This window comes from Eptatretus burgeri, chromosome 10, assembly GCF_056783735.1.
Source record: "Eptatretus burgeri isolate ZD-2024b chromosome 10, Ebu_testis_v1, whole genome shotgun sequence".
Taxonomy (NCBI): domain Eukaryota; kingdom Metazoa; phylum Chordata; class Myxini; order Myxiniformes; family Myxinidae; genus Eptatretus; species Eptatretus burgeri.
The window spans coordinates 61,069,518-61,173,668 of NC_140970.1; the positions used below are offsets into that span (position 1 = coordinate 61,069,518).

General features: G+C 41.4%; 1 protein-coding gene, 2 long non-coding RNA genes and 1 other non-coding gene across 5 annotated transcripts; 2 read left to right on the forward strand and 2 right to left on the reverse strand.

Annotated features, from left to right (window-relative positions):
- Positions 1 to 434: 434 nt before the first annotated feature.
- On the reverse strand, positions 435 to 88,328 carry LOC147018686 (endothelin-converting enzyme 2-like). 2 transcript variants are annotated; one of them, XM_085898615.1, is made up of 18 exons: positions 87,996 to 88,328; positions 67,214 to 67,325; positions 62,525 to 62,755; positions 57,366 to 57,490; positions 56,932 to 57,069; positions 56,683 to 56,748; positions 49,431 to 49,616; positions 49,045 to 49,187; positions 41,708 to 41,822; positions 37,569 to 37,682; positions 32,727 to 32,825; positions 24,106 to 24,183; positions 20,300 to 20,403; positions 16,460 to 16,570; positions 10,390 to 10,457; positions 6,956 to 7,146; positions 5,303 to 5,398; positions 435 to 991 (listed from the first exon to the last, which is right to left on the reverse strand). In XM_085898615.1, exons 1-18 carry the CDS (start codon positions 88,059 to 88,061, stop codon positions 815 to 817), a joined length of 2,220 nt encoding a protein of 739 aa, XP_085754741.1. In that variant the 5' UTR covers positions 88,062 to 88,328; the 3' UTR covers positions 435 to 814. The 2 variants fall into 2 exon arrangements, with proteins under 2 accessions (XP_085754741.1, XP_085754742.1); XM_085898616.1 differs by lacking the exon at positions 87,996 to 88,328 and adding an exon at positions 80,737 to 80,979.
- On the forward strand, positions 82,888 to 86,167 carry LOC147018687 (uncharacterized). Its single transcript, XR_015062808.1, has 3 exons — positions 82,888 to 83,259; positions 84,209 to 84,304; positions 84,710 to 86,167. It is a non-coding gene; the product is annotated as an uncharacterized LOC147018687 (long non-coding RNA).
- A 1,556-nt stretch (positions 88,329 to 89,884) lies between the features above and the next one.
- On the reverse strand, positions 89,885 to 92,029 carry LOC147018688 (uncharacterized). The gene is made up of 2 exons (XR_015062491.1): positions 91,758 to 92,029; positions 89,885 to 91,087 (listed from the first exon to the last, which is right to left on the reverse strand). It is a non-coding gene; the product is annotated as an uncharacterized LOC147018688 (long non-coding RNA).
- Positions 92,030 to 100,451: 8,422 nt separating this feature from the next.
- LOC147018689 (U1 spliceosomal RNA) lies at positions 100,452 to 100,615 on the forward strand. Its single transcript, XR_015062844.1, has one exon. It is a non-coding gene; the product is annotated as a U1 spliceosomal RNA (small nuclear RNA).
- Positions 100,616 to 104,151: the final 3,536 nt, after the last annotated feature.

A 104,151-nucleotide genomic window follows, 5' to 3' on the forward strand; every position in this document is an offset into this window, starting at 1 on the left:
CTCAGGGGTACGTGGAAATGAGGCATAACGAACAATATCTGCAACCGTCTCCGTGACGTCATCTCACAATATCAATATTCGTCTCTGACGAAAGGGGCTGTGGGAGACCACAGGCCAGCTTGAAACCCAGTTGAGTGACGCATCAAAACGAGGCTTTACAGTGTCTATGTTAGAGTTTTTATGAAATCTTGCAGGTCATACCACATTTCGTAAGGATGATGCCAGGTTATCTGTTCTTCACACTAACAATAGTTTAATCCAAAGGTTGTTTTTTTTCCCCTACATTATTCGGCCCCAAGTTTAAAAACAATGATTTCTGATTTGAATCTCTGCGACAGCACCATGTGCCAACTTAACAAATATGCAACACTTGAATATATTTGTGGACTTGAAGGAGTGCAAAAATGTGGAAAAATGAGCATTAGCAGAGAAAGTCCTGTTTCTGGGACTTTTACTCTACATCAAAACTTTGTACATCAAAACTAATCATTAATCAGAATCATGAACACTGCTGAAAATGCATTACAAATACAAGTTCCTTTACTTGGAACTTAAACACAGGAAGAGGCCATTAAGCCTATCATAATACTGCACTATTGCCAACCTATGGCTGTTTGTACATGCAATATCAAGCAAGGAATCTGCCATGTACTGGTTTTAAAGTCTGGTTTGACTCAGCCAGGGTTTGAATCTCCGATCTCCCAGACTAGGAGCAGACATTGTAATCATTACACCACCGACTGTGGTTACATTTTGCTGAGGCAGTAAAACAATGTACAAATATAGATGCTGGAATCGATGTGCATTGTACTCATCACCACAACGTGCATTTTCTGCTTGGATTCATGGGCGAGTCAAGTGGGCAGTGAAAATGTTGGGAAAATTCTGGGGAGTTGGACAGAGTGCCGAGAACTCTGAAGCGCGCTGGGCTGTGACTGCCTTCTCTCAGCTGTTCTTGCAGGAAGCTTTCGCTCTCCGATGAACACCACGTCTGCACACATTCAAACCCCAATAACCCTTTATTAATGAACCTTGCAGTAGTCCGATTACATCCTGTCATTGCACACGTATACAAGCTTGAGTCCTTACTTTTCCTATCCACTTTTTTTTCTTATCTTCTTTTCCTAACATAGTTTTGTGAAATCTATTGAATTTGCTCAGCAGGAGAATCTTTAGCCTTTAACTGTTAGTTTTCAAAAGGATTCTGCCATTCTACTACTATGACTACTTGGGTGCGATTTGTAAAATTCCCAGTTTGGGGGGGTGGGGAGGATAAAATTGACAGATGTCATGTTATTTTTTTTTTGTAATTTCTGATTTTTACAACTTACAATCTAAACATAACAAAAGTGGCATAAAGCTGAAAAGTCACATTACAATGAAAAAAGTAGCCCTGTGTGGGACTGACGGTTATTTCCCCAACAGTGTTTCATGAAGAGCTTGGCCTGCATCTGGCCATCGGTTTCTGAGAAGATTTTTTCAACAAATTACCTGAATTTGAGGCGAAACCCCCATTGTCAGCCTCTTATAAGGAGCAGATCTGGATGGAGAGCATAACCACATGAGACCTTACTGCCCTGATGCATCGTACAACATTTGGTCAATATCGGTCGGGTAATTTGTGAGAAGATGTTTGAGTCGTTTGTTAACGGACATACATATGGACGGATACCCGGACAGACCCAGTCGATGAGCTTATTTCGGAGAAATAATCTAAATATATCGTTAATACATTTCTCACAATAAAAAAGTAATCTGAACAACAAAGCAGAAGTGTCTGACCGTCTGTCCGTCCCTCAACTACTCCCTCAGTTTTGGGGCGAGCCCCGTCAAACCTTCTGTGTAACGTTTTGGAGTCCCAACGTTTTGGGGTCTTAAGGTAGGTGGGGTTTTCATAAATTCCTCAATACAATTATGATTTTGAGTTTTGATCCGAACAAAGCTGCTCCCCACCTGGATGTAACGTCAGAACGGTGTTTGTCCCATTGCATTTTGTTATATTAATGGTATAGTATTAATCTGTGATTATAATGGTGCCGTTTGGAATGAACATATGGAGAGATCGAGTTTAAACGAGAATCAGGAAATTATGTGAGGGTTTCTACCCATGACAGTCACGGATTCAGCATTTGCAGTTTCGCTATTGACATCATTAAAATACTAGCCGAAACCCCGTCACAGACGGATTCCGTTCCATGAGCCCAATATGACAACCAGTGGCTGCTCTTGTAAGAGCCGGATCCCAGTCGACGTACTCCATGGCCTTACCTAATGAGGCCTACAAAACGTCCTTGTACTGTACACGACATTTTTGGTGTACACTACTCCTTGTGAAGAAGTCCCCTGATTTGTGCACGTGTCTACTTTGACGAAAACCGTGTCAAAACTTTTTCTTTCAGTCCAGGTAACAGTACTGAGAAAAACGTGACGCGACCGCTAGGAGGAGCACAAAATTGGTCCTTCAGTATTAATATATAGATTACCGACCTTACTTATGTTGGGGTCAGCTGTAGTAAGTTTTTTGCTCAAGTCCTTCACGAACCGGCTGTCCATGCCTGATGTTCGACTGAAGGTGCAACAGGAATGTGGAATTTATTGGTTCATGGTTTGGCATTCGCTGTTTCCAGTGTCTGTTTGCATGCGGGCTCCCTGTCATGCATAGATCATTGGGGGGGGGGGGGGGCTACCTTGCAAGTGAAAAAGTAATCTTGGAACTATTTGAGCTCTACATGTACAGATTTAAAATTGATTACAACTGAAATCAAAATTTGACAGGATAATAACGGATTTTAAAATATATTTTTTTAATGTCTGATCAAAATACAGCAATGTAATGATGATGACGTAGTCAATTTCCATTGGTAAATTTTCTGTTTCATGACGTGCAGTTTTGTCAGGTGATAACGGATATGTGGAATGCCATCTGATCCACTTTTTACAGCCAAACAGCATGATCTGTATACATTTACAGCCAAACGAAAGTCCATTACATTAAAAAAAAAATCATGTTTACCATGATGTCCTGCTGTTCTTATACTGTTTGTGTGGTTTGAACAAACTTTTAAAATCAGTGCATGCTCAAAAAGAATGCAGGGTACATTAATTTAAAATATTTTTGATGAGGGGGTCAAATCGCATCCAAACTACGACAACCACTACCACCATAATTATGCCCATCTTTTTGTGGGGAGAGCAGGGGAATGTCTCACGAACCAGGAGGACGGACCTGAAGTTTGCCTGTTGGTGGCAGGAATTTGGACTGTAATATGTTCAGAGTGCCAGACATAACTCACCAACTGATTGCTGCTTGCTCAGTATATTTAAGGTCCACCAGCGACTGCTGGCAGATGCAACACCCAGCTTTTTATTTATTTGTTTATTTAATTATTTATACAAAGTCAAAGCTCGTGTAAGAGCTATGACACAGAACAGATCAGGACACAACACAACAAAGGGGGCAGTATGAGAAGGGGGGAAACACCAACAGCGGGACTGATGGAGAAAGTAGACAAACGGGGGATGCAGGTAACGAGGAGGGGTAAGGGAAAACGCAAAGGGTGGACAATATGGATATACAATATAAGCAAAATTTTTGGAGGGGTGGGATGTGGTTTAATGGGTATAGAAAAGATCGCGGTTTTCGATGGGGGATGACTTGAGATGGTGGTGAACAGTTGCCTTGAAGACCTGGAAGTTAGAATGAGAATGCAGAGAGTATGGAAGGTGGTTCCACAGGTGGGAAACGTATCACATAACGTCCATCCGAGGGATGGCACACTTTGTGATGTGACGCCCTGCCATTCGAAACACCAATCCAACAGTTTATCAACAGGTCATTAATCAAACCCAGACGAGACAACTCATTGCTAAGTGTGTTTCCTCTGCATGATCCTGTGAGACAACGTTTTTTGCAAAAAAACAAACTCATGATAAAAATAAAAATTTCAATTGCAATTAAAGGGTGCCAGGATAGCAGAGAGGTACACACACTAGTCTCTGTAGCTGTCTAACCTGGGTTCGAATCCTGACTCGGGCATAAACTGCCATCCTGGTGCTTCACATGCAGAGTGATCCATTGATGTGTGGTGTTGTCCTTCAGATGGACGTTAAACTTGGCATCGCATCTGTCAGCATTAGTTAGTTAGTGGATGTTAAAGATCCCATGATGTACTTCGTGAAGAGTAGGCGAGTTATCATGAGCACCATGAAGAAATTACAAAGTCCTCCTCCAACCTACAAGGGCACTGAATCATCGACACTGCTCGACCTGCAGTCATGTGCTCCACATGAACGATGATGACCATTCATCCATTGGGACATAGCCCGGTGTTGGCTTAGCGGTTAGGGTGGCTGACTTGGGATCCTAGGGTCCTGAGTTCAAGCCCTGTTGGCTGCTGAATTAATACCAGGTGGGGTTGACTCAGCCTGTCATCCTTCCGAGGTCAGAAAAATGAGTACCAGTGTACTGGTAATAGGGACACTGCATCAACGGCATAGCCGTGTCCCTAAGGAATGATGCAATCAGCAGCCATAAGACTGTACTCAAAAGAGAGAGATCCAGTGGGACCAAGGACCAAGCATTGATGCTGCCGAAACAGTCTCCTGGGTTACTGAGCACAATCTTGGACGGGTCACCACTCCAACACAACACAGGATACCAGCAAGCTGGCACTCATTTTGCCAACCTCGGAAGGATGACAGGCAGTCAACCCCACCTAGTATTAATTCAACAGCGAAGCAGGATTTGAACTCAAGTTCCTTGGATCCCAAGCCCACCACCCATAGCCAACCAACCATTAAGCCAACACCAGGCAGACAATGATGACAATTGCAATGAAATGAAAAGTAAAGTAAAGTGATTTGCAGCACAAACACTTGGCAAATTTACTTTCCATTTACAAAGTTTTAAGATTTTACTTAAGCTCCCTTTGTGTCCAGCCCTTTTCTGGCTGCTGGTTGCATCATTGGTTAGGGGCACAGCTATGCTGCTGATGCAGTGCCCCTATTACCAGTACACTGGTACTCATTTTGCCGACCTTGGGAGGATGACAGGCTGAGTCAACCCCCTGATGTTAATTCAGCAGCCAACAGGTCTAAAAACTCCAGACCCTAGGGTCCTGACTAGGATCTCAAACCACCACCCTAACCACTAAGTCAACGCCAGGCTTTACTTAAGCTAATCTCTCACTTGCAGCGTACTACACTTCTTGTTATTGTCGTAAATTGCTGAAATACAGCTTTGTATCACATCGTTTATTCATATTATTGAACACAAAGTAATCGGTTGACAGAAAGGTCTCACCTGTGCAAAGGCAGTGAAGAATAACTGTTGGCTGGTTAAATTCACCGTTGGCAGGTTACCCTCAGGCCCATGTTCTTTCTCCCATATGTTGTAGGCCTGGAAAGGCAGTGGGGTATTGCAATGAAACAAAAACGTTCCAGAATCCATTCATCAAAATAATTTTAGGTTTTTTTTGTTTTTTTTTTTACCCACAATCTTTTCATTACTGCAGAGTAGTTGTATTATAATTATTGTAACAAAATAGGTGTGTTCCACTGTCTTTCAAAATAGTAGGCCACCATGTAACAGTGTGTACTCTGGTCGAATTTTATTTCCGTGGCTTGACTGTGGCTGGACAGACAATGACAAACCATCCAGTGTATTTCATGGACTGAGACTGCTTCAGGAATACCTAATGAATGATACGTTGTCGGAGCCTCTTTTGTCCGACGAATGGTTAACGCCCGAAATGTTAGCTTCTCCATGCTTCCCACGGTGGTTGGCATACCTCGAGCAACATCATGTCGATTTCATCCAATGTTGTACCTGACCGCTGACGCAGATCAACACTAGCCTCCACCAGCAAGATGAGTTCTTCATTCAATCATTCAAGTTCCTGCCCTGACCCTTGCAAAAAAAGATCTAAATACACCGATTGTCGAGCAACGCAGCTGCAATCACGAGGTGCTTGGAAGACTCGGCACATGACTCAGGACAAAACGTTGCTGCACTCCTGGATAATTGACTGCCGAGAGGTGATTAGCCCATTGAGGGGCCTGGCGAGAAGAGATAGAGAGAGAAGAACACCTCATCTTTCTGTCAAGGATAACAGTACATGATATCAGAGGTGTGTTCCAATATTAGGCATTGATGGATGACGTATCATGATCAACTTGCAGTACTCTGTGCATCATCTATTGCTTTTGAAATGCAGTACAGTAATACAGCTACCACTTGTTAATGTTGCTTTCTGTTTTTTAAGGACAAAATCTTTGATTGAGGAAGAGTAGGGTGGAGGATTGGAAGACATCATACGGACAATAGGGTGAAAAACGAGAGAACAAAGAACTATTGTGCAGATGAATGAATGACACCTGACACAGAGGAAGGTCTGCAGGTAAGAGGATCATGAGTGCGGGGGAGGGTTATCGGGCACAGGAAAGACCACTGGTCGGGATGGTAAACACAGTGACATAGCAGCTGCCTTCCTCTTTGAAGATTTGGAGGGAAGAGTAATCACGGATCGACTCAGGGAGGCAATTCCACAGCTGGGAGAAAGAGGAAATACAGTAGTGAGATGAGCGTTAGGCCTGGACTTTTCAACATGAAGAACAATAAGATTGTTGGAAGAACGCGTGTAACCTGGAGCAAGTTAGTGTGCACAACATGAGGTGGGAAAGGCTCAATGCGTTAAACAGCTTCGTATGGGACCATATTATTGGCAATATTGCCATGAAGAATTGTATGGAGCGTCTGTATATTACGCATTGGGAGATATTGGCAATTTGACAGCTCCCCTCAATTTGTGTTCCCCATTCTTCTTCCTCTCAACTCAAAACCTCCTCTCTTCTTCCTCATCTCTCTGTATTCGCAGACTGAAAAGTTTCCACTTGTAAGTCGTGCTTGCAGTGTCGTCAAAGGCAAAGGTGAGGAAGATGAGCAATTCCCGATTACCGTATATGCTGCTCGAAGTCCTCCTCCATCAGCGATATTCTCTCCCACTGTTTGCTGGCCATTCTCTCTGTTTCCAGCAGCTGAGAATTTCTGAAACCAATTTGCGAGGCAAGCAGTGCGGTTTTTGAATTCCGCCAATGCTCTCTTTGTCCACCAATTCTTCAGGTCTCCCTTTGCATTGAACTGGCGACCTGAAAAGTAAAACAAAGTGAATCATGTAAATATCACTGGATTAGGTTGTGTGACATTCAAAATGTACAATATTCAGAACCACCTTGATTTGTTTGCCATATTTTCATCCTTGTGTCCATATCCATCTTCCTGGAAGGTATTTAAGACCCGGGAAAGCAAGGTCCTGTGTAGTTCTTGGTGACGGACACCATGTTGATGAGACAATGAAATAGTCTTAACCTTGTTTTCAGTGATACATACATGTCTGACATTGTGATGTCTCTGCAGTTTGCACACTGCAATCTTCCTAATTTCGGGAGTCAACCCTCAGTTGTCCTTTCCTTGTTTGAAGCCATTTGTTCCATCCTCAGCAGACTGACGAACCTTCCCCGATCCTCAGCTACCTGATGAGCTTTCCCTGAACTCTGATACCTGACAAGCTTTCCCTGATCCTCAGATACCTGACGAGCTTTCCCCGATCCTCTGCTACCTGATGATGAGCGTTCTCCTCAAACCAACTGCCCAATTTGGCTTCTCCCGGGGCAACGCTCTGCCCCTGAGGTGATCCATACCTCCGCCCTCTAGGACACGTCAAACACTCCTCCCCTCGCTCTCGTGCAGTCTCCCGACACCCCTCCCCGGTCGAGGTTGACATAGAGGTTATACGGCACAATTTCCTTAAACATAATTCCTAACTAATTATTACCATGCACCGCCCCTTATATGGTGCACATTTAAACCAGATATCCGGACATTTCCCTACTTATTACATCAAGATGGGCTAACTACTCGTACATGGACCATGCTACTCTATACATTCCTATCTGCTATATAGGAATAGCTAACCCCCACCCCTCCCCCACAAGTTTCACAATATAGTTGCAGTGATGTTGGCTGATTTCCAAGCTGATTGAATATGACCCAGTGCAAATTATACAATGAAAAGAGCAGAGACAGGATGTGAAAAACCAGCAGAGCAGGTTTTTCGGACATGTGAGCTGCCATCCAATCCTGTTGCAGAGTCAGAGTCGAGGGTAGAAAGAACCTTCTCCACCTTCTCAGGTTTAAAAGAAATTGAGTTCAGGAGCAGTTGGGTACAACAGGGAAGGATGGGTATCGAGATTGAGGGGTTGGGGACAAAATATTTGTGAGCAAACACAGAACTAAGGCATTCAGCCTTCTCACGAGTGAAGTCGACTGTGATGCCATTTGAAGACAGGGAAGGGATGGAAGGGGAGCAGGGAAGGGAGACAGGGAAGGGATTCCCTGAAGACAGGGAAGGGATTCTCCAGAAAAAGACTTGACAACGTGCCACCAGATTTTACAGGAGGGAGGAAAGTTTTAAAGTTCATTTTTGAGGTTCGACAGATGTTTTCTGGCTCTCCAGAGAGTGGACACACACTTGTTGTGGACTTTTTGGAATACACTGTGATTGCCTTTGGTCAGATTTGCTTTCCAAGAAGAAAGAGAAGGCAAGTTGTTTCCGAGCAACTGCCTCACCACAACATTCAGTGTACCATGGGTGGGAAGAACGGTTGGATAAAAGAGCAGTAGACATTTTTGGGAAAGTTCATCATTACCATGTCCAGAAGGGAGGATTTGCCATTGAGAGAAATCCAGGTGAGAAAGTTCACAGATTGAGTCAGTCCCACAGAGTCACAGAAGTCCTTAGTGCCATGGCTGGTGAGAGAGGTCCCAACACCCAGCCAAGTTGCATGGTGACATTTGAAATCGCCACATATGAGGAAAAGAGAGTTGGCATGAGTAGTTAAAAGTTTGTCCAGGTTGTCTGAGAGAGATGTAGATGGAGTCATCACTGTTTGCAGAACAGTATAACACAGAGACAAATATGAGGTGGGAACAGAGAGGAAGTAGCAGCCAGAGCCAGACTCTGCCGCCAGGGCATGGTTCAAGCCTATCCACTTGGAGGAGATAATAACCGGGGAGAGACACTTAGGAGTAAGGCACGTCCTGTGAGAGGAAGGATGGATTCTGTTAAACAGATGAAGTCTGGTTTATCAGCACCAGCCTGGATTGAGAGATCTGTCAAGTTAGAGAGATCTGTTTGTTCTCCAGCATTGCTCCCTCTGCTCTCGAAGTCCTCAAACCAAACCCAGCGACTCCAGGATGCATTCGCCCTTCCAGTAACCCCATCCTGGTAAAACTTCCAAAATTCAGGCTTACTGCACACTTCAACTCTTTTATTCTTTACTTCTCCCATCTATGGGACCACCTTCCAGAGCTTGTTCTGTCTCACGCTTCCCTCCAAGCAGTGCGCCACCAAATCGTGTCATTCTCCATCCTGACCCATGATTTTTATTACCCACATTAACCCTCCGTAACCCAAACCTCTTACTTGCTAATTCCATTGTTTCTTCCCCTTTTCTCTTTTTTTATTTTCATGTTCATGTGTCCCCTTGCCAGTTGTGCCCAATTGTTGCCCTACTACACCACTGTCAATTTTACCTTTTTCTTCCATGAGCCTCACTCTAATAGAAACAATTCTTTAAATGTTTATTGTCATTGTTCTGTCACTTAACCCTCATCAGTTCTTTCCAACACATGTAAATTCTTCCCTTCAATGAAAAAAGGATGTAATTTTGAAAAACAGTACAATAGAAAATTCATTTTCTTGTGGAACTTGTCAATAACCGACAATCAATAATTACTCTGCTTGAAAAAAGTGTGACTAACTATCGTTTTTTTGTGCAAGTAACTTGTATACAAGTTCCGTTGTCCACAATTTTTGTTCCCTGTCCCTCTGACAAGGTCGGAGATGTGGGACATTAAAATGAGCTCCGACCGACCGACCGATCATCTGTCCATGTATTTTTGTGTACGCGATGTTTCAAAAACCGTTGAACAATTAGCTTTCATATTGCAGATATCTATTCCTCATGACGTGATCTCAACCTGATTAGATCATGGCTGTGATTGGCTGAATTATGTTGCCAGGGCAACGATCTCGGTTGGCTCGTGTCCTCTGCTCTATGGGAGCTTGTGTCAAAAAAAAAAAATACACAAGCTGAATTGATATAAAATTGTGATTGGTTGGCTTGAATGATTGGCTTGTGTCCTCAATATTTCAAAAAAACGATCAAAATTTAGCTTTCTAATTACACAAAGCTATTCTTCATGTCAGTAAAAATGCGGGGGACCTTGGGTAACAGCTCCATATTGTTTTCTCTTTCCTCAGTGTAATAACTGAGTACAAAGTTTACTTGGAAATAACTGAAGTTTGTGCGAGGAAATAATGTTGTTACCTTGGTTATCAAAAGCATGGCTCAGTTCATGACCAATAATGGATCCAAGAGCTCCAAAATTAATGGACCTGCACAAGAGAAAAAAAAAGAAAGACATTAATTGATTTCGGAGTAACTGGGATGGGTGCATTGGGATGTCCCCTCTCACAGCTATTCTTGGCCATTGATAACAATGGGGGATGAGAGGGGGGTCTTGCCTGCAAGAGGGGGGTGTTCCAATGCACCCAATTTTCCCCTACCACCCCAGCCAATGACCTACTTTTATCTGAAGCCTTTATGGAACATCGAACATCCATAAGCTAGGGGACAACTCAACATTACCTCCAAAGGAAAGCACACTCAATGATGTAACATGATATTTATAGTGTTACAATGAGAGTTTGTAGCCAGATCCTATTCTATCAGGATTCAAATGCAGAGTAGATGACATAAAATCAAGTAAACTAACTTTGAATTGGTCATTCCACTCCAATAAAATATTTCCTTAAATGGTAACTAACTCTTCTTATGGAAAGCTGAAGGTTGCAATGAACTTCCATTGAAATGGTCGGAACAGTAACTGATAAATAAGAAAGTCGCTCATCGTATGAAAGCAAATTTAAGAATGAGGGATATGAGAGGAGACTGTGCAACAAAGCCCGAAGGTTCTTTACTAGATCTATCTGCACAGGTAGGCGAGTGAACTCTAAACTTCGGTTTATTCCAAAGTTAAAGGAAAAACACTCCGATGCAGCATATAGTCCGGGAGCCAACCGATCAAAATTAAAAAAAAATTGCCCGGTCTGCTATAAAATTTTTGTGTTGATTTTCATAAAGAGACACCCTTTGAGTATATGAAAACCAATGTTGGCAATGGTGAAACTCTTGCGCAACAACACAGTCAACACTTTTGCGAGCCCCCTCTGATAACACAATGTTGGCAAAAGCGAAGATGTAGGATGGGGGTAGGGGTAATTCATATTGTCCTAAAATCATAACCACTAAACCTATATACACAAATGACCCCTCATATTAAAGAGGAGTTCATTTCCTATATCACAATTGGTGATTTAACCTACCTACAATTGACAAGGTTATATGTCAAACAACAAAAGATTTATGTAACTCAGAAATGCTTGACTATCAATGGGGTCAGGAACAAGAACATACTTTTACATGCCATGGTTTTAAGGAAGATAAAATTAGAAATGGATTAACACAATATTGTGACATGAAACATCCTCTTCAGAGGAAGAGTCACTCTCTGAAACAACTCCACCACATGAACCTCTCTGACCAAGGCATATGCATGTCACTCAGCAAGGCACAGCAGCCTTTTTGCATGAACATCGTTTCAGACATTTGGATAATTTGCACATGCAAGACACCGTTTTGTCTATGTTTGGCTTGGCTGGCTTAGACATGAGAATTGGGACCAGTTTTCCATTGATAAGGGTTCTGCCAAATGTTGTGGCTGGGGGAAGTGCTCGGTCACTGAGATGTGCACGTCTATACAGAAGCAATTGATACAATGCTCTTAAAACAAGGAAGTAAAACGCATCTTCTGTTGCTGGCAGTGACCTAAGGTCTAATTTTGAAGAGACAAACATATGCTGCCTGAGGGTATCCAAACAGCTGAACCCTTTTTGGCCATACAGAGCAGTCCAGCATACTCTGGCCTCATCAATGACACATTCTGTTGCTGCCATTTCACTATCTCTTCCAAAATCAACAAGGTGGGGAAGGTTTCCTATCAGTCCCAGAGAAACCTGTGCCGCTCTTCTTTTCACAGGAACACAGGCATCATCCCAACTGACTGGAAGAGGGGCCTTGTTGTCCCTCTCTGGAAAGGGAAGGGTGATCGCCAAGACTGCAAAAACTACCGAGGGGTGACGCTGCTCTCAGTGCCGGGCAAGGTCTTTGCTCGGATAATTCTTGATAGGGTTTGCCACCATCTGCTTGAGCACCAGCGTCCAGAGCAGTCAGGCTTTACACCAAAGAGGTCAACGATTGACCGTATCCTTGCACTTCGTGTCCTCGCCGAACGCAGACGAGAGTTTTGGCAGGGGCTGCTTGCAGCCTATGTTGATCTCTGTAAAGCGTTCGATTCAGTGAATCGGGATGTCCTCTGGAGGATTCTTGGTCTTCGTGGGGTGCCACCGAAACTGATCGATCTGATGTCTGAACTCTACTCAGGTACTGAGAGTGCTGTGAAGTGTGGTGGTACCATCTCTGACTTATTTCCAGTTGTTACTGGAGTTCGTCAGGGATGTGTACTTGCCCCCACACTTTTCAGCACTTGTATGGACTGGATTCTAGGGAGGATGTCGGAGAGATCAAGTTGCGGTGCATCGTTTGGCAATGTCAAGATCTCAGACCTTGATTTTGCAGATGATGCAGTCATCTTTGCGGAGACTTTAGACATCCTCTTGGGGGCCCTCGAGGTGCTGAATAAGGAGTCGGAGCCGTTGGGATTACGGATTTCTTGGGTCAAAACTAAGATCCAGGCTTTCGGTGACATCTTGGATGCTGCTGTCCTGTCTGTGTCTGTTTGTGGTGAGGATGTTGAGGTCGTGAGAGATTCACTTACCTTGGCAGTGATATTCATGTCTCCGCAGGTTGTGAGCCGGAGGTCAATAGACGTCTGGGTCGGGCCTGGGGAGTCATGGATTCACTGGATCATGGGGTGTGGCGCTGCCGGTACCTGTGCGGGAGGACGAAAGTCTGAGTCTTCAGGTCCTTGGTACTTCCAGTCTTGCTCTATGGGTGCGAGACTTGGACTTTGACCAAGGATCTGAGACGGAGACTTAATTCCTTTGGTACCAGGTCTCTTCGGAGAATCCTTGGCTATCGCTGGTCGGATTTTGTGTCCAACGAGCGGTTGCTGAGAGAGACTCGGATGAGATTTGTTACCTGCATAGTCCGTGAGCGTCAGCTGCGGCTGTATGGACATGTGGCTCGTTTTCCTGACGCTGATCCTGCTCACCAGATTCTCTCAGCGAGGGAGTCTCATGAGTGGGAGGCCAGTGGGCCGACCACGTGCCTCATGGTTGCAGCAGGTTGACCATCATCTCAAGGAGATGGGGATGGGTCTGGCATCTGCCTGGGGGATGGCCAGACGGAGGCCCCTGGAGTACCGGCGGAAAGTGGACGCAGCGACGCGCTGTTCTGGCACATGCTCCCATACCTGACCTGACCTCTTCTTTTCCCCTTCTGAATGGGTAGCTCACTGTGTCACATCCACACAACACATATGTGCACAGAAGTGTAGCTGCGACATCAAGAGGATTTTCTGGTACTTCTTGCTCAACACTTCTACCAGCTCATGAATAGGTAGGTATTGATTCTGCCGTTGTATCCAGAGTTCTTGCAATGTGTTCAAGCAGCAGAAGTGATATATACACAGCATAATTATGTCTGTATCTGTTGCATGCACAACAGCTCGATGGTGATCAAGATATTCCACACAATACGCAAGATGAGCAATAATCCTTGTGTCTGCCTCTTCATGTTCTTCACAAGGTAAGTCCAGAACTGAACTTGATGCTGATGTGATGGAAAGAGTGTGACCTTTGTTTTCCATCATACTACCAAGAATGATGGTCACTCCATCCGGAATAGCTTCAGGACTCTCACAAAGGGAAGTGCCAATGAAGTTCTGAAGATTTCCTTTATTTCTTGGATTCTTCATGAGTAAATTCCAGTCCGGAATTTCTGGACTCTTGGATGGTGAGAATTGTCTTGCCTGGTCTGTCTGGTTTCTCCTCTGCTGCTCATCACCCTTCAAAGTATGGCTATCATCAAAATCATACTGATCACCAATGATGTTGACACAGTTGCACATTTCAGGTTTCAACTGCAGGATACACCTGCTTGCGAAGATACAGCTGGGGAAGTTCACCAAATGTTTTCGCACCCATTTTTTGGTATTTATTTACAAATGCCATTGTGTCTACCAGATAAACTGTGTATAGGTCACTCTGTGGTAATGATGGCAGCTGTAAAACAACATCCTGCTCAGCTTCAGCAATTAGCACTGCCACGAAATCAGACTCGTTGCCTTTGCGCATTACAACCCCCTGTGCTAAGCGTGGATCAACCTCAAACAGGGATGATGGATAGTCTGTCCACTCATGGGAAAATGCAATCTGTCTTGTGACTGGGTCGGCATCTCGATAGAAACACAGCACACGTGTAGTTGCAGTCTCATCTTGATAGATCCTGATTAAACTGTTTCCTTGATGGTTTTGATTTCTTCTGTGAGGAGAAAGTTACCAGCTTCAGTGGTTCAATCTTAATGGAGACCACCTCTTCTGCTTTCATAATGGCTTCCATGCCCTTAGCTTGAGCATGGACCAAGTCTTTTGAAGCATCCTTCTCACTAGTTGCTCTATTGAGCAGAACCACTTGGTTGTTACACTGGAATGGGTTTATCATCTGCTGGCATATCACTTTCTTGATCTCCTCAACATGCATATGTTCTTCTGTTGCCTGCTTCTGTGTTTCTCCATGATGAGTAGATTCCTGTTGGCCTAGATTAGCCATAGACTTTATGTTCTCTGATACAGCTGTGAGAAATGGTGCTGTTTTCACATATTTATCTCGAGCAGCTGGTGCCTGAGATATGCGTTTGAACAGAGATGTCTTCCCTTCATTGTTGTATGTCTGCTCCAGGGCCATGTCACTCCAAACACCATTGAATTTTCCTTTGGAAGAGTGAACTGTGAAGTACCCAACCTGGATCCAGCAAACCTTAACCGAACTGTGTTCAATAGAGTAAGAGGATTTTGGGGTAGGGGTAACTTTGGTTGACAAAAATGTTAATTTTCTCTTTAAAAATTGATAGAACTCAATCAAATTTGCTGTTTTAATTAGCCATGGATACCATGTTCATATCACATTAAGAGAAATTAGTATTCTAATGCAGCATCTGCCTATGATAAGAAAAGTTCTAAAGGCCATCTTCAAAAAACGTTATTTTTAAGGCATTTTTCACAAAATTATGTACTTTTTACGAGGTTTACTTTCACAAAGGCAATTTTTTTTGTCATTTTACAATGCACTGATTGAATTCTTACATTTAGTTCACATTTATTTTTCATGAATGTGATTTTTTAATTTTTTTAGAAATTTTATTGACAATTGCTGTTTTATCAAATTTTTCAAATCTTCCTCAAACAAAAACGGCCGCCAAAATTTTTCGCAAGAGCTTATGAATTGCCAACATTGGTTTTCATGAACTGCAAACATATATCTAAACATCCTGGGGGTGTAAAATTTTATAGCAGAGGCTGTAAGGTCCAACCCTAAAACAGCCTCGTACACAGGTTGGCTCCCGGACTAATAGTTCACAAGAAAGCAACTCTTGACTAGCTGTTATTCTTCCCCTTCATCTTGCTTTCCCATCTACATATCTTTGGAGAGAGAACATTCACAAAAGTCCCTCTCTCGACAAAGCTCCCGTACTTGGGAGATGATTCCATGTCCTTGCTTGATGATCTTGCTAAATTATTCTGTATCCATGCTTCATCTACTTGGTAGATGATTCTACATCATTGCGAGATCTACTTGCTATGTGATTCTTTATCCTTGCTCGATTTACTTACTCGATGCCAAGTGTAAATATTGATCAGAGACGTTTGTTCTATTTCAATCTTATTTGAAACTTAAAGAGCCCTCCCCTGCCCTGCAAACGTAAGAATATTTCAATGATTAGACATTGATTGATCTAAAATTGGAAACCGTTTTTATTTTTTTTTGCCTAACTAACATTTTTCCTCTGGAGGTTTCAGAATACTCTTTCTTTCTTTATCCACCTGTCTTGGGAGAAGTTAATTCGTGCAGAAATTTTTCTGTAAGGCTCACTTAGCTGCGCCTGGATGGGTTTGAGGGTAGAAGAGTAGCAGCTGAAACCCGAATCCCCTCCTGATGACTCCAATGCAGTACATTTGGTATTCCATTTGGTTTTTTAATAAGAGATCCAGATAATCCAAAAATATTAAATCCTTCCATGGTTAGTGGGAACGATAGGACTATAGTTATAAAAACGAGATTTTTGATGTGATTAATACAGTGCTAGTATTTGTCGTACATTGGGTAATCACTGTGGTAGAGTGGAGATTGAAGAACACCTGCTGGAAAGACCATGGAGTTGTCGCTGGAAGAATAGTACGTATTCCCTGTTTGTGGCAACATTGTCCATCTGCAAGTTAAAAAAAAAAACATAAGTGTGAAAATAGTGCAGAATTACATCATCACAAGTATGTTTTCACGATTTGAATCTCCAAGGGTTGGGATTATTTTGCGAGAGAGAAATAATGTATTTAATTAGATAGCATGCAAGGGGCATTCAAAATGTTCTTGGAGTGAGACACTCACAATAGTTCAATATATGTTAAGGTTTTGTTTTTTTCCTTCAATATACCCATCTATATATGTACTTATGCACTATATATGTACTGTATACAATAAATAATAATGCAGGCACAGACTCGAGGCAGAGTTTTGGGGTGTTCATAGTGAGTCAAAAAATGTTTCAAGGCTGCAACCAATCCTGGAGAGATCGCTACTGCGTTATAGGATAGTTGGCTGAAAGTGGCACGATTTTCTAATTTGTTTTAGGACGTCGGTGATAACTCATGTCCTCTTCATGAAAGACACCATGGAATTACGAGTAATAACCTCCACCAATGACCAGTGTTGGCAGACGGGTCCTTCACCTTAACGCCCACCTGAAGGATGGCACACATATTGATGCTTTACCCTGCCGGAGAAACACCAGGTTGATAGTTTATAGGTGAGTTGAGATTCAAACTTTTGAACAGGGTAAACCGCTCAAAGGCGAGTGCAGTATATCTTAACTACCTTACCAGCCCAATGTATAATTAGTCAGAAAATATAGTGAAGTTTTTTTTTAATCTAATGATCCTAAAAGCCTTTGACCAAGGCTTTTAGGATCATTGGTATCTCCTGAGATGAAGCTGAGTCTTTGGGTCTCTCACCCTCTCACTGGAGGCAGGTTGGTGGTCTTTCTGTCTCCTCTCCGGCCTTAACCCGCTCCCTCCCCCCATACTGTATGTGATCTGTCCCCCCTATATTTCCTCAGGGTGCTCAAAAGGTCAACCAAAAGCCCCCTTCTGGTGAAACTGCCAAAATCAAGAATCACTGCTCACCTTCACTCTTTCTTTCCTCTTTTTTCCCACCTCTGGAACAAACCCCCACATTCTCCTCAATCCCACTCCTCCCTCCAGGTCTTCAAAACAACTGTTTACCACCATCTCATGTCTTCCCCCATCCAAAATCTTGATCTTTTCTACCCCCGTTAATCCACCCCAAACCCACCTCCTTCAAATTCCCTGTTTTCCTTCCTGAAAGTCCCTGTAGTACCATCTTATTTACCCCATGTACCCCACCCCCATCCCTCTCCCTTCCAAAGACCTCCTATTGTCTTTGTTCCCCACTATTTTGTGCTTCCCTCTCCCACCCCTCTTGTTTCCTGCCTTGTTATACGTTTCTGTGTATTTGTTCTTACACGAGCCTCGACTTAGTGTACAAAAAAAAAAACTCTGCACACACCTTGTTACACCTTTCCTTTTGCTCGTTTTTGATTATTGTATCCCGTTCTTAGAACTTTTTGAATGTCCCACCTTTTATAGCTCCTTATACTTCCTTTGAACCCTCCTTACACCATTTGTCTGGCGGTTCCCCTTTGCCATGTTTGTGACTTTCAGACCTGTGACGACCCTTAACCTCTATTTTTGAAAACCTTTTTTTCCTCCAAAGAAACGTTAACTTCCAAAGACCAGCAAATCCTCTATTCAAAGCAATACATGTTGCAGGAGTGGCCATAGGGTATAATGAGCACAAGATAGGCTCGTCATGTCACTAATAAATGTCTAGCATGAAAGTGTTTTGTTTCTGTGTCGAATGGTAGGTAGGACATGTGTTGAAGGATTTTTTTGGCAGCCCTCCAGAGTCCCTCCTGCCATTGTGTATGTGTCTAAGCATTCCCATTCCCACACCATTAACTCTTTATGATTTCCCCCATTGGAATCTGTGTGGTTTTTATAAGTTATCTCGCCCTTGTGAGCCTGTTCAAGGCAGACGAGCTGAACGAGGAGATGTAATGTCAGCGCCCCTTCCACTGATGAGAATCCTCTCAAAGCTAGGCTAGTTTGGAGTAAAAAGAGGGAGAGCGGGGGAGGTTATAAAAACGTGATGCAGGGTGCAAAGCACGCATCTCTCATGGGTGTCGAAGAGAGAACCATGGCAAGGGTCATAAGGATAGTTTTTACGGCATGCATCTTGAGTGGTAACGTCGTGTGTGTGTGTGTGTGTGTGTGTGTGTGTGTGTGTGTGTGTGTGTGTGTGTGTGTGTGTGTGTGTGTGTGTGTGTGTGTGTGTGTGTGTGTGTGTGTGTGTGTGTGTGTGTGTGTGTGTGTGTGTGTGTTGGGGAACTACCTAATGCTGCCAGTCCTACAGCATTCCCGGCCCAGTCCGATTTAATCTCTGCACTTCTGGCAAGCCTAAGATCTGCATGTGCTGCAAAACCAGCTGTGCGAAGAGCTGCGTCATGTCGACTCGCGGGCCAGTGTCACGCCATGTGGACTCGTGTGCCAGTGTCACGCAAGAAGAGAATAGCTACTCTCGCCATGATTGAACCACAATGTGCCAGCATAGCACATGCACATGTTTTCTTTATGTCTTGTCTTCCCCTCTTGCTGTCTTCCCCTTGTGAGAGAATCGGCCTAAGATATATTGTGTAAGCCGTCAAAGTCTCATGGGCATGGGGGAAATGAATTAGAGAGAACTTGCAGGGGTATCCGTCATTGCCCGGTGCTGTTCTAATCCTGTTGGCATTTTGAAGAAATCAATTTTTTTTTGTGGGGGCCTAAAACAACTCCCCAACACCCACTAAGGAATGGTGTCAGGTATCACCTTTCACATAGCTGCAAAGGCTTCAGCACTATAGAGCGATTTAAAAAATCCCAAAAAATCCAAGTTTTTCTTTCGAATTTTTTTTGCCTAAAACACTCCCCGACACTCACTGATGAACCTCTGAAAGGTTGATGAAGATACATTTGGCCATCTCTGAGAAAAACGGCAATACACAGACAGACAGACAGACAGACAGATAGACAGACACACAAACAGCTCTCTTGTACTGCAGTGTAGATTCGCAAAACTTATACGATTGCTTCCTTGTGGTTCCCACCCCGTGTATTTAAAATAAACCGTTTTTCCACCACTGGGGTGTCACTCTGTGGCACAGTCCCAATTTGGAAAAAGTAATTGATGGCGTGAGTAAACCCGCGGCCACTAGAAAATTGGCCTGAAAGCCCCTCGTTCGGAGAAATGAAACAGTGGTTCACTCAAGATTCTCGCTCGGCCCAACTCATTAGATGGATAAACCTGTGGCAGGTGACAGGACTCGTCGGAATGCTCTACATCTGAAACCGAAGTAAAGATCTGTTCGGCTTTCCCGGCGAACGGCCCCAAGGACTATCTGTCAACAAATTGGTGACCGTCCGAGTGAAAGATTTGACTTTGTGTCCACCCACGGTCGACCGTAACAATATTACCATCTTAATCAGATTATTATTCGTGTTAATTTGAAATGATAGCACTGTTGGTTATTTATTCTCCCGATGTAAGATATAAGCTTCTCATCGTTTCATGGCCAAGGGTCATGGTTTTAAAATCGTTTAAAAGTCCATTTTTATTTTGAAGTGGAATCTTACTAAATCATAAATTATCATCTTTCATGGTCAATGGCATCCTTCATTCCTTTGCCTCTTTCTGTGAAAAATGATTTCGAATAAAACGAAAAGGTCAGATTTTCACATGAATACGATCCTTACATCCTGAGTGGGGATACACTTTTACTGTGTGTATTTGCGATATACATTTTAATATCAAAAAAAAAAAATACCTGTGATTTCCAGAATCTCTCATCGTCAGGCTCGTTGAAAGCTGATGCAATTCAAACTTGTAGGATTCCAACATGTTGCTGAAATGTTCTTTTGATACTCTAAACTGAAAATAAATGCAGTGTTTTGATCACATCTCAGTTTCATTACACCCACTGTGTAAGAGATAGTTATATATGGAAACCTTTTCACATAATTTACGAGACAAGTCAATACATACTGTCGAAGCATTACTTTAAATGAATAATTGCATCAGAGATTTTGATTCTATTTTTGCTCTTAAAAGCTTGTGATGGAAGAAGATTGATGGGAAAAAAAAAACACAATTGCATGACCTGTTGAATCCCTTAATCTTCATTTTTAAACCAAGGGAGGAGATTGATGTGACATTCATTCAGCGAGTACAGTATTCACTAGTAAGTCTGTCAACTGACACGAGTGGAAGAATAAAATAGGAGTGAATGTGTTAATTTAAAAGGTAAAGAAAAGACTGTTTTACTTTAAGGAAAAAAAAATATCGAATTTCAAAAACAGACTTACAAGTTCTGATTTCTATTAAGTATTCACTTTACATGACCTGCACTATTAATCAAACTAGAGTTCATAGAACACCTTACCCCATGTTGACTGCCGAAACATGGACAGAGGTGGGGTCTACGAGCAGCAAAGCAAAATACTGATAAATGGAAGGGTTTTGAAACTGCCAAAAAGGCGATTCATGTTCAAGTACAGGGCGATTTCTTTTTTCGAGAGCCCTAAATAATTCCCACACACTAAAAACTATATCTTTTGGAGAACAAGACAATGTTTTAGATGTTATGGTTTTTTTTTTACAGACGAAGCGTGGTTTCATCTTTCTTGGCATGTAAATTCAAAAAACACTCGTTTATGGCGAAGCGAACAACCTGATGCAATGGATGAAAGACCATTGCATTCCACAAATATTGGTGTTTGGTGTGCTGTAAGTTGGCAAAGAATAATTATCGGCCCAATTTTCTTTGCAGAAACAGTGAACTCAGAACGTTACATCAACATAATCCATGAGTTTCTTGGGCACCATAAAGAAGACAAAATCAACCAAGGATGTTTTCGGCAAGATGGTGCCACAATTCACACTTTGCGATACAGCATGAACGAACTTAGGCTACTCTTTGGTTACCGTGTAGTATCCAAGTCATTATGGCCACCTCAATCCGCAGATCTTAAGTCACCAGATTTCTTTTTGTGGGGATATTTGAAGGATTATAGTGTACACTACCAAAAAACCCACTCTTGGTGAATCACACACACACTTTCGTGTACAGCCTTGAAGCTGCTGGTTACATCATTGGTTAGGGACAAGGCTATGCCGCTGATGCAGTGCCCCTATTACCAGTACACTGGTACTCATTTTGCCGACCTCGGAAGGATGACAGGCTGGGTCAACCCCACCTGGTATTAATTCAGCAGACATCCATCCATCCATCAGGACCATACTCTGTGCAGAGCATTAGTGCGACCGAAGCAGTCTCCTTGGCTATTGGACACAATCCTGGACGGGTCGCCACTCCGACACAGGATACCAGCAAGCTAGCACTCATTTTGCTGACTTCGGAAGGATGACAGGCAGTCAACCCCACCTGGTATTAGTCAGCGGCCGACACGGCTCAAACTCAACACCCTAGGATCCCAAGTCAGCCACCCTAACCGCTTAGCCAATGCCAGGCTTTCTTAGTGAATTAAAAGCAATAATCAGTGAGACAATCAGCAATATTCCCCAAGAAATGCTTCACTATGTGTCGGAGAGCATGGTGCTTAGAATGAATTTGTGCCTGCAACATGGTGGGGGACACTTTCAGCACTTCATTTAAGGTAATAAATTGTGTGGATCATGTCCTGTCTTTCTGTAACATTAGGCTACATTTACGTAAAAGATTACATTCCAAACTGATATAGTTTTTAGTGTATGGGAATTATTTATGGTTCGAGAATAATTAAAAAAAAATCACCCTGGATATAACTCAATTGAAAATGAAGTTATATACTTATTATATATCGTAAGATAGATATATATATATATATATATATATATATATATATATATATATATATATATATATATACTGTAGTATTATATACTGTAGTATATAATTAATACTTCAGTATATAATCGAGTATATATGCAAGTATATAATTCAATTTAAATAAAATAATGATTTTAAAGATCGCATTAAAATTTTTTCAGAAGTTTACTGCCATTTATGCAGCATCTTGTACACCACCTCAGTAAACACGTTACATTAGTTCTTTGTGTCTGTTGTTTGTGTCCTTTATGACATCCTTAAAAACTACGTTTTCTGTTTGGAAAGATTTTCGATCTTGTTTGACTGCGAGACAGGCAGACAGAGTAAAAATAGAGAGTTCCTAGAACATGTTACCCAATGAAGTGTTCAATTACTGTATATACTTCAATTTAAATAAAATAATTATATTAAAGATCGTTAAAAAAATTCTGGAAGTTTTGCGCTGTTGAAAGTCTTATACCTCACCCTATTTAACGTGTCCAAGTATGGCTAAACGGAAGGGTTTTGGAAGTGACAACAAGGTGACTTGTCTTCTACAGTGTTCAAGTATATAATTCAATTTAAATAAAATAAAGGTTTTAAAAGGCGTTGAAATAAATTCCAGGTTTTACCACCATTGAGACAGTGTCCATTACACCACCCTATCTAACACGTTACATTAGTTATTCATGCCTGTTGTTTGTTTCCTTTATGACATCCTTAAAAACAGTAAGTTTCCTGTTTGGAATGATTTTCAATTTTGTTTTACTGCATGACAGGCAGACAGAATAAAAAAGTGATCTCACTCCTTTCTGTGCATGTGTGATTGGGACCAATTTAGAGAGCTGGTTCAGTTTCTGATTCTAGTTTGTAGACAGATGGACGTATGAACAGACGGATATGAACCAATTGACTTACCCCGCTTTTTGCTTCACGTGCACGGGGTAAAATTATCTCACTCCTCTTTGCACACGCACAATCAGGCCAAATTCAGAGACAAAATACTGATAAACTCCAAGTTAGTTTTCCGATTCATGTTCAAAATATAACATTCAATTGAAATTAAGTTGTTCCTCGATCATAAACTGACAGGCAGACAGACGTGAACCAAATGCGTAAACCCACTTTTTACTTTGTGTGTGCGGTGGTTAAAAAAATAAATAAATAAATAAAAACTTACCTTGAGTTAATTTCCAGGTGGGGCTGAGAGGATGGCCTCGGGGTATGCACACTCACCTCTAAGCTGTCTTGCCTGAGTTTGATTCTTGGCCCAGCTTTAAACGGTCACCCTAGTGTTTCACAGGCAGGGAGAAGCGTCAATGTGTGTGCCGTCTCTCGGATGGACGTTAAACTGGGCATCCCGTCTGTTGGCATTAGTTGGTGGATGTTAAAGATCCTCATGGTGTACTTTGCAAGCAGTAGGTGAGCTATTGCCAACACCCTGCACAAATTCCATATTCCTGCCTTAACTAGTGCTGGGAGAGGGACGGCAAACTGCCACAACTCCAGGACAAGAAACAGCTTTGCCAGAATCGATGCTATACAACAGATTACGATACACCAAATCAGATCGAAAATTTCCTGGTAATTTATTTGGGGGATAGTCGTCATCTCTTGCCTTCATGGGCTCTGTGTTAGATCCATTGTCGATCCATACTGTGTTAGAGAATTGCCTGAGTGATGCAAACTGGACTGACATTGTACTTCAAAATAGTGCACATTGCATTTACCACCAGCTTGGAAACACGAAACCAAAGGTGACTTACCTCTGCATAAAATTTGTCCAAGAATTTAGGCTTCATTGCTTCTTCTGGACAACCCATGTGTTCTCGCATTTGCTCCATCTTGTTGAAAAATGAAAACGTGGAAAGTTACGTTTGAAGTTTTCGAAAAAGGAATAATTTCACAGACTTCTCTCTCAATCTGATTCTTTTCTCTTTAGATGGTAATATAAGGAAAATTATATCACAACAGAGATATTAATGGAAAACCTCTTGGGATTACCAAGGGACAATTCGACAGTGAAGCTCTCATTCAATAGCATCAGCATAGTGTATTAGTGATTTAAAAATAAATTAATAAACCAATGAAACCACTTGTGGAAAAAAATCACAGAATATTTTATTTTTATTTTTAAATACTGAATTTCTTTTGTATCTAGCAATCACGGCTCAAGGAGGAGCTAAAAAGAGCTAATCGACAGGGGGCGACAGGTTCATGGGCTGACAGAGGTTCAAGGTGGAACAAGGGGTTCAAAGGCATCGCACGTGAGAAGACGAGTGGCGGAAAGGGTGGGAAGACAGCACGAGTCGAAGAGAGCAGGAGAGGGATGGGTGCACTCTTGAAAAACTGAAGGGAGGGGCACAAGACAGACAGGGAATTGGTTCCACAGGCAAGAGTATCGAGGGATGGAGGAATGGAGGTGAGCATTCAGCTTAAGACTAAAAGGACAACCAGGTGTTGCACTTCAACCTGTATGAGCTGGGAATGGACAAAGGGATGAGGGGGGCAGGGAACTCACTGGACTCAGTGGCATAATGGTTATATTGGAGTGTCTGCTCTGAATTTGGGAGGTCATAAAAGCCCTGTCTGAATCATAACCAAATACTTTAAAAATGAAATGTGTTGCTTCCTTGTTTAATTAGTATTTAAAAAGCATACAGCAACCATAAGGTGTCAATCACCGCGAAAATTTCTAGGGGCTGAATGGTCTCCTCCTGCATTGAAGTTCCTCTGTTTTTTCCTACCTGTGGAACCAACTTCCACACTCTCTTCAATCTCATTCTTCCCTCCAGGTCTTCAAGGCAGCAATTTGCCACCATCTCAAATCAGCCCCAATCCAAATGCATGATCTTTTCTACACCTGTTAAACCACCCTTTGTGTTCTAGCTCTTCCACAAGCCTTGACTTTCTTTTCAAAAGAAAAAGTTCCTTATAAGGGAATTCATATTTTAAAACCGAGTCCACCAACTTGCCCCCAGTAGGTGAGAAGCAAACTTTACGTCTCTGTCTCTTGCTGAGAAATAATACAGAGAGCCTTGGATTCCATTTCTTCCAGGAGTCATGACAGGAAGTGACTGCATCAGCCAAAAGTGGGGACTCATTCTCAATGATATTTCAGATGATGGCCTTATACACTGTAATGAGCTTTTAGCAGCTCAGAATGGACTTAACTCCGCAAAGAATACCGAGGTGTTGGCCTTCCTTCGAAGCAAGTTTGGTAATGTGGTGCATCCAAGACAGGTTGTGTGAGATTGTGAGGCCAAGGAGTTCCATAAAGCACACCTCCTCCTGGGGGTTTCCAGAGTCAGCCTCAAAATTGTGCAGAGCATTGTCCAGAGAAGGGGAGGGAGGAAAACCAAAAATAAGGTCGATCCTCAAATGTTGTCCTGAGGGGAGACCAGCCTCAAAAGGGCAATGCATATTTATATTATTGAAGTTTCTGTTGAGAAAAATTTGTTTGCAAAATCGCAGCTCTTGGAAGAACGAAGTGACAGAAGGTGACTTGTATGGGCACCGTTTGGTGTCGCGACATCTCCAGATATGCCTCCGTCCATGTTATTACATCATGGTACACACTTGTACCAAGTTTGATTTAAATCCCTGAACCCAGATTCAAAATATTAAATCATTCTGGCTGCCAGACAATGCATCCGATCTGGTTGAAATTTAAAACATATATTCCCCATGACGGATAGATCATAATTGTGACATTTCACATCGATTGATGAAATGGTTTCAAGACAAAGAACTTTTCAAAGATTTTCATTCAATGCAATGTGACTGCCAGACCATGTGACCCATTAATCATTTGTGAACAACCTGGTATCCCCAAGGCTTGGGGAACATGTGTGTGAAGTTTCGCTTTGATCTGTGCAGCTGTTCTTGGGAAGAAGATATTTTAAGGGTTTTAGGGTAAATCTAATATGGCTGCCAAATCATGTGAGCTATGATGTCATAGTTGGAGAACTTTTTGTTCCTCGTGGATAGGCGATCATACATGTAAAATTCTCCCTTGATCTGTTCAGCCGTTTCGGAGAAGATTTTTTGAAGGATTTATGTTAAAAAAAAAATATGACTGCTGAACCATGTGACTGATGATGTCATCAATTTTCCCCCCCATACAATTTAGCCCGAGATGACCTTCAGAAATTGTCATACTGATCGGATAAGCATTTAATGTATACAATTATGAAGTCATAACGAAGCCACCGATGACATCATCCAAAAAATCATACTTGTTTCCCATGAGGAGTAGTACCTCAGATGTGCCACATTTCAATTTTTTCCCATGGAGCAGTTTCGGAGATACAGAGGTCCAAATTTTTTACTTTTTTCCAACATGGCTACCACACCACGTGACCTACGACGTCATAATTATCATTAAAACATTCTACATGAGTAGTCGCACCTATGTTGAAAATTTTATGTCAATCAGATAAGCAGTTGCAGAGAAAACAAGAGAAAATTAGCGTGGACGTACTGCACATACGGACGGAGGGACAACTCGAAAACACAATGCCTCTGGGCACCTTCGTCAGCGGAAGAATAACAAGGGAATACACTGACAGTGGATCAGTCGGGCAACAGGTTGATGCAATAGGTGAGTGAATGAATGAACAGCAAAAGAGGAGAGAGAAGCAGGGAGGAAACAGTAACCTGCAAGTAAGAAAGTTGAAGAGGGTTGTAGAAGAGGGTTAATGTGCATAGAAAAGATAGAGGGCAGGGATGGAGGATGACATAACAAGAGGTTGTGGAGTACCACCAACTTGAAGTCCTACAGTAGTGATGCTGGAGGGTATGCCCCCAAAAGGGGGTGTGAGAAGATTTTGTGTGGGGGTGGGGGGGAGCATTAGGTGGCATGAGGGATTTACTTTGTGAAAAGTACACACACATAAAACTATGTCCTGCATGTGTATATATGAATAAATAAGTATCTACTACATCTGAAGAGAGGGAGATTATGTTTGTGTGTGAATATATATATATATATATATATATATATATATATATATATATATATATATATATATATATATATATATATATATATATATATATATATATATATATATATATATATATATATATATATATACACATATGTGAATCTACCTTGACGAATCTACTCGTTTACCCACACACATATCCTAAGCAGCTAAGTTGGTTCTTTAAAGTTTCAGGTGAGCTGAGGTTCTTTAATGTGAAGAGCTTGGGACAATTACTACCTCGCCGAAGGATTCGGAAAGGGTATTGCATTTGGGTCTGTTTGCTTGTCTATCTGTCTGTCTGTCTGTCTGTTTGTTACTTGGCAAAAAAATTCTTTTTAGCCACGTCTTGCGTAGCGAATGCTGGCTCGAAGAGAGTTCTTCTTCTTCTTCTTCTTCTTCTTCTTCTTCTTCTTCTTCTTCTTCTTCTTCTTCTTCTTCTTCTTCTTCTTCTTCTTCTTCTTCTTCTTCTTCTTCTTCTTCTTCTTCTTCTTCTTCTTCTTCTTCTTCTTCTTCTTCTTCTTCTTCTTCTTCTTCTTCTTCTTCTTCTTCTTCTTCTTCTTCTTCTTCTTCTTCTTCTTCTTCTTCTTCTTCTTCTTCTTCTTCTTCTTCTTCTTCTTCTTCTTCTTCTTCTTCTTCTTCTTCTTCTTCTTCTTCTTCTTCTTCTTCTTCTTCTTCTTCTTCTTCTTCTTCTTCTTCTTCTTCTTCTTCTTCTTCTTCTTCTTCTTCTTCTTCTTCTTCTTCTTCTTCTTCTTCTTCTTCTTCTTCTTCTTCTTCTTCTTCTTCTTCTTCTTCTTCTTCTTCTTCTTCTTCTTCTTCTTCTTCTTCCAAAAACTTTAGGACTCGGCTCTTTTTTATACAGGATCCGGATCTCCTTAAATACTAAACACCTGTACACATCCTCGCATTGAGGGTGCCTTTTGAGAGCGTCTATCATGAACTTTTAAATATATTCGGACATTTGCTTTAAAGTTTCGAAAAGTTCACGTTACTATTTCAAGATTATTCCATTTAATGTGTTGTAATTTCGTAAATACACGATTTTCTCGTCATGAACGAGGAGCCTCCATGACGGGTCTCGCTATTGGCTCCATCAAGGCACGTGACGAAATATCGGAAGTTGTTGTTGTTATTGTTATTGTGATCAAAATGCTGATGTTTCGACTTTCTGTAATGAATTTTTAGCCTCATCGCGTTGCAAACGCTGGCTCTAGGAGAGCTCTTCTTCTGGTGAAGACAAAACCTTTAGGACGCGGCTCTTGGACACATTTGTCCTTGTTTTTGACAAGTATGTTGATCACCTCCATTTGTTTGAGTGTTTGTGTGTGTTTGTTTGTTTGTTTGTTTGTCTGTCCACTCGCCTCGAGCCCAAACCGCTCAACCGATCAGTCTAAAATTTTCAGAGATTAATGACACCGACCCTGCGATGGTCCCATATTGAAGTTTCGTAAAATTCGGTCGACCAAAAAGGTCTACTTAGACCAATAGGTCAATTTGAGCTGAATTTTCTAAACTTCTCAAATCTCATCCGATTGACTTGAAATTTGAACAGGATTTGCCAATCAGGTCAGTGAATTAAACTACGTATTACTTTTGAGGTTACCCTGGTCAAAAGTTCAACATAGGCCATAAGGTCAACCCAAAATAGGCCAATTTTTGAAATTGTTTCTAAAATTGTCAATTTTCATCCTGTTGACTTGAAATTTGAAGACCATTTGCATATGAGATCGTTTAATTCAGCCACCTATTAATTTTGAGATCACCTTCGGCCAAAAGGCCAATTTTTGCCAAATTGGGCCAAATTTTCTAAAATCGTCAATTTTCATCCGATTGAGTTGAAATTTGAAGACCGTTTGTACATGAGGTCGCTGAAGTCAACCACCTATTGATTTTGAGATCAGCATAAACCAAAAGGTCAACATAGGCCAAATTTCTAAAATCCTCAATTTTCATCCGATTAACTTGAAATTTGAAGAACATTTTCATGTCAGGTCACTGAATTCAACCACCCACTAATTTTGCAGTAAACATAGGCCAAAAGGTCGACATAGGCCAATCGGCCAATACGGCCCAAATTTTCTAAAAGCCTCAATTTTCATCCGATTGACTTGAAATTTAAAGAGCATTTTCACGTCAGGTCACTGAATTCAACTTCCAATTCATTTTAAGGTGAAAAGGTCAACACAGGACTAATTTCTAAAATTGAGAGATAGGGCCAAAAATTAAATATATCACTATATCTCAAAGAGTTGTGGGCGAGTTATGACAAAACAAGCTGGACGAATTGGATAGGTGACAAGAACAAGTGGATTGGATTTTGGTTCGGATCCAGCCCATCAGTGGGATACAAAACGTGAACTGTTCCACCTGGCAGAGGTGTGTGCTTTACCGAGTACCAGTCTACTTTGTGCTGTTTTGCCAAGTTGTCATTCCACGAGTGATTTTTCATTTGTTTGTTTGTCCGCACAAAACTTTCGTGTTTTTCTCTGTAACCGCTTGTCGGATTGAGACGAAATTTTCACCATTGGTGCGACTACTCATATGAAATGTTTTAATGATAATTATGACGTCATAGGTCACGTGTTGTGGCAGCCATATTGGAAAAACGTAAAAACTTTGGATCTCTATCTCTGAAACCGCATCAAGGAAAAAATTGAAACTTGGCATATAGCACGTACTCCTCATGAGGAATGAGTGCTTTTTATGAAGTCATAGGTACCCTCATTATGATGTCATAATGCAGAACACCACATCCAATCAATATGAAAATTTTTGAGGGTCATCGAGGAATAAAATGCTCCACAGAAAAAAAAAAATACATGACGACATTAGTCACGTGATTCAGAAGCCCGATTGTTTTTTCTAAAAAAAAAAAAACCTTTAAAAACCTTCTTCTCTGAAGTGGCTGAACAGATCGAGATGAAACTTTACATGTATGACTGCCTGTCCATGAGAAACAAAAGGTTCACATATATGATGTCATTGGTCACATAGTTTGGCAGCCATATTGGATTTACCCAAAAACCTACAAAAAAAAATCTTCTGCTCCAGAACGGCCGGAGAGATCGAGGGAAAACTTCACACAAATGTTCCCAAGTCTTGGGGATACCATGATGTTCATGAATAGGTTACATGGTTTGAGCTATATTGGATTGAATGAAAATATTTAAAATGTGTGTATTTCCCTTGAACTGCTTCATCAATCAATGTGAAACCACAATTATGATCAAGTATATTGGATAAACCACAATTTAGGATATTGGATTTATCCTAAAACTTATTTAAAAAAATACACTACTCAAAAGAGGTCCTGGCGAGGTTTTGCAATCACTGATTGCTCTTTTTCTTGTTTGAAAGAGCACTTCTTTGTGATATGTGTTAATGTTCATAGCGTTTTAGTACACAACAGCTCTCTATATGTGGGTTAATAATTCAAACTGCAAATGTAATACATGCAGTATATGTCTGTTGTGTTACCTGCGCCCACCGAAGGTGGAAGGAGGTTATGTTTTCACCACTGTCTGTTTGCCTGTGGCCGTTTTAGTTTTTATCTTGATATGAAATGTGAGTAAAAATAGCCAGTATGTAATCCATTTCATTTACGAGTACCTGCTTGTGCTACCTCTGTATATCTTCTGTATAGTTTTGCATAACAGCTGGTAGCTGGTTGCATATGGATTCTTAAATAAAATCATAAGTGGAACTTGTCATTGTTTTGTTCTAAAAATGATATCACATTTAATGAACTGTAACAATGTTAAGTACGCTTAAATATGAGGGGAGGAGGGGGGGGGAGCAAACAGTTTAAGAACAACTGCCCGAGAGGGAAGAGTGGGTTTGAACAGTCTCAGGAGGGTGATTTCACAAACCAGAGAAAAGAGGAACAAAAGTGTGAAGGTGTACAGGAACAAGGATTGAGGGAGGTTTATCTGCTGGGATTACTGGAAGGACATGCATATCCTGGAGGAGCTGGGCAGGATTTGAGTGCTGAGAGAGAGCAAGACTGGAGGAGGGAACACAGTAAAGTAGAAGGGCATTCGGTAGAGTGCATACCCCCTCCACGTAATGCCTGATCCACGAGAACATATCGGGTCCAATATATATTTGAAATACCATGCTATACGTCGATTTGGGCCCGATCAATGGTGAAGAATCACTTAAAAATTATCGGACCGGACCCGCATTTGGATCTTCATCAAAGTTAAATAAAGTCTTCCTTGTCACACACCCAATGTATCCACCAAGTTTAGTCCGAATCTGTCCTCAACTTTTTGAGATATCATGCTATATATCATTTTTGACCCAATCTCTCAATGATGAAGAATCACTTTAAAAATTCTAGTTGTCGGATCCAGATCTGGATCTTCATCAAAATCTCACCAGTTCGTCCTTGTCACACACCCTACTTGTTCACAAAATTTCATCCAGATCCGTTCACAACTTTTTGAGATATCTTGCACACAGACAAACAGACAGACAAACAAACAAAGACAGAGAGGGGTGAAAACATAACCTCTTTCACCTTCAGTGGAGGAGGTTAAATATGGGCAATACCCTTCGGCATTCACCTGGTAGTGGCTGGATAAGAAAACCAGGCAACCACTGGTCGGCGTGGATGAACCACAAAATATAGAACAGCGAAGAAAGTAAATACCTCTAGATTTTTTTTTTAATGCAGGGAATTTTCATCGAAATTGTTTGCATAGTTTTGAAGAAGAAAGCAAATACATATTTTGGGGGGAACCACCCCGTAAACCCCCTTAGACCCTGGTAGTTTTAATGTCATGAACAAACTTTGGTACATGCAAAGTGATGAAGGGCTGGTAAAGTTTGGTCCTCCGCCAATCGTACAAGGTTGCGGTTGCAGTTGGGGCCCTTAAAGACCTTGTAGTAGAGGATGAAAGATGCTCTTTTGGAAATAATTAAATTAGCTTGGACACAAAAGTCCTTCAAGTGCCATTTTTTAATGCTTTTGAATTCCTATCAAATACTTTCACAACCTTTTAGATGACCTCATTTATAAGACCATTCGAATCTGGAAAGAAAGAAAAAATTATATCACACCAGGACAACAAATATCTGTCAACTTCCTGTCAGCTCATATGTACATATATCAGCAAGCTTCAAATGCCTTTCACGAGATAAAGGATGATACGGACCTCCTGGTCGCCATGTGTTCGTTCAAACGTGACAAAGATGATCACTGTGTTGCAAATATGTTCCATCAATACTAACTGGGTTACAATCCACACCTGAATCTCAGGATTTATTGAAAATGTTACACCAAATTGGTCAATCACAAACATTTCATAAAACATAGAGTTTATGTTATTCATTCCTGAAGGATCTGTGAACCTTTAAAAGTTAAAAATATATTTCTTGCAGACAATATGTCTGACCTTTTCTTTTGCAGCATCTCTGGTCTGAATATCCAACCAGGTTAGAGAATCCAAATTGCTCCCGAAACCTTGCTTGATCAATCGTATCATGTCTTCCACCTGATAAAAACAACCATCCAGCAAAATACATATGCAATCAAAGAAACATCCAAACGTTTTGCATCAGGTTAGCTTAATGTGATGGTGCTTTATCAATTATTAATGAATAACTTGGCAAAAAATATAAAACAACTAGTGAGGTACTCGTGCTGTGCACAGGAAGGGGCCTGCATCTCTAAAAAAAAAAGAAACAGAGTTTCACCAATAAATTCCACATTCCTGTGACACCAACTTCAGTCGAACGTGAGGCAGAGACAGCCGGTTCGGGAAGGACTTGAACAAAAAACTTCCCACAGCTGACCCCAACAGAAGTAAGGTGGGTAATATTTTAATGATGTCAATGGCGAAACTGTAAATTCTGAATCGGCGAATGTCATGGGTGGAAACCCTCACATAATTTCCTGATTCTCGTTTAAACTCAATCTCTCCACATGTTCATTCCAAACATACAATCACAGATTAATACTATACCAGTAATATAACAAAATACAATGGGACAAACACTCGTGAAGTAAACGAAGAGAAACACCGTTTTGACGTCACATCCTGGTAAAAAAACAGGCAAAAAAAACAAAGTTACTGCAGCTGTCCCCAACATAAGTAAGGTGGATGATAAGGCCCTGTCACACCTTGACGTTTTAGCCAGCGTATGCAAAATTTGGCGAATACGCTGGCACACATCGAATACGTTATGGGTAAGTTTTGTATACGTTAAGAGCACGCTGAAGCATGCTGATGCACGCTAGCATACGTCGTAGTACACTGAGCTTGTCGACAAATTTTAAGCATGCGCAAAATTTTTCGACGTATGCCAGTGTATGACTCACACGTTCCGCATATGCTGGCCATAAGTTGTAGGCACGTTATGCGATCGTTGTCACACGTCGGACACATGTTACTCATAAGTCGAAACATGTCGAGGTAATGTTTAGCGTACCCGAAACAAATTTCTAACCTTTGAGGATTGTACATTTTACCTATATGTAACATATCTCCAACGCATATTGACGTATGTAGAACTTACTGAACGTGTTTCTAACTTGCAGCTACCGTATAATGGTGTATTGGCAGTGTTTAGGGGAATTGGTATATAAAAATGGGCTTCACAGGAGGAACCCGTCAGTGTTCCAGACTCCATGGTTTATTATTTTTTTTTCTTTTCTTCGGCATGACGGTGATGTTGACACTTCGATTTCTAGTGCGGTTACGATTTAAATCGTTGAGCGGCAGCCTTTTAATAGGCTACGCCACGTGATCGTTGGCGATACGCTGCCACGCGCTATGCATAACTTAGACCATCATTGGGCATAGGTTGTGAACGCCAACAACACGCTAAGCCATTCGTTGGTATAAGTTATCTATAAGTTATCGAAACGTTCTGTGTACGTTACGAAGACATTATGCATACATCCAACTCGTTATAAATACGCCCAAAACTGAAAAAAAAACATCGATAGTTCAGCATACGCCAGCATTTTACATACATTTTGATATGTTGCCATACGCTGGCTAAATCGTCAAGGTGTGACAGGACCCTTAATGGTGAATCTGCAAATGTCACGGGTGGAAAACCTCACATAATTGACTCGTTCTGATTTAAACTCAATCTCTCCCGATTTTCATTCCAAACAGCATCATTCCAATCACGAATTATTGAATACTATATCATTAATATAACAAAATACTTTACACAAACACTCGTGATGTAAACTAATATAGATACTTTATACAAACACTCATGAGGTAAACTAACATACAGACTTTATACAAACACTCATGATGTGAACCAATATAGATACTTTATACAAACACTCGTGATGTAAACTAATATAGATACTTTATACAAACACTCGTGATGTTAAGTAATATAGATACTTTATACAAACACTCATGAGTTAAACTAATATAGATACTTTATACAAACACTCATGATATAAACTAATATAGATACTTTATACAAACACTCATGATGTAAACTAATATAGATACTTTATACAATCACTCATGAGGTAAACTAACATACATACTTTATACAAACACTTGTGATGTAAACTAATATAGATACTTTATTCAAACACTCATGAGGTAAACTAACATACATACTTTATACAAACACTCATGAGGTAAACTAATATAGATACTTTATACAAACACTCGTGAGGTAAACTAATATAGATACTTTATACAAACACTAATGAGGTAAACTAACATACATACTTTATACAAACACTTGTGATGTAAACTAATATAGATACTTTATACAAACACTAATGAGGTAAACTAACATACATACTTTATACAAACACTTGTGAGGTAAACTAATATAGATACTTTATACAAACACTCATGAGGTAAACAAACATACATACTTTATACAAACACTTGTGATGTAAACTAATATAGATACTTTATACAAACACTCGTGAGGTAAACTAATATAGATACTTTATACAAACACTCATGATGTAAACTAACATACATACTTTATACAAACACTTGTGAGGTAAACTAATATAGATACTTTATACAAACACTCATGAGGTAAACAAACGTACATACTTTATACAAACACTCGTGAGGTAAACTAATATAGATACTTTATACAAACACTCGTGAGGTAAACTAATATAGATACTTTATACAAACACTCATGATGTAAACTAATATAGATACTTTATACAAACACTCATGAGGTAAACTAACATACATACTTTATACAAACACTTGTGATGTAAACTAATATAGATACTTTATACAAGCACCCGTGAGGTAAACTAATATAGATACTTTATACAAACACTCATGATGTAAACTAATATAGATACTTTATACAAACACTTGTGAGGTAAACTAATATTGATACTTTATGCTAACACTCATGATGTAAACTAATATAGATACTTTATACAAACACTTGTGAGGTAAACTAATATTGATACTTTATGCTAACACTCATGATGTAAACTAATATAGATACTTTATACAAACACTCATGAGGTAAACTAACATACATACTTTATACGAACACTCGTGATGTAAACTAATATAGATACTTTATACAAACACTCGTGAGGTAAACTAACATACATACTTTATACGAACACTCGTGATGTAAACTAATATAGATACTTTATACAAACACTCGTGAGGTAAACTAATATAGATACTTTATACAAACACTCATGATGTAAACTAATATAGATACTTTATACAAACACTCGTGAGGTAAACTAATATAGATACTTTATACAAACACTCGTGAGGTAAACTAACATACATACTTTATACGAACACTCGTGATGTAAACTAATATAGATACTTTATACAAACACTCGTGAGGTAAACTAATATAGATACTTTATACAAACACTCATGATGTAAACTAATATAGATACTTTATACAAACACTCGTGAGGTAAACTAATATAGATACTTTATACAAACACTCGTGAGGTAAACTAATATAGATACTTTATACAAACACTAATGAGGTAAACTAACATACATACTTTATACAAACACTTGTGATGTAAACTAATATAGATACTTTATACAAACACTAATGAGGTAAACTAACATACATACTTTATACAAACACTTGTGAGGTAAACTAATATAGATACTTTATACAAACACTCATGAGGTAAACAAACATGCATACTTTATACAAACACTTGTGATGTAAACTAATATAGATACTTTATACAAACACTCATGATGTAAACTAACATACATACTTTATACAAACACTTGTGAGGTAAACTAATATAGATACTTTTTACAAACACTCATGAGGTAAACAAACATACATACTTTATACAAACACTTGTGATGTAAACTAATATAGATAATTTATACAAACACTCGTGAGGTAAACTAATATAGATACTTTATACAAACACTCATGATGTAAACTAACATACATACTTTATACAAACACTTGTGAGGTAAACTAATATAGATACTTTATACAAACACTCATGAGGTAAACAAACATACATACTTTATACAAACACTCGTGAGGTAAACTAATATAGATACTTTATACAAACACTCGTGAGGTAAACTAATATAGATACTTTATACAAACACTCATGAGGTAAACTAACATACATACTTTATACAAACACTTGTGATGTAAACTAATATAGATACTTTATACAAGCACCCGTGAGGTAAACTAATATAGATACTTTATACAAACACTCATGATGTAAACTAATATAGATACTTTATACAAACACTTGTGAGGTAAACTAATATTGATACTTTATGCTAACACTCATGATGTAAACTAATATAGATACTTTATACAAACACTCGTGAGGTAAACTATTATAGATACTTTGATTCATCAATATGTGTGCCGTCTCTCCGATGGATGTCAAACTGAGCCTCCTGTCTGCTGGCATTAGTTCGACGGTAAAGTTCTCATGGGGTCCTTCGTGAAGAGTCGGCGAGCTATCACCGGCACCGTGGCCAAGTTACAAATTTTTGCCCTAACTACTGCTGGGAAGGCAATGGCAGACCACCCAATATAACCCTTGCTAAGAAACTGCTTTGGTCGCACCGACAATCTGCAACCAAGTATGGTGCACACACGCATACACACACACACACACACACACACACACACACACACACACACACACACACACACACACACACACACACACGCATACACACACACACACACACACACACACACACACACACACACACACACACACACACACGCCATACTTCATGTCTCAAAGCAGAAGAAAATCTTCCTTTTGCAAAGAGGACTCCAAGACTGAGTCCAAAAGCCTGGTTTGTTGTCTCTGTGCAAAATTGCCATTGAGGTTTGTCATTCTCCTGTAGAAAACACAAAACAAGCATAAATGAACCTTTTAAAGTCAAAATTATGTCTCTTACATCCTCACAGATGAAGCACATTTCCTGATACTCTCTACTACATGAAATGATATTGCCACTGTATATTATGTTCACCACAATTCCTGGACCACAAATGAACTGGGAATATTTTTGATATGTTGGAATAAGATTTTAAAATCTCATGGTTTTGAGGTGACGTTTGTGTTTTTTTTTAGGAATTTGAGGAAAGGAAGACAAGTGTGTGCAATGTTGAGATTTGCGAAGTTGTGATGTCTTCTATCTTTCATCAAAGCCTGTACAGTGTTGAATCATTCAGTTCAATTCAATAGGGTTTTTAAAAATATTTTTGGACCAGGCATTGCACACGCGTGAGCTTCCTCAAAATATTTCCTTTCGCTGACTCCATCGGTGTTATAGTAATATTGATATTTGACTTTTGCAGTGTCTCGATCACTATGTATCTTTTTTTAATCCGATGCATATAGATTTAACAGAAATGGAAAGATCATTTGAAGCATTGGGGTAAAGAAAGGGCAAAGTGGGAAGATGTAAGCCAGTTTCAAACACAGGAGAACAAAGGAATGAGCTTGTAGAGATCAGAAAGGACATGCAGAATGATTGAATGAGAGCAGAGCAGATACAACTGAAAGTCGCAACACAGAAGTTTCCGATGAACCAACACCAAAAACGGGTATTGTGCAATGGTTATATGGATTGAATACGTTTATATCCTTAATATCATTGCAGGACAGGTCTCAATATATTCATAAGCAAGATTTTAAGGTTGTTTCTAAACTTAAAATATAAAATAACCTTTATAACTGTATAACTGTACTGTAAAGTGTGCGCAACATCAGGAATGCAAAGGATTGTTCTGGATACATCACTGTTCTTTATCACGTGGCCTTGGGAACACAGGCATCATCCCAACTGACTTGAAGAGGGGTCTTGTTGTCCCTCTCTGAAAAGGGAAGGGTGATCGCCAGGACTGCAACAACTACCGAGGGGTGACGCTGCTCTCGGTGCCAGGCAAGTAAAGGTCTTTGCCCGTCAAATTCTTGATAGGGTTCGCCACCATCTGCTTGAGCACCAGGGTCCAGAGCAGTCAGGCTTTACACCAAAGAGGTCAACGATTGACCGTATCCTTGCTCTTCGGGTCCTCACCGAACACGCACGAGAGTTTCGGCAGGGGCTGCTTTCAGCCTATGTTGATCACTGCAAATTGTTTGATTCAGTGAATCGGCATGCCCTCTGGAGGATTCTTGGTCTTTTTGGGGTGCTCCTAAAACTGATCGATCTGATATCTGAACTCTACTCCGGTACTGATAGTGCTGTGAGATGTGGTGGTACCATCTCTGACTTATTTCCAGTTGTTACTGAAGTTCGTCAGGGTGTGTACTGGCCCTCACACTTTTCAGTGCTTGTATGGAATGGATTCTGGGGAGGATGTCGGAGAGATCAAGCTGCAGTGCATCGTTTGGGAATATCAAGATCTCTGACTTTGATTTCACTGGGTCAGGTCGGGCCTGGGGGGGGGGGGTCATAGATTCACTGGATCATGGGGTGTGGCACTGCTGGTACCTGTGTAGAAGGACAAAAGTCCGAGTCTTCAGGTCCTTGGTGCTTCCAGTCTTGCTCTGTGGATGTGAGACTTGGACTCTGACCAGGGATCTGAAATGGAGACTTAATTCCTTTGGTACCAGGTTTCTTTGGAGAATCCTTGGCTATCGCTGGTCAGACTTTGTTTCCATCGAGCAGTTTCTGAGAAAGACTCAAATGAGATTTGTTACCTATATAGTCCGTGAGCATCAGCTGCAGCTGTATGGACATGTGGCTCATTTTCTTGACTGTGATCCTGCTCACCAGATTCTCTCAGTGAGGGAGCAGCATGAGTGGAGGAGGCCAATGAGCTGACCTTGTACCTCGTGGCTGCAGCAGGTTGATCAGCATCTCAAGGAAATGGGGATGGGCCAGGCATCTTCCTGGGGGATGGCTAGACGGAGACCCATTACCATGGAGTACTGGCGGAAAGTGGACGCAGCGATGCGCTGCTCTGGCACATGCTCCCATACCTGACCTGACCTGACTAGAAGCCACTGGCAGTACCTGGTGGCATAAGGTGCATCCCCTGATGCGTGTCCGATAATACACAAATGTGAAAAACACTCCATCCTAATCTGCCATAAATGCTATCAAATTAACCCAATGGTTTCAAATGAGTGTTCCAATGTGAAGCATAAAAGGTATACATAAAAGTCTTCCAACAGTTATGCTTACAGCCTAGTTAACCACAATTAAGAAGAGTATGTGGGGGCGCGACCTAATAACAGCCATTACGGAGTCGTGCAGGCAGTGTGACAGCTCTCACACTGAAGTCTTATTGGCAAAAGTGGACCCCTCTAAAAAATAGCGAAGATCACTGGTACACATGATTGATCCTCATGGAAAATCGATAGCAGAATGGAAGGGATCAAAATCGAAAAAGGGAAAACCAACAGAAGAGTAAAAGTGAGAATGAGATCAAGAGGCAGGGGGAAGGACACCTGGAGGTGAACAAGCTGCAAGCAGGCAGAATGAAACATAGCAAGAATAGGAAGGGGAAAGTGGGGATGAAATTTTAAAAAATGAACAAACAAACCAAGCAAGCAACAACTAACAACAGAAAACAGGTGAGGGAGTGGAGGAAAAAATCACAATAATCTGGAAAAAGGGAGTGCTTGGGAATGGGGTCATTTGGGGTAGAAGATATCATCAGTATGGATGAGGGATGACCTGAGGTTGTGGTAAATTGATGTCTTGAAGCCCTGGAGGGAAGAATGGAAGTGAACAGACTGGGGAAATTGGTTCCGCAGCAGAGAGAAAAGAGTGACAAATGGGTGGAGGTGCGCATTTAGCCTTGATGTTGGGAATTTAACAACGAGAGGGTTATTGGCAGACCATGTGTGCCCTGCAGCAACCTTGGATGGACAGAGTAAAGAGAGGGCAGAGGGTGCAGGACCAAAAAGGAGGCGGTAGAATCCAGACACCACCAACTTGCTTGTGATGTGAAAGTAACAGGCCGGAGGCACTCAGCTTCATCGTGGGAGATCCCAATGCTTTTGAGGGCCTTGTTTTCCACAGCATCAAGACTGACAGGGTGTGAGGCAGGAAAGACCTTGCACGAAAGAGGATGCCCGGTTGGCGGCTGGCTTTGGAGGCCATCCTGGAAATGTGGTCGGTCCAAGAAAGATCATAGCTGTTGGTGAGGCCCATCACCATGGCTGATGGGAAATTATATGGCAGAGAAAATGATATGGCAGAGGGTGGATTCATCACCAAAGAGATAAGAGGATTTTTCTGGGGAGTCAGAAAGATCATTGATGAAGATGAGGAACAAGACTGGGCCCAGGACACTGCCTTGGGGAACTCCAGCCTTGACAGGGATAGGAAATGAGAAGTTCCTATTAAGAGCTATACCCTGACTCCGGGAGTGGAGGAAGTTAGTGATACATGAGAGGAGTTGGCCTTGGATGTCAGAAGCAGAGAGTTTGGAGATCAAGGCAGGGTGCCAAACTGGATCAAATGCTCACGATACATTCAGTGAGATGGCCCTGATCTCATGCCTGAGATTGAGGGCTTACATCCATTGTTGGGAGAGTAGAAGTAGCATGTCCAAGGTAGAATGACCAGGTCTGAAACCGAATTGATGATTGTAAATCACAATTCCCTTTGTTTGCAAAGACAATAAAAAAAAATCAACGTAGAAATAAGAGTAGATAAGGAAAGTTTGAATGCAAGTAATGACAGAAGGAAAAGAAGAAAGGCCAGGAAAAGTTTGTTTACTTTGCAGTCCTTGTAATGGACTTTGGTACAGCTCATCAAAAGGCTCAACCTTTTGACTTGGTGGACATATTCCATTTTGCAGACCTGAATTTTATCTCCTCAAAATTAGCATTTCAAATGATCCTTAACATTTCACACATGAAACAAAATGTACAAACTTGGTTGAACAGATGAAGACTTACCATTCCCTTTCCGTACAAGGCTTGATGCAGTTTCACTTTGCGACGTTCAAGCATCAGATCCAAATGTGGTAGTAGTTTCAGTACAATGCTCCATAAGAAGAAATTGTGAAGATCACTTAAAAAAATAATAATTACATGTTAGTCACATGTGATTATGAAAATTGATAATGCAAACCAGCACAATTAGTTTGCAAATTTTTTTTTACTGCTTTGCAGAGAAGATCGCCCAAAGTGGGATTGCACTGAAGACGTCGCATATTGAGCAAGCATTTCATATGATGTTAACTCACCAGAGGGTCCTGTACCATGGAATTTAATGAATGCATCATCCTGGTGGTACACAATCATCCTTTGTACAGCTATAAACTATCATCCTGATAATACACTATCATCATTTGTACAGCTGTAAACTGTCATCCTGTGTACAGTTATAAACTATCATGCTGTGTACAGCTGTAAACTATCATCCTGTGTACAGCTATAAACTATCATCCTGTGTACAGCTATAAACTATAATCTAGGTGAACAGCTATAAACTATCATCCTGTGTACAGCTATAAACTATCATCCTGTGTACAGCTATAAACTATCATCCTGGTGTACAGCTATAAACTATAATCTAGGTGAACAGCTATAAACTATCATCCTGTGTACAGCTATAAACTATCATCCTGGTGTACAGCTATAAACTATAATCTAGGTGAACAGCTATAAACTATCATCCTGTGTACAGCTATAAACTATCATCCTGTGTACAGCTATAAACTATCATCCTGTGTACAGCTATAAACTATCATCCTGGTGTACAGCTATAAACTATAATCTAGGTGAACAGCTATAAACTATCATCCTGTGTACAGCTATAAACTATCATCCTGTGTACAGCTATAAACTATAATCTAGGTGAACAGCTATAAACTATCATCCTGTGTACAGCTATAAACTATCATCCTGGTGTCCAGCTATAAACTATCATCCGGGTGTACAGCTATAAACTATCATCTGGGTGCACAGCTATAAACTATCATCCTGTGTACAGCTATAAACTATCATCCTGTGTACAGCTATAAACTATCATCCTGTGTACAGCTATAAACTATAATCTAGGTGAACAGCTATAAACTATCATCCTGTGTACAGCTATAAACTATCATCCTGTGTACAGCTATAAACTATCATCCTGGTGTACAGCTATAAACTATCATCCGGGTGTACAGCTATAAACTATCATCCTGGTGTCCAGCTATAAACTATCATCCGGGTGTACAGCTATAAACTATCATCTGGGTGTACAGCTATAAACTATAATCTGGGTGTACAGCTATAAACTATAATCCAGGTGTACAGCTATAAACTATCATCTGGGTGCACAGCTATAAACTATAATCTAGGTGAACAGCTATAAACTATCATCCTGTGTACAGCTATAAACTATCATCCTGTGTACAGCTATAAACTATCATCCTGTGTACAGCTATAAACTATCATCCTGGTGTACAGCTATAAACTATAATCTAGGTGAACAGCTATAAACTATCATCCTGTGTACAGCTATAAACTATAATCTAGGTGAACAGCTATAAACTATCATCCTGTGTACAGCTATAAACTATCATCCTGTGTACAGCTATAAACTATCATCCTGTGTACAGCTATAAACTATCATCCTGGTGTACAGCTATAAACTATAATCTAGGTGAACAGCTATAAACTATCATCCTGTGTTCAGCTATAAACTATCATCCTGTGTACAGCTATAAACTATCATCCTGTGTTCAGCGATAAACTATCATCCTGTGTACAGCTATAAACTATAATCTAGGTGAACAGCTATAAACTATCATCCTGTGTACAGCTATAAACTATCATCCTGTGTACAGCTATAAACTATCATCCTGTGTACAGCTATAAACTATCATCCTGGTGTACAGCTATAAACTATAATCTAGGTGAACAGCTATAAACTATCATCCTGTGTACAGCTATAAACTATAATCTAGGTGAACAGCTATAAACTATCATCCTGTGTACAGCTATAAACTATCATCCTGTGTACAGCTATAAACTATCATCCTGTGTACAGCTATAAACTATCATCCTGGTGTACAGCTATAAACTATAATCTAGGTGAACAGCTATAAACTATCATCCTGTGTTCAGCTATAAACTATCATCCTGTGTACAGCTATAAACTATCATCCTGTGTTCAGCGATAAACTATCATCCTGTGTACAGCTATAAACTATAATCCAGGTGTACAGCTATAAACTATAATCCAGGTGTACAGCTATAAACTATCATCTGGGTGTACAGCTATAAACTATCATCTGGGTGTACAGCTATAAACTATAATCCAGGTGTACAGCTATAAACTATCATCTGGGTGTACAGCCATAAACTATAATCCAGGTGTACAGCTATAAACTCTCATCTGGGTGTACAGCTATAAACTATAATCCAGGTGTACAGCTATAAACTATCATCCGGGTGTGCAGCTATGAACTATCATCCTGGTGTCCAGCTATAAACTATCATCCTGGTGTACAGCGATAAACTATAATCCAGGTGTACAGCTATAAACTATAATCCAGGTGTACAGCTATAAACTATCATCCGGGTGTACAGCTATAAACTATCATCCGGGTGTACAGCGATAAACTATCATCCTGGTGTCCAGCGATAAACTATCATCCGGGTGTACAGCTATAAACTATCATCTGGGTGTACAGCTATAAACTATCATCCGGGTGTACAGCTATAAACTATCATCCGGGTGTACAGCTATAAACTATCATCTGGGTGTACAGCTATAAACTATCATCCGGGTGTACAGCTATAAACTATCATCCTGGTGTCCAGCTATAAACTATCATCCGGGTGTACAGCTATAAACTATCATCTGGGTGTACAGCTATAAACTATAATCTGGGTGTACAGCTATAAACTATAATCCAGGTGTACAGCTATAAACTATCATCCGGGTGTACAGCTATAAACTATCATCTGGGTGTACAGCTATAAACTATCATCCGGGTGTACAGCTATAAACTATCATCCTGGTGTCCAGCTATAAACTATCATCTGGGTGTACAGCTATAAACTATCATCTGGGTGTACAGCTATAAACTATCATCCGGGTGTACAGCTATAAACTATCATCCGGGTGTACAGCTATAAACTATCATCCTGGTGTCCAGCTATAAACTATCATCTGGGTGTACAGCTATAAACTATCATCCGGGTGTACAGCTATAAACTATCATCCTGGTGTCCAGCTATAAACTATCATCTGGGTGTACAGCTATAAACTATAATCCGGGTGTACAGATATAAACTATCATCTGGGTGTACAGCGATAAACTATAATCCAGGTGTACAGCTATAAACTATCATCCGGGTGTACAGCTATAAACTATCATCTAGGTGTCCAGCTATAAACTATCATCCTGGTGTACAGCGATAAACTATCATCCTGGTGTCCAGCTATAAACTATCATCCTGGTGTACAGCGATAAACTATCATCCAGGTGTCCAGCTATAAACTATCATCCTGGTGTACAGCGATAAACTATCATCCTGGTGTCCAGCTATAAACTATCATCCTGGTGTACAGCTTTAAACTATCATCCGGGTGTACAGCTATAAACTATCATCCTGGTGTCCAGCTATAAACTATCATCTGGGTGTACAGCTATAAACTATCATCCGGGTGTACAGCTATAAACTATAATCCGGGTGTACAGATATAAACTATCATCTGGGTGTACAGCTTTAAACTATCATCCGGGTGTACAGCTATAAACTATCATCCTGGTGTCCAGCTATAAACTATCATCCTGGTGTCCAGCTTTAAACTATCATCCGGGTGTACAGCTATAAACTATCATCCTGGTGTCCAGCTTTAAACTATCATCCGGGTGTACAGCTATAAACTATCATCCGGGTGTCCAGCTATAAACTATCATCCTGGTGTCCAGCTTTAAACTATCATCCGGGTGTACAGCTATAAACTATCATCTGGGTGTCCAGCTATAAACTATCATCTGGGTGTACAGCTATAAACTATAATCCGGGTGTACAGATATAAACTATCATCTGGGTGTACAGCGATAAACTATAATCCAGGTGTACAGCTATAAACTATAATCCAGGTGTACAGGTATAAACTATCATCCGGGTGTACAGCTATAAACTATCATCCGGGTGTACAGCTATAAACTATCATCCGGGTGTACAGCTATAAACTATCATCCTGGTGTCCAGCTTTAAACTATCATCCGGGTGTACAGCTATAAACTATCATCCGGGTGTCCAGCTATAAACTATCATCCTGTGTACAGCTATAAACTATCATCCTGGTGTACAGCGATAAACTATCATCCTGGTGTACAGCGATAAACTATCATCCGGGTGTACAGCTATAAACTATCATCCTGGTGTCCAGCTATAAACTATCATCTGGGTGTACAGCTATAAACTATAATCCGGGTGTACAGATATAAACTATCATCTGGGTGTACAGCGATAAACTATAATCCAGGTGTACAGGTATAAACTATCATCCGGGTGTACAGCTATAAACTATCATCCTGGTGTACAGCGATAAACTATCATCCTGGTGTCCAGCTATAAACTATCATCTGGGTGTACAGCTATAAACTATCATCCGGGTGTACAGCTATAAACTATCATCCTGGTGTACAGCGATAAACTATCATCCTGGTGTCCAGCTATAAACTATCATCTGGGTGTACAGCGATAAACTATCATCTAGGTGTCCAGCTATAAACTATCATCCTGGTGTACAGCGATAAACTATCATCCTGGTGTCCAGCTATAAACTATCATCCAGGTGTCCAGCTATAAACTATCATCCAGGTGTCCAGCTATAAACTATCATCCTGGTGTCCAGCTATAAACTATCATCCTGGTGTATAGCGATAAACTATCATCCAGGTGTCCAGCTATAAACTATCATCCTGGTGTACAGCGATAAACTATCATCCTGGTGTACAGCTATAAACTATCATCCTGGTGTACAGCGATAAACTATCATCCAGGTGTACAGCGATAAACTATCATCCTGGTGTCCAGCTATAAACTATCATCCTGGTGTCCAGCTATAAACTATCATCCTGGTGTACAGCTATAAACTATCATCCTGGTGTACAGCGATAAACTATCATCCAGGTGTACAGCTATAAACTATCATCCAGGTGTCCAGCTATAAACTATCATCCTGGTGTACAGGTATAAACTATCATCCTGGTGTACAGCGATAAACTATCATCCAGGTGTACAGCTATAAACTATCATCCTGGTGTACAGCGATAAACTATCATCCTGGTGTCCAGCTATAAACTATCATCCTGGTGTCCAGCTATAAACTATCATCCAGGTGTCCAGCTATAAACTATAATCCAGGTGTACAGGTATAAACTATCATCCGGGTGTACAGCTATAAACTATCATCCTGGTGTACAGCGATAAACTATCATCCTGGTGTCCAGCTATAAACTATCATCCTGGTGTACAGCGATAAACTATCATCCAGGTGTCCAGCTATAAACTATCATCCTGGTGTACAGCGATAAACTATCATCCTGATGTCCCGCTACAAACTATCATCCTGGTGTTTCACAGGAAGGGCGATGCAGAAATGTGTATGTCATCCCTCTGATGTATGTTAAACGGATGGTCCCGTCTACTAGCCTTCATTGGTGGATGTTAAAGATCCCACGGTGTTCTTCATGAGAAGTTGGCAAGTTGTCATTGTCACCCTAAACAAATTATAATTTCCTGCTCTCACCTGCAAGGGGTGACACCTACTTCAGCAACAGCACAGACAGGGTTATTAAGAACATCAAATAAATTTTATTTTATCGAGTTATTAAGATCATGAAACTTACTTTTAACAATAATAAGAAGAATGATAAACCTGATCCAACAATGCAATGGTGATGATTATGGTAACAATAAAGAGGAGTTGATGCTGATGATGATGTTGGGTGGTTTGAGGGGGTTATTGTGTTTACAGCGCAAGTTAATTAGGTGAACAAATATGGAAAATAGTCAACCAACCCGTGATTATTTGATCACATTGACAGCAATCCACAAACCTTGCCCCAATAAATTCATCATGATCAAGCAAATCCACGAAAGGGAAACCCGTAAACTGCAAGGCCCTCCTGTACCCTCCGGGCATGAGTGCCCATCTCAGCCCACCTTCAGTGGACAATTTAAAGTGCTGCTATTTCCACAAAGTGATACTTTCTTCTGGAACAGACTGTACACTTGAAAAAAATTGGGATATACTGTCACGATATTTGGATTTTAAAAGTCTGGTGGCATTTCGGTTCCAATCTTGGCAGAGGGATTGGGGAGAGGGGGGGTGGAATTGGGGGGCTGATTTATTGTTCTGTACACCAGCTGAGGGAGTAAAAAGGGACGCAGCTTGCTTGGCGAGGCGGGATACAACAGCCCTCTCTACAGGCTCGGCGCAGCCAAGGAGAATACAAAACTCCTCTTCCGATTCCAGTCAGTGATTTGATCCGTGTTTACCTTTTTAATCACTCCCCCGCCGGGACTGGAACCGAACTGCCACAAGGCTCTTTGATAGGCTTTACTTTTGGGTTTGCCGATCATCTCATTGTCTTTTGAATTCCCAAGTCTGTCCCAGTAATTGTCGAGTGAACGGCTAAGGTAACGGTTAAGCTGAACGAGTTATCGTGGGCACGGGGAATTATAATTGTATCAAACTGTTATCGTACAACACTGTACATTGATTCTGTAATTGCTGTAAATACATGCTTCTCTCTTCCAATCTCCCCTTCCACATTTATTAATTCTGCTTTATTCCATTAACTTGTATCAGCTGGTTCATGGTTCATCATTGGGCTATTAACCCTGGTGTGGTTAAAAAGCACGACTGTTGGAAGTTGATGCCATTACCTCGCAGGATGCTTTATAAAACCACCGCCTGATCGTCTGAGCCACTGATCGGGCTCATCCTGTTATACGGATGATCTGGATAGAGCCACAGATTCTTGTTCGAGCTATCTGCATGCCTAAAACTGAAGTTAAGATCTATTTGGCTTTCCAGGCGGACGGCGTATGGTCTCTTTTGACGATTCTTCACTAAATTTGCGATCGCGTGGATAGAGGATTTGACGTTGAGTCCACCCGGCGATCTACCGTTACATTGTTTTGTCAGGATTGGGATCAGGACACTGATCCGAATCCGCATCTACTCCATTATAGATATATTACATGACGATATACAGTATTTAACCTTTGCAATATATTACTGGTTTAATGTGATTCTCATAGAGTTTTACCTTTTTTTGGTTGCGTTGACGACCGCAAAAAGCTTCTCAATGTATCTCTTGTCACTCAAAGCGACTATTTCATTAATTCCCAGAGACTGTTCGAACACATAGTTCAGGTATTTCCTCCAACTGAAAGCGAAGCTGGTGCTTTCCTGAGTCCACACATACAAGTAATAAAATGGTTATAAAAAGATGTTTACGGAAATTTTGATATTGTGTTGGCAAGTGCAAGTGCAAGGCAAACAATCATTTAACTTTGTATCTGTATTTGAGTGATTATTGCTTTGACCATTCCTCTATGAAATAAGTTTTCAGATTTATTTTTTAATCCACTTGAAGTTTTGCAAACTTGGGAAAGTATCGCGAGAACAACAAACAAAGTAAGTTGGCGTTACCTGAAGTGTGTTTATGCTCGAATAAGTCCTCGAGTACCTAATTTCTCTTTTGCCACGCACCATCATGATATTAGCCAAGTTTCTTTCTATTTTCAGAACGTTCTTCATCAATACTTTAGCAACAGTGGTATTCAGGCCCAGATGTAAGGCAATCTTCACCATGAAATCATGGTAAGCCAGAAGTACCTGAGAATAGCACAATGTTCTAGTTATAGTAGTCAAATACCTCACAATTACTCATAACATACAAAAAGCAAAACTGATCACACAAGGGACACAAGGAAACACAAGGAAATTCAACTCAGGTGGAGGCGATTCAGTGGCACCTGCCTGTTCCACATGAACACCACAATAATTTATCAACACCAGATCAAAATAAGAAAATGCAAAATGTTTTGTTTTTAAGAAATTAAGTGTTTTTTTGTGATTATTTTTGTAATTTTTGTATTTTTTTCATTATTTTTTTTTTCAAGGGGAGGGGGCTTGGGCTTGGTTAAAAACACACGTCAACCACACAACACCCCTTGACAAGACCCCTAACTTCAACACTCCGTACACATGCACACAATCACCCATCAATGCTCAAGCTACCTAAAAGTCCTGTCAACATCCCTTCACCCCTCTATCTCCATAAGTTCAAGGTACTGATCTAATTCCAATTTAAACTTATTGACTGTTTCTGCTGCGACTACCTTTCCAGGGAGGCCATTCCATGCGTTCACTACTCTTTAAGTAAAAGTCTCCTGCCTTGTGACCATCTTACCTATCCTCTTCTTGACTCTCAATCTACCGCCCCTGGTCCTATCACTGTCTACTCTGACTATGACTTGGAGGTAATTGTGAACACATAACACTGAACAACAAAAAATTTTTACTGGAGATGTGTAAAGTGATTTAGACTAATTTCGGTACGCTGATTTCAAAAATCATAACCGTTTTGCTGTATCACGTCAGGATTTTCAGTAACAGAAATATTCCCATTGCCTAGAAGTCAGGATTTCAATGAAATTTACAAAAATTCATTTATTCATTTATTTCATCATGAATGCTTCAAAATTATAGAAATTACAGAAAAACTCCACTAGAATGTAATTAAAAATGCTTTAGGCATTTGGCTTTGCGTTTGTGCTGCTCTGTGTCAGTTTCACGATGCAGGAACCAGCATAAATCGCCCATCATGTTCGGGTTGTGCCGCCCTTGGTAACGCGTCTCCATGAGTGAAATCTCTTGGTGGAATCGCTCGCCGTGCTCGTCCGAGACTGCTCCCAAGTTGTCAGGGAAGAAGTTCAGGTGCTGGTGTCGGAAATGGATTTTCAGGGACATCCTGGAGCCAAGTTTCCTGAAGGACTCCAGCAGCTGCTGCACTATTTCTTCATAGTTGTCCGCGCGCTCGTTCCCCAAGAAGTTGTCCGTCACAGCTTTGAAGCTCCTCCACGCTGCCAGCTCTTTGGGGTTTAGAGTTGTCGGAAAAGTTTCGTCCTTCATAATCTGTCGGATTTGCGGTCCAACAAAGACACCAGCCTTGATCTTGGCCTCCGACAAGGTGTTGCCAAACTTTTCCTTGAGGTATAAAAACCCACGCCCATTCAGATCCATTGCCCGTACAAAACTTTTCATCAAGCCGAGCTTTATGTGGAGTGGTGGAAGGAAAACCTTGGCTGGGTCGACAAGGGCGACATGCTTCACGTTGTGTCGACCAGGTACATGCTCTTTTCGCTCTTCCCAATCTTTCTTCGTCCAGTGATTCTTGTCGTCTCTGCTATCCCAGAGACAAAGGAAGCACATGTATTTCGTGTAGCCTGACTGCAGCCCTAACAACAGCGCCACCACTTTCAAGTCTCCGCAGATGTGCCAGTTGAAGTCATTGTACTTGATGGAATCAAGCAGCTGCCGCATAGTCTCATAGGTCTCTGTCATGCCGAACGAGTGAGCCAGAGGGACTGATGGTTTCTCGTTGCCATTGTGGAGCAAAACAGCCTTCAAGCTGTTCTTCCCCGAGTCGATGAAGAGGCGCCAGTCTGCAGGATCGTGATCACACCCAAGTTCTTTCAACAGACCGTTCGTTGATGTCACTGCAGAATGTCATCGTGTCTTCCATCTCAAAGAACTCAGCCATGTCTCTGTGACGTGCTCTGAACAAGGATATCTTGGTGTTAGGTTCAAGTAGATTCCACTGCTGCAGCCTTGATCCAAGCAGCTCTGCCTTCGCCTTTGACAGCGAGAAATCTCTTACAAGATCATTTAAGTCTCCCTGGTTCAGAAGGTGTGATTCTTGAGTGTCGGGTTCAAAAGGTTCATCATCACCATCCTCTTCACCACTGCTTACAGCTATGTTCTGATCAGCTGGAGGTGTTGGAACGGGGTTCTCGTCATCATGAGGCACAGGTTTACGAGCAGAGACGCAGTCAGCGTACTTGATGTGACCTTTATTCTTCTTGTTGAAGCCGGCGATGCTTGTGCAGCAGAAATAACAATCATCATGATGATTCTGCGGCTCACGCCATATCATGGGCACCGCAAATGGCATGCTCGCGCGCTTGCCCACCAACCACTGAGTCAAGGTTGTGTGACAGCTTGTGCAGCAGATGTGTGGTGCCCAGCTCTGTTCTTGGTCCCCCACCTTACACCCGAAGTAGTGAAAGTAGGCGGCCTTCATTTTCACTGCTGTAGATATACTTCGCTGTTGATCTTTTTTGGTATACCGACCACAGACATAACAGAAGTTGTCAGGATGATTGGTACAGGAACGCCTACTCATCTTTATCTGAAATAAAGAAATATAACACAAGTTAACAACAATTGTACGAAATAGACATGTTAAAGACATATGTAAATTTCATTGAAATCCTGACTTCTAGGCAATGGGAATATTTCTGTTCCTGAAAATCCTGACGTGATACAGCAAAACGGTTATGATTTTTGAAATCAGCATACCCAAATTAGTCTTAATCACTTTACACATCTCCAGTAAAAAAAATTTTTTGAAATTTGTTGTTCAGTGTAATTTGTGTCAAATATTTCCATCCATCTTCACTATTCATGGTACTGATTTTAGTCATACTTCTGGATATGTAGTACCGTTGCAGTCTGAGTTCTTGAGATGAAATTTGTGGACCAGGTTTTCCAAAACACTACCTGCACAAAAAGGACCTCAAAATTAAACGTACCACCACTCCTTCGCACAAATATTTAAGGTTGTGAAATGTCTGCCTGAAATACATTATTCATGGAGTTGTTTTATTTCGGGCAAAGGTAAAGTCCAAGATATAAAATAAATAAATGTGGCACAGCCTATTTTAAAGAATACAAATACAATTCCCAAACCTTCACTCTGACCAATATGGTGGCTTTAAAGATAAGAAAGGGTCTCAGTGAGGCAAGATCGTGTAGCCCTGCAATCAAACAACCGTGAACAGCCGTGAAAATTGAGCAATGGGTCAATCCGTATTCGATGCTCAACAGAGGAACAAGATGGTGCTCATTGACGAAGTGCAGCTAATAGGCCACCGGCAGAGTACGTGCCCTAACGGGCGATCTTGTTCCAAGCATGCAACACATTCTTCTGATGTATACCTTTATTTGGGCGGTGTATAGGCAACTGACAGCTCAAAAAAGGTAAAAAATAAATAACCCGGTTACATGCATGAAACAAAAACATACCCACTGCTTATAATTCAAAACACCTCATCACTGCACTGGAAAACGTGGAGACAGGAATATTGTCCTGTAAATTGTGGCTTGTAGTACTCTCTCCCACCTCGAGGCGGCGCTACATGGTGAACATTTACATCGGGAATTTGCACCCCTCCACCCCCCACGACTACCAGCAAAGATAAAAACACCCCTATACATTAATTGGGAAAGACCTTTCACACGATCTGCCATGATCTTTCCAGGGAAAGCCACATTTCCAAGCTGGCTTCCAAAGCCAGTCGCTGAATGGGCATCCTCCATCATGCAAAGTCCTTCCTTGGGACACCTGAGCTCCTGAACACATAAAAAGCTTTCGTCCACAGCCTGATGGAGTACTGCTCTACCCTCTGGGCTGGTGCTCCCACCTCACACCTTTCTCGGCTTCACGCTGTGGAAATCAAGGCATTTAGGATCATTGGTATCTCCCGTGATGAGGCTGAGTCTTTGAGTCTCTCACTCACTCACCGCAGGCAGGTAGGTGGTCTTTCTGTCTTCTACCGTCTCCTCTCCGGCCTCGCCCCCCCTGCTTTTCTCCCCCCCCCCCCGCACCCATATTTCCACAGGGTGCTCAAGGTTCACCAACAACCCCCTTCTGGTAAAACTACAAAAATCAAGAATCACTGCTCACCTTCACTCTTTCATTCCACTTTTCCCCCACCTTTGGAACAAACTCCCACACTCTCTTCAATCCCACTCTTCCCTTCAGGTCTTCAAAACAGCTGTTCACCACCATCTCTTATCTTCCCCCACCCAAAACCACAATATTTTCTACCCCCGCTCATCCACCCCAAACCCACCTCCTTCAAATTCCCTGCTTTCCTTCCTGAAAGTCCCTGTCGTGTAAGGACCTGAAAGTCCCTGTCGTGTAAGGACCTGAAAGTCCCTGTAGTGTCCATCTTGTTTACCCTGTTTACCCCGCCCCATCCCTCTCCCTTCAACAGGTCTCATGTCTCTGTTCCCCACTGTTTTGTTCTTCTCTCTCCCACTCCTCTTTTCTCCTGCTCCCTTTGTTAGCTCTCATACGAGCCTTGACATCCCATACAAAAATATAAAAAAATTGGGGTCATGCTGATCCTATGTAGCAAGTCTGCATGTGGGTGCCTCTGGAGGTGTCTCATCCACTGAAAATGTGCAATTATATTTTTACAGGACATCGCTTTGTTTAACCTTTTTGTGTGATCTCCTATTGTTATCCGCCTCTCACTTCGACATCGATACATATTAAAAAAGCAATAATGTCTATCCGACCAGATGTTCACCATGTTTGTTCTAACTGTGAAGACATCGGGTGTAAATTGACATTTTGTGTCCTCTGGCTTGATACATTTTTGAGTTGAATTTCATGAATTACCCACTTTAAATCCTCTTTCAAGGAACGATGTTTCAACATCAATCTTCGTGTATGTCGATTTATTTACTTGATGCGTGTGTACATTTGCATGTGTGTGGATGTATATAAACTGTAGTACTCCAATGGCACTTGGCACCATTGTGTGCGTTATTGAATATTGGTCATTGGTTGTTACCTCCATATAGGGGTTCCAGAAAATGGAATGGAGCCCTCCCAGGTCTCAAAGTATCGATGTGTGTGTGTGTGTGTGTGTGTGTGTGTGTGTGTGTGTGTGTGTGTGTGTGTGTGTGTGTGTGTGTGTGTGTGTGTGTGTGTGTGTGTGTGTGTGTGTGTGTGTGTGTGTGTGTGTGTGTGTGTGTTTGATTAGTATCTTAATATGTGAATTTCAGAATGTGGAATGGAGTCCTCCCAGGGTGGGCTCAAGGTATCCACCTTCATTTCAGTAAGGGGGTCACGATTCATGGACCAAGCTGTGAAGTTTTTAGTTCTCAAAGTTTTGTTCTGAGAGCTCTCTTCAGGATCGTCGCTGAGCCCCGGACAGCTTCCAACTGTAGTTCGTTTGTAATAATATTCCCAGGGCTGGTATCGATTTGCTTGGTTGAAAAGTGAATAACCGATTTACTTGGTTGAAAAGTGAATAACCGATTTACTTGGTTGGAAAGTGAATAATCGATTTACTTGGTTGGAAAGTGGATAATTGATTTACTTGGTTGGAATGAAAATAATCCATTTACTTGGTTGGAAAGTGAATAATCCATTTACTTGGTTGGAAAGTGAATAATCGATTTACTTGGTTGGAAAGTGAATAATCGATTTACTTGGTTGGAAAGTGAATAATCGATTTACTTGGTTGGAAAGTGAATAATCGATTTACTTGGTTGGAAAGTGAATAATTGATTTACTTGGTTGGAAAGTGAATAATCGATTTACTTGGTTGGAAAGTGAATAATCGATTTACTTGGTTGGAAAGTGATTAATTGATTTACTTGGTTGGAAAGTGAATAATCGATTTACTTGGTTGGAAAGTGAATAATCGATTTACTTGGTTGGAAAGTGAATAATTGATTTACTTGGTTGGAAAGTGAATAATCGATTTACTTGGTTGGAAAGTGATTAATTGATTTACTTGGTTGGAAAGTGAATAATCGATTTACTTGGTTGGAAAGTGAATAATCCATTTACTTGGTTGGAAAGTGAATAATTGATTTACTTGGTTGGAAAGTGAATAATTGATTTACTTGGTTGGAAAGTGAATAATCGATTTACTTGGTTGGAAAGTGAATAATCGATTTACTTGGTTGGAAAGTGATTAATTGATTTACTTGGTTGGAAAGTGAATAATCGATTTACTTGGTTGGAAAGTGAATAATTGATTTACTTGGTTGGAAAGTGATTAATTGATTTACTTGGTTGGAAAGTGAATAATTGATTTACTTGGTTGGAAAGTGAATAATTGATTTACTTGGTTGGAAAGTGAATAATTGATTTACTTGGTTGGAAAGTGAATAATTGATTTACTTGGTTGGAAAGTGAATAATCGATTTACTTGGTTGGAAAGTGAATAATCGATTTACTTGGTTAGAAAGTGAATAATCGATTTACTTGGTTGGAAAGTGAATAATCGATTTACTTGGTTGGAAAGTGAATAATCGATTTACTTGGTTGGAAAGTGAATAATCGATTTAGTTGGCTGTTAAGTGAATAATCAATTTACTTCAAACAAAATTTAATGTCTGTTTTCGCTCATCATAAACATGCCTGTTTCAAAAGCCCCTCCTTCCAGAATTCGGGGAAGAAGAAGTGGGAATGGGAGCTTAATGCAGCGGTTCCATTGATGGTAACATTAATTATTCTCCGACAGGAAGAACCCTTGAGAAGGATATGGAAGGAGCACACAGAGGGAAATGTGGCTAGACTTCTCGAAGCAATTGAAAAATATATAAAAGTCCACAGAAGGAGAACACAAACAACAACAACCAGAGCCACGACAACAATTACGTTTTATATATTTTTGTTCCACTTGTTTTACATCATCATTGACACTCACATATAGACATGTCAAATGTTTGTGAAGTACAACATGCTGTCTTTTGATTAAAGCCGTCAGTGAAGCGACGGGTCGGCACGGCTCGTACTTGTGAATTTAACAGACAGTTAATTCCACCATTTATGTTTTGGGGATACCATTTGAAGAAAGGAATAGCATACCTTATTGTCAAATTCTGGTGTAAGGTAAGAGCTTGCTGATGGCAATCCCAGTTGTGGAGGACTGATCTGCAGTGAAAATGCAGCATAAAGTTGAAATCTTGTTCATTTCAAAGTCTTGTCAAAATCTTAAATCTCACATTGATAACCGCCCATAACAGAAATGATGTGCCCACCCGCTCATGTCTGTCTGTCCAAGCATTTATCCATAAACTTTGGTATCAAGGAGAAACTTTGGGATGTCCTTCTCACCTGGATCACATTGTGCTGCATCTTCAGTTCCACGTTTATAGCAAACAGGGCTCCGACTGAAAAGTTTTTGGTGAGTGTTTGCATCATGTTTTGTGTTGTAATTGGAGGTTTTTGGTTCGGCAATGTCCACCCACCCAACTGTAAGAACAAACAAGGAACACGTAAAGCTGATTATGAGAATTATAATGTCGATGAAAATGTGGGCACACAATTGTAACCATTGTTACCCTCCTCCACCTTGACATTTGTGTAAAAAAAATTTACCTGGCCCACAAAATTCTTCAAACCAGTTACGTTTAAAATCCGTTGATAAGACTATTTTTTTTTTTTTGAAAGATTGTTAAGCCTACTGTGGGCAACACTGTTCTACAAAGACAGCCGCTAAGAGAGGTTAAAACTCAAAACAGAATCGGTTTGCAATTTGTTCTCATTACCTGGTCAATGATGTGTTGGAGTTTCTCAAGTCCCCCTTTAAGCAAGTTCTTGCGGTGCATACAAGCTGAGTAGAAAAGCCGAGCCTTCTGAATTGCTTCACTGTCAGTCCACAACTCTGAATTTTCTACACCATAAACAAAAATTCCATTATATACTCAAATGTACAACATTTATGGGATGAACGGTACCTTAGCTCTCTAATACCTTGTCTCCATTAGTGGCTTGGTTGTGGTGTTTCAATTTCCCTCCAACCATCGTCTCAGTTAACAGATCCAAACACCAAATTTGATGTAATCGCACTATTTTCATAAGTACAAATCTGTAAACTGCACAATTGGTGGTGAAATAATTAGTGTGCACTCTGAGTCTTGAAGGTCGGTGGTTCAAACCCCAACGGAGTCGTATCACAAAGACTTTAAAAATGGTAAGATGTTTCTCCTTTCAGTCATACTAGTGGGCCTGTTGATCTATTGGACACAATTTTAATTGCTTTTCATGTCATCGTAGCATACCTGCCTGCAGTACCACACTGCTTGAGCATTAGCTTGCCTTTTTACCAAGCCCAAATGTGCTTGGGCCAGTGCTGGGATTGTACGTTCATTATTATTATTATTGCCAAATGATACCACTCTTATTATTGTTGTTAATATTATTTGTATTAATTACCTCCACCACCGAAGGTGAAAGAGGTTATGTTTTCACCCCTCTCTGTCTGTCTGTCTGTCTAATACAGGTTGGGTGTGTGACAAGGACAGACTGATTAGATGTTGGTGAAGATCCGGATCCGACTACTCGAGTTTTTAAAATGATTCCTTCAACATTGAGAGATTGTGCCAAAAACGATATATAGCACGATGTCTCAAAAAGTTGTGGACGGATTCGGACGAAACTTGGTGGACATGTTGGTGTGTGACAAGGAAGAATTAGTTCATTTTGGGGTTATTTGTAGTTTAAGTTAATTAGCCTAATCAACTCAGGAGATCATGATGATAATTTCCGTATTTCACACTCCACATCAGAAAGCTCCAGTAGAACCACAAAAAACATGCATCTCACACACACACATACACACACACACACACACACACACACACACACACACACACACACACACACATCCATTTATAGTCGATAGAGCATGGCCAAACAACGCTGGGAATGCAATGGCAAACCACCTAGTATAACTCCTGCCAATAAACTGCTTCGGCACCACCAATGCTTTGTAAAGAGTATGGTACATGAAAAGTTTTTATTAAATACACATGTAGAACACAAAGGTGGCGTAGATAGACTGCATAATTAAACTAGTCTTTATTAAGGATGTGCTAATATTGGACAACATGGATGTTTTCCTGTTGTCATTGTTGTTCATCAATTACTCAAAAGCAAGAATGATGAAATAATGTACATAATTACGAATGGATGTACAAGTAAAACATGATGGAAATGTCCTCCCCCCTTATACCTGCACCCTATTTTTCCTCTTCATTTTTGGGGCATGAGCTGCCTGCCCTTGTGTTCATGAAAAACCATAGCTGCTGACTTTGATCCGTCTTAAAGTTGGGGATAAATATCCTGGTCAGCCTGTCTCTTCTGTCTGGTCTGAGCCAACTGGACGAGGTCAAAACCCGGTGTAATTCCACTTGATGTTTGCGTTATAAAGTTTTTAGACCTCATGAAACTTTTGTTTGTCATGTGACAGGTCAGACTTTTGTTGTTTGCTGTGAATGTTTGTTGTGATGTAAATCAAAGTACATTATTTATCTTCTCACTTGTTGAGGTTGTAGATTGCAATATGTAGGTAAAACTTCTTAATATTTACATCAACGTTTGAATGGACAAAGGTCTGCTGTATCGTCTGGTATTAAAACTTATTAATATAATCATTTCAATGAAGTTGGACATGCTTTTAGTTGTTGTTTTATTCAAATTATAGACTTGGTTAATGTTCATGATTTTGATAATAAAGAGTAGTGTAATGTTGAGCGAGGACACAAAGAGGACTTTTAGATCAGGACACTATGTGTGATCTATCCTTTGGGCCTTAATGACAGGGTACGAGGTACTAGGTCAGTTTCTCAAGGTAATGTTTTTGGTAACGAGTATTTGCTAATCCAATCAGAAGGAGACCCAGAGGTCATTGGCGTCGTAGTCGGTGAGTAAGCTCCAAAAATGAAAATTTCAGAGATAATTGATAAACTTATTGGTTTTCATGAAGGAAAGGGTTTTTCATGATTCTTATGTTCTTCTATGAGGTTATGTTCCAAGCAAGTCTGAGCTAATATTCTCTGAGCTAATTTTCATTCCTGCAGAAACTGATGAAGGAGAAAAAAAAAATTAGGATTTGTGAAAATATTATCTCATACATGTCGTTAAGTAGATGATATTTGTGTGGTTAACCATAAGTGTTTTGATAGGCAGCTTTCACAAGATTTATCCAGATAGCCTGATTGTAAACAGGAGGGGTAATGATTGATTGTACAGTTGCTGCATATCTGGATGTGTTGGTTCGAGTTGGACAGAATGATATTAGTAGAAGTGTATATCATTACGTTGATGATTTCAGTTTCCCTGTAGTCTTGTACACATTTCAAGATAGCAATGTACCAATTAAAATGGCTTACAATGTCTTTTCATCTCAGCTACTTAGATTTGCAAGAATTTGTTCAGTAAAGGATGATTTTGTGGAACGTGCTGAGGTTTTTTTTCCATCATGTTAAACCTGATTTCTATAATTCTATAACTATAATATAATATAATCCATAAATTCTATAATTCATATTACTGTTTATATATATATATATATATATATATATATATATATATATATATATATATATATATATATATATATATATATATATATATATATATATATATATAGTATTAAGTAATGGGGGTATTTAGATAAAATCTTACCAGATGAAACACAGTGTGTGTTTGTGTATTTGTTTGTGCGATGTCTGTCCCCCTTCAAAAGGACGATTTAAGAAGGGTTTTAAAGACCATTTTTTTAAACACGACTGTGTGTTCACTATGGTCTATTTTTTTCAGGATAAAAAAAACTCGAAAAACCTTTTCCATTTAAGAGTAATTACGTCTCTTTTTTTGGAAATGTCGACAGTGACTTGAAACCGGGCCTCAATGGTGGTGTGCAGAAGCATTAAAAAAACATAACAATAAATACAAGGTGCAGGGAGGTGAAATTCGCTGCACGTGATGTGTAAAGTGAGCAGAGTAAAACGAGTGTTCATTTACATACGTGCGATGTCTAATAAATAAAGAAGATAAGAGCACAACTGACGCTAGGCCGAGGCTTCAGGCTTTGGCACGCTCACAAGGCTGCACCCTCAAAATGAAAGGTCCCAGAAGATAAAGAAAATAGGGGAACATTTGTACTTGTGTTTTAAAATAAAATAATGCTTTTTCTTGCTACAAAACCATATCTTCCAGTCTCTGAATATTTTGAATAAAATAATTCCAACCTGTCATTTTTTTACAGGCTTTTATCCAAGGAAATAATTAAATAATATATAAACATTATTTATGAAATACATTATAAATAAGTATTAAAATAATTTGCTGGTGTTTGCTGGGATATGCAATGCAGCACGTTAAAATCGGTTATTGATGACAGCTTGAATATTTGAATGACAGTTTGAGTCTATGGTTCGATGCAGGTGCTGTCATGGACATGTCTGCAAGGTAAAGTGTTTTTCGCTTAATATATTATCATATAAAGTTGTGTATAATTTAAGTTATTCAGATGCAGTAAAGCTTTAAATAAAAGTAATAATTAAATAAGTTTGAATAAAGATATTGAATTGCTGTGTTGACTGACTGTCTCGACACAACTTTGAGGTTGTGGGTCCATTGATGTTGAGTGATCTACTGATATGTCTGGTGTTGGCTTAATGGCTAGAGTGGCGGGCTTAGGATCCGCGGGTCCTGAGTTCAAATCCTGCTTGGCTGTTGAATTAATACCAGGTGGGGTTAACTCAGCCTGTCATCCTTCTGAGGTCGGCAAAATGAGTGCCCGCTTTCTGGTATATTGTGTCGGAGTGGCGACCCATCCAGGATTGTGCCCAATAGCCCAGGAGACTGCTTTGGCAACACCAACGCTCTACACAGAGTATGGCCCCGATGGATGGATCTACTGATGTGAACCTGTGACCTGGGTTGTGGATCTGCTGTTTGGAGAGGTTCTGGAATAAAAGGATCGAAACTTCAATGAAAAACGGTGCCCAGCTGATGATCCGGGTAGTTGAGAAATCAGTCAATTGCTTATGAGTTAAGCTGATAACTTCAAATAAAATAGCTTTTGCAAGTACTTACCAGTACATAATGTGTGTGTGTGTGTGTGTGTGTGTGTGTGTGTGTGTGTGTGTGTGTGTGTGTGTGTGTGTGTGTGTGTGTGTGTGTGTGTGTGTGTGTGTGTGCGTGCGTGCGCATTGTTATGTGTGGCTTCCTTCTTGGTCTACGGTGCAGTAATTGGTCTTTATTTTGATTGTTATTTAAATGACATAACAATGATGTCAGCATTGATATCATGCGGCATATTAACTCAGTCCAAGAGCTTTTTTGGGCGATTTTCAAAATTCCAAATTAGTTCTTCAAGAGACAGGAGTACAAAATACAAGCTTAATGTTTTTTCCTTCTTGCTAGCCTTGAATAATTATTGATGTGAGTCACTGAGGAAATTTCCAATTCCATCCCTATTTAATCTCAACACACAATCCCACAAAGTCCCAGGCACATCAGCAATTTTTTATGGAATAACTCAACCTGTAAAATCAAAAGCACGTCACTCTCCACACCTCTAAACTGAGTTCCATAGTTCATCATAGTATAATGCATGGACTGTCCATTTTGCTTGAGTATACAATAATATTGAACATTTTCAAGGTGACAGTAACCTGTTGTGATGACTTATCCATCACAACTTTTCCTTACATCTTGTTGTGCTTACTCCTGTACCTTTATTGATAAAGGTACAACGTGAAGTTTTATGTCTGTCTAATATATGCATTGCCCTTATCAAAAATTTAGTTTACATTCCTAAATGAAAAAAAAGAAGTACACAAATAAGCAATGCTAATTGTCATGAGGAACAGGACAGTTTTCATTGTGAAGTCGTTTTGTTATTGGAATAGCTCACCGATAAGTTTGTGGAGGGAGTTCAGGTTGTTCATTTTGAGCACTTCAAATTGACTCCACCGGTCCTCCTTAGGAGGACGAGGATTATCTCTGAGCCATCCTCCGCACGCAAAGGTGTAGAAGTCATGACATGGATCAACGGAACGGTTCAGAGTCCTGATAAGTACACCAGCTGCCTTAATGCAAGATGGTGCCAAGCACAGTGGTTGATGTTCTCTCTTGGCTTGAACATCTAGGATGAGGAAGAGGAAAAGTATCAGTAATGCCAAGACCTCAACCAGGTCCTTAGTTCAGAGAATGCTCACTGGATTAAGGAACATCTAAATCCAAACAAATCATATGACAGTGTACAGCACTTGCATTGTTTCTTCAGTGATAAGGGCAATGCATATGTTAGTCAGTGTTTCTTCTAGAAGTGAGGGAAGGAGGCTTGGATTTCTCAATCACTAGCTAAGGCAGGAAGGAATAGGCTGTCCTCGTAGGTAATGGGGGAAAAAAAAAATTTAACTTTGCTCTTCTGTTGATTCCAATTTAGAGGAAGATTCTTATGAAGCCACTCGTGGCCTTAAATAAGAGTTCCCTTTCAAGGAACTCCAAAGCAGGAAGAGGCCAATAGATCTATCAAGCCTGCACTAGTGTTACCAACCTATATAGTTGTTTGTCCTTGCCCCATCAATTTTTAAATAATGAGCATCAAGCAAGGAAGCAGCACATACAATTTTGAAAGTCTTTAGTTTGACTCCGCGAGGGTTCAAACCACCAAACTTCCAGACTCAAAGCAGACACGCGAACCATTTCACCACCGAGGCTGCTTAAATGTCAAGCATGGAATATCACAATGACATTATCAGTGAAGGCACAGCTAACTCATTGATGACCTTCAGAGAGAGGGTTATCTGCTTTCCTCATCTGGTCTGGTGTATGTGTGATACCGGTCCACACATAGTGGTTAGCTCTGAATTCCCTCAGGGCAATTTGCAATGGGCACCCATTTGCTGACTATGAAAAGGCAATGCTGTCCAAAATCCACAAAAGAAAGTTGAACAAAGTTGAGTCCTCTCTTCATGAACCTCCTCATCGAAACCCTGGTTGTCCTATATACTGTATGTCCATTTGGTCCCCAGTTGAAATTCTATGATGTTGTGTTTGACCACGTCGATGTTACATTTCGTTTTATCCTCACAAATCGGAATTTTCATTTTGCTTCATTTCTCTGAAACAAGCGCACCATCAAACAGATATTGCACACCATCAAAGAGCATTGACCCATCTGAGATGGTGGTGAACAGCTGTCTTGAATTGAAGACCTGGAGGGAATAATAGGATTAAAGAGAATGTGGAAGTTGGTTCCGCAGGTGGGGAAGAAGAGGAACAAATGACTGGAGGTGAGTAGTGATTCTGGATTTTTGGAGTTTCAACAGAACGGGTTGCTGGTGGACTGTGTGTCCCCTGCAGAAACCTGGGGGGAAAGAGCAGAGGGTACAACAGCAGAAAGGAGGCAGTATAAGATGGTGAGACCACCGACCTGTCTGCAATGACAAAGTGATAGGCCCATCGACTTGTATGAGAACTAACACACGAGACACAGCAAGGGGGGGGGGCATGAGACAAGAGGGGCGGGAGAAGGAAGAACAAAATAGACGGGGTACACGGGGTAAACAAGATGGTACTACAGGGATTTTCAGGAAAACGGAATTTGAAGGAGGTGGGTTTGGGTGGATTAACAGGGGTAGTAAAGATCAATATTTTGGAGGGGGGCAGATATGAGATGGTGGTGAACAGCTGTTTTGAAGATCTGGAGGGAGGAAGGGGAGTGAAGAGAGTGTGGGAGTTTGTTCCAGAAATGGGAAAAAAGAGGAATGAAAGAGTGAATGTGAGCAGCGATTCTTGATCTTGGCAGTTTCACCATAAGGGGTTTTTTGGCGGACCTTGAGCACCCTGAGGAAATAAAGGGGGGACAGATCACAGACAAAGCAGGAGGGGGCAAGGCCGGAGAGGAGACGTTAGACGCAGACCATCGACTTGCCTGCGGTGAGAGTGGGAGACCCAAAGACTCAGCTTCATCGCGGGAGAGACCAATGATCCTAAAAGCCTTGGTTTCCACAGCGAGAAGCCGAGAAAGGTGAGAGGCGGGAGCACCACCCCAGAGGGGGGATCAGTATTCCAAAAGACTGCAGATGAAAGCTTTGTCTGTCGTCAGGAGCTCAGGTGTGCCAAGGAAGGACTTTGCACGATGTCGTATGCGCAGTCGGTGACTGGCTTTAGAGGCCAGCTTGGAGATATGGCTTTTCCAGGAAAGATCATGGCAGATAGTGAGACCCAAAAGCTTGAATGAAAGGACTTCTTCAAGGGGATTGTTGAGAAAGTAGATGGGGGATGGGTTCCAAATAGTCCTTTCAGAGAGACATGGTGAGAGTGTGAGATTTGTCAGGGTTGAAAGAGATGTTCACGTTTTGGACCAGCTTCTGATTTTATCCAGATCTGCAGAGAGTGAAGGGGCTGCGACCTGCCGATCAAAGGGATGAGAGATGCAACGGCAGAAGGTGGAGTCATCAGCAAAGAGATGAAGAAGATTTTCCAGGGAATCTGAAAGATCATTGATGGAAATCAGAAAAAGTACGGGGCCAAGAACACTGCCTTGAGGAACTCGAGCCTGGACAGGAAGAGGCGACGAGAGAATTCCATTAAGAGCCACACGTTGACTGCAACAGGAGAGGAAGTCTACGAGTCATGAGTGGAGATGTCATTGGATACCATAGGAAGAGAAATTTTGCCTTGGATGCTCTCTTGATCTACCTTTCATTGTTCTGGCATTTCCAATTCCAACTCTCACGACTATCTCTCCTTTTGACTGGGTATTCTGAGCTTTGCCAAGTGGTTGGCCATCATAAGGATTACTGAAGTAATCATCCTGTTTCTCTCCAGGTTGTTCACAATTATTTTTGATGTGGGCAAATGAATGCACCCACATGGTTCTTCAGGCTGTACCACAGCCATCATTAAGCCTCACCCTGTTGGATAGGGGAAGGCCAACAGCTGTTGTAGATTTTGTTTATACAATTAATGCCCCCAATTTTTAATGGTACCCCAGAGCTCCCTTGACCACGAGGGGTACTAAACCACCATTTAGGTTTGTTTTATTTTATTTTACTGTATTTTCTTCCTGCATTCCAAATTTCTGAAATTTCTGAGCTGTATCTCAGACCCGGGAGAGATTTTAGGAATAAAATTTTACACCAATAATATGAATGGGAAATATGTGGGATTGACGTATTTTTTTTTACCTCGACCTAATTTTAAGGTCATGACCTAATTAGAGACATTTTAACATTTTTCACCATAATTTGACAGGTCTATCCGATTGGAATGAAATTGCCATCTAGATAGCCAAGCAAGGCACATTTATGCTTCATTTACATAATACCCCTCTGAGTTAAAGGTCAGGGTCTTAGACCCCTCGGAGTACAAACCCACCGTTTAGGTTTTGTCCATTTTTTTTCTACCAATGTCCGAGGACTTTCGGAATTAAATTTCGCATCAACAATGAAAATAAAAAGTATGCGGGGTTGACGCAATATTTTTGATCTTGATCTAATTTTAAGGTCATGACCTAATTATAGAAATTTTAACTTTTCACCAAGACTTGTCTGATCGGAACAAAATGCCCTCTCTAGAAAGCCTAGAGCAACGCACATTTATGCTAAATTTAAATCATACCTCTCCGAGTTAAAGGCCAAGGTGAAATGGTGGGATGAAAAAAAAAAGTTTTTTGTCGTCGCTTAATTTTTGTCCTTCCAAAATGTTCTTGCATAATAGTAGTGGACCTGCATTGAAGTTTGTGCACCTGATATTTTATTAATGTCATTGACCTACTTTCTCAGATTGTGACTTAATAAACAAAAAAACACCTTTTTCATCATAGCTTGAATAATTTTCCTCCAATTTTCAGGACAGTGAGTTTTATGGATAAGTTGTTAGATGGGAACACTTTTTCTTAATTTACACTCTATCTCTAAATGTTGAAGCTCAAGGTCATACAGCCATCATTGGATTGCAGGCCAAGGGTAAGTCAAGGATGATCCTCAATGGTAAGCCTCCCCTGGCCGGGGCAGGCTTACACTTGGGGATCGCTTTGTCATTGCAAATATCATGATATGCGATCATGACTTTTTGGGTTGACGTTTCTATGACTGGATGCCCTTCCTGATGCTACTGACATACCACCCTGAAGTATTTATTTATATACGTTTTACCATCTGCACCACCTACATTCAACCTTGAATTATTTATTTATTTGTTTATTTATTTATGTATACAATGACCTCCACGACGAACACACAACTTTGAATTAATTATTTATATACCTTTTACATATAACTGAAAAATATTTATACATTTCCTCAACATTTATTTGTTTATTTATTAAATAATCTTTTTTTAGTTGGTTATTTGTTTATTTCTTGATTTATTAATTTGCTTATTTATTTTAGTTATTTGAATGTAAAATCTACATGTCCCATTTTCAAGGTGCGGTTGGGGACTATGTCCTTGGTGAGGACTTGCATACTTGTTTGATACGTGTATAGATGATTGGCTTAATTTAAAAAAAAGCGTAACTGCACAAGGTGAATTTTTAAAGGCAAATAAGTACACAGAGTTCTGACAGTGGCATTATGACAAAACGACTGACCTGAAGTGTGTCTCCGTGTGTGATTCCAGATGGTGAAAGTGAGGACAGTTCCAAACAAGGACAGAAGGGTGAGCAGTAGAACCATCCAGAAAACACCATGCCATGTTGATCTCTGCCACAGAAAAAAAGAAAGAAGTGGTAAACGCCATCATATAATTTTACTTGCAGACAATGTGGAGTAATAATATCACTAAAGTAAGTTCCGGTGACCAGGCAAAATATCTCACAATCCCCAAGTCAATGTAATCTGCCAGTAATGGAGTACTGTATTTGTAAATTGTGATGGGTCACTCGGTATTTTGCATCTGTTATGGGTATGTGGTGCTGCACGCCCCTCTGTATAGGTTCTCGATTTTGCAGGCCCTTTGCTGCCAACGGTGGTCAATCCTCTGCGGAGATTTTGTTTTTCATGAAAAGCCAATGATCTTGCATTGGATTTTGTTGTTCGACTTGTTATTGTGTTGTTTGCTTTGTTAAACATTGCATCCCAGCTGCAGGATTCTTGCTTACTCATTTGTTCATCCATTTTATGTCCTGTGTAATGCCTTTTCCCCATTTCCCCATTGTCAATGTTTCCTTCAATCCTCTGCTTATTCTTAGTCTTGCACAAGCCTTCATTCTACAGTTTTAAAAGGGTTGTTTAAAGCAGATTTGCAGTGGAGAAAATATTTTGCTTTACTGCAGCACGAATTAGCAAAAGGGTCAAAGGAACGGTTCAAAGGGGTGATGTAAAAGTCATGCAAATCACAGAAAATTCCTTCAGTTAACAAGGCTATAAAACATCCACAAATATGGATCGGGCGAAAAGAGCCCTACTTATTATGATGTCATAACCTCTGCCACTAAGGTGGACGGACGTTATATTTTCATCCCTGTTTGTCTGTCTGTGAGCAGGATCACTCAAAATGTTGCAGACGGATTCGCATGAAACTTGGTGGACAGGTTGGGTTTCTTTAGTTCTCATGTGATAATTCACCATTGAGAGATGGGGCCAAAAACAATATATATATATATATATATATATATATATATATATATATATATATATATATATATATATATATATATATATATATATATATATATATATATATATATATATATAGCACGATATTTCAAAAACGTATGGACAGGTTATTACAAAACTTGCTGGATGAGTCGGGTTGGTGACAAGAACAATCCAATTAGATGTTGGTGCAGGTCTGAATCCAGATCCGGCCTATCAGTGGATATAAAACGGGAACTGTTCACCCTTGCAGTGGTATGTGCTCTACCGACTGCCGTTCTAGTTGTTCAACATGTTATCCACTCTATGTACTATGATGTCCACGAATGTCAATGTGCAGGGTGTTTCAAAAGTCCAGAATCATCGGAGATATTTTAAATTTTTTTTTTTTTGGTATATTTCAGAAAACAAGACTAGCTTAATGGTGAATCATACCTTTCAAGAGAAGGTGGAACTTATGTTGCTTCATGCCTCTGGAAAACGTCAGAAGGAAGTGTAGAAGAATATTCAATTCCTCTTGTACATTTGAACCATTTAATACATTTGCAAATGGAGAACCAGAGGAGATTCAATAACACAAGCAAGCAACACGCATATATCCTCTGATTCTGCCGTACATGGACTTTTTGAGTTCTTATATAATATGCAAGGGTAAGTAGGGGGGGGCGTAAGATCATGAGAATGTCTGGTCATCCTCGAGACAGAATGGCACCAAGGCTGAAGTTTTGGGGTTCAGAGAAGAGATCACTCATAACCTTATTGTAGCGGCCATTCGGAGGTCAGTTTGAATTCAAAGGGTTGGGGAACATTTACGATCTGAAATTTGATAGGAGCTCAAAAAGACATCTGGACATTACCTTCACACACATTTCATTTAAGCTTGACTCCAGCTTCAGCCAGGTTTTCAGACACCAATATATCATTATTTATCGATAAGAATCCCTTCATAAGCTAAATAGCATAATAGATTATTCTTTTCTGCTGAATAAATATTAAAGATTATTTGGAGGGCCAATCTGTTTTGGGGAAGAGGGGTGTTTTACTTAGCAGACGGGTAACCTTCCAATACAGTAACGAGATATAAGGTCGTTTAAAATGCAAATATATATTCAAAATAGATACATGTTCGAGCACATAGATGTAATAATCATGTTGTGTTTGAATACATTTCCCATTAAAGGGTTATAACAATACATTGCGCTACATGCTAAAAACATTTACTTTTTCAAGTTAATATTATCAATCAAGTTTAATTGGCAACATTTATTATATCTTTTTATCACCCATAAACCCATTATGCTAATTTTGGAGAAACTTGCATCCACAGAAGCATGCCAGTTATTTCGTCAAAGACAACCTACGAAGCCAATGCCAAGTCAAGGATTAATTTCAAAAGTGTTGCAGCATTTGAAAGAGAGCGGAAGTGTTGCTGATAAACCTCAAAGTGGTTGTCCTCACGCCTCTTCTGATGAAAATAATTCTGGGAATGTCTTGCCAGTGGTTGCCACAAGCCCAAGGAATTTATAATTTGTTCATGGTGCCAGCGATAGCTTGCCAATTCATCGTGAAAGACACTGTGCGATCTTTAGTGTCCGCCAACTACTGCTGGCAGACGGACGGCAGTTTAACGTCCGTCCGAGGGACGACACACATTGATGAATCACCTGGCCTGTAAAACACCGGGATGACAGTTTATAGCTTGGCCAAGATTCAAATCCATTTAGCTTAGAGGTGAATGTGCTTACCTCGAGGTCATCCTGACAGCCCCTCATCTTCAGTGATGAAGCCTCATTCCATTTGGTCGACTCGACTCCTATAATTACCGATATTGGAGCAATGAGAATCCTCATTGGGCCAGCAAGGCTCATGATCAGAAGGATTCTAAAGACAGTCTTAGAAGCCCCTATTTTTACAAAGAGAATGTTACGGGTTTTACAAAGAGAACGGATCCCCTTAACTACAGACCTATCAGCGTATTTACAATCATCAACTAGGTCATGGAATCCGTCATCTCAGTTGACATAAAATAATTCCATTTCTCCAACAGCCTCATCTCAGATCATCAATTTGGATTCAGACATGATCACTCGAACCTTGACTTTCTGCTTCAACTCTCCTAACAATGGTGGAGGCCCTCAACATCAGAAATGAGAGCAGGGCCATCTCTCTAAACATATATCAAACTTTTGATGCAGTCTGGAATCCCACCTTGCTCTCCACACACTCTGCCAATGGAATCCAAGGCCAACTCCACTCTCTAGTTACTTGCTTCCTCTACTCTCATTGCAAATGTGTGGCCCTCAACAGAACCTTTTCTTCTCCTCTCCCTCTCAAGGTTGGAGTGTCAAGGCTGGAGGATGGAGCGCTCCAAGTGTTCTCGGCCCCATCCTATTCCTAATCTTCATCAGTTATCCCTCTGACTTTGTAAAAATCCTCTTTTTCTCGTTGGTGATGACTCCACAATCTGCCATGACATTCCACATCTTTCAGATCGACAGGAAGCAGCCTCTTCGCTCTCCTCAGACCTTTATAAAATCACAAACTGGTGAAATATTTGGAATATTTCTTTTGATCCTGATAAATCTCACACTCTCACTCTCCAAAAGGACCATATGGCAATCCCTTCCATCAACTTTTTGAACAATCCTCTTGAAGTTCAGTCAATCAACTCTTGGGTCTCACTCTCAGCCATGATCTTTCTTGAGCAAGCCACATTTCAAAGTTGGCCTCCAAAACCAAACACCGACTGGGCATCCTCTGTCATGCAAAGTCCTTCCTTGGCACACCTGTACTCCTATCTACCTACAAGGCTTTCATCTGCAGCTTGACTGAGTACTGCTCTACCCTCTGGGCTGGCACTGCAGCCTCACACCTGGCTCCACTTGATGCCTGGAAACCAAGGCATTCAAGATCATTGGAATCTTCCACGTTGAAGCTGAGTCTATGGGCTTATCATTTTGCCATCGCAGACAGGTCATTGATCTCTTTGCCTGCTTCTGCCTCCTTTCTGGTCTTGTACCCTCTGCCCTCTGCATGCTTTGTCCCCCCCCCCTTTCCCCCAGGTATCTGCAGAGCACATGTGGTCAGCAGCAACCTCCATTCTTGTGAAACTCCCAAAATCCCTTTCCCTCCAGGTCTTCAAGAGAGCTGTTCACCACCATCTCAGATCAACTCCCATCCAAAACCATGATCTTTTCTACACCCATTAAAACACTCCCACCCACCCCCCTCCAAATTTTCCTTCTGTATCCATCTTGTTGACCCCTTGCTTTCTCCCCGAGCCCTCATCGTTAGCCACCTCCCTTGTTTGTCCGTCTCCATCTATTTTCTCCTTCGGCCCTGCAGTTGGCATTCCTCCCTTCTCCTTCTGCTGTTATTTTTGCTGTGTCACATCCTGATCTGTTCTGTGGGGTCGAGCTCTTCCACGAGCCTTGACTATGTATGCACTTTTTTATTATTATTTTTTTAATATATCCCGATGATTCCGGACTTTTGAAACACACTGCACAATTCATGACTGCACGTCAAGCTTCTCCGATGAGATTTGGAGGCTAAAGAAACAACAGTCTTTAATTTTAGCTGTGGATTTATTCATCAAACCGACACCAAGTACTCACCCCATACTTGGGCACAAGGGCAATCAAAACAATATAACTCACCATCAAGGGTGGAGCGAGCTGAAAACTTGAAAACAAGCAGGTGAACAACAACAACAGGTGGATTATTATGTTTCATTGCATTTTACTCATTGGACAGAAACTGGACCGAATAAAGACGTGAGGTGCCTTGGAAAAATGAGACATTGGGCTGATGGTTTTGTTGACTTGCATGTTTGCTTCAGGTCATGTAATGTCAGTCACAGCATATGACGTACATTTTCCAATTCAAACTTCCTGTTTACAAAGATCATTGTCCTCCACACTCTTCGTCAATCACCTTTCTTCTTTCGACACATTCTCATTTCGACATCTTTTCTTTTTACCTTTTTTTTTGTTTCAAAAACTGCATAAAACCAATGATTTTTAATCGATGATACGAAATGGGTGGTGAATTTATTTCTGTTCATTTATTTATCATCTCGTTATAAATGGACTTTATATTAATTATTGTTCACAATTGTCATAGTGCAGACAATGTCCTGTTCTTATCGTGTCCAAGTTTATGCCCTTTGTCACTGAAGGCGAGGGAGGTTATGTTTTCACCCCTTTCTGTTGGCTCGCTGAAATAGGTGACCCTTATTGTCAGTAATTCTGTCTGTTTGTTTGGATGTTTGTTTGTTTGTCATCAGCATAATTGGTAGTAAACGTGGGCGGATTTTAACCAAACTCGGGTGGTAGGTACATCTTATGACCTAGTGCTTTGGAAATTGTGATGGTTGCTAGGGACGCTTTGGTTCCCTAGCAACAACCGAAAAACCTTCAAAATCGGTACCGTTCACGAGAAATAAATTCCGAAAGCCATTATCCCATGTAGGGTTGTGGAATTTGGCACGAATGATCTACAGGTGAAGCTCTATCAAATATATTCCGGTTTTTGTGATATATGGAATACTTTACCCGCAGCGCCCCCTACAATTAGGGTATGCGTGAAAATTGGCGAAAATTGAAGGCCCCCTAGCGACCAGGTGAGTGCATCGATACGAATGAAACTTTGCAGGTTCATGGTACTCAATGAGTACTACAACTTTGCCTCAGGACATATTGACCGATTTCGCTTAGGTCAGGGGTCAAAGGTGAATTAGTGCAAAAATCGATAATATGCGAGAGCTGGAGGTGACCACGCCAAATGCTACTCCTCCTGGGGTTATGGTCGGATGGTCATGAAAATTCACACTAATCGTCTGGAATACATTGTGCACAAACGATCAAGCTGGATTTTCGATTTAGATCTTTGTTCACCCACAGCACCCCCTCGGACTATGGGGATTTCCGATTTCAACCCGCATTTTCGGTACTTTTCATTCAAATGGATACCGAGTAGTTATCAGTAGATGGAACTGGATGAGATTTGATCATAATAATCTTAAGGTGATTCCCTATCCGCTATATGACATCCATTTTGCTCTATATCTTATAGTTTCCATGCTCGGCGACCCATCGCCGCCTACCCGCTTGTTGGATTCGCTAGATATCCCTTATTGTCGGGTTTTCTGTCTGTGTGTGTGTGTGTGTGTGTGTGTGTGTGTGTGTCTGCAACGCAAGGCTCCACAGCACAAACCAGCAAAACAATTTCGATGAAACTTGGTGAACAGGTGCCATATGGGCTGGGAGTGTGTGCGTTTGAGCTTCGTCGCGAAGCAACCACCCGTTGCTATGCAGCAACCGAAAAACCGCGTTCACTATTTTCAATACTTGTCCTACAGTTTTGAATGTGGAGAAACAAGACTTTGGAATGAAACACTTCGAGATATTTAGAAAATTTTACTTGAGCTGATTTTTGATTGAGGTTTTATTTTTCAAATGGTAGTCCTTCAAAAATCGGGCGTCTATTTACCGTCATTTTTATGAGGGGCTTAGGAAAGTGGGCGTTGCTTAGGGAAAGTGGACGTGCTTGATGAAAAGTGGGAGTGACGTCGGAAAGTGTGCGTGGCTTATAAAAAGTGGGCGTGGCTTATGAAAAAACCGTGTGCCTCAGGAGGTGTGGTCAAACAAGAGCATTGAGAGAAGTTTATCGGGTTTTCCGTGTGTGTGTGTGTGTGTGTGTGTGTGTGTGTGTGTGTGTGTGTGTGTGTGTGTGTGTGTGTGTGTGTGTGTGTGTGTGTGTGTGTGTGTGTGTGTGTGTCTCTGCAATGCGAGGCTCCACAGCACAAACCAGCAAACCAATTTCAAAGAAACTTGGTGAACAGGTGCCATATGGGCTGGGAGTGTGTGCGTTTGAGTTTCGTTGCTAAGCAACCACCCGTTGCTATGCAGCGTCCGAAAAACCGCGTTCACTATTTTCAATACTTGTCCTACAGTTTTGAATGTGGAGAAACGAGACTTCAGAATTAAACACTTCGAGATATTTAGAAAATTTTACTCGAGCCGATTTTTTATTTAGGTTTTATTTTTCAAATGGTAGTCCTTCAAAAATAGGGTGTCTATTTACCGTCATTTTTTATGAGGAGTGCCAGTTGGCAAAATACGCAATAGGAAAAATCTTGCCAGGCAGAGGAACAATTGTATGTGAACCAATACGTCTTGGCAATGAATCTTTGTCGGTGGATCGGTCAGAATGAAAAGCATCGTATCCAGCGCTTCGATCCTAGCGGATCCCTCGTCGCCTACCGGCTTGTCTGTCTGTCTGTTTGTTTGTGTGCAGGGTATCTCAAAAAGTTGTGGACGGATTCAGATGAAACTTGGTGAACGGGTTGGGTGTGTGACTAAGACGAATTGATTCAATTTTGGTGAAGATCCGAATCCGGATCTGGATACGAGAATTATTTAATTTTCAAAGTGGTTCTTCACCATTGTGAGATACGCTCTACCAACTGCCCTTCTTGTGTACACGAGTGTTGGTTTGAAACAATCAAAGTGTTTTTATTGTCCTCTTGTTCTCAGTTACCTTCACAAATGCCTAAATGATAGGTGAATAGAAACGGGAAGTTTCCTTTGCTTCATTGATTTGGGATTTTTTTCAAAAATTATTTTCTGTTCTGAAATTTGTAATACCGTATTGTGCATATTATTTTAGCTACAATGATCATGCTTAGGGGATCACAGAAGCCTGGTGTTGGCTTTGTGGCTAGGGTGGCTGACTTAGGATATTCGGGTCCAGAGTTTGAGCCCTATTGGCTGCTGAATTAACACCAGGTGGGGTTGACTCAGCCTGTCATTCTTCCAAGGTCAGCAAAATGAATATCAGTGAACTGGTAGAGGGGCACAGCTCATTGTTAGCAACCATTGGGGTTTGGGGAAGTAGTTGAGAGGGAGTCAGGGGGAGAAATCGGATGAACCGAAGATTGAGGAGGCAGAGCAAAGAGTGAGGGTTTCGGTGATGGGGGCATGGGGGACAGGAAAACAGTGCATTGTTATCAGATAAAATGCGTTCAAGTGCTCACAAAGCCATACTCCCTCTCTTCAGCAGTGATGATGAATGTCGGGTAGAAGGAATGGAGAATTAAGAAAAAATGTAGGCTTGTGGAGGAAACATAGGTGTAGAAAACAATCAGGGAGGCATAAAGAGGTCAAATAGTTGTGCTGATCTACAGATACTCCCATAAGGCAACACCTTTAATACCTATGAGATTTTCAACCACAATATGGGAGCTCTTTGTCCTCTCGAGAGCAAATCAAGCCTCAACTCTCTATCCTACTTGTTTGAATAGTCACAAATTCAATTTTGATGCACATGTGGCCACTTGTTACAGATAGGGGGTATCCCATGGTTTTTAATTAAGATTGTGGAGATAATAATAATAATGCCTTTTTAAGCGTGCTGTCCCATTTGCTTGTACTTGTGAGTTTTACAGACATGATATTTTTCATTTACATGCTTTTTAAAGAAAATGGGGGATATTGGAATTGGCTCCTTATGTTTGTCTGAATGCCTGGTGTTGGCTTAATGGTTAGGGTGGTGAGCTTTGGATCCAAGGATCCTGAGCTCAAATCCTACTTTTCTGTTGAATCAACACCAGGTGGGGTTGACTCTGCCCGTCATCCTTCTGAGGTTGGCAAAATGAGTACCGGCTTGCTGTTATCCTGTGTCAGAGTGGCGACGTATCCAGGATTGCTCCCAATAGTCCAGGAGACTGCTTCGGCAGCACCTACGCAGCTCTGCACAGAGTATGGTCCTAATGGATGGTTGGATGGTCTGTCTGTCCATCATGCTATCTACTCCTAAACGGTTGGGCAGAAATTCCACAAACTTGGTAGTTATGCTCCCCATATGGAAAGATGGTGCGATAGCAGTGATATTTTTTTGCCTCCACCCCTTCAGGCTCTGGGTTAGTGACAGAGTCAAAAGGTGAAATACCAAGAAAATGCAATTACTGGCACATTTTAAAACTTTTTTCAACGAAACTTTGTGTATGCAATGAACATTGGGCGACACATGAAATATGTTATGATTTTTTGGGATTTGATCTCTGGTTCATGTCCTGGGGGGGGGGGGGGGGGACTTAGGATCACAGAGGTCAAAAAAATTTTTTAACTCGAAATGTAATGTCGGGTCATTCATGGTGGAAGTTTTTGTCACCTTTTTATTTTTATTTTTATTTTTGTATAACTTGTCGAGGCTCATATGAGAACTAACACACAACGCACAGCAATGGGAGTGGGAAGGACAAAAAAGTAGTGAACAGAGACATTAGGATATCTGTGGAAGGGAGAGGGATGGGGCGGGGAACACGGGGTATACAAAATGGACATTCAACTTTGCTTTTCAACACCTTTCAACTTTGCCTTAGGTATGAAATGTGGGGATTTGCGATGGTGTGCCATCAAGTTCGCTCTGGCTTGGAAATGTGAACATTTTGCTGACATCAGAGAAAACATCCATTGTCATTCGTAATTAAGGTCAGTCTCCAGTTCATTCATGGATACCATTGGTGTTCTTTTTCTTTCTTTTTTTACAAACTCAATGATCCCAAAATCAAGTACTTTTGTTTTCTCTAAACAAAAGGTGAGTGTGAATGATTGATGTTTTTATTGCTATTAAAAGCCAAGAAAGTCCCGGGCTAGTAGTTGGCAGGCCATCACATCCTGCTGACGTTTGTACACTCAGGGCTAAAACCCTCATGAGTATTTGTACCAAGGTACGGAAAAACAAAGTTCCTCTCCATCTAAAATTCCATTAAAAGCTGGGCCAGCTAGTGGAACAGCTGCACTCAACGGAAACAAAAATGCATGATTTCAATATGAAAAAAAGAAAATCCGAATTGGTGGTATTTGGAAGATTGGTCATCAAATTTTATTTCGACGAATGATAACCCACGGGGGGATGGAAAGGGGAGCGGGGTGGAAAGTATTTTGGAGTTTGGAGTGTGACATGTTTTTGGGCTGGCAGGATGGCCTAGAGGTCTGCACACTCGCCTCGAAGCCGTCCAGCCTGGGTTAGAATCCCGACCCAGCTATAAACTGCCATCCTGGTGTTTCACAGGCAGGATGATTCATCAACGTGTATGCCGTCTGTCAGATGGATGTTTAACTGGGTGTCCCGTCTGCTGGAATTAGTTGGTGAACATTAAACATCTCACGGTGTCCTTTGTAAAGTCAGCGAGCAAGCTATCGCCGGTACCATGAACAAATGACAAATTCCTACCCGAACTTCTGGGAAGGCAATGGCAAACCACCCAGTATAACCCTTGCCAAGAAACTGCTTCAGCAGCACTGAAACTGCCTTCGGGCAGAACACCAGAATATGAATACATCCACATACCCATCCAGAGTATGCTTGCATCATATCCCAAATTCCCCAGGAAAGGTGATGAAAGTTGGATTTTCATCATTGCATAATAAAAGTGAAACACAAACCCACATGTCAAAAGCCAAGAATTACAACTAGCATACAGTATCTCCTTGTTGTCAAGTAAGTTTAGAGCTTAACGAGCTTCGTGACACATTTGCAACCACAGACTCATGCACCAAACCTCATTCATTCGTGATGAGCGTCGGACAGCCGTATTTCCAATCAATGAGTTGATTGTCAAAATATAATCTCCTTTATTTGGGAGTTGTGCATTGTTCACTTGTACAAATCCACATTCAAACCACTAGCATGCCTTCTTTGGTGAACCCATCTGAGCACCACTTGCAAAGCTGTGATCCTTGATTCAAATCCCATGTAGTCATTTATTGTCTGTTGATTTATCCATTGTATATTAAAGTAAAATGACATGTCTTTGTCCGGAGTGTGATTTTTATGTCCTTCCTTAATCACATTGAATAACTCTTCTCTTTGTGCTTTTGTTTCGTGGGTTCAAACAAAGCCCAATCTCATTGACACATGCGTTTTTAAAATCAAAATCAGGATGAGCTGTTAGGGATTCAAGTGAAAGTTATTGCTGAATATCAAACTCAGGATGAAATTCAATTATTGCACTTTTTTTTTTTATCAAGTTTTGTGTTCCAAACTACCACCCTGGTGCATTCCAGGAAGTGTTACATCACAGGCAGTCCACGCTTGTGCACATTAAGAGATCTTGTGGCGCCTTTCAGAAAGTGTAAAACATTGTGTGACAGGACCCTGGCAATATTTTAAACAAGTTGGTTACCTGATCAGGATTGGGTGACTTCGACTTGAGTCATACATCAATTAGATGGTTGTGTTAAGCTGTTGCACAAATAAACTCAGGAGTACAACATGGCAATGATGGGCCAAATGTCCTCATTTCCTTGTTTAAGGTCGTACAGGATCGTGCAACTTAAAAAGACAACCCACCCAATAATAAAGTAATACCAGAGTTGGTGTCAAAACCACCCAATGCTCGCCTGTTTATACATTTATCGTTTTGAAAAGACTCGTCTAATAATGAATGTTTTTTTTATAAAGCATTTCAGTGAAGTCTGATCCAAATAATTTTAAAGCAATATATGTATTTGTATATTGTAATCAGTGACAAGAGCGCAAGTGAGGCCTAAGTCACATTTGCTCTACTGCTAGGATACGGCGGCCGTACGCCCTCTGAATTGACAGAAACGTGCGGCGGCCGCAGAGTTTCTGAGGTGGCCTCAGGGCGGCCCTATGCCGTATGGCTATATTTTACAGGTCGTAAGGGTCGCCATGGAATTATAGCGCGGAGTTATAACTTTTTTATTTCTACGGCCATTTCGCCTTAGTTCGCCGTAGCAATTCGACAAGCCGAAACAAAAGAACTGGTAAAAAAAAACCCCACTCGTTACCGTCCGTCTGGCCGCACGTTCGCCTTAGGGTCCCCCTGCGGTCGCCTTGCGGGCACCTTGCGTCTGCCTTGAAAATTCTATGGCCGCCGCAGGAACGCCCTAAGGTCACCGTGCGACATCAAATCAAAGACCGTACGGCACCCCCCACGTTTTTGGTCTCCACAATTTATAAATACCCCATGCGGCTCCCCGAAAAATAAAAACATATGTGTGCTACATTGTGTGACCATGGAAATACTGCGGCCGCCCTATAATTGCTAGTGGCCGTAGATTTTGGAGACCCCACGGCTGCCGTGCCAAATGTGACATAGGCCTGAGCACAATATACGCCCGAACAAGAAGGTATATACAGAATTGTGCTACTACATGGAAAACAGCATCCTGGTTGCCATGGCAACCACTTTAGATGACGAACATATGTCACGACACACCGTCTCCACAGTCTGTACCTATGTACAAAATATGAAACGTGAAAGTTGAAAACTTTGGGAGTTAGAGTGCGGACAGGAACGGATGGAAAACAGCATCCTGGTTGCCATGGCAACCACTTTAGATGACGAACGTTTGTCACGACACACCGTCTCCACAATCTTTACCTATGTACCAAATATGAAACGTGAAAGTTAAAAAAAACTTTGGGAGTTAGAGTGCGGATGGACAGACGGACGGACGGATGGACTACCGGTATCACATAATACGCCCCGATATATATATATATATATATATATATATATATATATATATATATATATATATATATATATATATATATATATATATATATATATATATATATATATATATATATATATCGGGCGTATAAAAAAGTGTGTTAGATAAAAACATTAGAAAGGAAAAAATAACTTGCACCAAAAACTTTAACATCTTCACGCTCACGTCGGGGTATCGCTATAGCTCTCTGTTCTTCGAAAAGGCGAGCTAAAAACAAATAAAATGTTAAGAAATAAATTCCACAACAATTGGTATGGGGGCTCGTCCGGGATTATATTGTGGAAGAATTACTCTCAGTGCAGTCCTGTGAAGACTGTGGACTTTTGTATATTAATTTCCACGAGCAAGTTTCCTGTGTCCACACAGGATGATAAACAGGGTCGGGATGGAGATGGCAAAAATGCAAATGGTGTCTTCTGTTATCGAGCTGGCAAGCTGGGAGCAACAATTCACATTTATTGCCACATCTGATGCAATTTAAATGCTCCATTGGTGGCGAGGTGCTCTGTTTCAAACTGTTCGACACATGTAGCTTGCTGATGCCTGGAGTCCATCATAAAAATTTATATTGGTGTCAAAACAAGTGACCAATTGCAAATTAATAGTGGGATTCTGCATATGGAATTTCTATATTTAAATGCAATTGGTTCGATTCCCGACAAAGCATCTCGGCAAACACAGTTACAACATCATAAAAACGTTGTGCCAAACATTGCGAAACCATTATATTGCAGGGTTATAAAAACATAATGAAACGTCATCAAATAATAATCGTGTTATCACTTTATTTTAAATGTTATTATATTAGAAATTAACATAATAAACGTGGAAATGTTTTAAAAAAAAGGTTTTTATGAATGCACTGATTTCTTATAATGTTTTTGTGATGTTTTGAAAACCATATAAAATAAGGTATTCATAACATTTGGCTACATCCTTTATCAAATGTTTTGTGTTACTGTTACCTGAAATCGACCTTTGAATGCAGAGGTGCAAGTCAAGCCCTGCCCCCTCCCCGAGAGGCGACAACCCGCGCAAAGTCAAGGTTCGCCCACTCCACGAGAGGTGACACCACACACAAAACCAATCTTCGCCCACTCCCCGAGAGGCGACACCCCATGCAAAGCCAATGTTAGCCCCCTTCCTGAGTGGTGACACCACACACAAAGCCAAGCTCTGCCCACTCCCCGAGAGGTGCCACCCCACGCAAAGCCAATGTTCACCCCCTCACCGAGATGTGACAACCCACGCAAAGCCAGGTCCCCCGAGAGGTGCCACCCCATGCAAAGCCAAGCTCCGCCCACTCCACGAGGGGTGACAGTGACACCCCACGCACACCTTGATTGCCTAAAGCGCTGATATTTCACATTCTTACATCAATTTGATTGTGATATTGACCTTTCGTGTGTGATAATAATGCGGTTCAGCAATTTTGGGGGAAATTGACCCAGGGGTTTGGAAATGTATAAGAATTTAGAAAGAAAGACACAAACAAACAAACAAAGATTCTTTCTAAAATATTTCGATTCCTCCCTTGTTGACCAATGGTACTCTCAATTGAGCACTGTCTCAGCAGTATAATGGTTCAATCCACCGGAAGATTACAACCAGCAATCAGGTGGGTTTGATCACTCACCAAGCTTACCCAGGCACCCAGTGGAGAAGGGTGTTATTATTAAGATTGTGTCGAGGCTCATGGAACAGCAGAACAACAGAGGGCGAAGGTCACCAGAAAGTGGGCCAAGTAGAGCCACGGAGACAAAACGGAATGATGTAGAGCAGCACGGGGGAGAGGAGTTGTAGGTTAAAGGTGGGACAGGGTCTAAGTGGGTGACGATAAGCTCGGAGGCTTGTTCCGAGGCACTCCTCGATGAGAGCCGGGAGTTGAGGAAGGACCTGCATGGTCGCTCCCCAGCGGCTATGTTGAGAGTACATCCCCCATCTGTCAGTGCATTTCCTTCAAGGCTCGTAACACTCCTTGCTGCCCACAATGATTTGATTTTGGCACAAGCTCGCCGGATTTGGCACATTTGGCACATGCTCGCCGAGGCTATCCTTCGCATTTTAAGTTCCAACTAAAACACTTGGTAACAATTATTTACTGTGGGACTTCCACAAGTTGCACAATTCAACTTCCACAAGTTACACAAGTGTTAGCATAAGCAGATGCACTTTTTTGGACTTCAGAATTTGTTGTAAGATTATGTTAACCTCCTCCTCCCCTCTCCACCCCACTCATTTGGCACTGCTCCAAGCTCATGGGCTGACAAGGATGTCATTTCCCAGAATCAAACCCCAAGGAGTAGGAAAGAGTAACAAAAATAAATTCATGTTTCAGTTATAAGTTTGAAAATTTGTTTCAGAAAAAAAAAATAATAAACAGCAGAAAAATTGTACAAAATGACTTTTTAACATTAGGCCACAGATTTAATGATCAAAGGCCGAAGCAGTTACTTGGTAAAGGTGATATACCGGGTGATTTGCCACATTGCCTTCCCGGTAGTAGTTATAGGGCAGGAACTTGCAACTTGTTCATGGTGCCGGAGATAGCTCGCCTACTCTTCTCGAAAGACACCGTGGGATCTTGAACGTCCCCCCAACTATAATGCTGGCAGATGGGACACCAGTTTAACGTCCATCCAAGGGACAGGCCCACGCGTTGATGAATCACGGTGCCTGTGAAACACCAGGGTGGCAGTTTATAGCTGGGTCTGGATTCAAACCCAGGCTAAATAGCTTTGGAGTGAGTGTGCATCCCTCTCGGAACATTCTATAAGCATATATTGCCCTTTGTACTTCCTTCCTTTACCTGTCCTCTTCGTCCCAATGGGACGGACACGTAAGGCTGCTGCGAGCTTTTCCCATTTATCCTTAGCTTATCCATTTATCCTTATCCTTATGTATCTCTATCCTCAGCTACGTTCTGTGACTCACACCATGATAGACCCATCTCCACCAGATCAGCTACCATAGTCCTATGCCAAGTTGTTTGTGGCCTTCCTGATTTCCTCCTTCCTGACGGTGTCCATCCCAAAGCAACCTTGGGGCATTCGGTCAGGGTACTTTCTTAGCATATGGCTGAGCCATCAGATGCGGTGACACTTAATTTCAAGGGCAATGCTGCGGCAACCAATTTTTTCATGCAGGTCTTTGTTGGATATTTTATTGGGCCAGAAGATGTGGAAGATTTTTTTCTCAGGTATCCATTGTGAAAAGACTCTACCTTGTTCATATCTGACTGGATTAATCGCCAGCACTCAGAGCTATACAGAAGAACAGACTTGACATTGCTGTTACAAAGTCTTATCTTTGTCCTCAGGCTGTACTGCTTCGACATGCAGATGGAATGCAGTTCAGCGAATGCATCACAAGCTTTGCCTTGATGTCTTTCTTGGTTCCATTGCCTTCACTGATGAGACTGCCAAGGTACGAAGTAAACTCCTCTACGGTCACGAGGACTTCTCCATTTACAGTAGCGGATACAGAAGGTGCGGAATTAGTATTCATCAACTTAATCTTGGTGGCATTAACATTGATTTTTTTTTTCTCGTAAATGTTTATTCCTTGATGACAAAACAGCTTAACCAGCAGCAAAGTCCAGATGTTCACGTTGGGTGGAAAGGATCCACTAGATGCCTCTCGGTCTATCTGATATGATGTTCCTCATGATCCAGTCAATAGTAATCAGAAAGAGCATCGGTGATATGAAACAGTCTTGGTGAACTCCAGATTCCACCGGAACCACTCCGACAAGGACTTGTTCGTGATGGCACTGCATTAAAAGTGTTGAGTAACCATCTTGTGTGGAATTCCATAAGATCTCAGTGTCTTCCACAGACTTCGCTCTATGTACACCGTTGAATGCCTTCTTGAAGTCAATGAAGTTGACATAAAGAGGTGTGTTCCATTCAAAGCATTGCTCAGTGATGTTACGGAGGGCAAAGATTTGGTCGATACACCCTCTTCCTGCTCTGAATCCCGCTTGCTCCCGTCTCAAGTTGATGTCAATAACCTTGACGATTCTGTTGAGGATCCCACAAAAGACCTTGCTGGGGATTGAAAGTAGTGTTACCCCCCACCAGTTGTCACGGTTAACAAGATCGTCTTTTGTCCAGTCAGCGGGGATGACGTCTTCGGTCCAAAAAATTCTGAAGAGGTCAGTGAGCACCCTTGTGGCAGTGCTGATGTCAGCTTTGAGCATTTCAGGATGGATGGATTCGATGCCGAGGGCTTTTCCACTCGTCATGGCTTTGCTGGCAACTCTGACTTATTTTTCAGAAGGTGGCTCAATGTTGATACTGAGGATATCCTCTGTCGGTCGAGCGTCAGCTGGTTCGTCTGACTCTGGGCTGTTCAAGACATCGTGGAAGTGTTGAATCCATCTTGATGCTTGTTGACGCTCTGTTCGTATAACATTGCCTCCTTTATCTTTCACAGGAATAGAGTGATTGGTGTTGTTACCACACAGTTGTTTTATGATCTTGTACACTGTGCTCATCTCTCCCCTGACTGCAGCCTGTTCATCTTCACGAGGTAACTCCTCGAAAAAATGACCTCTTGTCTTTGTGTGCTCTCTTCTTGACTTCTTTATCTTTGATCTGGTAAGCTTGTTGGACATGTTCATGGAGCCTTGGTTACTTAGTGCTCAACATCTTTTCCTTCAATTGCTTCGTTTCACTAATTTTTTTTCCACGTCCCTGGTGTTAACCATTCTTTATATTTCTTCTTTCTAAAACCAATAACTTTCTGTACGGTTTCTTTATATACCTACTTGATGGTGTCCCGTTTCTTCATGACATCTAGGTCTTCCTCTTTTTGGGTTGCTCGTGCCCTAAAACGCTTCCTCAGCTCTAGGACAGAGTCTCTTATGTCGTCTTGAGACTTGAGTTTGGCAATGTCGAGATGTTTTCTACCTTGACTCTGTGTTTCTGCCTTTAGGTGCTTCAGCTTGATACTTGCTGGAACAAGATAGTGATCTCTGCTAGCATCAGCACCACGAAAAGTGCGTACATCTTGTGGACATCTTCACCATATGTTCTTCACGATGATGTGATCAACTGGTTGGCTGAATGACCATCAGGCGACTTCCAACTCAGTTTATCTGCCTCCTTATAGGGAAATGTCGTACCTCTGATAACACAGTTGTTGTTCGAACAGAAGTCAATGAGAAGCTCGCCATTTTCATTTGCCCCACCACATCCGTGTATCCTCATAGCTTGTTCACACTTAGTATTATCTGCCCCAACATTGGCATTCATATCACCTATGATCAAGAGCATGTCCTGCTGGGGGACTTGAGTCACTGTTTGTTGTCACAACACGTACCAATTGTCTTTGTCCTTCTCTTCAGCCGCATTTGTTGGAACGTAGCACTGTATGATGGTAAACTCACAATAGTTTGAGTTGAAGCGTGCTCTGATAATTACCTTGCTCATAGGTTCCTATTGTATCATGGCCTTAACCTCCTCTTTACAAACTATAAGAGCTACACCATGGGTGTGTCGTGTTACTCGTGTGTATCCTTCAGTCCAACGTAGCGAATGGTGGTGCCACTGTTAGTCGTTTGGTGCCCTAAACCGGTCCAAGGGCACTCACTAATACCACGTATGTCCAGCTGGTATTTTTGCATCTCTCTGATAACTTGAGCCAACTTTGATGTTTCATAGACATGGTGCAGACATTCCACATTCCTATATGGATCTTAACTTTGGGTCCAAGGAGGCTCCATTTTGTACTGCTCACTTTCACTAAAAGGGCTTTGATCAGTGGTAGTCATTCTGCCAAGTGGGTGGCTGGAGCTTCCTGCAGGACCTGCGTAAATAAATGTCGTACTCTTTGCAGTTTCTATAACGAATAATGCTTTTATCGGGTGGGGTAGTCAGCCCCACGCCCAACCCCGAACCTGGAGGATCAGTTGCTTTCCTTAGTCTAGCCCTTCACCTGAAACCTGTCCGGCTTGGTTAAACCAGCTGGGCTCCAGACTCCAGAGCCCCCACCGGTACAGTTCTCAGGATTGCTAAGGCATGCAAGTGCCCCCCCCCTCCCCCAAACATCACATCAAGGTAACAGCACTTTTACAGGACAGTACAAATGTATAATCATGTAACAGCAGAGATTAAGTAAATCACACTTCCCTTTTGTGAAATGTATTCTTTCAAATCAAAACTTTCGAAATGAATAAATACTTTCGAGTTGAGTCACAAGCATTGTGCAACTCACAGCGATTTCATGACAAGCCATGTTAAAATCATAATAAAGTTAACTCCGTCAACGATCATGCAGCGATGTTTGTACACGTTGGAAATAACTGTTTCGTGTATCAAGTCATGAAAAACAACGATAAACATAGAAAGGCAAGCCTTTTCAAATCATCCAATGTAAAATGACAACGTTTGTTTGCAATGAGAGCCTTTAACAGCTTCAAACTGCGAGCTCGGACTTGAAGGGCACTCGGGAGAGCGAATACCTCCACCTGGCTGAACACTTCACGTTTTGTATCCCTCTGATAGGTTGCACCTGGATCCGGACCTGAACCAAAATCGAATCGGCTTGTTATTGTCACCGACTCAACTCATCCAGCAAGTTTTGACATTACTCGTCCACAATTTTTGGAAATATCATGCTATATATCGTTTTTGGCCCCATCTCTCAATGGTGAAGAATTTTAGCCCCAGAATCTTTTTTTTTTAATTTTAAAAAATTCTCGAATCTGGATTCGGATCTTCACCAAAATCGAATCGGCTTGTTCTTGTCACCTACCCAACTCATCCAGCAAATTTTGACATTACTCGTCCACAATTTTTGGAAATATCATGCTATATATCGTTTTTGGCCCCATCTCTCAATGGTGAAGAATTTTAGCCCCAGAATCTTTTTTTTTAAATTAAAAAAATTCTCGAATCTGGATTCGGATCTTCCCAAAATCTAATCGGCTTGTTCTTGTCACCTCCCCAACTCATCCAGCAAATTTTGACATTACTCGTCCACAATTTTTGGAAATATCATGCTATATATCGTTTTTCGCCACATCTCTCAATGGTGAAGAATTTTAGCTACAGAATCTTTAAAAAAATTCTCGAATCTGGATTCGGATCTTCACCAAAATCGAATCGGCTTGTTCTTGTCACCTACCCAACTCATCCAGCAAGTTTTGACATTACTCGTCCACAATTTTTGGAAATATCATGCTATATATCGTTTTTGGCCCCATCTCTCAATGGTGAAGAATTTTAGCCCCAGAATCTTTTTTTTTTAAATTAAAAAAATTCTCGAATCTGGATTCGGATCTTCACCAAAATCGAATCGGCTTGTTCTTGTCACCTACCCAACTCATCCAGCAAGTTTTGACATTACTCGTCCACAATTTTTTGAAATATCATGCTATATATCGTTTTTCGCCACATCTCTCAATGGTGAAGAATTTTAGCTACAGAATCTTTAAAAAAATTCTCGAATCTGGATTCGGATCTTCACTAAAATTGAATCTGCTTGTTCTTGTCACCTGCCCAACTCATCCAGCAAGTTTTGACATTACTCGTCCACATTTTTTTTGAAATAACATTCTATATATCGTTTGTGGCCCCATCTCTCAATGGTGAAGAATTTTAGCTGCAGAATCTTTTTAAAAAATTAAAATAATTCTCGAATCTGCATTCGGATCTTCACCAAAATCGGATCGGCTTGTTATTGTCACCGACTCAACTCAACCAGCAAGTATTGACATTACTCGTCCACAATTTTTTGAAATATCATGCTATATATCGTTTTTGGACACATCTCTCAATGATGAAGAATTTTAGCTCCAGAATCTTTAAAAAAAATTTTTTTTTAATTCTCGAATCTGGATTCGGATCTTCACCAAAATCGAATCAATTCTTCTTTGTCACACACCCAACTCATCCAGCAAGTTTTGACATTACTCGTCCACAATTTTTGGAAATATCATGCTTTTTTCGTTTTTGGCCCCCATCTCTCAATGGTGAAGAAGTTTAGTACAGAATCTTAAAAAAAAAAAAAAAATATCTCGAATCTGGATTCGGATCTTCACCAAAATCGAATCAATTATTCCTTGTCACACACCCAACTCATCCACCAAATTTCGTCCGAATCCGTCCACAACTTCTTGAAATATCCCGTTCACAGACAGACAGACAGATGGACAAACAGACGGGGGGGGGGGTGAAAACAAAACTTCCACAAAACTTTGAACGTTTTCCCCACTCACATAACGACCGAAGTGGAAGAGTCTTTGAACTTCGGAAAGCCGTCTTCTGTGCGGTCGATCCATCATCGTGCTCCGATCTGTCCGGATTGTTCTTTGCACAAATCTTCAGGCAACTTTAAAGTTCCTTATCGAGGACAGCTGTCCCAGTGTTTGCAGCAGCAACACGATTGGCAAATCGCTCGGTGCAACAAATTTACAGGAATTGCAGTCGTGATCGTCACCAGGATGGAAAAGTCACGTGTGCAGAATTGGCGCCAAAACGCAAAGGAAAAGGATTACAAAGTGTATGCAACGCACTCAGCATTGATGGAGTCGATGCCACTGGATTCGTGTTCGGAAAACGTGTATTTTCGGGTTTTCGATGCGTGTCAACACCAAATGTTCCGCTGCCGTTGATGGATATCACCAATGACGTCAACGGTGGCATTCAAGGACTTTGTGAAGTCATCTTTGCACGAGCAGGACCACACATTGAGCTCGAAATCATGTGCCAAGTCCATGATTTACCCGGGAAGGAACTTCTTACCAAGTGGTTATTTCATCTCCTTCCAAACTTTATAAGGGTGTGCTTAGAGTTTTGGGGAAAAGGTCGAAGTATATCCGATGGACTCAGCAAGAGTATCTCGAAACATGTTTAACACTTTGTGAATGGCACCTTCTTTTTACTTCTTCTTATTTTTGTAGACAGTCAAGGCTCGTGGAAGAGCTAGAACACGGAGCAGAAGAAACTGAGCAATCGGGAGAGGGAAAGGGGGGAAATGACAACAGCAGGGCCGAGGGACGAAATAAATGGAGACGGACGAACAAAAGATGCAGGAAAGAATGAGGGTAGGGGAGAATGCAAAGGGGTGGACAACATGGACAAAGAAGCAACATTTGGGGGTTGGGGAGAGAGGGGTGATTTTATGGGTGAAGAAAAGGTCATGGTTTTGGATGGGGGATGGTCTGAGATGGTGGTGAACAGCTGTCTTGAAGACCTGGAGGGAGGAATGAGGTTGAAGAGAATGTGGAGGTGGTTTGCTCAAAAAAGGATCACATCTGAGAGTGACACCCAAGAATTTGAGTGACTAAACTTCTTTGAGAGGGTTGTGAAGAAAGTACATTGGAGGGTTTGCCACACAGTCCTTTCAGAGCGAGAGGGAGAGAGAGACAGAGAGAGAGGAGGGAGGTGAGAATGAGGAGGGGGGAGGGAGGAGAGAGAGGGGAGGGAGAGAGAGGGAGGGAGAGAGAGGAGGAGGGAGGGGAGAGAGAGGAGGAGGGAGGGGAGAGAGAGGAGGGAGGAGAGAGAGGGGAGGGAGGGGGAGAGAGAGGTGGAGGGAGGGAGAGAGATGGAGGGAGAGAGAGGAGGAGGGAGGGGAGAGAGAGGAGTAGGGAGGGGAGAGAGAGGAGGGAGGAGAGAGAGGGGGAGGGAGGGGGAGAGAGAGGAGGAGGGAGGGAGAGAGAGAGGAGGGAGGAGAGAGAGGGCAGGAGGGAGGAGAGAGAGAGAGAGAGAGGGGGAGGAGAGAGGGGGAGGGAGGGGAGAGAGGGGGGGGAGGGAGGGGAGAGAGAGAGAGAGAGGAGAGAGAGATTTCTCAGGATTGAAAGACATATTCCAATTTTTGACCAGCTTGTGATTTTTGTCAATGTCTGAAGAGAGGGAAGAGGCTGCAGCCTCCCTGTCTCAAAGGTGAGGGATGTCACGGCAGAGCATGTACTCATCAGCAAATAGATAAAGAGGATTTTCTAGAGAGTCAGAGTAATAATTATTGATGAAGATCAAGAATAGGACTGGACCCAGAACTGCCTTGGGACCCTCCAGCTTTGTCAGGGAGAGGAGATTAAAGGATTCCGCTGTGTGCCACACGTTGGCTTCAAGAGTATAGAATACAGAATGCAAGAACTCAAAAAGAGAGGACTTTCAAAATGAATTTATTTTCATCAATAATGTGAATAGAAAGTGTGCAAAGTTGACCTAATTTTGTTTGACCTTGACCTAAATTTAAGGTTATCACCTAATTATAGACATTTTAACATTTTTCACCATAACTCGACTTGGGTTTGCCGGATCAGAACGAAATTGCCCTCTCCAGATAGCCAAGAGATAGCCAAGTGACATTTACATTTAGTTTAAATCATACCACTCCAAGATAAAGGTCAAAGTTAAATGGAAGTCCAAAAAATAACATCTTTTTTTGGTCATCACTAAATTTTCCCAATGCCGAATCTCAAAGACCGCTTGACCTTCCAAGATGTTCTTCATCTGCACTGAAGTTGTGCACCTGATAATTGATTCACGTCCTTGACCTACTTTTTTCCAATTGTGACCAAATTAGCAAAAAAAAAACCTTTTTTTAAAATCATAACTTGAATAATTTTCCTCTGATTTTCATGATGCTCATTTTTATAGATAGAATGTACTGTAAATGGCGACACATTTTCTTAATTTACACTATTCATAAATGTTGACGGTCAAGGTCATATGGTGGACCGAAAAAAATATGGTCAACATTGGATTGTGGGCCAAGGGTAAGCCTCGACCGGGAGAGGCTTAACTTAACTTTGGCGATGGCTTTGTGATTGTAATGATCTTGTTACAGGTGGTATTTCGGTGGTGGTGATGGTAAAGTTTATATTAATAAATCTTTAATTCAAGGTAGAATTCAGGTAGTTAAGTAGAATGATGATGGGTGTATAAATATATATATATATATGAATAAACGTGGTGGTATGTCGACAGTGGAGATGATAAAAGTGTATATAAATAAATAATTCAAGGTGGTATATAGGCAGTGGAGAGGGGAAATCATACATACAAATAAATAATGGTCCCCGAAAGCATATATGTACATATGTACTGTGCAATGAATCAATCAATCAATCAATCCTGTGCTGTTCTCTCCCTTTAAACTTTTTTTTTAATTCCCAAAATTCCAAATTTCATCTCGAAATTATCTGACATTTTATGGATCATGCCCAGATCTTATTGGACGCTTGTGCCGAATATGAAAGAAAGGCGTCCAGTCATTTTTGAGTAGAAGCTCCGGACGGATGGCCAGACGGACGGAACGACATGAGGCCCCTAAAGATCATCTCCAGCCATGGTGATGCCCAATCTGGGGAGAATAACACAAAGAAAAGATGGAAGTTATTTTTGGCCCAAACTTTGAAAACACAGTGGAATATAGAATAGAATGCATTGTTTGTAATTCATTTTACTTTCACATTAATCTTTTGTCCAAAAGAGAAACTCCAAGTGATATTTCCGACTATCTTTATATCCATTTCCATGATGGAATTTTCTGATATATATATATATATATATATATATATATATATATATATATATATATATATATATATATATATATATATATACAGTATCCATTTTTAAAAGCCATGGTTGACAAAGAACAAACATTGGATGCACCATTTGTGTCACTCACCACTCACCACTCACCACTCCACCCAAGCTCCGAGTTCAGTGAGTTCGGTGATCTGAGTGCCTTTCCCATAATTTGAGTAAAAGAGCAGTAAATCAGAGATTCGTCATCGTACCTTGTACAACCTCCAAAAGCCAAAGAGAACCAAAAAACACGTTCAGTGTCCATCACCATGGCCCTGCGATGTTCCCTTGAGCTATGTTCATCCACCCAGACGCACTAAGCCACGTCCTGTTCAGGCTGCTCATAAAATAGCACATTCGACACTCATCTTGAAAATGTATTCCAACCAGAAACACGGATCGACCAAAATGGAATTATCTTTGTTTACACGAGCACTTACCTGTGCAATCCTGAAAGTCCTGTCTCCTTGAACCACTCCTCGCAGTCGAGCCGAGCTGGCCACTGGAATGGTCACTCGCAATGGTAGCTACTATGTCCTCCCTGAGATAGGGTGACCAAAACTGAAAACAACACTGTATTCTATATGAGGTACCACCAACCTACTGTGCAGTGTTAAGACTTCCTCCTTTAATTACCTCCATCACCAAAGGTAGATGGAGATTACCACCCCGAGCTGTCTGTTCGTCTGGCTGCGAGCAGGATATCTCAAAAAAGTTGTGGGCGGATTCGGACGGAACTTGGTGGATGAGTTGGGTCGGTGACAAGAACAAACTGATAACACTTTGGTTCAGGTCCAGATGCAGATCCAGCCTATCAGAGGGATACAAAACATAAACCGTTCAGCCTGGTGGAGGTATGTTTTATTATTTATTCTCTGAATACAACGAAAACCCTGTTAGCTTTACCTATAGGTACCTGGCACTGTGCTATCTGCTTGCCCCCACCCCCCCCCCATATATATTATAACCCCCAGATCCTTCGCTTGTGTGACACTCTCCAAGATTGCCCCTTGTAGCATGTAATACCTATTTTCATTATTTTTACCCATCCCTAACATCTTCCATTCCTTTACGTTAAACTACATCTGACAATCCTTTGCCCAATCTATTGAAGTACCTAGACTTTCCTCAACCTGATCACCTCCCTCTCTGCCATCGACCTCACCCCCAAGCTTCATGTCATCTGTAAATTTGGAAAGCCAGCTCTAAACCTCACTGTTCAAATCGCTGATGTAAATGATGAATAACTGTCCTCGAATTGATCCATGCGGTATTCCACCACAACATGCTGCCATTCATTTCCACATTTCCCCTAATAAAATTCCCCTAAAATCATTTCCACAAATTTCGAAATAGCTCACAATCCAAGTCGACTCATGATAGTGCTCACCAAGTCGTAGCAGTCATGACCGATGAGGAACTGGGACAAATGTCCAAGTGATGGACAAAGTCTTCATGCACCTCATGTATTCCAATGCGGACTAGATTCCGAACAACTTCACACCACATCGGATTAAGCCTACATGGATAGCCAATGGGAGAACAAAGTTTGGTGCGCGTTGACATTTTGGTGCACATGGAGAATGTTAGCAGTCATGACTAATTGCAGCAGCAGGATCAATAAAAATGTCCAAGTCAACAAAATGTTTTGATACACAGACAGTTAAAGACAGCGAGGCTCCAGTATCTGGGAAAGTTGGCTTCATAAATCCGAGAGTTTTCAACTGATCCAAACGATGAAAGTAATGTGAACATGTCCTGAGAGGATGATGTCACACTTTTGCCAGACATTATGTGGCATGGCATTGATGCTCTGTTTTCTTCTTGTATCTCTGAAATCCCTTCTTCTTTTGTCTGCATTGTTTCCAGGTGGTGGCCCTGGAGGTTAAAAAAAAAAACAAACAAAAGGCACAACAATCTGAATGGTCTGAAGAACCTTACAGATCTCACAATCCAGACTGCTGCTGATAAGCTAGACATGATCTGCTTTACAGAATCCATTCTCTCATAGGAGGTCTCTGATTCCCTCATGTCCATCCCTGGCTATTGTCTCCTCCAGTTTGATTGGCTTGGACTCCGGTCCAGTGGCGGAGTTGCACGTTACATCGAGAAATCCATTTCTCACTACATGTGTACTCATCTTACACCTCCCAGCCCACATTAGTACCTTTGGTTGTGCCTTCCCCTCTGCTCCCACCTCTTATTTGTCTGTGTGTTGTACCGTCCTCCGAACAACGGTGACTCCATTTAAATCTTCCACTGCCAACATGGACCAACTCTTTACCACATATCGCAACTCTCTCTTCCTCCCACATGGTGATTTCAATTGTCACCATGCAAATTGACTGGGTGGTAGTACCTCTCTCTCACCAGCCATAGCACTTCCACAAAGGACTTCTTTGACTCCATAGAACTGACTCAATCTGAGAACTTTCCAAACCAGATTTCCACCAGTGGCAAATCTTCCCCTCTGGATTTGGTAATCACCAAGTTTCTTGTTAAAGTCTCTTCTTGCTCTTCTCCATTTGGTTCATTTCATGCTTGTGAGTCAACATCTCTCTGGTTGTTATCAAAGAGCTGCCTCAGCGCCGGTGAGCCCTGCATTTCACTCAGTCTGACTGGTAGGGACTGCGATTAGCGGCCATCTAACTTCAGGACTGGTCTCCTATCTCCACCACACCTGATATTAATGCGGCCTTGGAATTCTTCAACAGAAACCTGCTCGGGGAGAACAGTTTTGCACCGATTCATCCCATCTCATCTGCAGTTATCATTCTCTTGTCCACGGTACACCGAATCCTGCAGCGAGGCAGTTGCCTTGAATTGAAATAACTTGCCTTCTCTTCCTCGAAGGCAAATCCGAATGAAGGAAACCTCAGATCATTCCACAAAGCCAACAAGTGTGTCAATTCTTAGAAGAGCCAGAAAACAACATCTTGCGAACATCAAGAGTGAATGTTCAAACCTGTCTCCTTCCTCAAAGATCTGTGGGCACATTGTTGAGTCCATCCCTGGAGCTCTTACAACAATAGATGTAGGCCTGTCAAGGCTAGAGTGGCCCAAGGCAGTGTTTTGAGCTCAGTCCTATTCCTAATATTGATCAACGATCTCTCTAACTCTGTGGGAAATCCCTTTTATTTATTTGCTGATGACTCCACCCTCTGCCGTGACAGTCCTCATCCTGCAGATAGACAGGCAGCAGCCTCTTCCCTCTCTCCAGAACTTGATAGTATCACAAGCTGGTCAAGCACTTGGAATATACCTTTCAATCTTGACAAATCCCACACTCCGTCTCTCCGGAAGGACTGTCCATCGAACCCTCCCATCTACTTTCTTCACAATCCTCTTGAAGAAGTTCAGTCACTCAAACTCTTGGGTCATCACGATCAGATTTGATCTTTCCTGTGTAATCCACATCTCGAGGTTGGCCTCGAAAACCAGGGGCCAACTCGGCATCTTCCACAATGCAGACAGGATTGTGGTGTCTCTGTCTTCTACCAACTCCTTTCTGGTCTTGCAAGCTCTGCCATTTATGTGCTGTGTCACCCCACCAGAAACCCCCTCCTAGGTTTCTGCCGGGCACACGTCATCTACCAGTACCCTCCTTCTGGTGAAACTCCCAAAACCCAGGCTCGCTGCTCACCTCCATTCATTCGTTCCACTTTTGTTTTTTAACCACCTGTGGTTAAAACTTCCTCAGGCTGCTCAATCTCATTCTTCCATCCATTTTTTTCAAAGCAGATGTTCACCTCTATGTCATGTCACACCCTATTCATACCCATGATCTTTGTTACATCTCCTCCACGAGCCTCGACTATGTTTACAAAAAGGATCTGATGTTATATGTGTGAATAATATATTGAAAATAAACAGCTATCTTTTGTCTCTTTTTGATAATATCGAAATCATCAACATGAGTAATTCAATTTTTCATCTCTGTACGTGTTTGTACACAGGATTTTGATGCTGCGCTCGTCCTGCTGCGCACCATTTAGTAAATGTGTCGTGTAGTGCCACCCGGTGGTAGCTCGTGTTACAAATAATCTTCTGATGTTAAGAAAGTTTAAACAACTTAACAAGAGGGATTAAGGTTATTTTTCAGTTAGAATAATTCGAATTTTTCAAAATGGTCCATTTCACTCACTTTTAAGGTCTACTGCACCCGAATTTTTTTTTTTTAAATCAACTTTTTGATGTAATGGTATTAATTTGTACGTTATTAACAAAGAACTGAATGTGGTTTTTAATTCTAATAATTTTTTGAGCTGTTAAAGTGAAAATAGCCAACTTGGCTGGTACTGCCCCTAAAAGCTCCAGGAAACCTCCATGGTCATGAGCCTGGCCGGCGTGGTCGGCCTTTGGGTGAGTACCAAAAGCTTTCCAAAAATTGTACGGACCTCTTTTTGACTGACTTCAGGAAGTGTCACATATGTGTTTTTCTTGTACCGTATTTGTATATTGTTATTACAATGATGTGCATGTTTGTAGCGAGACCATGTACGTCAATGGGTCCACCCGTACAAGTAAGGGGCTGGGCTGTAACATTTAGTTGTCAATGTTGTCAGATGTTCAGTGCAATACTCCACCTATAGATGTTTATTACCATACTGGATGGACCTATCCTCACAATGTACATGTAGTTAATTGACACTGAATGAACATAACTGTACTACTGACGGGGCAACAGTACGCCACTTACCCTCAGTTTCTGGTGCTTTTTGACAGCTTTTCTGGTGCTTTTCTTCTTTTCCATTGGATTACAATGATCTCCAATCTCCGTGGGGGATCGCGTTGGCTTTCAATTGCTTCAATTTTCTTTAGGTCGATGACACGATCACGGTGTTTCTATGCATAAAGCGTACGTAGGCCGCACATAAACACAAGTCCTCAAGCGAAAGGGTTCTGAAGATGACATAGAGGGTCATGTGATTATATATGACGTTATCTCATCACCATATTTTTTCATTCAGCCAAATATGAATCTTTAATTCTGTGCACCTCGAAGCATAAATCCAAAACAAAGCATCCAACACTTGAGTTTCGCAGGGAAGCGGAAGTGATTTTTGCTCACGCGAGCACAATGTCTCAAAAGGTTATGGTCCGGATTAGGATCCAGCCTATCAGTGGGATACCAAACGTAAACCTTTAAGTCTGGTAGAGATATGTGCTCCACAAAGTGCCGTTCTTATGTGATTATGTTTTTGTTTTTTTGTTAATATAATTATTTTTAAAACTTTTTAAAAATTAATTCAATCTTCTGTCACTGTTTTCCCCCATGCCCCCCATGACTTTTAACCCCAGAGTCGTCCTCTTTCTCTCAAAATCGGTTCATTCTCATCCCCACGTGCTCCGTCTCCCCTGACCTTGCTCTGACGCACACACACTTCTGACTCACTCCCACCCAAAACCAACCATCGCCCCGATCCCGTCTCTCTCTCTCTCTCTTTAGCTCCGACAAAAAGTTAACACATAAAAGTCAGCATCTAGTTCCTTCCCATGATGGTTAGCATACCAAAATCAATGTTCTGTTGATTTCATCCTTCTATCTATATGAAGCCGATGAAGACTCGCATAGACAATAAGGCACAACATTCATCAGCTGGGTGAACGATTTATTAACGAGGAGTTTTGCCATGGGGTTGGCCAATTAAAGGAAAAACCACGGCTAACCAGTATACATCAATGATATATGACGTGGTCTGCCACGACCGGCACGTTATTCACACACGATGTCTGGAAAATGTCAGACTATACAGGATGGCCGTAGTATCTCTGTTGTGTGGATATCAACCCTTTTGTGAATCACCTCACCATCAATTATCACAACTGCCACCCTGTCTCACACCTCCTTGCGAGAAGCCGGCTGTCTACATATATTAAATTAGCAGGGGCTATCCGTCGCTTCCCGGCTGGGTGAGCTTTTCCTGGCGGTGGTTTTGGGACATGTTGGATATTGGAAACCTATGGATTTATTGGCCTCATGGAGGTTACCTTTTGCTGGCGGGCTGGTGGCAGTACTGCCTGACCCTACATCCCAATCGACACTTTATGGTGGCTTCAAAACAGATGTGAAGGTGAACGTGTGGTAGCTTAAAAGCTTGCCCAGATTCTGAAGTACCTACAAGCCCGCAGGCTTATGTCGGGCGAGCGAGGGGTCATAAAAAAAATCCACGTCTTCTTATTCTTCTTCTCTGTGGCTATCCCTCTTGTTTAATTTCCTGGAGTGACTGAGGTGCCGATGTCTGTAGTTTCATGATAAGGTGACTGTCTAAGAGGCTTATGTGTTTGTGGGTAATCAAATGGAAAACCAAATACTGCATTGAAGTCATCAGAAGGAACCCGAATGAACAAAGAGCAAAGATGGCGTCATCAGGATGAACTGGGATAGGACTCGAGTTCCAGCTGCTACTCCTCAACCCTCAAACCCATCCAGGCACAGCCAAGTGGGCCTTACAGAAAACTTTATGCAAGAATTCACTTCTCGTAGACAGATAAAGAAGGAAAATAAAGAGTAAAAGAGATAAAATAACAGAAAAGCAAGAATTAGAATGATTGTGAAAAATTTGAAATAAGTGTGAAAGCAACAGCGAACAAACACGTCGGGAAGAACCCAGATGGAGAGACTTTTGCAGTTTTTTCCAAAGGCTCAAACACAGCAACAATAAGACGTTCTTTTGTGACACTGCATTGCTTGTAAATACGTGCCTGTTTGTCAACACCACCAATCATTTCAACTTGCCCGATTGTCTCTTTCTCTCTTGGTTAGACACGAGTGTGTAAATAGTCGATGGCAGTTTTGCCCTGCTGTTTCACAACGGTCAGAGACTAGCTGATGTCCCACTTACGTTTCCGCTCGGCCGTTCTTGATTTATAGGAGTAGGGCATCTAGAGCATGGTTCACTATCCGGGGGGATTAATTTGTGGGGAAGGTAATGCGAGAATTGGGCTCAAGGACCTTCCCGAAATCAATGGTCTCAGACTGCGTCCGTGATTGCTTCGCAACCCATTGCGTCCTGGTGGAGTTATCTGCAGCTGTCGGCTTCAAGGTCAAAGGTCAGGAAGCAGGTCCAATTCCAGTAATTGCGGGTGGAGTTCACGGACGGGTTTACTCCCCCACAGTTAACTCCCCCACCGACCGGTCCACTCGTGACCCGGTTGGCAAACCCGTGACACAATTATTTACGACAATTCTGGGAGAATAACCCCATTCATAATTGTGTGGGACTTAACCCATCCACAATTGTGGGGGAGTTAACCTATCTGTAATTGGAGTTAACATGTCAGAAATTGTGGGGGAGTTAACATGTCAGAAATTGCGGGGGAGTTAACATGTCAGAAATTGTGGGGGAGTTTACACATCAGTAATTGTGGGGGTTTTAACCCATCCGTAATTGGAGTTAACATGTCAGAAATTGTGGGGGAGTTAACCCATCAGTAATTGTGGGGGAGTTAACACATTAGTAATTGTGGGGGAGTTAACACACCAGTAATTGTGGGGGAGTTAACCCATCTGTAATTGGAGTTAACATGTCAGAAATTGTATGGGAGTTAACCCATCAGTAATTGTGGGGGAGTTAACACATTAGTAATTGTGGGGGAGTTAACACACCAGTAATTGTGGGGGAGTTAACATACCAGTAATTGTGGGAGAGTTAACACACCAGTAATTGTGGGGGAGTTAACACACCAGTAATTGTGGGGGAGTTAACACACCAGTAATTGTGGGGGAGTTAACACACCAGTAATTGTGGGGGAGTTAACACACCAGTAATTGTGAGGGAGTTAACACACCAGTAATTGTGGGGGAGTTAACACACCAGTAATTGTGGGGTAGTTAACACACCAGTAATTGTGGGGGAGTTAACCCATCTGTAATTGGAGTTAACATGTCAGAAATTGTGGGGGAGTTAACACACCAGTAATTGTGGGGGAGTTAACACACCAGTAATTGTGGGAGAGTTAACACATCAGTAATTGTGGGGGAGTTAACACACCAGTAATTGTGGGGGAGTTAACACACCATTAATTGTGGGGAGTTAACACACCAGTAATTGTTGGGGAGTTAACACACCATTAATTGTGGGGGAGTTAACACACCAGTAATTGTGGGGGAGTTAACCCATCCGTAATTGTGTGGGAGTTAACACACCAGTAATTGTGGGGGAGTTAACACACCAGTAATTGTGGGGGAGTTAACACACCATTAATTGTGAGGGAGTTAACACACCAGTAATTGTGAGGGAGTTAACACACCAATAATTGTGGGGGAGTTAACACACCAGTAATTGTGGGGAGTTAACACACCAGTAATTGTGGGGGAGTTAACACACCAGTAATTGTGGGGGAGTTAACACACCAGTAATTGTGGGGGAGTTAACACACCAGTAAATGTGGGGGAGTTAACACACCAGTAATTGTGGGGGAGTTAACCCATCCGTAATTGTGGGGGAGTTAACCCATCCGTAATTGTCGGGTAGTGAAGCCGTCTATATTTTTTGTGTCGTTTAACCCATCGGTAGTTATGAGGGAGTTAACCCGTCCATAAGAGAACTGTTTCTCATCTGATGTTGCAAATGGTTTTGAATAACGACCAATAAGACCGCGCGAACACAATCCTCCCATCCACCAACTCAATCAGAAAGTTCAAAACCTTTCCCTTCATCGCCTCGATATAATCTTCCATCAACCAAGAACACAGGGATCCAATGTGCGATTGCGTGTCTTCCAAGAGATTATTGTCGTGAGATAAACAAGGAAAACCAAGCAAGTAGGAATTATCGTGACTCGATATCTGGCGTCATGACGTCACTAGTACAGTTCCCAGCGTCATGACGTTACTTGTGCAGTTCCCAGCGTCATAACGTCACTAGTGCAGTTCCTAGCGTCATGACGTGCCGTCATCCCAAGAAGGCATCAATCAGTTTATAATCTGCTCCAAAATCAGCAGCAAAGCAAGAAATTCTCCAAATATCTCAATAAGAACATGGAACCTAATATTCCGACGAGGATCTGTTTATAAAGCTCGTGGATCATTCGTCATTTGAATAAATATTCACGGTACCGAGTGTAACCGGTCCCGGTAAAGTAAGGCGGTGCTCGTATGTAGAAAAGCGAGTCCGTGTGGTGAACAATTCATACTTACCTGACAGGAGAAATACCGTGATCATTAAGGCGGTGTTCTCAGGGCGAGGCCTACCCATTGCACTTCGGGCGGGTTGACCCTTGCGATTTCCCCAAATGTGGGAAACTCGACTGTACAATTTGTGGTAGTGGGGGACTGCGTTCGCGCTATCCCCTGATCTCCAAACTAAAAACAGATTAATTATGTCGTTGTCATATGAGCTTTGTGACGTATTTACCTCGAGCTTTGTGACTTTTTATCTCGAGCTTTGTGACGTATTTACCACGACCTTTGTGACGTTTTTACCTCGAAGGTTGATGGTTGTTATTTGTCCACCCCCAAATGTCTTATGTTTGTCTGAGCAGGAAATCTCAATAAATTATATGGACGGATTTGAACGAAATTTGGTGGATTGGTTGCGTGTGAGATAAGAAGTGCCAGCTCGGTTTGTGACCGTCATTCTGTTGTTTTGCTGGCAGAGCGAGGCATCAATGTATGGTGCCGTCCCTCGGATGGACGTTAAACAGGGCACCATGTCTGTCAGTATTCGTTGGTGTCTTTCGTGATGAGTCGGCAATTGATTGTGTTGCATCAGCAGCACAGCCACGCTTCCAGACAAAGATGCTACTTGCAGCCTTGTGCTGCACACATAAGAACAACCATAACATTGATTAATGTAACTGCGAAAGTGAACATTTATGAAACTCTGATCGATGCACTTTTGAACTTTTCCAATGATGTGATCACAACCTCCGATTTTTCCAACTTTTCCCAAAGTGCAGGACAATCCATTGCTGTTCACTTGGAGACGGAACAAAAGTATTGATCAACACGTGCAACTCCGGCAGTCATTGCAACCCGAAGTAGATTTACTTGTCTCCCACCTTCATCAGACTGTCGATCGGTTGTCTTCTATTAACGTGTCCAATAACATCTGATCAATTTAAAGATGGAGCATCATATGCTGAGGGAGAAAAGGTCATTGACACATAATGGGCTCAATCCATTGATATTGTTACGTCTGTGAGGAAAAAAGGGAAGGGGGGGGTAGATATTACCTTGGAACACATAGAAATGTATGGAATAGTATGGTCCGTGTATGAGTAGTTAGTGCATCTCGATGTGATTAAGTAGGGAAATGTTGCTGAATAATTATCTGTTTAAATGTGCATCATTCGGATCCAGACCTGGGTACTGTCCCCTGAACATGCTTGCTGTTCTTACTCTCCCAACAATGGATGGAGGTTCTCAATGTCAGTCATGAGATCAGGGCCATCTCTCCAGACATATCCCGAGTAGTCCGGCATCCCTCCTTCCTCTCCAAACTCGCTGCCTGTGGCGTCCAAGGCCAACTACCTACACACATGGCTTACTGACTTCTTCTACTCTTGCAGCCAACATGTGATATTTCAAAAAGTTTTAGACGGATTATGACAAAACTTGGTGGATAAGTTGATCAGGAAACAAGAACAAGCCGATTATATTTTGGTTCAGGTCCGGATCCAGATCCAGTCCGTCAGTCATCAGTGGGATACAAAACATAAACCTGGAGCGACCCTGGATCCACTATTCACCATCCAAGCTCCCACGGACCACGGGCCCCACACGTGCAGTCACGGACCAAGCCACACGAACGCGGTCAGGTACCCTGACAGAACTCTGACCCCCAGCTCCACGACTCCCTTGACTGCGAGGGTCGTATGAAGACCAATTGGGTCCTTTTTCTTTTGGGTGTATGTCTGTATGTGGCACCATCCTATAAGTAAAACTGTTTAAGTGTTTATGTTCATTGTAAATATTTGCTTGCATATAGTCGTGAATAAGTCTTCACTTCGTCCTTTTCTTTTATTCCTGTAAATAAAATAATTGTTTAAATGTTCCAGTTCGTTTCTGTCCTTTCTTTCATTGACCCAGCATGGTTCGGACTTGAGAATTAGTGAGGCCGTTTGGGCCGGTAAATTGTTCATTTGGACCGGCACGGCTCTGGTAACTCCGCTCGGTTACTCCGGATCCGAGTCGGTACCTGCGACTCGGTCCGGACAGAGTCGGCCGAGGGTGTGGTTTCCCCCGGAAGCTAAACGGCGTGAGTATTTAGGTAAATTGGAATAGACAAGTGGACCCGACCTCACGCCGTCGAAGTATTGGCGACCACGGTCCTTTAAGTGACCCGTCGGCTCCGGAGTTATCCGGGGTGACGACCTATAAATTCCGGGTGTTCGGTGGGAGACGGCTCTACTGCTCCACCTCGTGGTCGTTTATCGCCACCGAACCCCGGCCCACAACAATACCACTCCGAGAAAACAGTGTCTGCAATGTAAAACGCTCTTCTGCACATGATGACAACCTCAGAAGGTGCATTTGACACAAAAAAATCACAAGAAACATTGTATATAAAGAAATTCTATAAATCACATTGTGAACACTGGATATATTGACGTCCTAACGAGCCCTCACTTTAGAAACTTCACGCGGAGCAAGGGTTGGCGAGTTAAAATTAAAAAGTATGCTGTTTGCTTGGAAGTATCATCGACTTGTAACCAATTGTAAGAGCGGGTCTGCTGTCAATGTGGGAGGTTGGTGGTTCAAAAGGCCAAGTGTGGCCAAGGCATACACAAAAAAAACTTTAAAATGACCAGCAGAAGTTCATTCAAAGTACACTGTCCCCATGCCAAATAAATAAATAACAAATCCTCCAGCATGCGGCATTGTCAGGGCATTGTAATACCTTCGGTACCCCGGCGATGCCGCCACGCAGCACATGTAGACGGAATTGGGAGGGAGCAGCGTGCAATAATTGATTGATTCATTGATTAATTGCATAATTAGAATAAATGAGACCAGTAAACGAATTGATTTCTCAATCAATTGCCTCATAGCATACCGAAACAACCACTGCTTCATCAGAATCTGTAACGTTTTGAAAATTCAGTAATTCATCGAAAAAAGAATAATTGTTCGATTAACTGATTCATCAGTAAACCAAAAATACCCTTTATAGCCAAATCACTTGTTCACTGTCATGTCCAAATATCAGCTTCCGAGCTCAAAAGGTGCCGAGATATTGCCCAGATGAGAAGAAAAATAAATGAGACGTTAATAAATCGATAATTAATCAATTAATTGAATAATCAAAAAATAAAAATACAGTTTTTTGCCAAAGCATAATCTTCACTTTTATCCCCAAATTTCAGCTTCCAAGCTCAAAGGATGGCTGAGATATCGACCGGACAAACAAACAAACAAACAAACAAACAAGAAAAAGTCGTGCAGAGCACGATACTTGCAAAATCCACTCCCTCTCAAAAGGTTGCCTTGGATACATGAAATTGTCCATTTCATTAAGATTAAAATTAACAATCTTAATCAAAGCTCAGGTCAATCGGATGAAAATTATTACTTTTTTTCAGATTGAAATTGATGATTTTACAAGTTTGACCTTGAGTTGACCTTTGACCTTTTGACCTCAAAAATAGTTGTTTTCCAAATTCAGCAATGCATTTTGCAATTGCTGCTTAATTATCAGGTTAATAAGATGAAAATTGACGATTTTTCAGATGAAATTTGATGATTTTAGAAGTTTGACCTTAAGTTGACCTTTCACCTTTTGACCTCAAAAATAGTTGGTTTCCAAATTCAGTGACGCAATCTGCAAGTGTTGTTCAAATTTCAAGTCAATCAGATGAAAAATGACGATTTCAGAAATTTGACCTCAA

Excerpts from the sequence above, each read along its gene's own strand:
- LOC147018686 (XM_085898615.1), bottom strand. The coding sequence starts at position 88,061 with ATGATGGATCGACCGCACAGAAGACGGCTTTCCGAAGTTCAAAGACTC. Across the intron at positions 57,491-62,524 it reads CTCCCTCCACAAACTTATCG|AAAATTCAGAGTTGTGGACT; the intron begins GTGAGCTATTCC and ends TTTATGGTGTAG. Across the intron at positions 5,399-6,955 it reads GACTTCGAGCAGCATATACG|GCCTACAACATATGGGAGAA; the intron begins GTAATCGGGAAT and ends CTGCCTTTCCAG.